At 39.9% G+C, this 125,000-nt stretch overlaps 5 protein-coding genes across 6 annotated transcripts in view; 4 read left to right on the top strand and 1 right to left on the bottom strand.

Annotated features, from left to right (window-relative positions):
* urm1 (ubiquitin related modifier 1) overlaps window positions 1–712 on the top strand; it is a 12,838-nt gene extending 12,126 nt beyond the window's left edge. The window contains exon 5 of the mRNA XM_083929252.1: window positions 1–712. This exon is cut by the window's left edge and continues 95 nt beyond it. The gene's annotated coding sequence lies outside the window, so the exon portion shown is untranslated.
* A 17,824-nt stretch (window positions 713–18,536) lies between these two features.
* cercam (cerebral endothelial cell adhesion molecule) lies at window positions 18,537–30,904 on the top strand. Its single transcript, XM_083929251.1, has 12 exons — window positions 18,537–18,805; window positions 20,004–20,114; window positions 21,703–21,820; window positions 21,998–22,132; window positions 22,359–22,563; window positions 22,737–22,856; window positions 23,013–23,089; window positions 23,527–23,633; window positions 24,836–24,968; window positions 25,497–25,624; window positions 26,205–26,408; window positions 28,727–30,904. The coding sequence occupies exons 1-12, from the start codon at window positions 18,603–18,605 to the stop codon at window positions 28,959–28,961; spliced, it is 1,776 nt and encodes a 591-aa protein (XP_083785377.1). The 5' UTR covers window positions 18,537–18,602; the 3' UTR covers window positions 28,962–30,904.
* Window positions 30,905–32,918: 2,014 nt separating this feature from the next.
* Window positions 32,919–77,480, top strand: sardh (sarcosine dehydrogenase). Of its 2 annotated transcripts, none has more exons than XM_083929302.1 (22): window positions 32,919–33,103; window positions 34,855–35,044; window positions 35,815–35,951; window positions 36,154–36,332; window positions 39,470–39,649; window positions 40,927–41,050; window positions 41,296–41,396; window positions 44,482–44,586; window positions 47,090–47,219; window positions 49,934–50,020; window positions 55,581–55,671; window positions 55,931–56,072; window positions 60,388–60,471; window positions 60,738–60,851; window positions 61,333–61,471; window positions 63,259–63,372; window positions 63,896–64,043; window positions 67,248–67,341; window positions 70,142–70,304; window positions 70,424–70,592; window positions 71,267–71,402; window positions 73,847–77,480. In XM_083929302.1, the coding sequence occupies exons 2-22, from the start codon at window positions 34,860–34,862 to the stop codon at window positions 73,973–73,975; spliced, it is 2,751 nt and encodes a 916-aa protein (XP_083785428.1). In that variant the 5' UTR covers window positions 32,919–33,103; window positions 34,855–34,859; the 3' UTR covers window positions 73,976–77,480. The 2 variants fall into 2 exon arrangements, with proteins under 2 accessions (XP_083785428.1, XP_083785427.1); XM_083929301.1 differs by lacking the exon at window positions 32,919–33,103 and adding an exon at window positions 33,309–33,426.
* A 479-nt stretch (window positions 77,481–77,959) lies between these two features.
* On the bottom strand, window positions 77,960–92,257 carry dbh (dopamine beta-hydroxylase (dopamine beta-monooxygenase); the record flags this gene model as incomplete). The annotated part of the gene is made up of 12 exons (XM_083930475.1): window positions 77,960–78,073; window positions 79,320–79,479; window positions 79,851–79,978; window positions 80,222–80,281; window positions 81,347–81,385; window positions 83,259–83,402; window positions 83,543–83,709; window positions 84,463–84,565; window positions 86,825–87,001; window positions 87,379–87,636; window positions 89,655–89,801; window positions 91,889–92,257. The coding sequence occupies 12 exons, from the start codon at window positions 92,255–92,257 to the stop codon at window positions 77,960–77,962; spliced, it is 1,866 nt and encodes a 621-aa protein (XP_083786601.1).
* A 25,549-nt stretch (window positions 92,258–117,806) lies between these two features.
* On the top strand, window positions 117,807–121,484 carry LOC310958917 (protein FAM163B-like; the record flags this gene model as incomplete). The annotated part of the gene is made up of 2 exons (XM_083930081.1): window positions 117,807–117,899; window positions 121,044–121,484. 2 exons carry the CDS (start codon window positions 117,807–117,809, stop codon window positions 121,482–121,484), a joined length of 534 nt encoding a protein of 177 aa, XP_083786207.1.
* Window positions 121,485–125,000: the final 3,516 nt, after the last annotated feature.

Here is a 125,000-nt window from a genome sequence, read left to right as displayed (position 1 = left end):
CCTCTGTAACAGAGTTTTCTCCACGTCCTCTGCACTCTTCACCCCTACACTCACACACATCTCAACAACACACCACCCCATTGGACGCTGTGGATGTGTCAGCCTGCACCATGAGGTCTGACTGTGATTGATGTTGGTCCACAGGAATGAGTGGATTTTCAAGGGATGGTTTGCAAGAAAAATGTGGAAACTGCAAGACAGGAATTCTGTGGACGTTTGCGCAACATTTTTTCAAATCAAACTGGACAGGTGTGAAGGGCAGTCATATAAAACTCTGGTGTACTGGCCAACTCTGAGGTACTGAGGTGCCAGTGTAAATACCTACAGTTGGTGTGTGAACCTTCATCTCCCAGCATCCTCTCTTCCAGCATGACCATGAAAGACAAAATGACCTTATTTTAGGACTACAATGACCTTGAGTCCACAAGAATAAGAAAATAAAAGGGAACACTTTGCTTTGACCCCACCCCCATTAACATTTCTAAGCAATAAACATATAACAATGTATTAATGTATTTTTCAATAATTAACTTCTCCTATAAAGACATATTTTATCTTGTTTTACTATACTGTCATTCATTATCAGTTCATACACCATCAACCAGTTTCTTGACAATGAATAAACAAAAATGTCCTTACATCCGCTTACCTAACATCATAATGCTTTTAAAAAATATATTAAATGTTTATATATGGCTTAGAAATGCTAATTATGGGGGTTAAAATAAAGTATTACCAAAGTTTTCTTTTTTTGTTAATTTTTGTTTGGTCCAACGTCATTGATGGAATTTTCTTTAAATATGTTTTATTCTAATTGCTTCTTGTATTTTTTCCCCCACAAAATTAAAAGAAATAAAAGCTTTTTTAAAAAAAATAATAAATGTATCCCGTAATTTCTTTAATAAATCACCAATTATATTTCTATTTTCAGAATACCTTAAGAATAATCTTCAGTTCACCTGAAAGGAGCGAATATTTCCAGTTACAAACACACACCGTTGAAAGATGTAAACATTAGGTAAATGTCATTCTTATAGAGCCTTCTTTTCTCTTGAATTAATTGTGGCCTATTGCAATTTCACCTACAATAAATTATATTTTTGCAGCGATATTCTGTTCTGATGACTCCCAAAATCACACTGTGTCTTTCTGCACTTTACAAAGTGCCACATCTCACTCCACTAGCCTATATATCATAAAAAAGTGCAATTTTGGCTGCAATGATCCAAAGTATATTGCCAAACTAAATTAAGATTTTACACTTCGCTTGGAAAATTCCTGGTGATGTTGATATCGGATCGATTTAAGCCCAGCTCTGTGATCACACTGCAGTTGTTGGCTGATTAGAGGAGACTTGAGGCAGATTGTACCGTCCTATAAGCCCCTCTCAGCTGCTATATGTATGCAGAAGAGGGGGGAAGTGTGGTGGTGGCGGTGGTGGTGGGGTGTGAACTACAGGACCACTGCGGGAGGTCGAGGTCTAGCCTCCGGGCTGCCCTCCCCTGAACGCCCGAGGCGACCTAAAGCCTTTTCTCGGTTGTGGAGTCCGATTTGCAACGGAAAACCGGCCGATAATGGCCGGTAGAAAAGAAATGCTAATGAGGCTGCGAGGGGGTTATAGAGAGGAGAAAGTGAAGCACTGTGTCAACTAGTGCAGGCCGAGGACCCTGAGTCAGGGAGACGTCTACACAGTGAGGAGGAGGAGAGGATCCAAAACAGGTTTCTGCACGAGCCCTCATCCTTATTATAGGCCTCCATTTTACATTTGACTACAAAGGATACAAAGTGTAGGCGCTTCTATCTATTATTATACCCTATATGATCTATTTTAAATGTTCTAATCTTTAAACGTGTATGCTATTTATGTATTTATCTATTATAGCCTACATATGTTAGGCCACAAGAGACACTTGTTTTACATAATTCGCATTTGAATCAGTTTCCATCGTTTCGCACCCAGTGATAATTATGCAGGGTTTGACTATTACCTGCACACTTTATACAGTTAAGTCCACATCCTGCACACTGACTGGCTGGCTGCTCAACAGGAGAGATGGTGACGATGGTGAGAGTCACCATCACATCACACACACATGTAGCAGAACAACTCTTGAGCAGCCCAGGTTACAACAAAAAAGCGCCCGTGATCTCCAGTCTGGAAGAAACAGTCTTATAGAAAACAGGGTCAATAAAAAAAACTACTAGATAATGTTTTTACATAATGGCATTGAAATGTCTGTAACGAAAAAGATGGAAACTCACTAACATCCCTGCATTAAAGAAAATACACATTTACCCCTAATATTTCCGTTATGTTGACAAAAGCAGGTGTTGCTATATTTCCTGTTCTCATTGCATTCCTAGTTTTCCTGCAGTGAATCTGGTGCTAAAGCTTAAAACATGTCAGTTGCATGTGAACAAAAAACATGTAGTTAGAAGCTTCCGGCCTGCATGGACAAATAACTCTCAATTAGAAGTATTTTTTAGCCTTGATAAAAATGTTGCAAAACTCAGCTCTAATCCAACACTAAACCTTTACATTATTATCTAAAATGGGCTTTTCATTTGTGAGAAACACTGCTGTTTTGCAGTTGGGTTTTTAACACGCAGAAAAGCACGTGCACAAATCGTGCATTGTGATTCAAATAGTACACATATTTAATATACTGTTGTAATTTACAGGCTACTGATATTCTGTAAAATAAATAAAGAGAAACGGTAGTTAAGTCAATTTCACAGAGACATTTCTGCAAGAGCAAACATGCACTGATCCCCTGGAATTAAGAAAGGTTAAACAACAACACACGTTGGCTGTGTGTACGTGATGTTATTTTCAATGAAATGCTGAGCCTACAAAATAAAAACAGTTTTAAAAAATGATATTTGAAATAAGAACATATCCTTTAGGGGTAATATAGCACATTGGCTATATATGTTTACATTAAAAGCCTCAATCTTTTTAACTATCTAGAATAATATGGTAAAAAATAAATATAAAAATGTTCAATCATTTTGTCTTTTAAAACATAATAATAACTACAACTATTTTTAAGGAGTAAAAATCATTAAATAAAGGAAAAGAATGAAAAAGGTGAAAAGATAAAAACACCTAATTGGCCAAACATTTCCCACGTGATTTATCAGTGACGCTGTTTGAGTCCAGAGATTTGGCAGCATCCGTCACCAGGCCTCTTGTGTTCTGTGTGTTTTCTCTTTTTACAGCACTGTAACACCTTCATTTGCCTTTCATTATTCTTTAGAAGCACTAAATGTTGTGTGTGTTTCAAGTAATAAAGCCTATCTGTGGTTAAGTGCCTTCCAGCATGCACTTTGGTTCTTAATAGGATCTAAACATGCTCTTTATATATTAATACATTATATGGGATTATCCAAGAAGCTATTTTTCCAGCCAAATGCAGCTTTTAACGAATTTGTCTATTTAATCTGCGTCTGCTCATTTGTTCTCCTCGTGACTTCATGGATGGTGATGGTCTAGTTGTCCAGCTTTTCCTCATCATCTCACGTGCATCTTATGTGCTGCATGCAGGGCAGGCCTCACTCTGCGAGCACTCAACTCACTGCTTTCTACTATTTGCCAAACACAGTCGATACATCAATGCTTCCGGTCGATATTTGCCATTTAAAACAAACAGTCTTGATTAGATCTTCGACAAAGTGTAAATACCAATCGGGCCAACCACAACGCGCACCTCGGAAAACACATTACACGAGGCAGAATAAGGTTTCCTCCACTTTATTGGCCCCGCGTCTTTTCCCCTTCCATAACATGCTAAATTCGGTTTGTATCTTACCTGAAACGAGACAGTTACAAAACCAAACAAGACTAAAAAAAAAAAAAAAGAAAAGAATGAAAAGGCCTTTCTGTGGGCTGCTTTGTGGTTTGGAGGCCTACATGCTTGGTGTGGCGTTTAGCCAAAGACAGCAGTGATGAATGTGAGTTTGCAGCAACAGATGTCCATACACAATTCTTGGGGTTGAATTTGAGTTTACTCAAGAATTGCGTTTGGACAATCAGTCGCTAAAGACTCTGTATATCCTCTGCCAAGGTTTTTTTTTTAAAAGAGAGAGAGAAATTAATTATTTGATTATTTAAATCACAAGTGTGCACGAGCAGTTCTTGTATAGGCCCCTGGCTGCACCTGCTACAGCTGTCTAAATGCCCTTTGACAGTATTTGCTACGTCTGACACTGAAAACTGTTTTCTTTTCCTTCCCCCCCCTACAAGATAGGAGTTGCAGTACTGTGCATTATTTTTGACATCCTCGCTGCTCAGCATTGCCTCGGATTCGGCTTCTCTTTTGACAGAAATCTCACTGTGCATTTCCAACACTGAGCTGATGTAGAAAACTAAACCTCAAGATATCTTTTTTTTATGTGGAAAAATATTAGAAAATACAGCCTGTAGTGCAACTTCAGCTACTTCCCTTATAAAGAAGCTGACCCCCCCCCCTCTCCACATTAGAAGAAAGTCCATCATTTAAAAAAAAAAAAAGCTATAAGAGGCATTGTTGCACTCATTATCACTTTGAAACAGTTTGAAAGCACCCTATTTCACACTTTCTCCTATAGCTGCCGTCATCTCTTTGTAGCTTTAAACTGGTTGCTAGTTGTAAAGTTAACCCTAAGTCTGTCCAGAGATGGACCCTTAAGATGTCTGAATGGTCATTGCATCTTCAAGTAAAATACCATCTCCAATTTTTAAAGTGTCTATTTAAAAAAGGATGAAAAGACAGAAATCAAACAGCTCAAGTGGACTTCATTTCATTTGGAAGTCCTTGGTGCCAGGAAAACGCCATTTCTGCACCTGTGTACTGTCATCGATTCAAAAGACTGTTCGGTTCTGGTGCCTCAATATGCACAATGGCTTCAAAAACAAATCTCCTCTTATTTGAAGCGTTTTTGTTCTTTTCCTCTGGTGTTTTATAGCTGCTGAAACCGAAAGGTGAAAAAGATGAAAAAAAGGAAACCCCTTATAGTTCCCGTTGGTGCGTCCTTGGTTCAGATCCCACGACGTGCGTTCTTCTCGGATCTCTCTGCTCAGTCCAAATTCCCCCCCGAGCGAGCAGCGTTGGATGCTGACAAAAAAAAGGGAAAACAGGAGGCTGAGGAGAAGGAGAGCAGCGGGGCTTCGTACACTCCCGGACAGACGCTCCTGCCTTCCTCCCCATCCTTCCTCTACGGGTCTCTCGGGCTGACTGACTGGATGGATGCTTCTCTCTGCCCCTCTCTCTGGCTTTTTCTTTGCGCTGCTCCAACAATAAAACGCTGCGGCCGCGACGCAAGGCGGAGAGGGGAGTGGAGAAGGTCCTCGCTTGGTACTGAATTTGAATAACACCACGGGGTGATAAATGTCCATTGTACTGCTTAAGTAATGAATCTCCGCTGTCCTCTATGTCACACACACACACACACACACACACGCACACACGCAGCAGCTGCGATGAGGGACCAGCAGCCCCTCTTAAAGACACAACAGCCCTATTTTCTACCCAAAAAGAGATTACAATCCCGACACTGTTTACTCTCTGACCGCACTGCATGACGTTTAGTGTTTGTCTTGTGCCCCCCTCTCTTGTGTGAGCAAACTAGTGCAACGCTGTAACCAGCACTTGGACATAAAGCGGTGCCTTCAGCGCCATGTGCAGCCATTCTGCTGCAGAAAAGGGAAGACTAATGTAGGGCCTGTGTGGCAAGTGTTGTCCGGAGTGGCTGAAAACGCGTGGATTATGTGATGCTCGTGTGACAGGCTATTGAAGGGGACGACAGAGGCCGTCTTATATTCTATACAATTATGGCAAATCTTTATATGCATCCTATATAGCACAGCTCATACAAAAAAGATGCCCACCCGCAATGGTCATTTTGTATGGTTGCATTGCATTGCACATGTCCTGTTACACCATGAACTCTCATTATGTTGCACTTATATGGAGCTGTCCTTTTATGCGTTTTAAAACGCCAATGCTAGATTCTCCGAGCCCTCAGGCGCACCTTGGTTACATCATGGACACTCCCACTAATGAGATCAGTTTATTTTTTACAAGCATTTAAACAAAAAGCTTCCCTGAGTTGTTTCTGTTTTTTCATATAACACACTGAGAAATTAAATCAAGAGAGTTGGCACGCTTTTGTGTTCATGCGATAAACGGTTTTGAAAGGTATAAATGTTAAGCTTGTGTTTCTCTCGATGGAAACTGAATCAAGCCCATCCGCATGCCGTGCATATCAGCAGTTTTGAATGCTGCGTTTGCCCTGCAGCTTTTTGATGCTTGCAAACGTCTCTCTCTCTCTCTCTCTCTCTCTCTCTCTCTCTCTCTCTCTTTCTCTAATAAATCATCCTGTCTGATCCCGCCCTGGGCGCAGGGGATCCTCCTCTTTAAAGCTCAATCCGTTTTTTCCCCCTTTTCATCCTTCTGAAGAAGCCGAGTTAACCTCTGCTGATCCACAGGGCCGGAGCCCCTCTCAGGCCCAGCCCGCCTCTCATTCATTCAACCAGTCACTCATTCATTGCTCTTTTTTTTAGTGGTGAGAAGCAAACCCCTCAATCCCCTTTCTCCCCTCTCTCCCTCTTTCCCTCTCTCCCTCTCTGCCTTTTCATTCCCTGGCTCTTCCAGAGGCGGGAAACCCAGTAAGAAGTCAAGAGGCTCCACTTTCACTCTCACCTTGACATCCTTCACTTCTGGTACTCATCTATGGATCTTTTGAAAGTCCATGCTGTGCATCACTACCATAGTGCCATGGTTCCCTTTTTTATACCACACTGAACATAAACTGTTAAGATCACAATGAAAAAAAGAGAGCTCAACAAGTGATACAAGTTATATGGGATCAGTTACAGTGCTTCACTTTTTTATTGTAGATAAGAAACATCTTTAATATTATTCAGTACTAACACAAATTCGTTTTGAGACAGCAAACACTTCCTGATCAAGCAGTGAAAGGTCATCCCTTCACAATGATCTTCCATTTGTTCCTCTAAAGTTTTGTGCATTTGAATTTAGTTAGTGAGAAAACATAATTCTGAATGTGAAAAAAAAAATCGAATCAAAATAATTCACATCAACAAAACAAACAAACATTCGAAATGCTATCAACGGTCTTCAGTTGTGAAATTAAGGCCTTTTAGCTCAGTAGCTTTCATGTTGGCTGTTAGTTTTGGTGGTGTATAGTAGGGATGTGTGTGTGTACACACAGAAACAGTAGGGGACCACTGAACTCCACGCAGGAGCCACTGTGCTTCCCTCCATTCACAAATCAATGTTTAACCCGCTGGCTAAAAGGCCTGGCAGGGGAGAGGGAGGCCCAGTCAGCAGGGTGGGCTATGAAACCGTCCTGTTAAGAGATAGAGAGGGAGAGAGAGAGAGAGAGAGAGAAAGAGAGAGAGAGAGAGAGAGAGAGAGAGAGAGAGAGAGAGAGAGAGAGAGAGAGAGAGAGAGAGAGAGAGAGAGAGAGAGGGGAACAGGGGAATCCTTAAACTAAACCTCCTCTGGCGAAGGCATCTCCTCCCTGCTGCTATAGGGCATGGCAATAGAGCATGGAGAGCAGAGTAGAGAGGTTAGAGAGAGAGGGAAAGCTGTAGCAGGGAATGTCATTTAAATTTATAGAGGGGAAGCATGTTGGGGCAAGGCAGGACACAGAGTCAAATGGACAAAGTGGTAAATTTGGAGAGAGCTTCTGAACAGGCTCAGTGGACAAACACAAGTCCATCTATATATATAAACCTACCTGCTGGAGCACTTCTGTATCCTCTAAAAAGATCATAATGGGAGCCATGATAAAAGCAGGACTTCATCTGTACTGACAGCGTGCAATAGTTAGTGGAGAAAAGAGATAGGAAATATGATGCACAACTGGGGGCATCAAAGGAGACATACAGCAAATGCAGGACGCCAATTATAGAGAGGCAGACAAGTCTTAAGGCCATGACACACAAGAGAGACTGTTTTAGCTTTCATTATACTGTGTCCTACAGTCTCACAAGAACATGCACTTTTGCACGTTTTTACTACTTTTCAAGCTGTAACGTTGAATTATTATATGAATTTGACAGAGGAAGCCAAATCTTTTACTAAATCTATTTTACTATCCATTGTAACTGACAGGAAAGTGATTTGCTGTGTCGTTTCGGGGTCAAGAATTACCTTGTGACCAGGCTAAACCGATACAGCAAACACTTAAAAAACACACATTTGAGTTGTCAAGGTTGTCTTAGTGTGAGAAAAGTTGACTCATCAGATATTAAGAGTTGTGTTCCTAGTGACAGGCTGGATTGTAAAATAGATCTTGATGAATCACAAAGAAGCGTAATAGCTGAGATTAAAAGATTAAAAGGAAAGTCTCATATAAATGATAAACTGAATGTGTCCGTTTCTCTGCTCACACCAGTACACACTCCTTCCTACCTCTCCTCTGCCACTGCTACCGCCACACACACATACACACACATACACACACACACACACTCCTTCCCCCCAAGCATGCCGCTGCCTAAACATCCCCCAGAATTCTTTGACAGTGGCTGCGCTGTTGCTTGGCAACGAGGCGACGGACAGCGTCATCCAGGGAGTAACAGAGAAGATGAGAAGCAGAGAAGTCTACACTAATCTCACCATTACTTTGTAGAGATCACAGGGCTCGAGGGTGTTCGCAAATATCCTGTAATTTGTTGTTGTATGCCAGGGTTAAAAGATACAAAAGTAAACCTACCTTTGAGTGAATGTGTTAGATTTAAGATGGCACACAGGAGAGGTTAGCCTAAATAGATTTCTGCCAGAAAGGGCTTATTTTAACCCAAACCACTATATTTTCCCAAACTTAATCGAGTCGTTATGTTGCCTAAAGAAGATTTCTTGAAGAAAATACTTTCCGACAGAAAGCCCTGAAGGCAAACGTCTCTCCTGTGCAGATTGCAGTGAGTTTTTAAATGTGAAAAAAGCTCAAATTCCTAAATCATGCCTCGGCAACCAACTTCACAGTGACTCAAAAATGAAGCAGGGTAAAGGTAGAAGATGGGCTAAAGAAAACGTCCCAACATCTCATTATCCAGAGATAGGGTTAGGTGCTCAAAACCTTGATTTCACTTTAGACTGTAACAGTGCTGCAGCTGCAGGGAGGATGTATTTTTTTTCCTCGAAAGTTAGCACCACTCTGCTCCCCTCGACATGAGGCCAACGGGATTTTTCCATTGGCTTTTGGATTTAACAAAGGTTTACGATTTTTACACATTTTGTTCAGCAAGACATTCTTCACTAGTGAAAACCAGTGTTGGGATTTTAGAACGTTCGCAATCACCAGAAGTAAAAAGCTAACGTTAGGCTTTAAATGAAGTACAGCACGATTGCTTGACTTCAACGTCACTACCACTAGCTTCCAACTTCTCATGTTCAACGATATGACCTTTGGCAACCTTTGACAACCTCTGTAGTCTCATTTAGCCACTTATTAGCAACTGCTTTTCACAAGACACATACAAGCTTCAAAATTCAAGAGTGGGTATTTATTGACATGTAATAGAACAAAACGGGAAAATCTCTAAAGCAACACTAGACTTTATTTAAGACATCTAACCAAAAAGCCATTGGAAAGATTTTGAGATGAGGTTGGTAAAAATGCTAACTCCTGGTTTTAGGACTCTGCCGCACTCATCGTCATCATTATCTAAAATCAATTCACTGGCAGGTATTTTATTTGACAACATCAAAATTTAATACATTTTCAAAAAAAAATCAAATAAAAAAATTATAAATATTTTGTTGATAATCTGTTTCATATTCATGAGAGCACATAATGAAATCATACCTGTATCATCCAGCTCATAATCTCATTATTTCAGGCATGGCCACAGCATTCAGTCTGAGCATCCGTTTCTTTGTGCTGACTAAGTGAGGGTGTGTAAAGACTGGACTACTTGACGTGCACAGGTCATTTCTTTTCAACTGAAGCAATTCTGTTTAAGTGCTTGAGTCAAACAGCAGTATTGGCCACCTGGGTTAAAGCCCACTGGCCTGGCAGTCAATAATGCTGCCTCATCCGTTGTGACCAGAAACATCTGTAAGGTTGACTTTTTGTGATTTAAACACACACACAAACACACTGACTTGTCGCTTACTTAAACATGCAAAAAGAGAAACTGTTTTTTAGAAGCAGCTCTTGTTGGATTATGTAGAGTTTGTTCTGATATGCTTTCTTAACAGTTGAATGTCCTCGTTATAAGATGAACGAGGACTTTCATCTCATCTCATCTCCATCCGCTTATCCGGGGACGGGTCGCAGGGACATTCATGCAAAAAAAAAAAAAAAAGTATAAAAAAAAAAAAAACTTGCATCAATGTAACCATATGGCAACAAAATGTGCACCACAGCGAAAAAAAATAAATTCAGATTTGATTTTCTTCAAACTAGCATGAAGTTTTCAAACCAACGGATTAAAAGGCCTATGTAATCATTCAGTTTACAATGTAATAACCACAACTGGAGTTTAGTGCTGAAAATATTAACCAAACAACAACAACAACAATGCTGATAATCGACTGATCAGTTAATTCATTCCTTGGTTTGAGCTTCTTGAAAGTGAAGATCTGCTGCCCTACTCTGTTTTATAATCGGCGACACCACTGGCCTTTGGATATATAGATTATTCAAAAAACAGTAGTCATCATTAGCTGCATTCCTATTGGAGTCACTGCAGATTTTCACACTCACTGATACAGTGGCTCAAATGGACACTAGTTCATAATAAAACACACAACTCCTTAAATTGTGAAAACATCACACTCCTGAGATTCATAAGATGACATGAGAGGAGGAGAGCAGACAGAGTGAGGCTGCTGTAGCTGCTGAGTAAGAGGGTATGTGCTCGGGCTCAGACCCTGAGTGACAGGTATTGACCCGCCCAGCCAAAAGACGTCTCTGTGGGAACGCTATTGATTATTGCCACAGCAATAAAGGTCCGGGGAGCTTGTGAGAATGTCACGACTCTGCTGCCTTTAACAGCCGCCGGTCCCAACGCACAAACACAAAGACAGAAACACTTTCACTCTGAGACCTCTCCACCTACAGCAACTAATTCTCACACGCAAAGTTGAGCGACCTGTCTGCTGAAAGAGAGGTCGCACACTGACTGATGTACATTTGTGTGAGCAGGAGTTTGTGCCCACATGAACCAGTACTTGCAAAATACACATTTGCCCACTTATGTTCAGTGGCATCATGCAGATAGATTTGATTTATCTTGAGACATTTGTCATTTAGACTTCTGCTTCCTCTCCAGTACAATGGAAGTGAATGGATGTGCTCTCAGCAATGGAACCTGTCTGTCCAGAATCAACGTCCCCGCTACTCACAATCATCTCCAGAACATGTTGTTTTTTTTAAGTTTACCTTTTACTATTTTGGAAATGTCAGGGTTTGATATTTCAAAACCTGCACACAAAAATATACTGTGGGATTTTTTTGTAATTTGGGTGATTCAACCATTTAAGACAAGCACACAAGCCTCAATAACTGCAGTTTATCCACGTCTCTTTCATGCAATCTGGTAAAAACTACAATGAAGATTTTCCCTTTGTCTCACTTTCCTTATCCCTCTGTCTTTAATTCACTCAGCCCCCCATTCACAAACGGCATCTCCACCCTTGACCTCGCAGTGAAAAGTTAGTGCACCCAAGGTTGAACTCTCCCAGATCTGCCTCTGCCGCAAACGCTGGGAAAGTGCCCCTGACATACGAATATGTGTGCGTATGTTTGCGTGTGAGTGTGGCAACACTTGGGGTGTCATGAATAGGAGAGTTTGACCTTTAGCCCCTCTGACCTGTCCACACAAACGACCCCTTTAACCCAGCTCCACTATTGTCAGCCATGACTGCCTCCGTTTATTCAGAGAGCCCGCCAAAGGAGTCAAAATTCATTATATACCACTTTGCTTATTATTTCCATCCACATTTATGTCTTTATGCCTCTCCTCATCGCTTCACCCTTGTTTCCAACTTCCTCATTGTCTTTCCCCTGCTCCCATCACTCCTCCTTTTGCTTTTTTTTCACAGCCTCTTTCCTGTCAACCTCAACTTCAGATCTTGCATTTTTACTTGACACCACATGTTTTGGAAGAATTATCAATTTTTAGAATTTGTCACATGAAATTCGTATTTGTATTTTACCTTGCTCAAATTGGTATTTTTCATTCATAGAAAAGTTTTCTACTTCTGACATACTGTAAGTACGATTTCTTATGCATGTGCATACACATGTAGCATATGAGTGCTGACCTCTGAACATGATATATTTGACATTATAAGGGTTTGTTTAGTGAAAATGTATGTTATCTATCTTATTTATATTATTGGTTCAGGTTCTGTTAGAGGGGAAATACTTTATTTGGAGGTTCATATTTTCGGAACTTTGGTTGCGACTAGACTTGTTTATCTGTTTTAATGTTCCAAAAACATGTCATTTTCATCATTTTGTCTGTCTGGGTGTACATGTATTCACCCTCTGTCTGAAATGCTACATTTAAGTGCCTGTCTCTTCAAGCCCACCTTCTGAAAATGCATAATCTGCTCTGATTGGTCAGCTTTTCTGTGTCTTCCGCATCAGCGCTCTCAGCGTCTCTGCAGCACCGTTGCAGTTGCGAATGACTGTACAATAGTGGCACTTTCTACCTATATATAGTATAGTTGTGAGATCACAACTGTACAAAAGTCCTGACGGTTCGTTTAAAGGCACAGTTTCTGAACACGGGCTGTGTGCATTTCTCTGTGGATTGAGTTTTGATCCTTTCACAGTATTTATATAGAGTCTCATCCTGCTTGATCATAAAAAATTACATGGAAATCTCACTTTTAGCAATATGGGACATTTAACCCACGCATGTAATTTATACACCGGAATGCTGCATGTAAAAAAAACACATTTGACAATGTTCTCTACAAACTAAGAAGATTATTCAAGTCTCCTGGATTTAACCTGTGATAGACTGGCTTCATGTATTTCTTTATTTCTTTTGAAAACAGTCCGAAAAACAGCTGTCAAAAGAGTTTCTCAAAATGGGTCCCTGAGACCTCATAGGGTCATTGCGGAGCTTCAAGGTGGTCTACTGCAGTTACACTGGACTGAACAATTGTGTGACATACCACCACCATCAGGAAGAGACTATCAAATAAGAGAATTTATTGACCCTTGAACTGACAAGTACCACTAACTATTTATGTTATTGAATAATGGAATTCAACACAGTACCTTTCCCATTCATTTCTGGTTTGCTTTGCTTCGTAAATGTTGGCTTTGTTCCATCAGTAGGTGACCCAACACACATGAACACAATACTAGTGTTTGAACCCTCTGGTGTCACATGTTTACACCTTTTGAAACTGACATCTGACATATCAAAAAGTTCCAATATTGTTGTTAGCTGCCATGACTCTGATTCCAGCTCTGTCTGGAGTCCTCTTATTTACATATAAAGAATTCCAATGAATATAACAGGTTGAACATCAGTTCTTTTAATCATTACACATTTTTAGTTTCACTGATCAAGCCTTCAGTGGAGTCTACACTGTAACGAATTGCTGTAAGAAAACAGCCAAATTACGACAGTAACATACTGTTTCCCATTAAAAAGGTATTATACTGTAGAAAACAATGCATTCTGGGCAATATTGGTAGGTAGCTTGCCGTTTCCCATAAAATACTGTAATAAACTGTAAATAGCATTGCATTCTGGGAGTGATGTTAGAATCAACAGCAGAGAGGCCGCGCAAATACGGAACACTACTGTATTTCTAGAGGAGACATGCTACAACACGTGGGAACAGCTGGAGTCATCAAGCCAACTCTGGTCTTTCCTTTCTTGGAACATCTACTTTATTCCTGCATTTCATAAGCAAATCACAGGGTAAGTTAAACTATATTTTATTTGTTTGATGATGTTTGCTTGCTATCATACTATGATTTTATTTTAGTTAAACTGTGATTAATCAGTATATGGTCATCTTAACTTGTCATGCGGTAACTGGACAGCTACAGCAGGAACATTTAGCATGCTATTTTATAGTTCTTTTTGTCAGGCAGGCATATATCTACATTAGTCATTTTGGTTCTTATTTGTTCAGTGAGACCAATGAGAAGCTGTATACAACCTGTTTGATTTCATGTGCTGATGTTAGCCTACAGAGGGAGTTAGCCAACCTTAACGACATAGTGAGGCTGCTTGAACTACTTAGCTCTTTCTTTTAATGTTCGCAGTGCATATTGCATTTCCAAGAATCACACTTAAACATGATCTTAACCTTTTTTTGGTGTGTGTGTATTGGCATTTTTTTCTTATCACTGTTGAATTTACTGTCAAAATGTTCCCATACCAGAGATGCGCTCATCCTTCTTGCAGACATAAGTGTCTCTTCTTTCTTAATTTTTATTGATTTATTGAATACGAATAAATAATAATATAAATAAAGCTAGTAATACAAATTAATTCAATTTAAAAGTATCCTTTCTCAGACTCATGGACACTGTACATATAAAAAAGTTAAATTACAAAGATAAAAAGGTCAGTAAAAATAAGACCAGAAGTTGAAAAAAGAGTGAAAAAACTCCATTACAGTAGTTCTTACGAAACTGTTCTCACTACGAATAAATTGTCTGTGCCCTACAGTTGTCTGCCACAGTTGATGACGTCGAGAAGACCCTCACCTTACCGGCAACTCCTCGTCTAATCCTCCTCTGTATGTATTCAGTAAATGGACATACTGTCTATTTCATATCAGATGAGCTTTACGTTGATCAGTGAGTTCTCTGTATCGCAACAAAGCATGAATGTTCTTCCAAGTAGAGATATTTATCCAGGATTTTCAATCAATTCTGATATTACTCTTATTTCACGTTTCAGGTGGAAAAGAGCGTGTGAATATTGGACATTGGATGAACAGCCTTTAAGGTCATGCCCTGTGTGAGGGCATCCAGCCCACCTTTGTGACAGGTCTTGCTGCTCTGATTTCCCTGTACTATATCTTCAACCTGCAGTACCAAGAGGAGTCTTGAGTACATTCAAAGGCAAGGCTTGTGTTACCTAACAGTCCTTTTTCAAAGCAGTCATTCTGACATGAAATTGTGAGTGAGCACTCTTTTCGGGTTGTCTTTGGTCAAAGGTATTTTGATTTGATTTTGTCCATATCACCCAGTCCTCTTTATATAGTAGCAGACATTATTGCTATCCCTCTAATCTCAGACTGCTGTGTTTTCAGGCGCTTCATCGAGATCAACCCAGAGAAAGAGTCCAAGTCCAGCTGGGGAAAGATTATCTCCAAGAAAAAAGGAAAAGTTGTCCAGAAGAAGTCGGTCACAGTCAAACCCCATGTGTCCACACTTCTGAAGAATCTGATGGACTTCCAGTGGAATTTTGTATAGGTTGGTGAGTGAGTCATCGTCGCAGTCACTGTTTTTACCCATTTTTTGTTTACAGTTATGTTTGTGTTCTCGTTCCACTGACTAAATATGTTATATTGCACTTAAAAAACGTAGATATTTATATCGTTGAACGCTGCAGAAAAACGTGTGTGTAGCTACAGTTAACAAGCAGGGATTATTATTATTGTTATTTATTATTTATTATTTATTTTTATTCTATATTTTATTATTATGTTAGTTTTAGCACAACTCAGAGTTTCAATGCAAGCACTTTAAATAACTTCACTGAAAATCAGTGTTCCATTGCAGATAATTTTGTATCTATTCAGGGCCTTAAGCACCACAAGCTGGTTAAGCTCCATTGTACCGTATACAGTTGAATTTGTTTTATTCAATTGTTAACCTGTTAGGTATTGCAGTTGGTGATCATTTTTAAATAAAGGTTATATAATTGATATTTTCTAAGTCTCTTCTTTTACACAATTTAAATGGCTGTATTATAATTAACTAAATCATTCAGTATACGGTATATTAAAATTGCTAAACGAGGTTACAGTGAGTACAGCGCTTAATTCATAGGAATATATAATGTATATGGGATTATGGTTAAATGCAATTAATGAAAAACAACAATATTGCAACTACCTTGCACTAGTACTGTATACTGTGAATTCATTCAGCACTATACTGTTTTAGTCTACTGTAATTCAGTATGTAGTTTTATCACAGTGACATACTGTGAAGTACATAACAGTAAGGGAACTGTAAAATAAACAGTAGAATGCTGGCAACCCTGCTGCCAGTATTTTACTGTCAAATCAAGGAGATACAGGATTGTACTGTAATTCAGTATGTGGTTTTTATCACAGTAACATACTGTAAAGTAGATAACAGTAGGTGAACTGTAAAATTAACAGTAGAATGCTGGCAACCCTGCTGCCAGTATTTTACTGTTAATTTACACGACAATTGTTTACAGTGTATTTCAGCCATGCAGCTCCCCTGCCCCTGTGGCATGCATCCCACCATACTCTGTGCTACAAACATTCAACCACCCAACCCCACCTAAACAAATAGCAACACCACATTGTTAAAATACTAACAGAACTACCATTAGGAAAATTAACTTAAAGCATTAAATGTCATCATTATGCAGAGTGACTCCTTTCAGTCTGTTATATTATTACAATGTTGTAACTAATTTGAACAGCTTTATACTGATGTACTTTTGTATACTTTAATCTGCAACAATGCATCATATTTTGGAAAGTGAATGTATGTTTTGTCAAGATACTTGTATTTTTTGTTGCCAAATAAATATAAACGTAGTATGAAAATACTTATGCAAAGTAAGAGCAACCGTACAAAACAGAAATATACTTGTGTGCAGTACTTAAGAAAATGCAATTAGTTACATTCCACCATTAACCAAAGAAAACCATAAAACAAGACCTCAGACAAACACTCAGCCTCAATAATGGACCTTCTCTTGGATCAAATCCTCCCTCTGCTGGTGAATCTCTGAAACTGCAACCAGAATAAACACACCAAAACCATTTACTGATGTGCATATCTACTACCTCTCTTACAAATAATGTAACATACCGAATGTGTATATAAAAAACATACTCTGTAGTCTAAACATGTACTATTTATCTGCTAATTTACAGATTATGCAAAAATATGTACACACAACATGGAGAAAAGAGCTGCAATGCAAAGTAATAAGGTATCATCTCTTGAAGTTTTTTTTACTATAAATGCATTCCTTGATATTTCACACAGTTACAGTGATTTAGCCTGCAATAGCTAAAAGGATTCATTAGTTGTTGCAGGCTAAATCCAATGTCTATATGCATGAACGTTATGGGATTTGTCATGACACCTATTGAGATTATCTACATTCGAGCAAATATCTTTCATGCTAGTTGTTGTTAGTGCTAATGTTTTAGCTGTTAGGCCAGGTAAGCTAGTTCACGGCTAGAAAAGTCTGGGATAGTTGTAACAACAAAATGTTGCAACATACCCCAAGCAAAACTGAATTTGTTTTTATATGTTTTCTACAAATTTCCGTATGTCTAGGTTTTGGAAAATAAAGAGTGACAGATGGATGCCTATCAACATTTTGAATAGAGCTTTAAATTTTGGAAAAGAACAGGGGAAGACAAAGTCACCAAAACACACCAATTAGTGAAGTTCAAATGCTGAATTAAACGATTTTAAGGTATTGTCTTAATTTGTATTTCATAATGTGGATTGTAACATTTCACTCCTTGTGTTTGAGGCAGGCAATTGCTTTGGGCCCCAGGTCAATAGGGGGCCCCCCGAGGGCTGACAAACTTTAAACTACGGCAATGACAAAGTTTGCAATTACAGTAGGACCCTTGACCTCCCTAAGGGGCCCCACCTGACTCCGACCAAGTATTTATTGTTCTGGCTTTATTGTTCTGTTTTTTATTTTTCTTCATATTAATATGAAGAAAAATAAAAAACAGATGAGATGAGATGAGATGAGATGAGATTAATATGTTTGAATTATTTTTTTTAAAGTATTTTGAAATGTATTCAGAACTTGAAAAAATAACTGAAATGTGCACTTTTGATATATATATATATATATATATATCACATTTTTTGTTGTCAGTATTAGATGATGTATAACATAATAGCAAACAACACGGCTTAAGGGGCCCCCTGTGAAATTTTGCCCAGGGCCTAACAGATTCTAGAATCACCCCTGCGGACACATGTAACTTAGTTAGTTTGTATCACATTTTGAACAAACTGGCTTTAAAGAGCACCGGTCTCTTTAAACCATAGCGTTAACGGTTTGTCTGACTGGATAACTGCTCAACATCAAATATGTCGCCACTGTCTACAGGGACTTACGAAGAACTTTTAAAAAAAGGATTTACTTAGAACAACAAACTGGCCAAATCACGCCTTCTTCATGCCAGACTCCTCTTGTTCCACAGGCCTAAAGCGGAAGTCGTAATGTAACCCTCTCTCGCTGACTCCGTTAGGATTTGCTCTTGAAAAAAGTGAGCCAGTTTGCGGCCTACCATAAGCAGCAGAGGGGGGTTAGAAATTTGGGAAAACCCTTTTTTTTTTTTCTTGGACTGCTGACGCGTCCACCGGCTGAAGCTAGGTGCTGGTGCTGGAGCACCGTGGCAGCTTCCACCATGTTACTTCACTTTCTAGTTTTCGGGGCCTTGGTTTCCCAGGCCGAATGTTACTTTTCGGAGGAAATGTATCCGGAGGAGTCGAAGATGCAGCCTCCCACGGTGGTCATCGCTATCCTGGCCAGGAACACCGCTCACTCCCTGCCGTACTACCTCGGAGCTCTGGAGAGACTCAACTACCCCAAAGATCGCATCTCTGTTTGGTGGGTTTTTTTCCTGCATGCGCTGCCAGGCTGTTTGTAGAGGGGCTTCTCTCTGTCTTTATCCGACTATTGCGGCCGTTCAAAAGGTCAATGGCATTTAAATGAGTTTGTGGAAGCAGCAGCAGCAGCAGCAGCGTCCTACCCCTCCCCGCTCCCTCTGTGCCTTTCAGTCCAGGCTGCCCCTCTCTCCGCCACATTCATCTCCTACTGTGGTTTGCATAATTTATTTTTCTGTAGAATTTGTTCCGACTGATATGCTTTTTTAACAGTTAAAACAAATATCCAACCTATTAAAACCCATAAACTGGATAGTCCTCTGTAGGGTACCTTCGTTTATGCATCATAAAATGACTCTGATCTCATGTAAAATCCATTCTGCTTCATTTAAAGTGTGATTTGATCAACTTGGACCTAAGAAGAAAGATTTGTTGCTAGGTTGTCTGTACACAATAGAGCCGTGGCAATCTAATATGTGATATGACACGATCTATGGCAAAAAATAAATAAATAAATGATGTAGTGACATTGAACATGTGATATTTAGGCTTATTTTCTGTAGCCTAGTGGTATTGTAGGTGGTGTGTTCAAAGCAGTGTGTGTGTGTGTGTGTGCAGGATGTTGAAGTACACTTTCCTCGTGGAAAAACAAATCCTCTGTCACAGCATATGACATTTTTACATCACAATATCATGATAAAGTACATTTTCAAAAAAAAAAGAAATAAGTTGAGTAGTTGTTAATGATACATTTAGAGTGTCTGTTTTCAGCTAATCCAGCAAATTACATACCTGACCAATTTAAAGTACTCATTAAAACACAAATCATATACAAATTCAGTATTGCAATAGCTAACTGATTTAAATTTAGGCCCCAAATGACCCTCTTTAGGCTACCTAGATATGTTGTGGTGGACGTATTCTCTTTTAAAGAAAGCTTTCTATCAGAGGGAACAGAGGTCCAAAGCACATTACATAGGAATACCATATGCAGCAACTGCAGGCTGTGCCACTGAATCAAGAATGTTCTTAGATATGTACAAGATAAGAAAAATAGTTACGCAATCACATAGATGGGACTACTAATTAGTTGTTTGTCTTAAAGATTTGTTTGGAATTCATTTTCCCTCCATTAAACCAGCATTTGCAGCATCAGTTCCTCAGTCAGCGATCTTAAAACCTGCTGTCTCTGTGCTCCTCAGGGCGGCCACGGATCACAATGCAGATAACACCACAGCCATACTCAAAGAGTGGCTTACTGTCATGCAGCAGTTGTACCATTACGTTGAGTGGAGACCAATGGATCAGCCCATGTAAGTCCAAATAAATGAATGCAAGCAATCCTCCTGTCCTGATTCTATAAGTCATCGATAGGTTCTTCTTGTTTCTCTATTTTGTGCCTCCCTGTCCCCCTCTCTCCCCCATCCTCCTACCTGTAACGTGGAAATGGATCCCACCGTGCCTTTTTAAAGAATGTATCAGTTCCTCAAATGAAGCTTGAGCAGAGAGGAGGCTTGTTGGAAGAGTTATCCTTTGCGTAAGTCTTTTCAGAACCTGCGTGTGACGTATAAAAGAGGCGCAGCGCACAGATTGAATATACAAACCGCGGCTAATTGACGTTGCCTTAAAATGACGGCTCCAAAGCACCGGTTTCCTCGACTCCTCGATTCCTCGAATCCGTGTGTCTCGTCCTCACCTCCTCTGCACGCATCTCAGGTGACACAGAGAGGACCCGAGGAATCAAGGATGTACAAAGTGAGAAATGACAAAAGGGAAGTTTGTATTTCTAAGCAAATCTTACGAGACACCACACTCTGTCTTTTTGTCCAATGCACCCTGAGAGTTTGTTAACTCACCTTTTTATAGACTCCAAGTCGGTAGTGCACCTATTAGTCAAAATGGATTCACTGTGTGCCCAAAGGTAATACTCATTTTCACTTTGCATAATGAGGAATGATGCAGCAGGCCTCTGCGTGTCCATAGTTCTTAAAGTGAAAATCCGACATAAAATCATCCCAGGGTGGTTTTCGGCAAATACACTCCATGTAATGGAGCCATCGAGACAATTTTTTTCGTGTAACAACTATTTCCGGAGATATCCTGGGGAGTTGCTAACAGTCGCTAACAGACAAATGCGGCTAACACTGATTAGCATGGGGCTGCATTGGGGAATGCATTAAGATGTTAACCACAAATACTGCTCATGATAACACCAAACCTCTGCAGTAGCATGATAAGAATCCTTACACATTAACCGAAGCACCAACAACGTAGTTAGTAAACCCGGAGTTTATTTAAGAGTATTTTGAAAGACTTACCAACTGGCCTCTTCTCTCATAGTAAAGTCCATTCAAGTCGATCACCAAATGCAATCCAAAAGAAAGGAGTCCATTGATGCTTCGGTGTGTAAGGACTCTTATCGTGCTACTGCAGAGGTTTGGTGTTATCTTGAGCAGTAATAGTGGTTAAAAAAGCCGCTTTAATGCGTTCACCGTGCTGCCCCAAGCTAATTAGTGTTAACCGTATTCGGCTGTTAACGACTCTCCGGAATTTCTCCGTCAATAGTTGTCACACAAAAAAAATTGTCACCATGGCTTATTTGATGAGTGTATTTGCGGAAAAAGACACTGGAATGTTTTTACAGCGAAATTACACTTTAACTGTGAGGACATCTGTCTTAGTTGAAGAGGCCATGATTGGAAAATATTCATGTGAAAGCAAATCCACTGACAGTCACTGAACTCTACAAACTGTCAGTCTAGCTGCATTTTAAGCTGTGCATAGACATATATACAGGGTTAACCATAAATACAACTAGAAACCATAGGTGTAAATGATGGGATCAGAGGAAATCAGTACAACAAGATACTTTAATGTCCCTATTATTTCTCTCGCTCTTAGGTCCTATGCAGGAGAGTTGGGTCCTAAGCATTGGCCCAACAGCAGATATGAGTATGTGATGAAGCTGAAGCAGGCAGCGCTCAACTTCGCCAGAAAACGCTGGGCCGATTACATCCTGGTACATAATACGTTCATTTTTTTCTTGACAGCAGACAGCATTTCATATCAGCTGCTTCACTTGATTTATCTGATGAGATTTAGTCCCTCTTTGCTATTTCATCCAAGAAAAAGTTTTGGCAAGATTTTTTTCACTCGCCTATTTTTCTCTCTTTCCTTTGTCTCCTTTGTGTCTCAGTACATCGACACAGATAATATCCTCACCAACCCAGAAACTCTCAACCTGATGATAGCAGAGAACAAGTCAATCATTGCTCCCATGCTAGACTCTCAGGGAGCGTACTCCAACTACTGGTGCGGTATCACTCCACAGGTGAGTGTGAACTTGATAGTGATCAATCACTGGAAGGGAACACATGGGGAAAAAAATATGTGAGGGAAAAGTCAGTTTAAAGAGACAGGTGCTAAGACGTAGTGTTTCAGACAGACGGTTTGAGAAATATAAAGTGTTATTTTTTTACATTTAAAAATGTTCTAGTTGAAAAGTAGGAACCTGAAAATGAGCATAATATGGGACCTTTAATCCGTCTCTTTCTCAGGGATATTATCGGCGAACAGCAGAGTATTTCCCCACCCGTCACCGTCACAGGCTTGGCTGTTTCCCTGTGCCCATGGTCCACTCCACCCTACTGCTGGATTTAAGGAAAGAAGGCATGAAGAAACTGGCCTTCTTTCCTCCTCATAAGGACTACTCGTGGCCCTACGACGACATTATCGTGTTCGCCTTCTCCTGCCGGGCTGCAGGTTGGTTAGCATATTTTGTGGTTTTGTTAAATAGAAAACAAAAATAAGGTTTATTTAAGTAAAATAACTGTACTTTACTATAGATTAGAATGAGAGGGGAAAACATTGGATGTTATACAGTTAATATCTCATTCATTCATTTATTGATCGATTCATCTTTGGTTGCTACTCAGAGGTCCAGATGTACCTGTGTAACAAGGAGCGCTACGGCTACCTGAACGTCCCAGCCAAACCTCAGCACACTTTGGAAGATGATCGCCTCAATTTTGTCCATGTCCAACTTGAGTCTCTGAGTAAGAACAGAGTCTATTCACTATTAATATTAATAAAGACAATTACTGATAGATTTACTATTCTTTGTGTGTCCACCAAGTTCATCATGTTGTGTTGGTTCAGTTTTGTTCAAGTTATGTACTTCTCTTCTAACTTGTGTTCCCTCTTTGTCACAGTTGATGGTCCTCCAATGAAGCCCTCAAAATATGTCCACATGTTCCCCAAACAGAGAGACCTCATGGGCTTTGATGAGGTAAGAGACACCCCACTGTTTTAGGAACACAGTCATTTCTGATATATTAATATACTATTTGCATTGTGCATATACATTTTTTTTCAACCAACATGGAGTTCTCAGAAAAAAACATTGCTAAAATTAGAACAAGACAAATTATTTGGGTAAATTATACCTATTTACTCAGATTTTGAATGGTGTTAATCTAAATCCTGTTCTTCTGTCTGTTTATGCCTTGACTATCTTGATATCAGCTATTAATTGTATTTTTAAATTCACTCTCAGTGGGCTATGAAATACCTAGAGCGTAAAGGAATATTTTCTCAGCATGAAAAGAAATCTGAAGAAATTGAATTTAAGAAAGTACAGACTTGTGTACAGAAGTCAAAGATGGGAGTTAATGATAAGATTTGTAGTTCACGGAGTTAAATAACCGCTTGTCCCCGTCTCCTCAGATATATCTGATTAATCTTCGACGGCGTCCTGATCGTAGAGACCGGATGTTGTTCTCTCTGAATGAGCTGGAGATTGACGTCAAGGTGGTGGATGCTGTGGATGGAAAGTGAGTACACTCTCAGGGAAAGACTGAATAAACGGTATCAAAATCCCTAAACTGGCTCAGATAGAAGGTGTGTTTTTAGTGCATCTATGAGAAACAGAGAAAAATCAATACTGAAACGGAAGATACTGACGGAAAATGTAAAATGTCTGCTTCTGTTTACTTTTGTTGGCCTTCTCAAGAGATGGAACCATTTGTTTGTTCAGGTCATAGTTAATTTCTTAACTTTTGTGAAAAATTTAAATGAAATACATTTATGACTGAAAAAAATATGTTTTTAGTATACTGTAGTGTTTATTGTTACTGTAAATATGCACAACATTTCAAAGGTAGTCCTAAGTCCAAGGTCCTTTATAATGCTGATTTTAAGATTCATACTTGTATTTTGGATTTCTACTAGAACATGTTTGCTTTTATGTTTAAAAAGACCTTTTTTCCCTCATACTGGCTGTCTGAATAAGCCTATATACAGTACAGACCAAAAGTTTGGACACACCTTTCTCATTCAATGACTTTCCTTTCTTAACATGACTATTGACATTGTAGATTCACACTGAAGGCATCAAAACTATGAATTAACACATGTGGAAATATAAACTTAACAAAAAAGTGTAAAAAAATCTCTGATTACTGCTTTGCACACACTCTGCAATTCTCTTGATGAGCTTCAAGTGGTTGTCACCTGAAATGGTTTTCACTTCACAGGTGTGCCCTGTCAGGTTCAATAAGTGGGATTTCTTGCCTTTATAAATGGGGTCGGGACCATCAGTTGTGTTGTGCAGAAGACAGGTGGATACACAGCTGATAGTCCCACTGAATAGACTGTTAGAATTTGTATTATGGCAAGAAAAAAACAGCTAAGTAAAGAAAAATGAGTGGCCGTCATTACTTTAAGAAATGAAGGTCAGTCAATCTGAAAAATTGGGAAAACTCTGAAAGTGCATCTACAATTTTCGTAGTCATGAAAATGAAGGAAACTCTTTTGAAGGTGTGTCCAAAATTTGGTCTGTACTGTGTGTATGTGTGTATCTATATATATATATGGTATTAACAGTATTTATATAGCACCCCGACTTGCCCTATAATAAAAAAAGACATGGCAATCTCACTTTATACTATATGGGACGTTTAAAAAAATGTGCATTAAAGTCATCTGTGAAAAATCTGGGAATATAATAACGTAACACCTTTGTGTGCGTGTGCAGTGCTCTGAACAGCAGTGACATTAAGATTCTGGGTGTCGACCTGCTGCCAGGCTACTATGACCCGTTCTCTGGACGCACCCTAACCAAAGGAGAGGTGGGCTGCTTCCTCAGCCACTTCTTCATCTGGAAAGAGGTGAGAGGACACACGCCTTTTGCATAAAGTCTTTATTGGTATGACTGACTGAGAACAGAGAACTATGCAGAGATCCATTCAGGTCATATGATCAAGAGGACTAATGGTGGTTGGTCTGTTTTTTTTTTTTATTGTATCAAATCTGTACAATACAGAACCTTCCAAATATTTTGCAAATGATAACATTTTAAGTATAGATAAAACATAACTAGATAAAAAATTGAAGACTGAAATTTAAATTACTAAGCTCCAATTTTGCAATATAGATAACAGAATTGTGATTCAGCTATATAACTACCTGCATATTTTGCAATCTCTTTCTTTGCCATTTAAAAAAGTATCTATTTTATTTTATTTGTGCATACACAGAAGACTGCATACAATCTAGATAATGGAAAAACAAAATTGAAGAAAAAAACAAATGATAACAAAAAAGGAAAGAAAATATGAAAAAAATAAAACTATGACTCAGAACTCTGTTTTCCTTAACCATCATTGCACCACATGTTTTTTCCATCTTGTCCTCAGATGGTGGACTTACAGATGGACAAGGCTCTGGTGCTTGAAGACGACGTTCGTTTCCAAGCCAACTTCAAACGCAGAGTCCTCAGGCTGATGGAAGAGGTGGAGCAGGTGGAGCTGGACTGGGACATCATGTAAGAAAGATATTTTTTCATTGTTGCAGTTCTCTAAGGTGTGTGTGTGTGTGTGTGTGTGTGTGTGTGTGTGTGTGTGTGTGTGTGTGTGTGTGTGTGTGTGTGTGTGTGTGTGTGTGTGTGTGTGTGTGTGTGTGTGTGTGTGTGTGTGTGTGTGTGTGTGTGTGTGTGTGTGTGTGTGTGTGTGTGTGTGTGTGTGTGTGTGTGTGTGTGTGTGTGTGTGTGTGTGTGTGTGTGTGTGTGTGTGTGTGTGTGTGTGTGTGTGTGTGTGTGTGTGTGTGTGTGTCTTAGATTATTGAAACACATGTTTTTAATTGAAATCATACAGAAATGATTAAACAAATCTTCAGACACACAATGAAAGCACTTTGAAAGTATCCATTAGCAGGAAGACGGGAAATGTACCAGCATCTTTTTGAATTGGGCTGGCCTTGACTTTCTGACAATGGTTACACATATGTTGAACAAATGCTGCAAAAATTATATCCAACAACAGATTTCAGGACTCAGATGTTTTGGACATTGCGTAATTTCTTCTTCTTTGTGTTCTTCTTCTCATTGTGGCTTGACGTTGCTGCAGATACTTGGGCAGGAAGCAGGTGAATCCCGGAAAGGAGGAGGCGGTGGAGAATGTTCATAACTTGGTAATGGCCGACTACTCGTACTGGACTCTGTCCTACGCCATCTCCCTGCAGGGAGCCCAAAAACTGCTTAATGCTGAGCCACTGTCCAAGATGCTTCCTGTCGATGAATTCCTCCCCATCATGTATGACAAACATCCCAAGTATGTATGACGACAGCACTAGATTCACCAGCAAAGATGTAATAAGGGCTACTTATTTATGCAAGCCTAATACTTTGCTTGTTTTAATCTTTGATCTTGATGAATTTTGTTGAAGTTATATAGCTTTTGTATCAATTTCGTCACTCTTCAGCCTCCCTCTGCTGCCAGACCTATACATATAAAACTGAACTGCTAAAAAAAACAACCCATAAAAACAGTCGCCTTAACTTGTTTATATATAATATATTTAGCCTGCTTTTTTGTTGGAGTTGGTAGACCGAAGAACTAAACGGAAGTCTGCTGTTTGCTTCTCTGAAGGAGAGTAGAAGAAAGTCGATTTTGGCCATTATCTCTATTTTTGTCAATTTAATATGTAGTGCTTGTCGTAATGAATTAGAACACCACGTTTCAAAGTAGTTCTTAAATCTTTCTGAACATTTTTCTCTTTATGATGTGCAGGTTTCATGGCAACTCTCTCTGGGAATGATTGTCTGGATTTCTTTAGGCAGAGTGTGGTTGCCAGATAGACTGGAACAGCCAGAGGAGATTCAGATGTGTTTTTGGCAGACTTGTGCTTTTGTAAAATTAACGTTTTTATCGCGTTTTTGTGGTCCAGACTGAAATATCCCTGCAACTATTGAATGGGATGCAATGCGATTTTGTTGTGCCCCAAGAATGATACCCAATTACTTCGTTGACCCCGCTTTTTCATGAATTTTTGTACCTGCCATAGACTGCTATATACAGATTTACAACACATCTTCACTTCCTCCCACTGTAAAGTGCAGCCTGCAGACACTGCCGTCTTGTAATTTTGCAGCAAGAGTCAGCGCAGTAGTGATCACAGCTGATCAGCCCCATTTTTATAGCATTAAATAATCACCTAAAACCAAACGTTTGAGAAATGAATCGGTGTGATAAGAACCATCTAGAATGATAGTTTGGGTAGCATGAATTTATTTTAAATTTAGGGAGGAGGTGGTGTTTATGACCTTTACTGCTGGCAGTCACCAGGGGGCGATGTAGATGTTTTGGCTTCACTTTTGGGGAACTGCCAAGCCGTCCTACTTTTATATAAAGTCAATATACAACATACATGTGCCCCTAAGGGTGAATTTTAATAACTTTGGGGGCCCCTTAACTTTTTTTTTGTTTCATCATCACATGTTTGTCCAATCTGTAAAACTAATGACATTCCCAGTAGACACTTCTGTATTTCTTGTTTAGTGCTAATTAGCAAATGTGTTAGCATGCTTAGACGCTAAACTAAGATGGTGAGCATAGTAAACCTTATACCTGCCAAACTTTAGCATGTTAGCATTGTCATTGTAACATGTTAGCATTCCAACAGCATTGCGTTTTTCTCAAAGCAGCTGCTAGTATCGCTGTAGACTCTAGTTTACTTACTACTTATTACTACTTAGTTTAATTAAACAACATTTACGTCCTCCCACCAGTCCAAAGATCGGTCCACTGCTCTTCTTTGTGTTCTGACAATAACTCCTCCTCTATCCCACAAACCCATTATTAACTCACGTTAGATGGCTGTTGATGTAATTTGTGCTTGTGGTTTCTTATAAAACATTGTGACATCCATTTTGGCTGCATTTATATGCAACGCTGAGCCTTGTCTTCCAGACATTAGCCCTAACCTAGTTTCCTCCACCCAATACTATTATGATTGTTTTAGAAATACATAGCCGGACCATACTCCAGCGCTGACACAGTGCTGTGGAGATAGGGCGGGCTATGCAAGACTAGCCCTAACCAACTGAATTTTCCCATCATACCACAGTTATGATCTAATAGAGTAACTGAGACACATATTGGGCGCTGACTGTGAGACATGAAATGCATCTCGGCCTGAAGGGTCTATAAACCAGGAGGCTTGGCGGTGTCCGTGTGCTCCATCATGTGTGAAAACTGGCTTATAGCCAACCCACTTTCTCTATACTCTCTCTCACCTCTGTGATTCTAATTCGATATGCTTCACTAATCTTCTAAGAATGCACAATGACTGCACACAACACATCGGTCCTGCTGTCGCCCTTCATGCTAAGAGTAACTGAACAGTGTTTGAAAATCAGCCTCCCTCTCCATCTCTTATTTAATTAGTGTATTCCAAATAAATCACAGCATATCACAATGAGTTGTAGTGGTGAAAAAAAACAAGTCTTTGATGCTGTTTTCTTTATTATTATTATTATTATTATTATTATTATTATTATTATTATTATTATTATTATTATTATAATTGTATGTGTTAAAGTCTCAAATAAATAATCTCAATAATCTCCATCACTGTTCTCTCTCTGCAGTGAGGACTACATGTCCCATTTCCCCAACAGAAACTTACAAGCCTTTAGTACACGCCCCCTTCTGGTCCAGCCGTGTCACTACGCAGGTGATCCAGAGTGGGTGAGCGACACGGAGACGTCGACTCTGTGGGACGACGACGATGTACGCACGGATTGGAGGGGTTCCCAAAAGACCCTGAAAGGGGCTGCGCAGGCACCCGGCATGCTCTCAGCTGCCTACAAGGATGAACTTTAGGGCTGAGGAGCAGTCGTCTATGTGGACAACCTGCAGGTCAAGAGGCCACAAGGTCAGAGAGACAGATGCTGAGGAGAGAACGTGTTCCCAGACTTTATTTCAGTCCACTGTGTCACGCCACTGATACGCTCAGTGTCATTTAAACTGGACTCTTCAACGCATGTCAGCAAGTGTATGGCACAAGAGGATTTTTTGAGAGGGAAACATTATAAGGGATTGTTTCAATTGAAGATGTTTGTAAAAACATTTTTAAAAAACTTTATTCAGTCATTTTTAATATGATGAGAGTTTACACAGATTGTATGGCTGATTGCAACAGCATTTTTGTTTGAATGTATGCTTGTGATGGTTTGCGTGCTTATGATGATTGCATGTTTATAATGCTAACTACATAACTTTAAAAAGGACCCCGAAGAAGCGGCTTTAAAAGAACTTTTATCTGTTAATCTGTTGAGCGCTGAGTGAGGCTCCAGTAGGTGCACTGTTTATAACTCCTGGCAAGTCTGGACAAAAGTCTTGTTATTGCTATAATTTCTTTTTTTTGTTGTTGTTAGTACAGTATATCTGTCCATTTCTCCATTTCTGCACGTATTTCACCGGGACATTTGTACGCTTCTTACATTTGTATTTAACACTGACCGTAATCATTAATTTCATTGCTTCACTAACAGTTTCAATGCCGATGGACCTCAAGTATTTTGTTAGTGTAACTTACATATTGAATGTTTGCATTTCAACAATTTAAGCATCTTTTAATTTGTTTAAATGTATATATTAAGTCAGTAATGAAATGGCATAGACTCATTAGACTACCTTCTCCTTTATGGCCGGATTTGAATATGTTTTACATTTCACATTAAGCCACAAAAATTGGATTTGAAGTTCAGAGTTTGTAGAATATGTATTCCCAGTTCTACCACCACACATTTTAATAGTTTTTGGAGGTTTTAAACTGTATTTCTATAGACATACTAATTATATAATATATTATTTTTGAAATGCCAAAATATGTTTACTACAAACAAGTAGAATCTTATTCCAAAGTATATTAAATAGTAGTTAACATGATCAAAACCTTAAAAATGTTTCATATCATTTCAATTAATTCAACAAAATCAGAAACAAGTGCCTATATGTGGTTTCAGGCTATTTGAATTGACAGTATATATTCCTGAGCACTATAATACTGCATAATTAGACAAGACATGGGAAAAGTTTGTTTATTCATGTAAGGCGACTAGTTTATATAATATCGTTTGACAGTCAATTTTGTCTGCATAAAATCAATGCAGCGTGTTGATATGAGAACTTCATTTGTTGGCAGTTTAACTTTGGTACACTTGGTGTTCAGCATTCCCTGCAGGTTCTGCCCCTTTTTGGAGAAGAACCCAGCTATTTTTGTGTGCTACATCTTGTGTTAAAGGTGTACACGTGTAGCACAAGTCTGTGAAAGCCACATTAAAACACAGTCTTTAATAACCTTTCTGTAGCATCACTGCGATCCTTAAATCTAGGAACGCTTTGACACTTTGTCTGAACAGTTTTGCAATGCAAGTAACTGATGTTGTACTTCTGACGACCATGTGGATTTAAATTACGATAATCAAGTTACACTACACTTAGATAACATTTACATTACATTTATCTTCATAAGCATTTATGATGGTCTGATTTCACGGGTTCATTTTCTATCTGATATTATGAGTGTTGCTTTTTCTTCATGTGTCTTAATTTATTTGTTGAGTCTTCCTTAATGTGGTCGATGGATGAGTCTCATGACATGATGTAAAGCAAACAAAGTGCAATCTCTCTCTCTCTGTCTTTGAGTAGTATATTTATATTTAGTTGTTATAATACAGGATGTTAAATCAAATGTGTTTTTACATGTTTTTTCATTGTCTGATTGTGGTTATGCATTTTTTTAATTGGTTAATAAACTGTCAGTCAACAGATGAGTATTTAAGTATATGGTTATTTGAAAAGAGTATGACCAGATGTTGCACTGACAAAAATACACCACAAGAGGGTATTGTTTTTTAGTTTTTACCATGCATGGTACTTCCTTACTCTTTGGAAATACAGGTGCAGATTTCCATATTTGTGAATGGAATTTATGCTCTAAATGTCATTGCTGCAGTAAATGTATACTGTAACTTTAACTCAAAATAGCAGGTTTGCCTGTCAAGGTGTAACATGAGCATAGCACACATACTTGCCCGTTTGTGTGTGTGTGTGCTAATGCTGTGCTGCGCATTATTACTAGTTATTCAACCAGATGAATCACTTTCAGACGTCCAGCAGAACACAGATAAAACGGAGGCATAGGCTGCAGTTCCTAGATTAAGCTGTCTCCTGCTCAAGGCTGTATAAACTGGAAAGAACCTCCTCTCACAGGAGGTTTCCTAAACTCAGCGCTTTATTGGCTGCTGACTTGGAGGTGGGGATTCATGAGGTCATCTTGGCAGGCACAGCAACTGCATATGGTTCACGGCTCCAGAGCATAAGGTTTCATAACTAAGTCAGGGCTGTTGCTGGTTTTAAAACCTCTTCTCACTTTTATTCCCCCTCTGCGTGATTACCAAAAATAGCATGTGTCCCAATGCTTCACATACACACAGTTTTTATAAGTTACATCTGATGCAGATCTGAGGTTCTACTTCTGTTTATCTGGACCCTCTCTTTTGCATTTCTCCTTTGACAGTGTTTTTGAGCAGAACCTTCTCATGAAGGATTTACATCATGCCATGTGAATAGTGACCTGGATTTAACTCCAGATCTATGAGTAACCTTCTAGAAAGCCTTAGCTATTTGGTTTACCCCACTGAGGCTCAACCTCGGTCCCCTGAGGCAGATCAGATGGTAGCATGCATGCACGCATGCCCTATAAAATGGCAAAGCAACCGTCTGTTCCCATCTGACCTTAGCAACTGACGATAGGCTTTGTTTTTGGCAAATACTAGGAGAAGTTAGGCAAAGACTTTTATGGATGTGATATGCTCCCAGCTTCGAGTCCCAAAGCCTAACCAAACAACTCCAAACTTGAAGCTCAACGTAACTTGAATGTTCGAAGCCAAACGGGATAGTTCCCCTACAGATGTCACACCAAGAATGTGTGAGACATACAACCAGACATCATATTCCTGAGATACGACAACACTAAGACCCATAAAAACAATTGGCAATAGTTGCCGGGGCCTACAAAGGATAACAGAAGGTAAATGTCAATATAAAGAAAGACAGAAGAAAAACAAACCATATTTTATTTATATAACTATACTGCTGCAAGTTGTAGCTCCATATGTCACACATATTTTATCTTTTTGCTGACTACCTCTACATAAATGCCACGGTTTATGACATTTAAAAGTATTTTGCACCTTAATTTCTCACTGTCTGCAATTGATTTGCAGTGTCATTTAACTCGGCAAAAATTGGTCGGTTCTGCATTGACGTGAATATACATTTTTTTCACATGATGTTTCAGCCATATCACACAAATACACAATTACACAAGGACAGGACGGGACAAAATTATATAAATAGGGGTACCATAACAAAACAATAAAGACATTAAAGAAAAACATTGAAGGCTTTACAAACTGCAATTGTTTTCAGTTCTTGTAATGTTTGAATATAAAGTCCAATTTCAATTTTAAATATCTATATGTGTGGATTATTTTTTTTTAGTCCATTTGCATTTGTAAAGGAATCATTTCCCATATAAAACAAATAGGTTCAGAAAAAAACAGTGTTTGTGTTTTTTTACAATCAAAGTCATTCTTGTCATAAAAAATACAACACCTTTTTATAATTGAATCGAAATATTTGAATACAAAGACAATAAATATGCATATCTGAGTGTACAGCATGCTTGAGTAACTGCCAACAGCAAGGGAGGGGTCAGGACAGACGGGAACTACAACTGTGCTGCTGCTGCTCACATATATGTGACAGCTCCTGGACTGCTGCTGCTGCCCTGCCGCACTTTAAAACGCCGTCTGTCTCTGGAACACACAAGTATTCGGCCATTTTTCGCGACACCAATCCTGTCTTCCTGCAAACTGTTTGTTTTTCCACCTATTTTAAAAGCTCACATCGAGGGTGAATTTTCCCTGGAAGGTCTGTGACAGGCGGAACCGAGTGTAAGTGTACATGTGGGGAAGCCGAACTTCTCTTGTGCAACACAGTTATGATTCAGAGTACGGTTGAACTTGGAGGTTTCTGTTAACGTTTGCATTTAACGCTTGTGATCACGTGCAGCGTTTATGCCACGTTGCCGCTGGCAGCTGCACAGGCTGTTGTTGTTATTTTGGGACGCGGTGTTTACATGTAGTGCATGCAGCCCAGTCAATGTGCAGGTCCTGTTCTGCGCGTTTATTTGTTAGTGTTTTAACTTCGAGTCGCCGACACAGTTGTGAGCATGCAATCAAAACGTTGCAGTGCACAAGAGGCGCAGGACCAAGCGGTGTGTGCTGTTTATGCTGAGCTTACTACTTACTACAGGCTCATAGGTTCCACTTTATGTCCAGTGTATGCTCTAAACTATTTCAAATGTGCAAATCACCAGTAAATGCCACACTGAAATAGTGTGTGAAAGTTGAATAACCCGATCTGTAATAAACTATCTGGTTCAGTGCCTATTTAAATTAAGCTTGCATGCAGAGCAGGAGCAGGGTTGGCTTCTAAGATGACTGAGCTCAATTATGTCTCAAAAGTTTTTGCAGCATTTTTTTTCAATTGATGATTTGAGTGTTAAGTTAACCATTTTTGACCACTTGATAAAAAACTAAAATACCATATTATGACAACAAGGTCTTTAGGAACACCTTAGACAATAAATTATGTGAGTTGGAGTCTCAGCTGTTCCTCAGATCCAATTTATGCAGTCTTAAGACTGTTTAGTGACCCCCAGTATGCAGCAATATTCAAATACACCATAGTAGAATAGGTGGAAATAACACATTTGTACTCAGTGTGAAAAAACGTAATGGGATTAGCATAATAAAGGGGGCATATATGTAAAGGAGAGATGTGTGTACCCATAGCACCCATTTTCAGTCAGTTATTTTGAGGTCAGAGATAAAGTGACCCGTTTGAAAAGGCCTTGCCAGTATTTCCCTTTCCAAAATTTAGCCTAACTTTAGAGCGTTATTTATCTCCTTTCCCATTTCAAACAATACCAACATCCTAACTCTAGCTCTAAAACAGAGTTACAGCCTTTTTAAAGATGTAATGTATGCCTAGATCTAAAATATTTACCATGGTCAGGGCGGCTAGAGGGTCCAGACTTAATATTACGCGGGCACTGACCCCCCTTGTTCAACAGTATTGGAGGTTGCACAACTTTGAAGTACAGCAAGGCCCATGGATAAATGAGCCCTTGCGTGGAGACGGTTAAAGTCCACAGTTATCATTCAGTAACAGGTTTAAACCCACTTTTTTATTGAGAAAGATTATTATCAGATATTGTACTTGACTTTTTGTTACGGTGCGGTTCACATAAATAATTCTCAATATAATGTTCCTATTGAAACTGAGGCACCTTATTACCTTATTACCTTTTGTATAGATAAGTTTCCATTGTGAACCTTTATCTTCATAGACGAATTCCGTTAACAGTTCTGTAGCAATGATTGCAATCAGCTGCAGATTTTTAACCTTGGTTATAGAAATCTAGGACACTAAAAGACATGATCAAACAGGATCTCAACCCTGTTTTACCCAACTTCATGGCATCTGTCATAACGCCATGAAGTTTCAAAAAGTGTTTTTGTAGATAACTTCGATAACCATGACTTTACTCTAACCTTGATTATTCTGCACAGCAGGCCTATTGTCAACATATGTTTCTGCAGCATCACTCTGTCTCTCTGTGTTCTCTGACCGACAACAGGGGCCATGGCCTTCCTTGGGTGTGCAGTTCGGCGAGTGGTGTCGGCAGTGCGGCCTCCTCTCTCTCCCTTGTGCCGGACAACTGCCCGGTCCTATAGCTCGGAGCCCACCAAGGAAAAAAGCGTTCCCTATGAGAAGACACTGAAACAAGAGGGTGGAACATCCTCTGGACCCACTAAACCTTTACCCAGGTTAGCTTTGTGGATGGATTATATGCTGTTTAAGTGGCTGTTGACTTCCAGTATTTTTCACAATTGAAGACCAGCTTTTGCTTAAATTCTTACGTCATGAAAAGATGATTTAGCAAAAAGAATACAACATAGGTGGTTAAGTTAATAGAACTCCAGCCTGAGCAGATTGTATAGATTGTAGGTGCTGTATTGGTCACTTTTGATTGTGAGTTTTTAAAACTATGTAAAACAATCTTCTTAATAATAGGAATAGCAATAGGTTGATCTTTTTAAATATACAACTTGACACCACGCTCATATCTTTCCATTAAATTTGAAGCTACAGCCATTACCTAGTTAGCTTAGCTTAGTATAGAGACTGGAAGAGGAGGGAAATAGCTAGCCTGTCGTAATCTCCCAGAAGAAAAAACTTTTTATATTTTTTTATTTATTGTCCGTCAACTTTGTTACCTCCAGTCAGAGTGAGGCTAGCTTTTTGCCTATGCTAAGCTAAGCCAAGCTAATCGGCTGCAGGCTTTATCTCCATTTTAAGGGGACATACATGAGTGTGGTATCAATCTTCTCGTCTAACTCTCGACAATAAAGCAAATATTTATGTTACCCAAAATGTCAAACAGTTCCTTCAAGTAACGGAAAGTAGTTTTCATTTTCGACTTGTTTTGATTCAGTGAATGGTGTCATTGGTTTGAGTTTCAAGTGGTGTCGTCCTTATTCCACTTTCAAAGTCATGTTTTCAGTTCACATGTTCAGTCATCTGCCATCTGCCTTAGGTCAGCGGATGTGGTGGTGATCGGAGGAGGCAGTCTGGGCTGTCAGACCATCTACCACCTGGCTAAAATGGGGATGAACAATGTAGTTCTGCTGGAGAGAGACAGACTCACTGCTGGCACAACCTGGCACACTGCAGGTAACAAACCCTGTAGATTATGGACAGATGACAGGAGGACTTATTAAGTGCACTGTTGCTGATTCTGTTTAAACCCTCCATCCTCACTCTTAACTTACCTGCCCACAGTATTTTCTTTCTCCTATATGTCAAGTCTTGATAAAGTCCACCGACTCATTTTATAATCGCTTTGTAACCCTCTAAATGTGCCTTTTTTTCCAAGGCCTTTTGTGGCAACTTCGTCCCAGTGATGTTGAGGTAGAGCTCTTGGCTCACACCAGGAATGTGATCAGTAAAGACCTGGAGGAGGAGACGGGTCTCCACACGGGCTGGATCCAAAATGGAGGACTCTTCATTGCCTCCAACAAGCAGAGGCTGGACGAGTACAAGCGCCTCATGTCGGTAAGAATCGAGATGGCTTAGTTATTGGCCACTGTGAGGAAAACATTGTTGCATTGATATGTAAAATAATTCTGGGTTACAACATTTGTGTAGTGGATATGGGAGCATTTATTAATACCAAAATATTTAACGATAATTACCCCAAATTATGAATCACACACGCACTGGTATTAAAAGTGAAGGAGAGTGATGGTACTTCGGTTTATCAGAAATGATGAGTTTCATATTAAATACCATAAATCATATGTTATTTAAACATAATGATATAATCATTCCTGACCTCAAAGTCCCACCCATTTGGGTATAAATATGAAACATGATAGGCATAATTATAATCTATTTACATAATTTGAAGGTTGCTAACATAATATTTCCTATACACACAACTCACATGATCCAGTTCTTTATAAATTAAAGGTTTATTGAACTAATAACTACAGCACTTAACTAAATAAATGAAAAATAAAGGATGAATATATGAGTACAGGGATTAATGACTGAATGAGTACAATGAACACAATGATGAACCATTTATTTGATTTGATGTATTCAATTGTATCACACATGTCTTACACACAGGAACAGTAATCAAATCTAATGGAGGATAAAAACACAATAAAGTCCAGCACTTATTTCCATTGTGGTCCTCAACACAAAGCATCAGGACCAGACAAACAGACAAGACAAGATGAGACACTCCTAAATAAAAGCAGACCATGTGTATACCAGTAAAATCAGTGACTGATATCTTTGATGTTTTGGCAACCAGCCTATGGGGTAGGGAGAGTTTATTAAGTACCAGTGTGAAGGAATTCAATAATACTTTCGTTTACCCTATTTTTCGGATTAAAAGTCGCTCCGGAGTATAAGTCTCACCAGCCGAAAATGCATAGTAAAGAAGGAAAAAAACATATATAAGTCGCACTAGAGTATAAGTCGCATTTTTTGGGGAAATTTATTTGATAAAATCCAACACCAAGAATAGACATTTCATCTTGAAAGACAATTTAAAATAAAAATAGAATAGAGAACAACAGGCTGAATAAGTGTACGTTATATGACGCATAAACAACGAACTGAGAACGTGCCTGGTATGTTAAGGTAACATATTACGGTAAGAGTCATTCAAATAACTATAACATATATCTTCTTCCTCTGTGTCACTTCTGAACAACTCCAACGGTAGACAATGCGCCGCTTAGCTCAAGCATTAGCAGGTAGCATCTTTTTTTTCAAAATGCACTTCTGCCATGATCCGCCTCACCGAATTTTGATTGGTTGACGTGTGTGTGTGACGATATATGCTGATATACGCCTAGTCTCTTACGTGACTGAGATAAATAATAGCCCGGGCTATTATTTAATATTTTACGGTATTGTGTTAATAATTTCACACATAAGTCGCTCCAGAGTATAAGTCGCACCCCTGGCCAAACTATGAAAAAAAACTGCGACTTATAATCTGAAAAATACGGTAAATCTAATGCTTAATTCTAGCTATAGCATCATCAGCTCATGATGGAGCACAGGGAGAATACTTCACCTTATTTCACCTGAAACTTCTGATGGACAGATAAGAAGTTGCTCTGCAGGGCTTGGCATTTGCAGTTCCCATGCAATTACGACACGATCTCATATCATGATTACACTTGAATCAAGTTTCTCCACATATCTGCCTCTCCGCAAAATCCTCCCGCTCAGATGCTTCGCTCACATGCTCTGGATGAGAGTCCAATTCCAGGCGTTCAGTAGTGTTGGCTAGCACCACATTGCTTGCATTCTCAGAATTTGTAAAAATCGTGTATGTTTGTGCGGTGTGTGTGGTATTGTATGTGTGTGCAGTCTTTCAAGAATGGTCAAATAGTTCCCGGTGAATATCACATGTACATAAATGCCATAACAGCTACTCTCGCATCAAGCATTTGTGCTATGAGGAAAAAGTGTCTATGTAGGAATTGTTTTATATTGTACTGCGATCCTTCCAACATGTTTCTAAAAGAAATACTGATTGTTAATTAGTTAGGGGGGCTGTAATAGTAAAGTAATAGCTCATAAATAGTTGTATAATTGAGGTAATGACCCTTGTTGTCACAATGACCAAAGAATAATACCTGATGGACACGTAATGTGCGCGTACACCACAGGCTCTCTCTAAATTAGCAGCTTTCTTGGAATTGCATATTAATGGAGTGAAATGGACTTTTAAGGCTCCGGGGCTTTAAAATGCAGAGTGAATGTTGTGAGGCATCAGGATCAGAAATGTTTTTTTTTGCCAAGTATGTTGCGCATTCAAGGAATTTGATGCAAAAAAAAATACCCAGTGAAAACGTATAGACATAATTTAAGACATACTGTAATAAGACATAATATAAAATAAAAACAAGAAAAGAAAAGAAAAAATACGAGTTATATGTTATAACAGTGTTAATGTGTACCGTTATGCAGAATGGAAAGCTCACAGTGAGTACAAAAAAATGTGCAAGAGGGAACACACATGACCAGGGGAAATGCTCAGTTTACCTTGATTGTGTGCTCAAGGTTCAAAGTTCACAAGTTCACTTCATCTAACACAGGAGTTCCTAAACCTTTTGTGCACAGCCTCCCTTTTTGGAGATAACAATGTTTTCAAGCACCCCCTCCTCATTACTCACACTTGTACTGGTGAAACCAAGGGTGAGATACGCCTTATTTTCTTGTTATTGTTTCGGTGGTTGTGACGTTTGGGGAAGATTCATGGTCTGCCTTACGTGTACCTAGAAGTCCTTTCACAAACTTGCCAATGCTTTGCTAGCAGTTCAGAACCATGCATCATTTATATTTAGCCTCGAGCCCCGCCTCCCTGCTTTTATAACTCCAGGACCCCCCCTAGGGGTCGCGCCCCCCAAGTTTTGGAACCTGACCTAACCAGTGCATGTGGTGAAACTGTGTCCAGCCATGAAAATGCAATAAAATTGTTCATCAGATCAACGATCCTCAGTTAAAAACGTTATTAATGATATTTTACTAGTAAGTCACGTCCACTTGCACATGCTTCAGGAATAAATTGTTCTCATTTGGACTACATCATCTTTGAATGAAAAAATACCTGTCAGACGAGACCATGACCAGTAAAACATGTTATCTCCCCTCGTTTCTAGCTGGGTAAAGTTTATGGTATCGAATCCCATGTCCTGTCCCCTGCTGAGACCAAAGACCTGTATCCTCTGATGAACGTCGATGATCTGTATGGAACCCTGTATGTACCAAAAGATGGCACCATGGACCCAGCAGGCACCTGTACCACCTTGACCAGAGCTGCCACCGCCAGGGGAGCCACGGTAATGTGCGCTGCTCTGGCTGACTGGTGCTTTTCTTGTCTGTCCAGCAGTACACACAGTGTTTCGTTCTACTCATGGATATACATCATATCTTGCAGTGGATGTACATATTTGTGAGTGCAGTCTCATCAAACAAATAAAAATCAAGTTATTCTTTGTAGCTAGCTTAGATTTTTAGAAGTGGGGTTGTATGAGGTACTTAGCCATAATTCATTTATTACGGACAGTAGATGACAGTCCACATGCCCTCACTTTGGAGAAGCAGGCAGGAGGACAAGCACGGCAGCTACATAGTGTGCTGTTCTGGATGGGGGCAGCAGCAAAACATATTTCAGCCACCTAAAAAAATCTTGTGTACGCTATATTTACAATATTTTTACTGCTACCTTGTCGTTAGACAGACCTTTCCAACGGGGAATAGTAAATCCTTCAACACTGCAAATCACTTCAAAAGAAAATAGAAAAATAATAAGTAAATACTTGAATGAACGTTTCTGTTTTTTGGTAGTTCAGAATATCTCAATATACCTTTTGCATGTATGTTTTAAAATATTCTACTTAGCAAAACATTCTGCTTTTCTGCCTGCCACCTCAACTACTTTTTGTGTGATGAAACGCAGTAAATACGGTGTAAAAATAGCACCTTTATCTGGACAAGAGAATCCAGGGTAGATAGCCATGTCCCAACCTTGTGGACAGCTAAACATTAATTTCTGTTTGAGCAAAGCAGGCTAAGCTCAGGTAGATCCAAAAATACTGTCCTAAGAATAAGTGCAAATGTACAGATCCTTTGTCATCACTTTATTTTTCTAAAACAATGATATAACAATCCCTAGATTACCGATTATTATTTAGTCTTACAATGCCAAAGCAACTTGTTTGTTTTGCTTTGATTGCTGTTACATGTAGAGAACCTAAGCAAACGTGCAATCTAGTGTGTTATTTGCTCTCAGATAACTATTTGGTGTTTATAGCATTTTCCATAAATGTTCTATCTAGTAATGTATGAGGAATTATGAATAGGATTATGAAGTACAGCAAAATTGTGTCAACAGAGAGTGGTTGATGAAGTAGATTGAACCCCTACAGCTGTCACAGCAGTGTTGGAGAACGTTAGGTCACACAGATATTGAAAAGGTCTCTTTATAATAATAGTACAATTTACTGTACAACTGCTCTGTTCATTACAAATAGGGACTCTGGCCTGGGTGGAGCAGGGCATATACATTATCTCCATGTTGCATATGAATGACTCCACACTGTCCTCTTTAAATCAGGTGGTCGAGAACTGCCCTGTGACAGGTATCCAAGTACGGGAAGATGACTTTGGTGTGAAGAGGGTCAAGGCAGTGGAGACCCCTCATGGGACCATTGAGACGCCTTGTGTTGTAAACTGTGCAGGTGAGATTGAGACCGGATCAGCTAACTCATCATCCCAAAGACATCAAACTCACATAAATATCTTTTCGGTTTGAGATTGAATCCAAGCATCTCCCTGCTGCTGCAAATATATCACGTAAAAGTGATTTGATGAATGATGCAAAATAAGCAGTTTGGTGATTTTTTACAGGTGTTTTTGCCCAAATTGCATTAATCTATATAGAGAGGTGGTATTTTATGATTTTGTCTCTGTGTGTTACATGCAGGTGTGTGGGCCACCAAGCTTGGGGAAATGGCTGGAGTCAGGGTGCCTCTTGTCGCGATGCATCATGCCTATGTGGTGACAGAGAGAATTGAAGGCATACAGGTAGGACCTCCTCTTGGCCATATCAGAACACCTTGGCTGTGACATGATATATCGAAAAAAATAAAATTAACCATTGGCCTACTGTGCTGTAAGCCCTGATAGCATGTCGTAATGATTGGCATCATGTCCTGTGAGAAGAAGCTGACCTGTGCAGCAAAGGTGTGTCTGAAAATGATCGTATTGTTATCAATACAAGGCACTAAGGAAAGCTCCTGATGATAATAGTGCTAGTTTATATCCTCTATAATACAGACCTGTGTCCAAGGGGATTTCTTTTAAATCATCAGTGCTACTTGTGTTTGTGTTTCAGTATGGGGTTATTGTATTTTGTAGTATCTGTAGAGTGTGTTTCATTAATTCAGAGGGTTACAATGGGATTATAAAATGAGTATCAATGTTTTAAATTCTATACATGATTTATTTTCTCTCAATATGTGACTTCTAGATACTCACACCATATTCGTGACAATCCTTAAAATAAACAGATTCATTGATTTCCATATATTTTATTAATACAATAGTAGTAACAAATGGAAGAGATGAGTTAACTGGACAGTTACATTTGACAACATATTTCCCAGAATTGAAAAGAACCAACACAAAAAGAAACAAAAGTTGGCCACAGACATGTTTACGTCCATTACATTTCCCCATCCCATACGTTCAGCTATGTCACAGCCCAGTCTCACTAAGTTGTTGCAGGCCATGCTAATGTGAAGAATTAAAGTTTTAAATTTCAGATTATTGATTTTTCTGCATCCATTTTTTTGCGATGCACCAAGAATAGATTTTGTTCCCCCGCCCACAGCACACTGTGTCTTTGTAGTCTGTGTAGATTTAGCTTTAATTTCCTGTTTTCCGTCTTGGTGAAACACACAGCCTTTCTGTAACATAACATGTTTTATAATATCTGCATAGCTTCCTTTTTCAAAATAAGGGGAGTTAATTGTTAAATGAACTAGTGCTAGTGGCAGAGGGATCATAAGTAACTATGATACCTGATTGTAAATGTAATGGTACAATGCCTTTATTTCCATGTGACAATTATAGTAAAATGAAGAAGTCATACGTTACAGTGTACAACATGATTTATAATGTGCTACTGAGGCATCCTCATAGGAAGGACCACTGTAACCTGATATGCCTGACTGGATACAGACAGATGAAGGACTTTGTGTCTCCATGGAGAATTAAACAGTCTCTTTGACCAACAGGGGGCACTGTGGCATTGGAGATATCCACCTGTAAAGGCCCAGGCTGCTGTTATTGAGTGTTGGAATGAGATGTGTGAGCTTGTTTGTAGAAGAGAGAGGGGGAGATTGTTTTAGTTGTATAATTTCACCCTCTGCTGCACACATTATGGTTATTCATCAGAAAATATTTCATCCTATTTTTGGAAGGATTGAGGCGCTCTGATAATGTATCAATCATCTAAATTCTTGCTCCACCCCTCCAAGGGTAGTTAAACACCAAGAAAAATCCTCTTTTCAGTTTTAAAGCATTTATTTAGGGAAACGCATCAGATATTAATTTGTTTTTGTATATCTATTTTTTTCAGAACATTTGTATTGTGTAGCCAGGAAGCTGAAATTATGGCATGTTCTCCATCGTGGTAATTAAAGGAACATCTTCATCTTCAGATGACACATTAGCTCCGTCAAAAAGAAAACATTTTAGTATCAAAATGTACAAAATATTATCATTTGTAGAGTTGCCCCTTTATTATTTTGTCTTACTCCTTACTTCCACTCTACACTCAAATGGCTTGCGTACACGATCCCCTGAAGCTCTGTGACTGGATCTCGAGTGTGTTAGTTTTAGTTTGTGTACACATGCATAAATGTGCTCGTCCTCCAGAGGCTGGTGGTTTTAGGGGGGGGGGCTGTCAGAGCTTCTGTGTGCTATGTAGTTTAAGAGCAGCTTAACCAGCATTTCTGCTACATCATGTACACACACACACACACACACACACACACACGCACACGCACACGCACACGCACACACACACACACACTCTACTGGATCAGGAAATCTTTGTCAGTTCAAACGTATCATGTTGACCACGTCTGTGTGTATGGATGTGCTCTTATCTTCACAGGCTGTCATGGGTTTTCATTCAAAAAGCTTGCTGATTGTAACTGGTTTATGTTTTTATCTGTTTCTACATGAAGGAAAGAGTTATGGTCACATGGAGTAAGCTGCCTGAATGTGCTCAAAACAGGAGAGAGAGAGGAAAGGAGCATTTTTGCTGTTCTTATATGAAGTGCACTGTTTGCAAATGTCAGCTTGTTCACTGGTATTTTGTTTTTGTACCCAGAGTCAATTGACTTTGAAATGAAAAGCACTCACAGCAGGATGAATACAAATGACATACTGAAAGTCGAACTATTCATTAGACCCTTCTACGTATAAGAACGTTTACTTAGACCCAAGGGGATCAATGCTTCTTGCTGCTGTGTTTTTGGTAGAACATTTCATGGTGTGTCTGTAGCCGCCTTACCATACTTTAAAAAAACTCTATGGTTTGTTAAGAAATGTCATGGTATATGTCACTGCTGCTGTAAAGATTTTCCTGGTTGTTTTGTCCCGTATTTTCTACTCTTTTCTGTTTCTATGCCTATGTAACATACCAAAAAGCATAAAATACTATATCAGAATCTGGGTGGAGTAAAGGGAAAATTTAAGCTTATTATACAGTATATGAGGTAAACAGCATGGTAATCTTGTTAACCTTCATTTCTTCCATTTTACATCATTGTTCTGGTTTCCTCGCAAAAAGTAGAGTTCTGTCAAAATAAGTAGTCTATTCATTTCTTGATTGACATGAAATGTTTCAGTTTTATTATAATATTAGTCCATTATCTGGTAAAAAAAAACCCACCAAGCATTCATTTGCTGGTAGAATCTCACATAATTGACTTACAGTCTTGATCGACCTACAGTCTTAGCTGCCAATCAAAAAAAAGTAATTATTTTATTAGGCTCTTAGGAATATGAATCTGGCCATCATTTTGTAACTGAAACACAATGTTTTTGGACTAATTCATGTTTTGAATGTTTCCACTTTGATCTTCGCTCTTTGCAGAACATGCCAAATGTCAGGGACCATGATGCATCAGTGTACCTGCGCCTTCAAGGGGATGCTCTGTCTGTGGGTGGTTATGAACAGAACCCCATCTTCTGGGATGAGGTAAGCTTGAATATTACTAGAATGATTATCTGTCTCATTTTCTGCCGATAGCTTTGAGGCTCTCAAAATAAAGTTTGTCAAAATAAAGAATAACTCTATTATACTGTTTACAAGGACTATACTAATTACAAGTAATGCATTGTTAACGTTGCTCACACATCTGTAGCCTGTAGGCAGATAGCCTAGCTTAGAATAAAGACTGGAAGTAGGGGGAATTAGCTACCACATAGGGTAAGGATTACTTACTTACACAATGTGTGTTGTTTGTTTCACTTGTACAGGGACTTAGTATCACTCCTCTCACCCAACTTGCGAAGAAAGAGAATATGCGTATTTCATAGGCAGATTGATTAGCAAAACACACGCTCCAAAGATTTACCTATTGATTTTAATGACCCTATAGCTGTTCTTTAAGCACCATCCACACACCTTGTATTCTTAACTCTACTCCTGGTGAAATAGCTTTTTATTGGAATATAAAAACCAAAGCATTTCTGTAAAAGACTGAAATGACCAAAGACTGTGAAGATGAGGGGAGATTATTCAACCAACTCTTTGGCAACTATTAAAGGTAATGGTACAGGCAGTCCTTTCATGCACAGAGTGATTTTTTAAAGGGGTGGTTGACTTTTGAGATCTTTATAAAGGCCCTTATATCGACAGCAGTTTGTCAGCTAGGCTGGTAGGTTTGGAGGCAGGCATCGGCATGCTTTTTTTTCCCCCCTGTGCTGGTGTTCCTCAAGTTTTCACTGCTCATGCATTTCTGTTTAATTATTCATTTTAAATCTGTTAATGCAATGTAATCCTTGACCCATACCAATAATAAGTAATTATTAAGTAGCATTTTTAAGAATGAACCATGTGGTAAAACTTGTCGAGCCAAAAAAATAACTTTTGTATCATTTTTTTTTATAAAAGGCAACAGATTAAGTTTTTGCAGGACACTAATAATACTGACTTCATGACTTTCTTTCTCTCCGCCTGGCTGCCTGCCTGTCTACAGACTCCTCAGTGGCTTTTACATTTTAGAGAATTTCTTTGTGCAGAAGCAGCTTCTTTTGTTCTCGTTCTGCAGCTGAGCATCGCTTTGATGTCTTGAGGCGAATTGAGGAAGAAAGAGGAGATACAGAAAGGAGAATTAGCAGGGAGACGGAGAGAATAGAGGATGCCTACTGAGTGAAGATGAGCAGGATCGATGGCTTGGGAGGGATTGAGAGAAGTGTGGTGTCTAGAACAAAGAACACTGCTCCTCAGATACTTTGGTTGAGTGTCAGTGCTCGGTAATAATGCATACAGTCAGCTCGCACATCCCTGTGACATTTAAGTCTTATTCAAAAGTAAAAGTGTCACCACTGATGGACACTAATCAGCCCTTTTGTAAAGCCAAAGGAACTCTTTTCTTTCTCAACACTTCTGTCCAACTGCAAAAATTCTAACTTAAAGAATCACTTCTATTGAACAAATGTAATGTTTAGGCTGCACATTGATGCTGTTATCTAGTGTGATATGTCTGCAGTGAATCAGAAATGCAGTTAACCTCTGATGGTAAGAGAATGACTAACTGCTTTATTGCGTTCCCCCTGAGAAATGCAGGACTGATAAAATCTCTGCACAGGGCTCCAGCTGGTATGCTGGACGTTTCAAATTGAGAATCCTGAGTCAGTCAGATTAGTGTAGGAGGGGAGAATTTTAAGGCAAGGCGGTCAGCACTGAACAGCGTGAATTGTCGGAGCTAAAGACTCCATTTTGGCTCTGCCGACAAAGAGGGAGTTGCAGAGGTCCAGATGGGAGCAAATTAAAGCTTGGACAGGGAACTGAGAGGGATTTGACAGATGTTGATTCCCTGGTGAGAAGGAGACACTTCTACATATGCTACAGGATTTTGATTTTGCTGGAGTGTGTGACTCACAGTAGGTCGTCTACAGACTGAAGTAACAGTGGGCCTCATGCAAGAACATTTTCGTATTCTTGACTTTCTCTTCATTTTTTTGTACGGTGGGTTTGTAAGTGTGCCATGTCAGATTCAGCAAACGCTTCTAACTTCAGATAATTGTGTAAATGACCCACGCAAACATAATAAATGCCACCTGTGCATAAATGAGCTTGTTCATGAGAATTGTAAATTAGCATAAGTAACGCCCCGCCAATTCGAAAAAAGGCTCTGTTCCCTATGTTGAAGCCCTGCTTTCAGAGAACTATGAAGGAAAGTTGATAACTTTAACAGCATCTGCAGCAGAGCTAAGGGACCTGATGAAAATAACAAATGCTGTTTATGCCGTGTCACTTGAGGGTCATACTGTCACTGAAATAAAGAAGAGGGGGTTTGATATGAAGAGCCTATAAGATAAGATAAGACATACTTTGATGTCCCAATTGGAAATTTGCCTAGGACATAATGAAAGATGTCAAGATGTTTTGTCTTGTAAGAGCAACTGTTTACGAAGATCAGTGCGTCCTTGCAGCAGAATATTTAATTTACTTTGAATATAAATGTGTTTCCCAGGTGTCCGATAAGTTTGCCTTCAGCCTGTTTGACCTGGACTGGGACGTATTCATGCAACACATTGAGGGTGCAATCAACAGAGTTCCAGCGCTGGAGCAGACTGGCATCAAGTCAACTGTCTGTGGACCAGGTACTCACACACACACACACACACACACACACACACAGTTTTTTATGAAAATCCTTTGTGCACATTTCTTATAACATTATGCATTACAGCAGGGAACACACAACTTTCATGACACTAAAATTGGATGCGTTCTTATTTAAAATTGAAATGTATCCGTCTGTGAAATATCTTATGCACTGCTCAAACACTGCATTTGCTCATGAATTTTTAAACTAGCATGTGTCATGTTTGTTGAGGAGATAGTTAGATGAGCTCACGCCTGACTTCCCATCAGGGCAGTATCATGTGGCCGAAGTGGTTGAGTGAGTCGGTGTGTAGCCGTGCAGCCTTAAGAGTTACAGTATGGAATTGGATTTTTCATCATCGTTCGTTGTGCGATGCAGCTGTTTGAAGAGAGAGAAGTGAAAGAAATGACAGCTGAAACATACACATGTAGGGATGATGACCCGATGAAGACGGAAAACCGAGAAATTGAGAAGGAAATCTGAGAAAAATATAAATAAACAGAATAGCATGAAAAGAGAAGATATAAAGAGAGGAAGAAATAAGTGAAGATGTAAAGATGGGGTGATGAAATGTAGAGAATGGCAGAGACAAACCAAATGTAAGAAATGGAGACATGGGAAGAAAAATGAATGATGGTCAGGAGTCAAGAAATACAGCTCAGAGGGAGTGAATCTCAGATATAAATTGAGGATTTCATCAGAGTTGTTGCTTTGCCTCTCCTCAGGTGTGACTCTCGCTGGCTTTTGTTTCGTTTAAAGTGTTATGTTAAGCTGCGCTTAAGTGTTGAATTTCTATAGTCCATTTACTGAGTCCTCGACCATTTCCTTGGGAGGAGAGCACAAAGACTAGAGCAGAAATCTCAACCATAATTCAAGTGTTATGAGTTCCTTGAGTATCTATGTCCTCATACCACGTACAATAGAAAGGCAATAGAAAGGTAATTAAATGTGCCTGACGATTTTCATGTGTATCATAATACACTTGCGTGTATGTACTGTAATAATAATTGTCAGTTCAGTTCTATTGAATAACTATAATACTTATATATTTGTGCTTTCTCTCTCCCTCTGTCATGTTGTCCAGGTTTCAACCATTGGTAAATTGAAGTTAGTTTAAAGCAATTCTTACCTTTCTGGCATTTTTACACTTTTCTTTTGTAATCTTAAAATGCTACTTATAAGCGTATGGCACACTAAAATGTAAAAGAAATCCACCAGGTGTTAAAACTCAAAAATATTAAATTCTCATATATTTCTGATAAAAGTCGGACCAATCATTTTATTCGGTCTTAATTAAATTATTTGCTGAGCTTCCTGCCTGTCATCCGTCGCTCCGTTTCACTTGCGCTGTTCATGCTGTGTTTAAGTGCCATGAGAAGTCCAAAGTTTCAGACCTTTTCGGGTTAGGTTGATCTCCCTTGAATTTGCAGGTAGGAGGTTCCACTTTGACAGGCTTTCCAGTGCACTTTGCGTAGTTGGTCTGAAACTTCGGACTTCCCATGGCAGCATTTCTCTCTCAACGGCCGTGTCAGGGGAGGAGTGTAAGAGGTCAGGCAGGGGGAAGAGGGTGGGACTTTGAAGAGAAGGGCTGAGTGATTTAACTGAGACATGCAAGAAAGGTAAGAAATACTTTAAAGGTGCTTTACTCGAAATACTGAATACTGGGATGGTCCTTGGCATCTAATACCAATACACAAGGCGCTCACATGCACTAATTAACATGCATGCTTAGCTGGACCGGCTAGTGTGTTCCCTCTTTATATAGGAGAGTAAGTTATTGTTATTCTAGTAACATCTGTATTTTACATATGCAGGTAAGGTAGGTAAGGGCCAGCTTCACAGTTCAAATTGCAAAATAATGAAGAGATTTGTTTGTGTCAAATGCAGTTTGAATTTTAGAAATATATTCAGCCAATGTGTAGATATTAATGTCCAAAGACAAAATAAAAACATCTTGTTTGAGGACATAGGATTGAAGGAGTAGCTATCAGTAGGCTATAGGCTGCAAGTAATTTCAACATATTAACCCAGGGAAACGGTATACATTGAACATTTGGCAGAGGGAAAAACATTACTGAGAATACAAAACCCTTTGAAAGATCTCCTTAACGAGTCATATTAAGAGAAAATTGAGACGGGGAACATATGACCCTGGGATTCATAGATAAGATCCCCAAGCAGCAAGCCTAACGTTACGCTTCAGAAAAACCATTAACAGATGGCTCAGTAACTCATTATTCCTGAATGTTGACTGACCATTGACTAACAACAGCTAACCAGCTGAGAACACACAGTACTGTATTTAAGTAACAAACAACTTTAGAGTTACAGAGAGCTGCATTTCATTTTTCTTTTGCTAGCTGCTAACCAAACATGCAGCTAAATGCTCAAACACTAAAATGCTAAACTACCATTAAACCCCCAGTTTAAAACAATAATACTTTTTTTTTTTTAGTTATTATTATAATAATTTATTATTATCTAGTTTTTTAACCAGGAAAGTTAGCCAAAAGGGCTGCATGAAGTAACGGTCAACAAATCAACAACCACTTAAAGCACAGTAAGGACTTGAGAGACCTGGACAAAACTTTATTACTGTCACTTATCTTTACACAAAGTAAAAGTTTTATTGGGGACAACATGACACCTCTGGAGTCTATCTTACATTTGTTACCACTTTAATCTACAGTTTTTCTTGTCTGTTTTCAGAATCCTTCACAGCTGACCACAAGCCGCTGATGGGAGAAGCACCAGAGGTCAGAGGTTTCTTCCTGGGCTGCGGCTTCAACAGTGCTGGTAAGTGCTGCAGGGAGGGAAACATCGAAGAGGAAGACTTTTAAAGAATGGAAAGAAAAGGGAAGGAGATAAAAAAGGAGTGCACAAGGATGACAGAGTGTAGAGGCATCTCTTGCTGTAAACAAACGATACATATCACTCACAGTTGTATGCTTTCAAATACTTCTTGGTGTAGAGTTTTCCCTCGAGGGAACTGTGAAATGATAGAGCTAGAAAGGTCAAAGCAATCCTCAGTACATAGCAATATAAGCAGGCAGAAAACAAGCGAGGAGAAATGGCCGAAGAGTGTTTTTTTACCCACTTTGACCTAGACTTCGCCAGTCTCTGTGGACACTCTCAGGGCACAAATGAAAAATGGAGAGCTTTTCAATTATCAACGAGTCCATGGAGGACAAACACGCACACACAAACACACATACACAACAACAACCCAAGTCACTCCATTACTTCACTCATAGATGGGCTTACCTTTGACATTAGACCGGGAGGAATGAGAGTATCTCGGCAAACTGAAAGACAGAGAGAGGGGGCGTAAAGGGTAAAGTAATCGGCATCAGCGTTAACAGACGTTAAGAGAAAGCTTTTTTTCTGCATTAGAGCAAAAGGTCGAGCTCTAAAAGTTGTTATGACAAGAAGTCAGGAGGTGCGGAGAGGTGGAGCTCTAATGAGTGAGCATACAGTTTCAACTGTTTTTTTTTCTTAAAAAGTGTATTTTTTTGTGTGTTGGAATGCAAACGGCTGATTGCTGTTCTTGAGCAACATGCTTCCTTACTCTCTTATTCCCCAATCAGGTATCCACGAGACACTCATTCTGTGTGTCCTGATTGTAGGTCAAATAGTATCTAGTTATCCATTGTCAGGTTAACTAGCGCTCTGCTGTCCCTGAGCTGTTTATTCATTTACATCACATCATATCTCCTTATATCCTCTCCATATATCATGTTATTTATTAGACCCGTATTGCTTATGGTTTTACTTTTCTGCTTAAATTATTAGGTTATTAAGCAATTAGTTTATTTAATAGAAAATGAATGCCACAATTTTGATAATTCATTTGTCACTCAAGTTAATTTTTTAAAAGCAAAAAAATCCAAATATATGCTGGTTCCCATGTCTCAACTGTGAAGGTTTGTCTCTGTTTTTTAATCATGGTAAATCGACTTATACTTTCTAGTCTTCTGACTACTCAATGCACTTTCACACTACTTGTCACGTTCACCCATTCACACAGATGGCAGTGGACATCTACATACCATCTAATCTAATCATCCATTCACACCACATTCACACACCCATGCGCAACTTGGGGTTCAGTGTCTCCAGCCTGACACTTCGACATGCGGACCGGAGGAGCTGGGGATTGAACCGCTGATCTCTTGAATGGAGGACAACCGCTCTTCTCTTCATCTTAAGTTGAATGTATTTCATTTTGTAGAGAGAGACTATTGTTAAGATGAAACAAGTTTTAATCAGTTATAGACTAATTGATTAATCCGAAAAAATATAATGGATATATAGATAATATTAATGCTTTAGCCATTTTCCAACCCATATTGTAAATGATCTTTTTCTTCTACTTTATGCAAATAATAATGTAACATTCCTATCTGAATAGAGGTGGATAAGATATTGTGGTTCCCTCATCCTCTAGTTTTGATGCGTCATGCTGGAACCTAGCTCATTGAAATGGGCCCAGCATCACTGATCACTCCTCAGGTTACATCGACTTGATAATCAAGGCTTTTCCACCGGCCGTACTCAGCAAGGATATAAAAAATGCCTTTCACTTGCCTGATACATACACATTTGCACACGCAGTCACAGATAAACAAAACATCCTAACAAAGCAGGAGCTCTCTAAAGTCCACTTCTCCTCCTGCTGTCCTCTTTGCCCTTCTCTCGACTCTGTTGCTCTTTCTTTCCACTGCCTCCTGGAGCATTGAATAGTTCTGTCCATCTCACTCCATCACACAAAAACACATGCACACACATGAACTCACACAGCTAATATGGCTCAAGGCAGGACAAGACAAGTGCAGCAATTCATAAACCACAAGGTCAAGTCGACAGATTCACATTTAAAAAATCCATCACTGAGTTCTCGGTTACTTTTTAAGCCTCCAGTTGTTTCATTTTACTCGCTGGGGTTCATTTGGGTTTCCAAGCAATCAGTAACTCTGCTGAGCCTATTTGTACAATTGATCAGAGAAGAGAAGTGAGAAGGTGTGCTTGTTGCCTAGCAACCTTAAGTTACTTATTCTTGGTGTCAAAACTATTATGCTGAACTCTGAGTGCATTTATTTATTCTGATAATGGTTCTTTAATTGATTTTAACTGCTGCACATCTTCACTGTATCACCATGTTCCTCATAATTACAATACCGAGCACCTTCATCGTTCATTGTCTTCATGTTATTATGGCTAGCAGGGTTTGTGTCCCATTATTAAGCACAGAAAATTGCCTTTATTTTAGAAATTACATAATGAAGAGTGAGAACCATCAGCTTCAATGTCTCCCGGAGTGATTCTCACAGTTGGGCTTAAAAGGAGGATAGAGATGCTGATGAAGTAAAAGGAAAAAGTGCAGTGTAAAAGGCTCAAATTAAAATCACCTCTTACTTAATGCAGTTCTGAGCCATGGCTCGAGTTTTTTGTTGTTTTTACATTTCTGTTAATTTGCTGGTTTAATAAATGAGATACATTGTGTAAATAACTCAGCTTTACAGATGCTGGGCTGCTAAATATTTGAACTTTGCACAAGACCAGACTAGTCACCAATTGTAATGCTAACAAATCCTCACTCCAGCACAAGATGGAGATTAAATTGTTTAGCACATTGTACAAAAATGCATATTGCACTTTCATCCTGCACTTATATGTAGTACTCTTGAAGTCATTTTTGTGTCAGCTAGATGAAATGTAATTTAATGTGTCAGTTGCATCTGCTGAGGAGAGTATTACCCATAGAGTTCATTAGAGGGTTCTGTCTGTGCTAATAGAACTAGGGTTACAATATTGTAACTTTTGTAAGGTCTTAGCTGTTCTAAAATCACTGTAAATCACGGCCTCAAGTGGCTTATTGCTTTTATAAGCCTGGCAATGTTTCATTAAATAAATCACATCAACAAAATATGCAATTATTTATTAATAACATAATCAATCTTCTGCCAAACAATATAGCTCTTCAGCCACATTTCCCTGGCTGCTCAAACATAACATCTCTCTTTCGCCGATATCATTGTAGGTTTTTTTTGTGCATTCATTGAATGACAGCGTTAAATACTTCTAACCATTCTCGTACTGGCCGGCTGATTTGACGCAGTAATACCGAAATTGTTATGCTGTGTGTTTATAGAGTATTTTACAATGGCTTGGAAAGCAGCTGATCTGTTTTCACCTGCAAATCAGAATGCTCATTAGCCTACTATAGTAGATGAGGATAAATACAATTATGTTTGTTTCCTCCCTCTTTAAAATAATTTTTTTTCAAACCCCCAGCAGCATGTAAATGTCAAAAAAGGGAGCAACTTTTTAAACAAATATGAGAGCAATAAAGAAGAGAGGGAGTGATAGATAATCACATAGAAAGTATGAAAGGTTTGCACAGCATAAACAAACTATAATAGAGCAAGATGCTGTCCTGATAGTTGGGAAGGAGAGGGAAAGTACAAAGGCAGGGAGGAGGATTGATAAAATGAGTGGAAGCAGGAGCATAAGTGTTCACATGCAAATACACGTCCGTGTAGTTATCTTAGGTGACATTTATCAGTGCCATCTCAGCGTGTTGGTTGTCTCCATGTTGTCTTGGAAGAACTCCATCCCATACCCCCCCCCCCCCACCCCCACTACCACCATCCTCCCTCTATCTCTCTCTACCCCCTGGTTCCATCCATCCCACCATCCTGCCATTCAAACATCCACCCAGGCTTGGCCCGGAGTCAGAGTGTCCGCAGATGAGTGAAGTGATGAGAGATAAAGGGAGAGGGCATGCTGTGAGAGATGGAGATGGAGGGATGAAGGAGGGATGTAAGGACACCCTGATCGTGCTGCTGCATATTGATGTTGTGCTCACAACACATGCAAGACTGTGCATATGAGCACACAACACACAGCACACAGACACACACAGTGTATTCAAATTACCAGCAACACAACACGAGAAGGGGGTTGCTGAAAGGGAGCAGCTCATTAACCCGACAGTTTTGGGACCGGATGGATGAAATATTAAATGGCCAGTGTTTGTTTGTTGGTCAGGGCAGAAAAAAAAACAGAATGCTGCAGAATGGTGCAGCTGATGAGGTCAGATTGCTCAGGGGCAGCTGTGAGCGAGGGTCAAATGATGGAACAAAGGTCACAACAATCCTCTGTAGGTTATATGACATATAAAGGCTATTGAAAAGGACAGAAAACTCTCTCTTCTTCAAATTAATGAGAATTAGTCAACAGTCTTCCAGACAGCCTGTCAGTGAGAGAGAGAAGAGAGAGGGAGAGAGGTTCTGCTTTTTGTTAATATTTTCCACCCCCCTTTCCCAGCTAGTAGCTGTGCAATGGACCCGGTAATCTGCGACGGACACAAACTGTTTGTTTGTTCTGCTACTATCAATAATTTTCATTAGTGAATAATTTATCAGTTATCTTCTTTTGAATCATCACTGAATGGTTTCACTTTTAAAATGTCAAAAGTCCAGGGTGGCATCTTTGTCTTGTGTGATCATCAGTCAAAACAGTGCCGTCACTTTGTGCTCTGGTAATTTGCAACAGGCATTTTTTTTCGTTTGACATTTATCAACTAAATGATTAATCAAGTACAGGCTTATCAATAATGAAATAAAGTATAATTCATTGCAGCCCTGAAACGACAACTTAAAGATATTCACTTTTGAATAATATGTAAATGAGAAGCAAATTCTCACATTCAGGAACAAAAGGATAGAAAATTGAATTAAAGATCCCATATTGTACAAAGTGAGCAGTCTTTCTTTATTATACAGCAGGTTGAGGCTATATAAATACTATGAAGGTATAAAAACGCTCAATCCACAGAGAAATGCACACAGCCTGTATTCAGAAACTATGCCTTTTAAAGGAGCTGTCAGGACTTCTGTACGGTTGTGATGTCACAACTATACCATAAATAATTTAGGTAGAAAGTGCAAATACTGTGTCCCTACAGTCATTCTCTGGCTACAATCATGGTGCAGAGAGCACAGATGTGGAAGACCAAGAAACACAGGCCAATCAGAACAGACTGGGCTTTTTCAGGAGAGGGCTTAAAGAGACAGGCGCTAAAACAGAGGGTGAATACAGGTATATTCAGACAGACAGTATGAGAAATATCTAAAATAAAATTTGTTTGTTTTTTTGAACATTAAAACGTGTTCTAGTAGAAACCTAAAATACAAATATGAACCAGAAGATAAGCATTTGTCCCCTTTTAAGTGGTTCATGATTATTAAACTTGATTAATTTACTGATTGTTTCAGTAGTCCTGTAGATAGAACTTAATGTGATTATGAGATTCTGTTCATAACCATTTCTGTTATCCTCCTGTTTTTGTCAGGCATGATGCTGGGAGGTGGTTGCGGAAAAGAGCTGGCTCACTGGATCATACATGGCCGCCCTGAAAAGGATATGTATGGTTATGACATCAGGTACATCTCATCAATATAATATAGTATATTAGTATCATTATTATAACAACATACGGAGGTGAAACACAAAAAGAATTTGGGAGGTGACAGTGATCACAGAAAGATTCCTGGGTATAGCGCCACTCTACAAACATGGTTTAGATTTTTCCGTTTTGCCCTTTATCGAAGGGCAGCAGGAACCAGTACAATGAAGTTTTAATGTAGTCTGTTGATTGTTAATGACTGTGAATCTTTTGAATTACTCTCCCTCCTGTCTCAGGCGTTTCCATAACTCGCTGACAGAAAACGTGAGCTGGATCAGAGAGAGGAGCCACGAGTCGTACGCTAAAAACTACTCTGTGGTGTTCCCCTTTGATGAGCCGCTGGCCAGCCGAAACATGAGGAAGGATCCTTTCCATCAGGTAGATGAGCGGGTTCAACAGTGTGTTTTCTTGAAGTGTTCAAGGCAACAACCTCTTTCCCCTGAGAGTTAGTTACACTCCTTTTAGCTGGGGTTTGATGAGTCATTTCAGATGATGCACCACAGGTTTTACTTTTTTTCTTCTCCTCTTTACTGTACATTTAACAACTATTCCTTTATACATTTCAATAACAGGAATGAAAAGAACTATTAACTATTAGATAGTTTATACTAAAAGACAATTTTACTGTTTACTTGTTATTTTGCCCATTACTGTACAATGTTAAATTACAATTGTTCCTGTATTTTTATTACCATCCTGGATAAACACATTAAACAGTGTTTGTCTTTATTGAACGAGTAAAGTATGATTAGTCCAATAAAAGCAAAGAAAAGTTCCCCTATCCTTGCGCCTCTCCCTAAGATGTTACGAAACCATATTCATACGTATTTTTATCTTGATCTGATAAAAGTAAAGCTTAACCTTCAATTCTATTCAGCCACTTTTGTTAAGGTTAGTTGGGCTTTCACACTGTGTGAAAAAAATGTATCTCCCAGAACACCTTTAGGCTTGAGCATAACTGAGGGGGAAACTTTCAGGACCCATATCGATGAGGTTTTCTAACATAGATGAAACCAGTTCACCTCTGAAAGCCACTGGAGCATCTCTGCTGCCATACAACCTGACAAGTCATCTTTGATCACTTCCTATATTTTTAGAGGTTGTATGACTCACTTCTTGTCTCACCATTCATTCCACTCTTTTTTTTTTCATGCATCTACCCACAGCCTTCACTCATGTCTCTCATCTGGCATTCTGTCTCTTTGACATCCTTCCCAGCACATTATCCTCTTCTGTTCATCCTACTATTCAAACTTAATATCTGTTTCTCCCTCTCTCACTTCCTGTGGTTGCCACTGTCTTTGTTCTTGTTCCAAATCTGTATTTCTTGTGAAAGAAAAAGAGGTGCTGCTGTGTCTTTCCCTCTACTGTCGTCTGTAATTGCATAATTTGATTGGATAATAAAGACAGTAAGAAACGACAGTAATGTGGCGAAATCAACGTATTAACAAAGCCGCTGAAACCTCAGGTTATGAAGGCTACAACGTCGGTGTGTGCATGAATGTGCAGAGCTGACAGAGCATTGAGTTTAATTGAGTTGCTAATGCTAAAAGAAATCAAAGAAATGAAGAACAAACTGTGTGTGTTTTTGGATCTGTCATTGAATATTTTGGTACGCTAGTCTTGAAGTACTGGTGATACAAGTATATGCAAAGATGTCATCTGTCAAACTCTGACCACATCTCTCTCAGTATGTTCATCTCTCTGTCTCTCCATCTCTCTCCTCATGTCTTCTCTGCTCAAATCTGGAGGCAAATTGCTGATTCAGACTGCAGGCAGCAGTGTAATGTTTACCCAGCAGCTACATTTCTTTATGCAATCCTTGCCGACATGACTATAAATGATACACGTACTGTAGCTTTGTTAGCCTGGTCCCGGATGTCGATCAGCTTCTTTGCTCTCCTTAGCCCGACACAGACTCTTAATGGGCCTCACCACCATATTTTATGCATTAATGACCCACTTAGCCTCGCTTCTTCCTTTCCAGACTTCATTTACCTTTTAACTGTTGCAATTTCTACCCCCGCTCACGCATGCAGGCATTCTTTCAGAACAGATTAGTGTCACACAGATTGCATTAGCAATGTTGTCAATGTATTTTGTTGATCATGCCTACTGCTTTCTTACCGCTTGTTTTCTTTTGGCTTCTCTGGCATCTTTCATGTATAATAAACCAGCTTTCCCTAAGGGCTTTGTTTTAAGATGTTGCAAAGACATGAATGGATGGTAACTTTTTAAATCTTTTCTTTCAGTAGCTTGTGTCATCATAGTTAATATTCAAATTAAGGAAAAACGTACATATACCAACATGCTCAATTGGCAGCTCATGTAAAATGAGTGCTAAGATCAGTTTAAACTGAGCTGCTCTGCACTTTTCTTAATGAAAATCAGTTTCAAAAGCAAACAAACAATGACACTTCGTGAAAGCATAAGGGAAATAATGCTATCAAGCTCAATGTATTACTCATCGGTTTATAAGAGAGCTTCCCCCGGCTTAGGGGCAACACACCAGTTATGTATGATACGCGTCCAAACACCCATGCAATTTTATTTCTGAGGACCACACACTGACGCCACACCATATACGCCACAATCTTTCCAGAAAAGCAGTTTTATCACATTCAACCTTCCTGATCACCACATCCTGGTGCTGTTTGATGAGGCATGACGCGACACTTCAAAGGCTCAGTGGATTGTGGCAGCATGCAGTGTTATTTTCAGGCAGCTGCGACGGATCTAGTATCCTGTTGTACAACACTGTACCATTAAGACTTAATTACTTATTATTACCGCTCTCTCCAGCCAGCACAAAAGACTTTAATTTGCATAACAAGTGCAAGATCAGGTATTATCATGTTATCTTCAGTGTAATTATGGAACCAGATTTTATGCTAGCGACCTACACTATAGAGCACAGAAAAGACACAAATAACCACTCCCAGGTAGACCAAAGCTCAAAGGAGAGCACAGTCCCTGTGAGACGGGGTTGGCCCAACCCTCGGCTGCGGGCCTATTAGAACCCTGCTAATCACTCGTGGAGGGCCATCACCTAGCAACTAGCTCTCCTACTGTCGGAGAGCCTCAGATAAATATAGGGCTGCCAGAGTGATGAAGGAAAAAACACAGAAAAAGTCTAATTATTATTTTTTTTAATGAGCTTTTGTTCACAATACTTGCTCTTGCTCTTAATCATGCACCAGGTATTATGGCTAAGAGGCACTTAAAGAGTTTGATCCGCCGAGAAGCTGTCCCTGTACAGATAATGAGTCTTTTAGGAGGCAATACAGGATTATCTCAGAGCACAAACAGGCCATCTCTGACACTGCTTCTCACACGTTTTCTCCACCTCGGTAGCAGGGATGGTAAATATAGCTCAGTGTGGGAAGTTTGGCAAGAGACGGCTAGTTGCCTGCTACGAGGAGAGCATAGCAGAACATACCTACTAACTGTGGGCGACCATCAATTATAACAAGGACTAAGGTGGGATATGAAATATCTTATTTCAACACTGATCAGGGCAATCAAGAATTACCAGTGTACTATATTTGCAACAGTTTGTGCTAAAACAGTGTTTGACAATCACTTAAAAATAAATTCCTCCCATGTTAGATTGACGTGTAGGTCAGTTAATTTGTCGTCCGTCATGTTGTACTGGGTTTAAAACCGCAATTCCTCATCAACTTTAACATCATTGTTTTTCATATTAACAATGTATCCAATATCAAGTGAACATAGTGAAGAATTTAGCCACTAAACAGCAAGAACATTTTCTCGGGAGATGGCGGGGACCAAAGCAGAGCTAAAAGGAGAGTGACTTTTAAGCGACCATTCCAAGTGACTCGAATCACAACTCCAAATAAAAACCATGCTCAATGTGAAAATACACAACTGTTTAAGTTCCCCATAACAACTTTACAAGGTAAATCGGTTCAAAAGCCAATGATTTTTCCATTGGATTTTGGATTGTTGCAGAAAAAGCTCTGTGATAAAAATGATTTTATTATATTTTCTTAGTTTTTTGGATGAACCCCATTTTTATAATTTTTAGAGTGTAAAAGTGACCGCCAGATGTAAAATGCTATCGTTAGGCTATAAATAAAAGTCACCACCACTGGCTTCTAACTGATTTTGCGTGTGAGGCGTGATGACGTTTGACAACCCCTGTTGTTTGTAAGCAGGTGCCTTTTTAAGACACCTACAAGCTTAAAAAATTCACAAGTGGAATATTAGCTGATGTATTTTATGTTGTAGAATAAAACGTGAAAATCCCTTAAGCTTGTGTTAACCTTATCTCAGGCTTATAACCAAAGAAAAACATTGACTCTGAGACGAGACAACTGGCAGCTCAAAAATGCTAACTCATTTCTAAGTCCTAGGATTCATTACTGCAGCAATCTCTTTGTTGGAGCGGGCTTGTTGTGCTGCCCCCAAGTGGCCACAAAAATCGATTGGTGCTGCTCTAAAACAGCAGTCAAGATGCCCCTTCAGCAAGACGCGGAAGCTGTGGTTGCTTTGGCAATGTGTGTGTTCAATTCTGATATGAAGGTCCTAAAAAACAATATTACATATTTCTTGACTTTGGCATACTGTACGTGCCCTGATTCCAAAGTAAACTCAGTTTGCTGAAACCCAATTTTCTAGCTGCGTGTACTGATTTTACCTCTTTGTTTGTGTGTGCTGTTGTTTGTTGTAGGTGCTGACGGAGCAGGGCTGTGTGTTCCAGGAGAGACATGGCTGGGAAAGACCTGGCTGGTTCAACAAAGACGGACCGGCTCCTGTGAGAAGCGCACACTCCCCTACACACACATACTAAACACAAGCAAGTGCACGCTGATGATTTATTTGCATCTGAATATTGACAAAAGGCACTTGGAAAGACATAAACAATTAAGATGCAAATTTCCCCACAAGGCTTGCTGGATAAGGACTGTTGGAACAGATTGGCTGCCAATAATGGATGACACTGACACAGTATCTTTGTCTTTCTCTGCAGTCGTAATGATTAATTAGCCTCTAACTATTTGTTTGTCTATTATCATAAAGGTTAAAGACTATGATTACTATGGGGCTTATGACACTAAGAAGAATGTGAACTACAAATACAACGAATTGCTGGGCAAGGAGTACACCTTTGACTTTCCACCACATCATGAAGTGGTAAGATACCAAGTGTGAGAGTGTGTATGTGTGTCTAATAAATTAGATCAATTCTATTAAATTACAAGCAACTTCCTGTTTTGTTAAACAACTGTTGACCAAAAAAACCTCAGGGTCACCAGATCAGTGTGAATGCCCTCTGATGGCTCCTACGAGGAAAGGGAACATGTGTCCTCATGGGAAATAACAATCGTGGACAAATGACAGTGATGAGAGGACATGCAGCGAGGTTTATGATGCATAAAGTGCATACCAAACTAACACAGCATCTTAGAGGACACACCTCAAAGGGGGAATTATTGCCAACCTTGACGTTGGAACTTCTCAATAAGTTTATCTTCACAGTTCTGATGGATGTTTCCTTCAAGAATGTGGCTATATCCAGTCCTCTTAGAAATGTCATGTTTGGCAAAGAGAGGAAGATGTTTTTATTTAATGTCTGTGTTAATTGCATGTGTTGTTTTTGTTGTTTTTAATGCAGATTAAGAGTGAGTGCCTGTCATGTAGAAACGGAGTGGCAGTGTTTGACATGTCCTACTTTGGAAAGTTCTATCTCACCGGACCAGATGCCAAGAAGGCGGCCGATTGGCTGTTCACTGCTGATGTCAACAAGAAGCCAGGTCAGTCCGCTGCAGCAAGAACACGCATAAACACATGCACACACAGACACAAATTCACAGACAGATGGAGAAAAGATTGACAGAATGAAGAGGGCAGATACATGGATAGGAGGACTAAACAAGATGCCAACATATGAGCAAAATAGTCTACTCTTCCACAAAATGTCAAATACCACTAATATTAAATGGCAGTATATGCTGTAGTCTCTCTCAGGATTTTTTTGTAACTTTTTTCTGGGCTCGACAGGATTTGTTTTTAACCCGAAGTGTAAGAAGCAGTGAGCCTCGTCCTCATTGAAATCAATTGTATTAGAAGCAAATTTGTTTGGTTGCTGTAATAAAACATTCATTATTTCTATGTCACATTTAACTAAACTGACATATAAGATAAGATAGTCCCTTTTTATTAGTAAGTATAACAGTATATAAAGAGATATTTCAATAAAAAGGTGTCTGTAAGAAAATGCAAAATGTTATAATGAATACGTAAACATTAAATTAGCCTGCAAGTAATATAAAAATTAGCACAGTTAACATTGATATTGCACATGAGTGAGTTGTTAGTTTTGGTATGGACAGTCTACTTGGAGCATTGTTGTTTATAAAGCATGACTCAGACAGCAGAAAGGAAGGACCTACGGTATCTCTCCTTCACGCACAGCAGATGAAGCCGCCTGTCACTGAAGGAGCTACCCAGTGCTTTCAGAGTGTCCTTTGTGGGGTGGGACATGTTCTCCATCAGGGATAATAGCTTAGCCATTATTCTCCTTTCTCCCACTGCCTTCACTGTGTTGAAAGGGCATCCAAGGCCAGAGCTGGCCTTCTTAACAATGTCTGTTAATTGCCTAGTATCTTAATTACTAATACGTTGACTACAAATGCTGAGCTGTGGAGCCTTGCTTTCAAAATCAGCAAACTTACAGCCCGCTTTCTACAATGACATTTGACTGATGTCTTGTGCCAACATCTCCTTCCACTCACCCTCTACTCATTATGACAACTAGATCGCACCCCACCTACAAAGGTAGTTTCTCAAAAGCTTTTTCAACATATTTCGATGACACGTGACCTTGCTCTCCCACTCTTTTTGTCTGTCATGCTCTCTTTCTTGCTCTCAGTTCTCACTTACTGCAAATAAAGTGGTCACACTCGCTCCATGAATATTTAATGTCTTGGCTAACACATTTAGACAGCCTTTTCTTTAATACCAGTAACAGGGGGAAACTGTAACATCAATCACCCATTCAAATGAGAGACTACGGCCGTTATAAGCATGTCACTGCAGCCATCAGCTCCTTTGACCAACGGATGAAGGATATGTTATTATTTTGTCCCTCCTAATTGGATACAGACTAAACTCATTAGGAAATTATTTTAATGATGTTCTCATTAAGAATATGTTGAAGTGATGTTCTCAGCTTTGGTTTGGTTTTAATTTCAGTTGTTTCCTTGGTAGCTATTGTAAAAGAAAAGGAAGATGTTCACATATATCAGAGGCAGATATTATAATAATTGCTCCTTAAAAGCAAGTTATGAAAGTACACTTGAATATCTAATAAATCTATTCATATTCACACACACGGGGCCAGGAAAGCACACAGACACACAGGCTTACAGAACTGGATTACTCACAAAGAATCGGTTACAAACAGAAGACTGACCTCAAATTCTGGTTCATTTTTTATCCTTCCATTTCTGTCGGCATGGTTCCAAGAGACTGCACACTTTAAATTGGCTTACAAAATCTGCCACGGGAATTAATTGTATTATTTGTGTGTTTGTTTCAGGCTCCACTGTGTATACCTGCATGCTGAATAAGAGAGGAGGGGCGGAGGCTGACCTGACGGTGAGCAGACTGGAGCCTGGAGCTGCTAACCTGCCCCTGGCACCACAATCCAATGGTGAGTGAGTGAGTGATTGCAGGGGTTGGCGGTTCGATCCTGATTTCTCCCGTCCACATGTCAAAGCGTCCTTGTGCAAGACACCACACGCATACTTGCATGGTAGCTTGCTGCCATCATTGTGTAAATAGGTGGATGCTAAATTGTTACGCACTTTGTATAAAAGCGCTATATAAATACAGTCCATTTACTATATTTCTACTGTATTGCTATCTCTCTTTTTTATCACTCCATCACAGTGGTATTGTGTTATTTTAACTGTTGCTGGATTTAACACTCACTGTGTTGTATCTTATTTTGGCCTTTTAATGTATTTATTGTTCTGCCTCCCAGTAGCTGTCAATACTGTATGTTTATTGTATTAATCATTATATTCTTCTGCCTATGATGTTATCTTTTGTCGTCTTTATTTATGTTTATATTTGTTGTTCTAGTTTTCTGTCATTTGTTGTCTGGTTCCATCTATCTCGTCATGCTCACCTTAATCACTGTGAATTTATTTCCTTTCCCGCCTTTGCTGCAGGTGACGCATACTACCTGGCCATCGGAGGCGGTGTAGCAGAACACAACTGGAACCACATTAGGACAGTTCTTCAGGACCAAGGCTTCAACTGCCAGCTCATAGACCACTCTGAGGACATGGGGATGATCAGCATCCAGGGACCAAAGAGGTGAGGGAAGAAGAAGGAAGGGGAGGGACAGAGGCAAGATCATCAAAAGGACAAAGGGAATGGGTTAGGGTAAAGCACATTGAAGGAGAAAGGGTAGCCATCTAATGACGGGTTATGATTCACATCCTGGACGCAAGAGGTGGGGAAACTGAAAAGACGAGCTGTTCGATCGATAAGAGGAGAGCAGGTTAAGTACCTTTTCTCAAGACTTGGCCATGGGCATAAGAGGTGAGAGGGTGCACGGACGGGAGGGTTGATTGAAAACAGGAGGCAGATGCAGGGAGGTTAGAGGCTAATTCTGCGGGTCAAAGTAGAAATTGGCTGTTTCATGATGTTGTGAACCCTGCAAAGTAAATTAAAATCAATTTCTCATCTGACTGAGAGATAATGATAAATATTACTCAGAGCAGTTGCACTCTCTGAGTTTACACCTCGGGTAAGAGGTCTATGGCCATGACCCTTCACTGTCTGAGTTATAGGAGGGCCTGTTCAAACATATGAGGCCCCAAGGAGCCAAAAGCAACTGGATTCAAGCTTGTGTGGACCTGACTGTGGCATGATTCCAAATGAATGATGATTCCTATGGTTTGTGTGAATTTTAGCAATGCTAGCAGGGTGGCTAGCATGGATATCTAACGCCTCATAGTAGAGACTGGGGATAATATTCAATACCAAATTCAGTGTAATTAGTCCATAAGTCTATTAGTAGTTAAAGATAATCCTATAGAATTGCATATCATCACCTGCGCCGTCTGCAATGATGTAAACACTGCAACGATGGCCTTCAAGGACTAAATGCCAAAACTCTATTTAGCAGATATACTTATTTTGTGACTGCTGTAACTGGAGGGCTCTGATGTACAGTGAGGTGACAGACTGGCAGGTCAGCAGGCGTTAATTATAAAGCAAAATAATCAAAACAAGGTTGCGGTACATCAGCATGTGTGTCAGTTGTGTCCCTGGACCCAGCGTCACTGTGTTAATCTGCAATAACATGTGCTTGAATACCAATCAGGTCAGATACTCATAGGTGCGTCAACCTTCCTGTGAGGCACCGCACCCTCTCACCACAGCTGATGCCAAACCATCTACCATCTGTCGTATGGTCTCATGAAATTTTACAGCTTGCAGGTTTTAGATCCCTGAAGGAGGACAGCCAGGGAGGTAGTTGGGGCAGCTTTTCTCTCTTTAACTCTGGTTTTGTCCAGTCGAGATTTTTCAGAAAATTACTTGAACTGAAATTTGAACTGAGCATGTCCAAGTATTCCCTTTTTGATCCTCATCCATCAGAACCATCATCTATTGGTTTCTTCATCTTAGGATGAAAAAGTTAGTACTGCACAGGTGAAAATGGTACTACTGCACATTTGGACATAGGATGTAGTCCAAGCTTGTCACTTTCTTCTTGCTTCCAACAGTTTCCCTTTTGTTCTTTCCTCAAAGCTGGGCCACCTTTTACCTTTCCCCAATCTCATTCTTTGAACTCCTTATCTATCTTTTCTTCCCCTCTCCACCTCCTCTCCTCCCCAGCTCATCGCCCTGCTCCTTTGTTCTTCCCTCCTTCCAGCAGCAGGGTTAGGCCACTCTGCTCTCTGTGCGGGCTGTTGATTTCTTCTCCTTTAGGCTTTTTCTCATCTTTTATTCTTCTGAATTTCTTTTCTCTCAGTCTTTATGTCTCTGTGGATCTTATCCAGCTCCTTTTACAATCTGTCCTTGCTCAGTTGTCCATTCTGGCCCAGCGTCCTCTTCCCCTTTTTCACATTGTTCTATCCCTCTTGCTGTTATTGCTTACGTCAAACCAGAAAGCAGTGCGCCACTAGCAGCAGTTGCCATAAATATATATCCAGGTAGATTCTGTATGTATGTGTGTATGTATATATACTGTATATGGATGTGTGTATGTGTTTTCATTATAGATGCACACATTGCTCATTGAGTTTTCTTGAGCATCCAAAGCATACTCAGCTCTTGAGTGTTTCTGTTTGCATCCGTTTCCTTGTGTGCGTGTCAATAATATAAAGTGCCTCTCTCTCTGCACAATACCGTATTGAATCTCAGCTTCTCCGTATTGTTTCTGCCACATAAGAGGGAGCGCAGAAAACTGACTCTCCTATGTTAGGATGGTTTTCTTACGTAGCAAAATGATCTCTTTAGAGAGCTGCCTCATTCTCTCGACTTACAGCTTTCCTCTCACACAGCTTGATAGCACGCTCCAAAGGGAGAATCTACTGCTTGATTGTTCGCTTTGCAATAATGAACCTTATTTTTAATATATGAAAAGCTGTGTGTGTGTGTGTGTGTGTGTGTGTGTGTGTGTGTGTGTGTGTGTGTGTGTGTGTGTGTGTGTGTGTGTGTGTGTGTGTGTGTGTGTGTGTGTGTGTGTGTGTGTGTGTGTGTGTGTGTGTGTGTGTGTGTGTGTGTGTGTGTGTGTGTGTGTGTGTGTGTGTGTGTGTGTGTGTGTGTGTGTGTGTGTGTGTGTGTGTGTGTGTGTGTGTGTGTCCCCCTCCACAGCTGAGAGCCACAATTAAGTGGCAAGACAGAGAAACAAATTGGTGGTTGCAAGACTGCCTCAACACACACACACACACAAATACACAAACAGAGCCATTCACTGATTATATTTAGCTAATTGGCCTTGCTCTTGGACTTGGTTGTTCATGGAAGAAAGCTGTGCTCAAGCAAGGACAGAAATTGGAGGACAGCCTGACGAAAATAATATCTTGTGCATCATACAGCACATTCATGCATAAATGCAAAGGATGTTTTATTTACATTTGAACATACCCGCATGCACTCATTTCTGCATCCAAGTATGACCACATCAGTTGCATCACCCACACATATGCACAAATGTAACCTGAGCCCTTTCCCCAAATATCTTCAACCTTGGCTTCCTGCCACACTGTTGCAAAAATATCTCCCAGAAAAGGCCTCTACCTGCCCACTCACAAACACACACGTAGCAAAGTAAGTTAAACTTAGTCCTTTTTTTCCCTTGTTGACTCATCTTTATGTAATATTGATTTTAAGATTGTGTGTGTGTTGTGGGAGTTGTTAGCTTCTACAGCATTAGGACAAGTACTAATCTGATAATTTGAGTATTACACAAATACAAAACAAATACATTAACCACCAGTTGGGCAGGTTCAAAACGAAAAATGTGTTGAACAACTGACACTGTTTTTGCATTCTCCTTAAATGCAGTCGGGAGGTGCTTCAGGAGGTGTTGGAAACAGACCTGAGCAACAAAGCTTTCCCCTTCTCTACCCACAAAGTTGTCAACGCAGCAGGGCATCAGGTGAGAAGACACACACTTACTACCTCAACTTATGCCTACAGTAATTGGATGTGGCACATTTGTCAGCTTCAAAACAACCCTGTCAGTGCTAGTTAAATAAATACATAGATACTGCTTCTATGCTTTCCTATACTGTTGAGTGGAACTGGTTCATTATTTCAAAGGTTCAGTCAACAGAGATTGTAGACTTTGAGTGTGGGTGGGTGAGTGGGTGGGGTGGGGGTCATGTGGCATGTCTCAAGGCATCCTTGTGTCTTAGATATTAAGTCTGCCAACGCCTTTTTTGTTATGCTCTACATCTTCCAATATTCTCTCTATTTATACTTTTTCCCCCTGAAGTCTAAGAACTCAAAGCTCAATGTGGTGTTATTTACCAGCAGTGGGGAAATCATACATTTATACTAAATAGGGCTGGGCCATTAATCCAACTTTACTTACAATTATGATTTTTCTGTCCAATAACTATGAAAATACAATAATTAAGATAAAACAATTTTGTAACAATGCTCTAGTTTTGTCTTGTGTTGTAAATCCAGCAGTGCACTTTTGCTTTTTTTGCTGAGTTAGTGACTTTATTATGTTGAATATAGTTACCAAAATGTTGAATATACAGTATGTTCAGGAGGGTTTTTTTTTTTGTTTGTTTTGTTTTTTTTTTACATTATTTCTATAGATAGATAGATAGATAGATGGATAGATAGTATTATACATTACTATTTTTTATTTTTTTATTTGTTTTTCAGTTGAATTATATTTAAAATTCAAGACCACTGTTAAAAAGTTAAGGACATGCATGATGTTTCCGAAGTCAGTGAGTACTCAAGTTAAATCATCTTTTTTTTCAATAATGGAGCAGTCCTAATACTTGATACTAATACTTAAGCTGTATTTTCCAAACAATACTGCATTAAGGCTCTCAGTCTGACCTCCACACTGTTCCTGGCCTCAGATCAGAAGAGCATGTTGTACCGGCCCATGCAGCGACACATATGTCCACACTCGCTCGCTCTGTCTTAGTTGCTCTTGCATGAAATATGTAGCGCTCCAGTGATTGCAGTCAGCGTCTTGTCACAGCTCTGTAGAAGTGTGTGTGGTGTGTGGTATGTGTGTGTGTGTGTCTGTGTCTGTGTCTGTGTCTTGTGCTGCGTTCCAGCTGGTTGCTGGCGTCGTCCGGGTGACATTTTAATGGCTGGACTGCTGCGAGAACAGAGCTCTCTCTGCCCTCTGCTCCCTTCATAGCTCATTAGATTCTCTCTCTCTCTCTTTCTTCCTGTGCTGGCATGTCTGTTAGCTCATGAATTTATGTTTATATGCATGTTTGTACTTGTGTCTGTGCTTGATGTCTGCCTGCTAAATGTTTGAGTGACAGTGTGCATAAGGCATGCATGTGTTTCTGTGTGTTTAAGTTTGTCGCCTGTGTATCTGGTGGAGTGTGTGTGTTTGGATTAAGCGTGGGCCTACGTGTACCTTCCTCCCCAGAGTTCCACTGCGTACATATGGGGCCCAGGGTGATTCCTGGCTGGGCAGATGGCCTGGCTGTCACAGCACCCACTGGGGGAACTGTTGGAAAGAATTTTCTCCCCTCATTTTCCACTCCTTTCCACATTTTCTCACTTGCTTCCTTTCCTGTCTTCTTTAGCTTTCTCTCTTCTTTCACATATATAATTTATCATCCTAACGATTCTGGTATTTGTCAACCTGGGTGTTTTCCTCATAAGGTTTGTATTGTGTCTATAATAGCCTGACAGATACAGGAAAGTTAAATAGAATTCGTCAAACCCTTGTTTGTTTAGTTTGATTAAATAAAAATGTAAGTAGTCCCATGGAAATCCTTGTGACTGTTGTTGCAAACTGCAAAGTATGACAGACCCACTTCTTGTCACCCTGCTGGCGGACTTGTCTGCTTTATTAATGTGCACACACCGTTTCCTTCACATTAAAGTGAGGTTGTAGCTTTCCTTTGATCCCGGTGATGTAGGAGAAAGCACAGGGAGGTAGTTTATCTTTTCAGAAGTTTCAGAATTATAAAAAAAACTAAATGTCAAGATACTCACTGTGCAGTTTTCATCATTTTCCACTACACCAGACAGATTCTACTTGTGGGTAATTGTTCCACAGCTACTGAGCAGTTCAGTACAGCAGCTACAGAGATTCCCACACATTCTGTGTTTACTTGCAGTTTGAAAGGCCCCTTTTTGACATGATATTTATTAAATTGAAATTTTTTTTAAAGCTGTGTCCCATTCAACACTGCTCTTATTGCATTTTCAAAAATCTGTACAATGGAAGTGGTGAGTAAAATGTTTTCATAATGGGTAAAAGCATTGGAATAACTACCTGGTTGATCAATACTTTATTTTTGATTCAAAGTGTCTCCTTTCCTACCTTCAGTTTGCCACAATTTTCCTGTTCATCATCTTGTACATTTCACCTGTTTCTGCCTCTCAGGCCCTGTCTCTATCCACTTCCCTTCACTGTTTCTCTCACTCCCTCTTTACTCTCCTCCTTTCCACCTGTGAAGCCCCATCAGTCTCTTTCAAAACTCAAAGCAATTTGGACACTCATTTCTAAAGGCAGATTACAGTTTCCCTGTTTCCCTCTTTATGCTCCTTATCTTGCCTTTTAGCTTTCCCTTCTTTAGCAACAGCAGTGCTGTTAGTAAATGCATGAAAGGTAGATCCGGTACTTTAAAGGTAAAGTGTTTGTTTTTGCGTGTGAGATTGAGCACAAGCAGAGGCATGGCAGCTTGGTCCTCGACATGCCTCTCTCCATCTCTCTAAGCCTCCCCTCTGTCGACCAGGTGCGAGCTATGCGTCTGTCATTTGTCGGAGAGCTCGGCTGGGAGCTGCACATTCCCAAAGATGCTTGCCTTCCAGTCTACCATGCTGTTATGGCTGCTGGTGCAAAGCACAGCATCATCAACTCAGGCTACAGGGCCATCGACTCACTCAGCATAGAGAAAGGTAATTTTTTTTAAATAAGAGGTCATAAATAACTAACCTTAAAAAAACTGTTCTGGTAGAGTTTTTTTGGCGCGTCTCATAGCAAATGTCTTTGCTCTTTCTCTTCCCCTGTTTAACAGGGTACAGACATTGGCACGCTGACCTTCGCCCAGATGACACACCCTTGGAGTCAGGGCTCGGCTTCACCTGCAAACTGAAGAGCTCGATCCCGTTCCAGGGTCGCGATAGGCTGGAGAAACAGAAGGAGGAGGGGCTGAGGAGGCGCATTGTCTGCTTCACCATCGATGAGTCAGTAGACCTGAGATTATATTGGTAGTCAGGTAGAAGTAAATGAAATTGGAGGACATAAAAAACATTGTTCTCTAAAATTGGTCTTCCTGTAGTGAAGACACTTAGACTTCTTCCACAGATAAATGTCAAACCATAACCTAAAAGAATCTAGAAAACCAACTGAAACTCTGAAAACATTTTTGTCTTTCTATTAGGTTTTTGCCCAAAAACATTAAAAAGAAATTCAAAATATTCCACTCAGTTTAGATTTAAAGATGTAATCACACCAACTTGTGGTTTGGTGATTATTAATGTTTAATCTTCAGAAGAAGAACAACATCCTTGAATGAGGATGTTGTTCTCCAAACTCGATATATCAAATCAGACTGATTAGATCAGACGCACAATGTTCAAAAGATAAAGAAAATCATTTCTGTGATCTGGAGGACTGTGTGCAGGAGGTAGTGAGTCTGCTGTGTAATGAGTAATTGCCAACAGACTTCTGTTCATGTTACTGTGCACACAGACAGATTTGATTAAATGCTCTGGATTTAAAAGTCCAACTTGAATTAACATAGTTGAGTAAAGTAGTGTTTTAAAGGAACATGGCATTTGTGGTGTTTGTTTGAATGTAGTTAAACTCTCTCTTTCTCTCTATCATCTATCTCTCTTTCTATTTCGCTCTCTCTCAGGAAAGTGCCGATGTTCGGTCTGGAGGCCATTTTCCGTAACGGTACTCCTGTTGGTCACCTACGGCGTTCTGACTATGGCTTCTTTATAGACAAAACTATTGGATATGGATATATCCGCAACCCTGATGGAGGAGTGGTAATGGCCCTAAAAACACAACACTCACATACCTACACACTGTATCCCTATTGTTTACACTCTTTTATTGCTCTGTGCTTAATATGTCTAGCTTTGTATTCTAATTCAAATTTTGTCATTTTATGTCTATTCTGCCCATTTTTTCTTAAATTAAGAAAATGTTTTGCCAGAATAGTGAGAAAAATTTTCCAGGTTCTGAGTAGAAATGTGTGACCAGCATTAAGAAACCATCTTCAAATATCTTCTTTTTATTGATTTGAGGACTCAATAACTGATATTTTATTGCTTAGAATGAATACGTACACCTAACCAGAAAAACAAAGGACTGTATTTGTGTGGTCATGTTTTTGCATACAACAATGTGAGGTGTAGGTGCATCAGTCCATTATCAATCATAGCCTCGGGCTGTTGGTCAGTTTCTACCACACACACACTTCACACTGAATAACATTTCTTTTTGGCCAGCATAGGGGTTTTTGTGTGCATTTGTTTCTCGATAATATTACAGACACACACAGAATAACAGTTGTAATTACATCAAGGAGAGGGATAGAAGCAGCGAGAGAGACAGAAAGTTACTGGTTCAAGTGGTGTGCTCAAAGAAAATTCTGAAAAATAGAGCAATCCTTCTGTGATTTGAGTTTGAGTATTGAGATCTGTATCTGCAAGTGTGCTCACAGTAGACACACGCACACACACACACACACTTGACACTGTTGAAGCCAGTGATGTTATTGTAGATGAGCTCTATAATACTGAGTGACAGAAGACTAGATTCCTAAGGCGTGTGCGTGTGCGTGTGTGTGCGTGTGCGTGCGTGTGTGTGTGTGTGTGTGTCAATTCAAGTGTCTGCACTTCCTTCCTTCCTTCCTTCCTCATGTTTCCTTCTTGAGTTTACCATTTCACTGCTCTGTGGTGTAGTGGTAACTAAGGAACACCTTTCAAATGCATTCCCCAATTTCAGTGGCTGTCAGACCGAGTACTGTACACGCATCAGTGGTTTGACAAGTGAACATACTCACTGAAAAATAAGTGGTTATACTGTTAAGCCTGCGTGTACTACACCATCAAATAATGTCGAGAAATGAATTCATTCAACAGTTAAAGCATCTTTAACTTGTGTAATGTGGCAGGGTAGGGATTTGAATCAGGTTACTCATGTGATTTGATCACTCAAAAGTGGTTTGTCTTTGGCCTCCACCTTGGATCAGGAGGAAGTGAACTGAATAAATTAGACTTCAAACCCCTTCTTTGAAAACGCAAACCCTTTTTGCCAACGGAAATTCAAACACGCAACTCCTCTGGTAATATTGCACAGCTAGCAGACAAGCTAATGATCCAATGCAATTTTAGATGATGAAGTTTGAGGCGACTCATCAAAATGACTGCAATAAAAGGAAATGAAAGCATCTTAATACGAAGAAATATTTTACATAATAAAATCATTTGTCACTGTGTCTATAAGCTTTGATTGCAGGACTGCTAAATGTGTGGTCTTCTGTGAATTGAGCCCCAGGTAACGAAATGAAATAAACAATTTACTTTGTTTTAATATGCTTTAAGAAAGGTGTTGAAGATGCAAGTGCAAAGTGTAAACTACATTATCCGTAACGAGTTGCAGGCATATTTGACACAAATGTCTGTTAATGAAATGAAACCAACACACTGGTCTCTTGAAATGTAAATATACTGTGGAAACACTCTGGAAACCTAGAGTCTTATTGTATCTTAGTACAGTGATAGTGGCAGCATGCTGCAGAGTTGCTTTTACAATCAGGGACTGAGAGGATTTTCAGGGAAGACTTGAGTACATTCAAATTCAGGTAAATTATGGATCATTTTATTGGTTGTTGATGTTGTCACTGGCCAGTGTGTGTAATACTAATGTAAGGTTGATGTCCCTGTTGCTGTAAAGTCATACATCTGTTGATGTTTTAAGCCAGAGTAAAGGTGGCTTTGTCTTTGAATAAGGTTGTTAGTTGGATAGAACCTTTGATCGATGCTGTTCCTTCTGCTTCCTTCAACAAGGCAGTAGTAAAAACTAAGTGGTGATGAGAGAGAGCTCTGTGCATGTGTGTGAATGTAAGAGGGGAACGAGTGACAGATCAGTGGAAGAGCTGCAGGGAGGGAAAAGGGAGTCAGTCAGGGAAAATTGTCTCTCTGGGTTACGAGGGAGCTGACATTGACTCATGAGTGACTGGATTGCTTTCAGCATTTTATAACTCGTGCGCCGTCCTCTTCTGCCGGATACGAACACTGTGAAATCGTCCACCTCGGATTGTTCTGCCGGCTAGGAACACTATTTTCACAAAGAGTGCAGATTAATTGGTCATCTCATTTCCGCTCTCTGTTTTAATCTGCGTCGTCACCTCATCTCCCAAAAATGTAAATTCCTCCCTCTCCTTTTTTTCGTGTTCTGATCTCTCTCTTCCTTTCTTCATCAGGTGAGTGCCGATTTCATAAGGAGCGGCGAGTTTACCCTGGAGAGGATGGGAGTGACGTACAAGGCCAAGGCCCACCTCAAATCTCCATTTGACCCTGAGAATAAACGCGTCAAGGGCATCTATGCTTGAGAAGGACCACATGAAAACTGAAGAAACAACGATCTGATCGGAGAATGAGGCCGACAGAGGCGCAACTAGGGTTGCAAATATCTGCGAACATTGAAGGTGAAAACCTTCCATGTGAATTAACAGGAATAAAATACAGGGGTTATTTGCTCAGGCTGTTTTTTATCATGTCATATACAGATAGAAACATATTTTACCATATCATATACAGGCTTAATCCATTGATTTACCAAATACATACAATGTAAAATGTGCCATGTGGTGAGTTAGATAGCTCGCACGTTAACTAATGGGGAGAAGTAGCCTACTTTGGAAAAATGGAGGCTGTGTGCAAACTTTGGGTTTAAAGTGACCAACTAATTTATAAGATAAATGTTACGTTAAAGAATGAATGGAAATTGATTAATTAAAACTCCTCAATTAGCTCAACTAAGCTACATACAACATGGAAACAGCTAGCTAGCAAAAATTAGATAAAAAAATCAGAAGGGTTTAAAGTTTTGCTTTAGGCAGCTTTCTGCTGGTAACTAAAATATCATAAAAATGTAGAATACTTTTACTCCAGTTATGTAACCAAAACTTACATGAAAGCATGTAGTCCGCAATGCAAGTTACAGTTCAATTAAATTGGCATGTTGTGGTTTTTGTATTGAAATTGGGCAATATTCCAAAGCTTGACTTCCTCTTGGAAATTTTCCAGAATTTCCAGACGCTTTTCCAACCTAGGTGCAACTCAGATTTGTTTTGCATACAGGTGTAGCTGTTTTTCTCTAAACCACTCCGTCAAATACTATATGCATCTTAAATGTGATCATTTTATAAAGATTATATCTGTGATTTGATGGAACTGGAGCGGAAGAGATGGAGCTCTTTATAGATGGTTTGAAATCTGAATCAAGATGTAAAAGAGGTGCTGATTTGGAACTGGTGTGAATGTTTTGTTGTCAAACGCCACATTTTTATACCCGCTGGCTGAAGAATAACGCTGTTCTCTCGTGAATGCTTTCTTGTGAATGCTTTCTTGTGAGAAGTATTACTATAAAGACATATTCAAGAGGCAAACTATCTTATCTCCAGTAATCGCAGAAGTTTTACCAGTACACCCAGGTACATTTGTGATCCAGCCAACTTTGATCAATCCTGCATCTTTCCTGGAATGCTTAAATAAACAGCACGCGATCAGTCTTTAGTTTTAGGAATAGGCACTAAACGGAAAAAAACTTTACTCTTAACAATCAACAGTCAAATCAAGCTAATTCAGAATATCTGAGCCATAGCACAAGATTACTCAGGAAGCCTAATAGTGAACTTGCGGATGATATTTATTACCATTATTATAAGTATGATGGTAATATTTTATATGAAGCAGAGAGAGCTGCTGCGTTTGTAATCAACAGTTACAGATACATGTATGTGTAAAGTAAATGCCTTAAATTCTCAATTAGTGGATTTCTCAAACTATACTCGCCCTTCGGGCAGTTTGAGTCAGCTCTTACAGTGACTGATGTTTCTGCTGATAATAATGACTAAAAACAGAGTTCCACTTGCTTGTATAATATCTAAATCTTAGGCAGAGTGTTTATCAGAGACGGAGGGAAAGGGAGGGGGCAAAAAAAACACCCTGAGGCACAGCATACCAGCTGGGAACAAAACACTGCTGGAAAAAAAATGACAGAATAAGAAAAGTTATCAGAAAGCAGCTGTTGCAGATAGAACCCCCTTGTTTTCTGATCCGTCCCCCCTGTTGCTGTGCTCTGCGGCATTAAACTGCAGTTGCTGTTTTGTACAAACTCAGTTCTCTTAGTTTTGTTTTTTAACAGACTTATTTACCATCTCGGGCATTCCCAAGAGCTCTCATTTTGTCTTGTTTTGCTGTTAAATCAAACTCAGACAATTTGTGCATCTGTTTCTTGCTGAAGTCCCCCCAGCAGGGGGCATAATGAAGTGCTTTTGCTGTGAAGCGTCTGGAGGAGGCACTGAGCAGCAGCAAATTGAACCGCGCCTCGGCCTCTAAATGCCTTCCTTTCAAAATATAAACTTAGTACGGTGAAGCAAGTATGACTACGTATTCTATCGTTTGTATTATTAGAATATAAATGATGCTCAATTAACTAGTCCTGTCTTTGGGACAGGTCTTGATTCGACAATATCCTGAAGCTTCACCATAGACTTCCTCCCACTGTGCAGGGGCCATGTTGTAATTTTGCAACCAGAGTCTGCGCAGTAGGGATCGGGCGGTAAAGTCACGTCATTGAAACCATGTCCACACATCCGCCCGAACAGTCGCTAGTAGATCACTCATGATGTTTTTCGCCCCGTCTTTATAGCATTAAACAATTAATTAAAACCACACGTACAAAGAAAATGAACACTTAAACAAACATCAGCGTGATAACAACTTCATACATCAACAGAAATCATCTTTGGGAAAAATGTATTTGAGGTGTACTTTGAGTTTTTAGTTCGGTGGGAGCAGGACTTATGACCTATACTGCTGCAGCCAGCCACCAGGGGGCGATCCAGATGTTTTGGCTTCACTATTAGGGAGCTTTCAAGCCCTCAATCTTTATATACAGTCTATAGGCTACACATTGAGAATTTATGGTGCTATTACATGTATATACTGTGTGTTTGTGTGTATAAAAAAGGCTAAGCTCCTCGCCTCCTGGTGTTCCCCACCTAACTTTATTTCAGGAAAAATATAGTAGTAGGTAGTGACTGGTGAGAGACAAAATTTCCACCAGAAGGGGAGGGACTTTTTTGGGACCTTTGGGTGACTTTTAGGACCTTTTGGTATACATACAGATTTTCTTTGTCGACGACATATGGTCATTGAAATGAAAATGAAATAATCTGTTTAGTCCTTTGATTACGGCTTCATGTCTTGAGTTCAGGTATGTGCATTAATTAATGATTTGTGTTAAAATTGGTGTCTACAGGCCACCTGAATACTACAAAATGTAATTTTTGTTGTTCTATTTTCTATCATGTTTACATCCACTTACACCCACACAGGTTAAGGCCATACAAAACAACAAAGTTCATCACACACACTATGTGATCAGCAAAAAAGTGTGTCTGAATAGAAGAAGGCATTTGTATGTATGGCTCTCCTCTCAGATGTGTGTTGCTGCATGTTCGGCACAAAATGTTTACTAATGTGGAATGATTCATTGATTCAGCCCAGAAGGCCATTAATCATTGAAAGGGTTGTTCCTTGTAGTGGCTTAGGTTAATAACAAGATTTATATGGGAAATGTGAAACAGGATGTTAAGACACTGTCACTACTGGTCCTCTATGACAACGTGTCCTTCTGCTTTTTCTATTTCAGTTTATAGTTTTGATGATAGAAAGTAGGTGAAGTTGATTCTTAAATGCAAAATGTCTTAAGAGAATTGTTTGACCAGTTCAAATAACAAAAAATGACCAGAAAAATTGTAAAGTTAATGTTGTTAAACCAGACCCATTTATTGTGTCCGATACATTTTGTGTCTTAATAAATTACGTTTTAACTGTCAACATTCTGTGATATTTATTATTTAACACATAAATAATGCAAAGAAACCCGCAGCAAACACAAGACACACATCATAGGGATGTAGCAAAAGAGAGTGAAAATTACAGTGACTAATGAAAGTCAAAGTCATTTTATTTTAAGTCAAGGAGTAGTAAAATCATATTATTAGGTGATTTTTTTTTGATTACTCAATCTGATGACCTTTGTTATGGATGCAGTTCTGCTCATAGTCTCTTAGACCATTTTGAAATCAGTAGAATCATTTATAAATCAACATTTTGCGTCATTCATTTGTGTGTATTATTTATAACACAAAAATAGATATAAGCATATAGTTACAGCAGATGTCACTCAGAAGCTTTCATCTATCCCCAAACACAGAGATACAACAAGGATAAATTTTGCAAAGTCACAGAAGCTTCTTTAACTTTCCTAGGTTAAGTATCATCTGGTTGAGCTGCCCACTCGTTCACACTGTGGGTGTAAGGGGTCGGCTGGTGGGAGGTGCTCCTCCCTCGCAAGGGTAGCGAGGCTTTTCAAGGGTGGAGGTAACCACTGGTACAGCCTGTCTGTCCCACTCTCCCTGGAGAAACAGATTTGTGTTGTTGGTGACATTCAATGGGTTGTTTGGCAAAGAAACTGTCATTATCCTTGATATTAGACAGCAGGTTTTATTAGGTAACTGCACAGTTGTTACTGTAGATTATATTGAACCTGTCATCAGGCACTCATGGCCATTTCTTGAGTGCAATTATTATGGCAGCTTCAAAAGGCTTCTCCCCACTCTTTTTACAAGGTCCAGTTCCCCAACATATGCAGTGTTTGTGTATGAAATTTTTATCTGGCCGCCGGAATTGGCGGTGTTGTAAGTAGGGAAGGGGCCAATCTCTAGTTGATTTAACTTTAAGTTGTCTTTGTTGTTGAAGTTAAAAGCTTTTTTTTTGCGAGAGCTTCTGCCTACAGTTGGTGTACCCCCCTAACCCCCACCCCCTTTAAGTTTCTGGCCCGAAATGGTGTCGCAGCTAATATGATCCCCGAGATGGTCTTTAGTTTGGAGATCAAAACTACAACGACTAACACTGCGAGAGCCTGACTACAAGCATGACTGCTGAATTACTTTGAGATTATTTCACGCATGATGGCTCCACCGCAAGCAGTTGTAGTCAAAGTCTTTCAACTGCCACCAGTGGTGGCACCATTACTGAAACACATGGCAGTTTTGTAGTCAAGTAAATTAAAATCAATCCTCTTGACAACATCTGTGTACATGTATGAAGGGATCAAGCACTCTGCTTCCTTTCATGAGCCTCATCCTAATGTTTTTAATTACATGCTGGTTTCCAAACCTAGATCATCTTATTTCATGTATGCTTCTCTAAGTTGTGCTGTCGACGTTTTCAACCAGCCGCTGAAACCTGTTTCTCTCTGTGTCTGTCCTGGTTTGCACTTGCTCAACTGATGTTACACATCAACGAGGAAGCTTTTTTTAACTGACAAAAAAAACCCCGGATCAAGGCCTCAGCACATTTTTGAACTGTAATTCATTTACACACTCTCATCAAAACATTGTGTGCGAGTGCGAGTGCGAGTGCGAGTGCGAGTGCGAGTGCGAGTGCGAGTGCGCGTGCGTGCGTGTGCGTGCGTGTGTAGCTGATCTGACTATTCTGTCCAACTGATGTCAGCCTTTGAACTGGTTTAATTGGTGGCTTGGCAGTGGATTGTAGTGTGTGTGTCTCTTGCTCTTTCTGTGTGTGTGTGTGTGTGTGTGTGTGTGCGTGCATGCATGTGTGTGTGTGTGTGTGTCTGTGTGTTTCTTATTGGAGACTTACAGGAAATAGGCGTGCAGTCGACTGGTTGCAGTGCATAGAGATGGGAGCTGTATTATAAAGGGAGTCCAGCACTTCTCCAGTGAATGCGTCCCATGGTAGTTTAGAATACTGCTCCGTCACACCAACCTCACTGCACACACACTGGTCATTTCCGTGAAATCTGAAAGGAGGGCAGGATGGAGGCAGGAGAGAGAAAGAGAGAGAGGATGAAGGAAAGTCGATAAAAGAGGGAGGCAGATTGAGATCGAGAAAGGAGGAAGAGATTGAAAAAAAAAAGCAGTTAGAATTGACATTAGGAGAGAACACAGTTTCACTTTAAAGGACAAAGCATCTGGTTTTCGAGATTAAAAGAAGTAATCACAGCTCTGGTTCCCGGGAGTGAAGGACAGATGGGGTAGATGCTGAAACCAAAAATTGCTTAGTCACACTGGAGATGGGGAGGAAGATGCAAAAAGAAAGAATGAAGGACAAGGGAGGAGAGAGAGAGAGAGAGAGAGATAGAGAGAGAGAGATGGGTTGCGTGTGTGCTACCTGTTGATGAAGTTAAAGTATTTCTGCAGGTATCCCGGGTCAACGTGGCTCTTGCAGAGCTCCAGCTTAGTTCGAGGGTAGTAGTGAATGTAGTTAACACACATTTCGTCCATGATGCTAAAGCCTCCCTGAGGACACAAAGAGATTTGGATGGAGATGGAGGAAGGTGTAGATATATTACAAAGAGCAGATGTAGGTATGGGGGGGGGGGGGGGGGGGGGGGGTGTTAAGGATTAAGAGTATGAAGGAAATGTAAAGGAGAAAGATGGAGGGAGGAGAGGGATTAGAGAAGGCAATATTCAAGATTATTCTGTCGCTGTTAACAGTGCTCACGGTGAACTTTAGCAATATAAAAATAGTGCGCTGCTTACCACTGTAGGCTTGCTCCTGTCTTCTGTGTTATAAGTACACTTTGTTATGAGGACGTCACCCTGCAGGATCAGGTACAAACACACCAGCAGTTCGCTATAGTTCATGTTTAACAAAGAGAACTGAAGATGAGGTTACTGACAGAAAATGTGCTATTGAAAGGTCCTGTATTATTTTTAGCTTCATACGTGTACTTTGGGTTTCTTCTAGAACAAGTTTACATAATAATACACGGCTTTGTTATCATGTGTGTCTATGGATTTTTATGCACGTGTTATGAATAGTGTCAATAATTGTATTAGATAATGTGATGAACAGTGCACCCCCACCCCCCACCCCCATAATTTCCAATTATGTTGTGGTCATCAACATCTGAGATCTTGAGACAAGATGACATCACAAGAAACACTTCACAATTAGGCCAAGAAAAGTGAGCAGTCAGAACATCAACAAACCCCTGTTTATTTCAGTTATTTAAAGGTCCCATATCATGCTGATTTTCAGGTTCATATTTGTAATTTGGGTTTCTATTAGAACATGTTTACATGCTTTGATGTTTAAAAAACACATTATTTTTCTCATACTGTCTGTCTGAATATACCTGTATTCACTCACTGGCGGAACGCTCCGTTTTGATTTTGCGTTTTGATACTTTCACAGTATTCATGTAGCACCTCCACCTTTTTTAAATTATGAACTGATTGACTCTTTTTTATTATCGTTTTATTTGCATTATTATAAGCAGAACAAATAAAAATCAAATATGCATGAAATTAAATAATACCAAAAGGCTTAGAAATCTCACTTTTACAATATGGGACTTTTAAGAGTGCAGATTTTTGTTTTGTCGAGCTCAGCTGCTGCGATTTTGTCTTGTCTGTCTCCCGAGGACTTCCTATCACAGCCCCGATTTTTTCCACTCCATTTAAGCAGCGCGTTATACAGCAGCGAGGTATTCTAATTCAATACTTTCAATGCAGTGGGAGAAAGAATACAGCTGGGGCACTACCATTCAGAAGCAGTTGGCTGAGCTTGAAGAAAAGTAAAAAATCCTTGTCTGAATGTTAAATCTGCACCGTGGAAAATGAAAACATATAAAACGCAGGAATATTCAACTTGATACTCACTGGTAAAACATTTGACATTTTCCTCAGAACTCGGATAGTCTATATGAGAGACAAACACATTAAATTAAGTGGTAAAACATTTCATTACATTACATTACAGGGAAAATGTGCATTGGTTTTTGGGATTCCTCTTTTCTGCTATACGTATATGAGGAAATGAAAACAATACACAGAAATCAAGCTGTAATCTGTGAAGTGATTAGAAGGATGTATTCATTGATAATGACAATGATAGTGGATTAGTGGAAGGATCAGTGCTTCATTTAAGTTCTTCAAAAGTCATAATACAATTCCTTGTTACTGACAGACATATTTTAACAATGCATTTCCCTCTCTAGCATCTTAACTTTGGGCATAATTGGACACTTGATTTATTTCAAACACAGTGAGATAAAACACTGTTGATGATTTACTTGGAGGCAGCTTTCATAGTTATTAGCAGTGTTGTGTGAAAAGGTCTATTAGTTTTTCTGGGAATGTTTGATAAAGTCTTAGGCCCATAATGAGGCTGGAGGGTTTGAAGCAACACCACCACACAGGTACACTCAGATTAATCTGACATCAACAGCAGCTGGAGATTTTATCAGGCAGTCTAGCAGATGTCCTTCTCTGCCCTGTGTGTGTGTGTGTGTGTGTGTGTGTGTGTGTGTGTGTGTGTGTGTGTGTGTGTGTGTGTGTGTGTGTGTGTGTGTGTGTGTGTGTGTGTGTGTGTGTGTGTGTGTGTGTGTGTGTGTGTGTGTGTGTGTGTGTGTGTACCTGCCCTAGGATATTGTGCAAAACAATACAGATGTCGTCTGTTGTTAATGTTTTCTGTTTTGATGTTGAGTTGAAGGTCAGGAAGTTCTTTTATTATTATTATAAGTATTACTGATCTATTTGTGAATGAATATCATTGAAGGATTCTAATTTTCGGTTGAATACCGACAGGTCAGAAAAATGCACTGGTGCAAGAGCTCAGATTAAAGCTCAGGTAATCAGTGATGTGCTTTGTATCTTTATTATCAGCACCTGTAAAAATGTCAAATGCAAGTTTTTTTTTCCTCCATTAAATGTAGTGATATTGATCTCACATTGTCTACCTACATAGAAGCTGGATGCTTAGTTGATGCATTAAGGGGCAAGTAGCAGAAGGTTCATTCGATCTTGTTCAGTGAGTATAGCTGCCATACTGTCTTGACTTGAGTCATCTATTGCCGTTCTCATTCGAGATAATGATTCCCGATCACTCTTTGGTTGTTCCGCTTTTTGAGCTACTGCACCACCATAACGGCCATCTTGAGCAGTATCCTCACAACAGGGGCGTGGGCAGAATGAGGAGGAAAAGTTGAGGATTGATGAGCCCCTGGTATGTTTGACAGGCTGACCCTGTGCGTACCGGACGCTAAAAAGAGCTGTTTGTTTTTCCAACCTGGCCCGCAGTGTCACACTTTGAGAACCCCTGCAGTAGAGCACCTGTGTGTATTCATCCACTGCTGAAAATAGTCCCAAACAAATGCACTCTGCTCCTGTTTGATTAAACACAGAGTCCTGCTCTTTTAGAGATTAATTTAGCCTTTTTTGTTTAAGAATAAAACATTTGTGGACTGTTTTTAAAAAGTTCATGTCCTCTGGATGTGTTGACAAGAGAAATATAGAGTAACTCTTTATTATTTAGTTTTTTGTGACTTGTGTAACACCAATTGTTTGGTCTATGACTAATAATGTGTGTGCAAAGTCAATTTTAAGTAATGGCCCAAACTATACAATGCACAATTAAATACAATTAAAAACTCAACTCACAACAACGGACTGGCAAATAATTTGCTTGTGTGAGGTGAAGTAAAACTCTCTTTTATCCAGTCTAACACAGTTTAAGATGCAAAACACAAAGGGGATCTCTGCATTGGGTAAACGGAGCCCTGCTGTTGCTCACCTGGTAGTGTGTACTGAAGTGCTCGTCCTCCTGTACCACCTCAAGCTCTTTGCCTCCCCTCACCAAAACAGTCCTCACCCCACGCCCCGCCAGGTGGGTGTGCAGCTGGGACGCAAATATATAGATTCCTCCTGGAGGCAAAGCCTAGATAGACAAACCGGGAGACAGAGAACATTTCTAACATCGAGCTCTGACCAAGATTCTTGTGCTTTAGGTATCAAACCTTGAAGTAATGTAGGGCAGCATTCTTTATTGATTCATCCACTGTTTTCCTGTATACATACCGTCTGGGTACACTTGGAGGTGCAATATCCATTGAGGTAGAAAGTGTGTAGTTTGGGTGGGATAGCCATGATAGGAGTATAAACGAGGCCCAGCTCCATGATACCTGCATCGTACCGCCTCAGACTCGGGGTGTAATGCAACCGTATCCCTGATGAGTCACGGCGGCCTGTGTGAGGAATATCATGGAATATTATTAAGTATGTAACATGCAATCAGTTACTAGTAGATCATACTAAAATACCAACAAGAATTATTTTTGCACTGCCAACCCTCACATAAAGGCATAAATTGGTTAAAACGTGCAAATAATTCAAATCAAGATCATGCCAGTGTTTCTATTCTTCTGCCTTGATTATTAGTGTCAGGTTGATGTAAAGCCTTTTAAACTGCAGGAAAAGTTTGAACGAAGAGAAAAGATGATGCACACAATCATAACAGAAAACAACTTAATAGGGAGACAGATGTGTAGAGAATTCTAAGACAGTTATGTAGAATCTATGCTCGTATTGTAAGGTCACATCAGGATAAGCAAGGCAAACTCTGTGGCGACTCATAAAGGCAAGATCAAAAGGTATGTGTGGAAAATTTTAAGTGAATTGCTCTGTTGAAGATAAGGCCTCTGCAGCACTCATCGTGGGAGACCCCTGCTGTGTGTGTGTGTGTGTGTGTGCGTGTGTGTGTGTGTATGTGTGTGTGACTGTGTGTGTGTGTGTGTGTGTGTGTGTGTGTGTGTGTGTGTGTGTGTGTGTGTGTGTGTGTGTGTGTGTGTGTCTGTGTCTGTGTCTGTGTCTGTGTCTGTGTCTGTGTGTGTCTGTGTCTGTGTCTGTGTGTGTGTGTAAAAGAGAAAGCAGTGCATGTGTTACAGAATGTGCTCAGGTTCAAGTGTGTGTGTGTGTGTTGACATGTGTACTGTATGTACCAGATATAAGGAGAGGGTTGTGGTAATGGACCTCAAGACGAAGGAAACTCGAGGAACCTGGTCCTCCCATAGGCAGCCCTGCATCAGGAGGATAGTAAAAAGCCTGCAACACACACACACACACGCACTCACAATTCGTTATTCCTCTCACTTATGCACAGTTGCTTTTCGTCTAGTGTGCTTTTTCTACAACGTTTGATGATGGCCTCTAAAAATAAAGACATGCCTATACTCACAAACACCGAATTGTAACAGCAACAGATAGAAAAAGAGATTTTCGGTCTTTCGGGGATCTGTGACCTGGATTTATTGATTCCCTCTCCACAGAGAAAGGTTATATTATCATATGGATGCTGGTTGAATGTATATGTTCTTTTTTTTCCTCCTTTGCTTCTTGGATACTTAACTGTTCTGCTTCACAGTTTTATCAAGGGAACTTGATTTAATCGTGATTCATCATATGTCTTCACCTATTTCAGACCACCTCAAGCCACTTCTGCTTATACACACAGTTTGTAATGAAAGAGAGAATTGTTTTATGTAATCTTGTTTAATGTCGTAACTGTAAAATCCGCAGAGACTTGCTTTCTCCACTACACGGATCTTTTTGTCTGATGCTGTCTTCTGTCTACGCATTCTGACAATGTCATGCTTTATTGTTTCTCTCCTCTTTCAAACTTCCCCCACTCTATATTCCCTCTTTCTCTGTTGTTTTTGTTTTTTTTGGTGCGATGCCACGTTTCCCTTCTGATGCGGTGCCGGGAAGAATGAAATAACACTATTAAGAGGTGATGAAAGAGGCCTGAATATTTCCCACCTAATCTTGTCTTCCCAGCTCACAGCTCGCAGAAGGCATCCTGCTTGTTTTTGTTTGGCTGGCAGATAATCCAATCAGAGAGGGGCCAGACTGGCTGTGATACAGTGGGGAGCGGAGAAGAGAAATATGGTGACAGGCTCACCGCTCCCTGTCCTCTTTGGTTTATGTGACCAGCAGGCTGCTTGCTTGGTCAGCCAGCTGGTTGGTAGCCGTGGTATGTAAGTGGGCTGATTTAATGCCTGATGATGTTGACGGACTGACCTGCTGGCTGAGGGAAAAGGTGTGTTTCTCTTGAACTGACTATTTCAGTTTGGAGCTCTGCCTCGTTTCCCCAAAACAAATTTAGTTTCCATTATTTTAAAATACAATTTAAAAATGGATCAATAGGGCTGGGTATCTGTACTCAATACCTGTAGGCAGTGATGGATTAAGGTGGTCATGGGCCCCTAGGCTACTGTTTGTTTGGGCCCCCAACATAATTAATTATGCTTTATGAGAATAAAACCCGCTAGAACAGAAGAAGAGTCTACAACTTTGAAAAATCCCATCAATTTAGGAATTTTCACATTGTGCTTCTCTTTTTGTGCTCTGCTATCACATTTCCTTTTTGACATTTCTTAATGTCTAGTAACAGTAAGTAAGGTATCATTTGACAACAAAACTGACCTTATGAACCCGGCCACATGATGGGTAAATGTGTCCCATGTCTATCCAAATCAGTGACTTCATTTTTAAAAATGTTTCTAATGGCCCTAATAGGAGGCCTTTTTTTCCCCAGTGTAGTAAATAAAAAAAAAAATAGTCTGGCCAATCCAGGGCCCCTGCACACCTGGGGCCCCTAGGCCGCAGCCTAGGCCAGCCTGTGCATTAATCCACCTCTGCCTGTAGGTATTGCCAATATAACCCAGTAACTCATGGGTATTCTCATGCGTTCTGGCACGATGATTAACCCGTTTCACATTATGGTTATTAGTCGATTGAATGACAATATCAACCAAATATTAATCAAGAGTGTACATAAATACGTGCTTTTCAATCGTGTTCGTTGAGTGTCCATGTAAAGGAGTTTGTGAATATTTGCGTGTGAGCGTGCTTCCCCCATGCAGACTGTCTCCGAGCTCTTAATAGACTGGTGCTGCGTGTGGGTTTATCTTAACAAGACTCAGATATAACTCGTGAGTTGTGTAGGAGTTTTTATTTATCTCTCATAAAAGGCACAAGGACAGGACCAAAGTCGGACTTGATTCCAAATCTTTTTTTCAATTTGACACCTATTATTTGTACTAAAAACTTGTAGGTGTATATATGTTTATTCTGCAATGTGGCTTGATTTTTCCATCTTCAATGGACAGTTTTTGGGTTTAGGATTCAGTTTATTTCCATCGTAAAGTTATATTTAGGTAAGTGTTGAGGATATGTCTATAGCACTGTTTTCTTTCATTTTGGTTATCGGAAACAAAACAGGGGGGGGGGATGTTGTCAGTGGAAGGTGCCCACGAGGACAGAGGTAAGAGGATGTGTGCGGATGTCCGTTTACCATCATACCTCAGCGCCCATAGCCCATGCAGCGAGGACGTGGCGGCAGAAGTTGAGCTTGCCCGGCTTCATCTTGTCATCACAGGAGCCGCTGTACTCTGGAACGTCGTGCACATCCGGAGAACATTCAAACACTTCCATGTGATGCACGATGGCCTCGTTACCTGGAGTTACTACTGACTCATACTGACAGGAACAGAGAGAGCGATGGAAAAAAAGAAACAAGTGGAAGAAAGTGAGAATCATGTTGTTTTATATGTTGTTACTGCTAAAAGCTTTGCCAATACTGCTCCTCCGACAGCTACGTCAATAAAAAACATATCATATAATACTCTATGTTTTTACACTGCATCTGTTTATACTTGTCAGTGAAAATATTAAGGATGTGAGGTGATGTGTGTGTTGTGTTAATACATTTCTTCTTTCTTTGCCTCTCTCTGTTTTGTTAGGCCCAACTGCTAAACAAGGGAGCAATAATAATAGCTGCCTGTGCATCTAAAACACCCACTCTACTGTGTGTAAAACTCTATCTTAAGTGTGTCCATTTTTAGAAGCAATTGTACCATAACAATGTGGTTCTTGGGCATGTTTTCAGGAAGCTTCTGTATGAAGCACCAGTAGGTGGTCTCTTGATTTGGGATGGCAACATTTGGCGCTACAACATCCAGCGTCAGCACATCTGGAGGCAGGGTGGGTGACGGTGTGTCGGGACGCAGCATCAGCACTCTCTGTACTCCCGTGCGAATCCGGGACAGATTCAACTGCTCCAACGAGGCAAGTGGTTCATCCAAAAGTCCATAGATGATGTGTACAGTTCCCTCCTGACCAATCACAAAAGAAATCAGAAAATACAGCATGCAGCAGTGTGGTTTGATTTGATAGCTACGAATGAATACTCTTTCCCTTAAATTCCCTGCTGTGGCAGAGAGAACATTTCATATGTTGTCATGGTGATGACCATTGGTTTTGTGTCTTGACCTTCGATGCCTCATGCCGCACCATGGAAACCATAATCTTTATGAAAAATGTTCCCGTGGAAATTGTTCTGATCAATCTAACTATCTGAGGATTCTATCTATGCACTCCTGAAACCATGAGCTCTCCGTGATAATCACTCTCATTGCTTTTTATATGCATTGAAGAAGAAATGTCACAAAAATGCAGACACACTCCCTCCCACACACACGTACATATTCGTTAACTAACACGTACGGTGCAAACACACTGCGTTGTTAGATTACACACGTGTGCACTCAAATGCTATCACCCGTCTTCCTAACATGTTATCTTCGCCACCTGTTAACTGTCAAGTTCAGTCAGTTCAGGATTGGCAGACATTATTTTGGCTTGAGGCCATTTGAGACACATAAAGCAACAGGTGTCCTCGCCCTTTCCAGTTAATGCAGTCAGGTAGAATGGAAGGGTGAAATTCAATTCAATTCAATTCAATTCAATTCAATTTTATTTACAGTGCCAAATCATAACAAAAGTTAGCTCAGGACACTTTACAGAGTAGGTAAAGGCCTCTATGACTAATTTATGATTTAAATAGACCCAACAATCCCCCCTTGAGTACACAGTGGCAACAAAAACCTAAGATACGACAGAGCCTGACCAATAAGAGCTTTGTAGGTAAGGAGAAGGATTTTAAATTCTATTCTAGATTTGAAGTTTAGCTAACTGATCGGTTTCTTCTAGTTTGATCAATAAATATAATTGGGTATCATCAGCATAACAATGAAAATGTATAATATGTCATACAAGGTGAATAGAATCGACCCAAGGACAGAACCCCGTGGAACTCCGAGACTAACTTTAGTGTGCATGGATGATTTCTCATTAACATGTACAAACTTAGATCTATCTGATAAATAAGATTTAAACCAGCTTAATGCAGTTCCTTTAATGCCAATTAGATGCTCCAGTCTCTGTAGCAGGATGTGATGGTCAATAGTGCAATAGGCAGCATTAAGATCTAGTAAAACAAATACAGAGACAAGTCCTTTGTCTGAAGCTATTAGAAGGTCCCTAGTATTTTTACCAGTGCTCTCTCAGTGCTATGATTCGCTCTAAATCCTGACTGGAAGTCCTCAAATAACTCATTATTATGTAAAAAGTCACACAGCTGATTGGCGACTAATTTCTCGAGGATCTTAGAGAGAAAAGGAAGGTTAGATATAGGTATATATATGGGCTAGTACCTCAGGATCAAGACTGGGCTTTTTAAGAAGAGGTTTAATTACAGCTACTTTAAAAGACTGTGGTACATAACCTGCTGATAAAGACATGTTAATCATATCTAATACAGGAGTGCTAACTAAAGGTAACACTTCTTTAAGTAACCTAGTTGGAATAGAGTCTAGGAGACAAGTAGAAGATGCCAAAATAGTAGAGGTTAATTTGTTAAGTTCAACTGTAAAAAAGCAGTCAAAAAATATAATTCTTTATGACACAGCCAGGATTCAGTCAGACAGAATAAATCAATTTACGTAAGCAATTGCTATCTATGAGTAAGTTAGCCAGCCTACTTCCGTGTAGCGTGTACTCCATGCCATTTAGCGATGGGGCGATAGGCCCCTCAAAACTGAAAACAAACAGAGAGGTTTCAGACTAATACACATTTGTGCATTAGTTGACTATAGAGTTATTCAACAAAACAGATCAATTATGGATTGCTCACACAAAGATAATGCATGATGATGACTCGCCCTGAATCAAATAATGACTTGTTATATCCACATTTTTCCTCCCTGGTGTGTACACACACACACACACACACACACACACACACACACACACACACACACAAACACACTCTGGAAAGAAAGGCATTTCACACCTCAATGAGGTAATCTCTGGGATCACAGGTACTGAACGGTCTCTTGAAGACCAGATAGAATCCATCAGGATTGTGTTTGGCTTCGAGCAGCTCGTAGTCTTGTTGATCATCCAATGAAACGTGACCCTCGCTGTCGCTCCACGCATCCTGAATGAGAAGACACACATCGTAACTTTGACAAATCAAACCTGCAAATACAATAAATACAAATGAAACACAACAAAATATTGTGTGCATTGTTATGTGCATTGTTATGAGCAAATCACACAAAGTCTAGGTATAGTCAATTTCAATTGGATGAATAACCTTTTCTTAACTGTTTTAATCATTTTAGAGGAAGAATGGAGGGTGTGGCAGAGCTGGTTTCGCCTTGAGGAACTCATTATTCACCCATTATCAAAAACATTTCAGGGGAGCTGTGTTTCCATGCAAACCAGCGGGGAAAGTATACAGTACACACAAAAAAAGAATTATACTGCAAAACGTAACCGGTGGTTTTATACACAGTATATACTGTAAAGCTGAAAAATGTTTGAAGGGGAAAGTAAATTGAGACACAAAAGAAAGCTTTGTGCTGAGATCTCACTTGTCAAAAAAATCAAGCAGAGGGAAAATAATAATTAATTAAGATTAACACAATCCTACACATTTCTTTTTACAAAGAAATCAGTGAAAATGCGTTGGGTGAAATCTTCCAAACCTGGTGTACAAAACTCCACTTCTCTGCCAGGAGGCTTTGCAACAGCTCAATCTATCTGCGTCTGTTATGTTTCTCACATTCATATCTGTTCAGAACAGCACCTGAGATCTTTGTATTTCCGTCTCCCTCTCTGTCCCTCTTACATAACTGTTCTACACAAACTGCAAACGATTTATTTTAAAATAAATGTAGTATATATATATGAATGTGGGAAATATACAGCATGTGTTATGCGTGTTACATGTCTGTGTAAAGAATCCACCTGCAGATATCCGAGAGACATTTTAGCAGTAGGCATTAAAATAAATATTTGTACTGCTCCTTGATCCATTCCGAGATGACAGACTGGTGAAAAGCAAATATAACAAAAAAGAACAGCAAATATTAATCCTGATTTTGGATGTCATGGTTGAACATTTAAAAAATGGTAAATCATTGGGACTTGCTGTCATCTCTCTATAACTTTTTTTAAAAACTTTTTTTTAATGTTTATTTCACATCTCATATATTGCATATCATATTGCAGAAAATATAGTCTGTGCATATTTATCGTACAAGTGCACAGTGATTGTTCTGCATGGCGGAGTGATATGTCTTAAGAAAAAAAGAGAGTGACAAGTAAGTGTATTTATTTAGTCATCATCAGCAAGAACAAGTTGGACTTAAGAAGCTGTTCCCTCAACTTCACTTATGACCTGGAATGAAGCCTGCATTTTGATAGGCACGGCATTGTGAGTAAGATCTCGCACCCACAAATCAAATACAGTACTTGTTTGCTGCTGGATTTAGCCATGTTTAAATTATAACCAGGAACTGTTCTATACGTACATCCTTCACTCAACATCCAATCAGATGATGGTGCTGTAGTCTGAGTTCTTATGTTAATAATGTGACAAATAAAGTGGGAAAGGTTTTTCCAAAGAAACAAGAATCAGAACTAATACTGGATCAGTTTTAGCCGCAATTAATATTCACCCTGTTCAATGGGCAAATTAAAAATTAAAATTAAGGCAAATGGGATATTTTTTTAAGCAATATAAATAGTTTTTCACATAATTAATATCAGGAAATTTCAGGTAAAGAAATCTTTGCTTGTGTGCCGTAACATAAAAATGAGGCATTTTACACATCTTAATTATCTTGGGATTCAATTCCAATGTGCTAATATCTGCTCATGATTCCCCCAGTGAACTTCAGCTATTAGTGCAGTTTGAGTGATTTCTAATTAGCAGGGGCCGATAACATCCTTTGTGACTATGTGATCATGCAAGCTGCCTGCAGGCTCCTCAAGCAAAAAAACACCAATCCCACGCCCCGGGGACCCCAGACAGATGAGAGAAATCTCCATTCCATAAGGACTCTCGTGTAATCCCATAGCATTTATGAGACTGACAAGTGAACATAGACAGACAAATCTGAAGAGACAGTAAGAAAGACAGTTAAATTACTTACTACTAGATTTTATTCCCCTATATCATTCTAAATTCAATAATTCAGAAGACAGATTGTACAGATAACAAACATTCCTGCTTACCCCAAAGTAGCTGTGAGCTCCAGTGTCCCACAGTACCACCAGGTCAGCGTTGGTCAGCTCCCCGCGGTCAGACATACCCAGGATCACGCCGTGTTTGAGGTCTGCGACCTTCAGCTCCATGTAAACCTCCTGGTCGGCGTAGCTGATGTTCCAGGCAAGCTGAAGATCCCCATGTGGGTCAAGGGGCACACGGAAGGGCATAGGGAGAGGTGGGAGAGGCCCGGAGGGGCTTAGTTTATGGCTGGACACATCGACAGCATTGGGGGGCGCCTGATACGAAGCCACCAAGATGACCATTAGAGCAGCCACGGCAGTGAAGTACATGATGGTGACGTCCTGAAGGCGAAGGTTTTTGTTGCAAATCCTCATAGCCAAAATGATGGGTCTCAGCGTTGTGGCAAATTTTCTCAGGACTGTTTTTTTTTCACACCACTGCTTTTTTCTTTCTCAGTGTCTTCAGCCAGTGTTGATATGAAGTTCAATCCAGAAAGTTTTCCTCCAGCGCTGTATCAGTGCTGTAGTTCTGTAAGACCTCTAACACAAACACTAACTGGTTTTGTTTGTCTTGTCAGCCCTGCTCTCCTCACAGTAGACTCCCTCGCAGTGGTCAGGTGAGGTTGTTTATTCTTTTCTTTCAATGTTTTCTATCCTCTCAGGCCATCATTTCCTGAAAAGTTTGACTTTCACTAACTTTCCAGTCGTCAAGTCTCTCTGATTCCGAGCTCTTGTGGATATTGTCTCTTTCCTCTGAGCAGCTGCTTTGTCTCTCTTTGTCTCTCCCTGGTTTTTAAAAGACTCCTCCCTTGTGAGTTGTCTGTTTTTATCCACCCTAATGGTATTACATTTGTTGGGGAAAATTGGATTGTATCCTTTAAGCCCTGGGGTCAACCATGATTCTGCACATCTGCCAGCCCCTAATTGATCCGAATTCAACCATGGACATTATCAACGACAATCGGCTTAGACTAACTAAAGTTTATTGCCTGCTCCATCTCTATCTATTTTTTATTGTTGTTTTGTCTTTGGTGAAAATATATCATATACAGCTCTCACCTTGCTTGTTGAGTATTCGAGTCAAAGCAGAGGGAAGGAGCAGCAAACACTTTTGGAGGCGTAAACAAGGCATTAAGCCCTTTTCTTAAACCGCCACCTAAGGCTGTAGAAGACCTAATCAAACTGTCAATTATGGGCTTTCACATGCAAGATGGACACATCCAGGTTGGTTTTAAAGGTTAGTAAAGCCCATGTAGAAAAGTACACACACAAAGTGCATGTTGAAACAAACGAGTTATAGTGCACATCTTAGAATCAGTACAGCAATAAAAAAGACAACACACAAAATCAGGAATATATCAAGCAAAACACACAGCCAAGGGAAAAAATGTAGAAAATCTAAACTAAATTAAGAAAATACAATTGTGTTAATGTACACTATTTATAATATAATACAAAGTCATAAGAACATATAGAAATGTTGGTTATAAATGGCAATTATCAAAGGTTATTATTGGGTTCATTGATCGAGTTATCCATATACAGTGTCCCTCATACTAATGTCCCAGTAGGAAAAGCACAGGTGAATTGGATTTAGATTATTCATTTTCAGGAAACAGAATAGGTGCAGTTTGAATAATGTGGTTGAAATCCATACACTTTTTTGGAGCTCTTCAAGATCCGATCATTAATAGGCCTATGTAAACATTAATAATGCATGTGACTGCGCTCCCTCATGGCTTACTGGGACACTTGAATCACACAGAGCAGTTGTTAAGGTTATTAGTAACACCTGTGTTTTTCCTGCTATGACAAGTCAAAATGTCTGCAGCGGGGAAACCTGTTCCAACTGACGTTGCTGATATGTCCTTCCCCTCTCCTTGAAGGAGTGCTATCAGCCAAGACATCCAGCATAAAGAAATATCAATCAATACAAATTAGTTTTAAGACCAAATTCAAAGGAAGATAGTGATTTGAGTCATGGAAAAAAAAGACCAATAGATTCCTGTCTGGGGTTGGTAAAGGATAGCGTTATGTTTAAAGGTCCCATATGCTGCTTTTCAGGTTCTTACCTGTATTTTGGGATTCTACTTCTATGTTTTAATGTTCGAAAACCATTTCATTTTTCTCAAAGTACCTGATTATAAAGTGTCCGTCTGAATATATCTGTACGCTTCGTTTTAAAGCCTGTCTCTTCACGACCCCTCCCGAATATACCCAGTCTGCTCTGATTGGCTTATGAGAAAAATATGGTGATGAGTTGTCTTATTTCACAGTCTGTGGGTTGGTACGCACTCCAGAAACACATATGTATCTGCACAAGTACTGAAAAAGTTTTGTAATATGTTCCCTTTTAATGTTTAATTGCATTTTAAAGAGCAACTTCTTCTGGAAATATTGTTTCTTGTGAAACAGCATTTCAGCCTGGTGTTTTCACTCTTTAAAGTAATATGGACAGGGATGTGTAAGGGATGGATGGATGGATGGATGAATGGACAGTTTATGGAGATTCAACCTCACTTATGTATTGAATTGATTGAGTTTGTCGCACCTCTTTTCCATGCCATGTGCTGCAGGGATGATTCAATACATCCTAAGTTTCTCTGAATTCCAGGGGAAAGCTTGTCATCAAGTGCGCTGTAGGGTGAATGTGTCTTGGATTTAATTTTATACATGACGTCAAACCATTGAATCTATTTTCCGGAAAGGCAAATGTTTGGATCTGAGCAGAAAATGGAGAGAGCAGAACAGAAAGGCACAGATTGGTATTATGTGGTTAATGTAATAAAGACCATTAGTCCCTGAGGCAAAAACAGAGCTGTGTGTGTTTCTGGCCTTCACGTGAAGCTCAATAATCTTCTCTTTCTCAATGTGTCTTTGCTTATTTTCATCCCTTTCAGTTTTACCTCTTTAGCAGTCCGTCTCGCCTATGTCACACTGCTCCGTATAACTCTCTCTCTCTCTCTCTCTCATCCTGCCTTTTCATTTCTCTAACATGCACATTTATCTTTCTGCCGCCGCTACTGATGTGTCAGCAAACATAAACGCCGTAAAGTCGGCTATGATCCGGAGGGAATGAGGAAGAAGGCGATGGAATGAGGGGGGATGGGGGGGGGGGACAGATTTAGGGAAGGAATGATGGTCCCTTTGTGTGTGTGTGTGTGTGTGTGTGTGTGTGTGTGTGTGTGTGTGTGTATGTCTACGTGTGTATGTTTATGCAACAAGCCTGGGGGTCTATCTGACATTATCCTGCCTACAACAATCCAGATATTGCCCCCCAAACTTTCCCATCATGCTTTGCTTTCAGTTTGGGAGAAGCTTGTGCTGGGACACACACAAACAGATACCAAATAATTATGATGTGGCCAATTTAGAGTCTGATTGCACATTATTATATGTATGATATAAAGAAATACTTATAGCTGTGCAACATGTTCATCTTTTAAAGTAACTGCATCAATTTTGCTCAATGGTAATTAAGGAGACCAGGCTTATTTTGTATTAACTTTAGGATTGTATTTATTATCAGGTTTGCTAAATACTGTTCATGGTCCCTTTTGACAGTAACATCATCCAATATAATGCAACATCACAACAAAAACAGGTACTACGAAAAGCATGGCTGGATTAGCCAGTGAGAGCCAGAGATGCAGGACACCTGACCCCAGTTATAGTTTGCCGCAATCTGGGAACCCATCCTTTATCTGTCTGATGACAATTTTCCTAGGGGAGCAATGGTTAATATTTCTGGTTTCCGGTGCAGCCAGCGGATAGCCGGGGCCAGACCTCTTCTTCCATGCATCAGTTATATTTCTGATCCAATTCCGTGATTGCAAGATGGCCGATGCATTCCATTTCTTTTGTTCTCTACACGGACCGTTTACCTGCATGCAACTAAAGCATGCTCGACATTTCTGTGCAAAATCTGCTTGTAGAGTTTAGGAGAGAGTTGACTTGACTTTCTGATAAAATCTCAATCAAAAAACAAAACAACAAAAAAAACATGGCTGGGTTCTCCTGTGAGGCAAAGAGATGCAGAGAACAACTGCACCTGATCCCCGTTATAGTTAGAACCTGTGCTTATTGTACTGTTTTGTTACTTATGAATTCAACTTTTTGATTACATAATAAATAAATAAGAAATTAAATTTGCCTAATATCACTTTAGGTGGTGCAAATTCCTTACCACCAAATACTTTCAGCTGACCTTGGTGCAGTGAACCTGGGAATTTCACAGTCCCTATAGGGCTCTGGCCCCCGAGTCAGTTCGTCTGTTTAGTAAACCAACTTGTTATTGTGTATACTGATGTTCATTGTGCTCATTGATAACACAACAAAAACTTAATTTGAATTCTGCCATTGATCTTCTCAATCTTATGATGTGAGCTACCTTTTAGCCCCTCTGACCCACCACTCTCTCTCTCTCTCTCTCTCTCTGTCTTTCTCTCTCTCTCTCTCTCTCTCTCTCTCTCTCTCACACACACACACACACTCACTTACACATGCACATGCACATGCACACACACAGAAAGAGAGAGGGGAATGGATAAAAGCAAAATATCCCTCAACATGACGAATGCAACCCTCTCATTCTCTGCTAATATAAATATTTCAACACTGCACACTCTCAAAGTGCACTAATCTCCACTTCTATGAGTTTAAATAATGAATGCAATAAAAACTCACACTGCTACTCTTAACGTTGCCTCAAACTGCCCCTCGTCTGATCTGAATGGGAGAGGCGAGAGGTTGTAGCGGTGGATTGGGTAATTAGAGGTAACGATGAGTGAAGAGTCAAAGAGGAGAAAAAGAGAGAGCGCTGACAAGGTTCATGTTCAGAGGCCGACAAGAGGGGAACACTGGGGCCCAAAGAGAGTGAGTAGGTAACACTTTCCCATGATATGTCCTGAAACGTACACAGAATGAAGGAACAAGATACAGAAAGAGAGAAAAATGATCCTGCAGGGACAGTTGTGTCTATTGTCCTAATTGCATTTAATGAACATTTTGTTCCAGACGAAGGGACGGTTTGTTTTTCCACCTTGGCTGAACCTTGGGCAGAGGACAGGTGTATATTTTAATTATCTTTATAGAGTTGGCTGTCACATATAGCTTGGGTGATTAACTGCTGCAACTGTAAGTGGGAAGCTTAATGAATGTGCTCTAAATGCTACACCAGCTTCTGGTCTCCAGCGTAATTAGAGGACATTGTGATCTCTCAGATTTTTAGACTACAGTGTGATTGTCGCTAGTGCATTTGCAAAGTTTGTCTGAGGACACACATTTCCTCTTGCCTCTTCATCCCTCTGGCACCTTTTTTATGGTATTTCTAAAGATTTGTGATGTTGACTTTTTGACATATAGGTTATTTTTTTTATTCAATGTACAGTAGATGTGTGTCTGTAAGACTGTAGATGGCCTAGAGCAGTGGTGCTATGTACAGTAACTAAGTTATTTTACTCAAGTACTGTACAATTCTGAGGTAATCTTACTTGGGTATTTCCATTTCACGCTTCTTTATACTCCATTACATTTTGGACGTAAATAGTGTACTTTTACTCTACTTACTACATTTATTTGTCAGTTTTAGTTACTTGTTACTTTGAAGATGATGTGATGTATTACTATAGATTAAGCTACCCAGATGTTTATAATAGTTGACATGAACTCCACCTTTACCACCTGCAACACTAGAGTAGTAAAACATTAATGCATCACTAATTGTAATCCCTCAATATAGTTTTTAAAAATTACCATTTTGCATATTAAGTACCCCCCTTTTCGATTACTTTCTCTCTCTCCTGTCTCTTCCCTCCACAGCACCCACCACCAGCCAATCTGAGCCTGTGACTAAAGCGCCATCTCTCAGGCTGCACACTCCGGGCTGCACATTCACTCACTGGCTCTGCAGGCACTATAGAGCCAGCTCTAAAATTTCAAACGCGCATTTTGGCTCGTCTGAGCTGGAGCGCCGGACGTCGCTCTACAGGAAACAGAAAATACAGGAGACATCCAGCAAAAGCGTGCGTCTCGTATACAGTAGCCTTTATTCTCAGCGAGCTGCCAGCTGCAAACACTTTGTAACCCTATGCGAGCAGCCACCTTGCTTTTTCGCCAAACATGGGGCGCAAAGAGAGAAACACACAGAGGGAGGGAGGAGATAGATAAATAGATTGGGAGAGAGAGCGAGAGAGAGAGAGAGCGAGAGCGAGAACAGGAAAAAAACACGCGTCGGTAGGTCGCGGAACCAGGAGCAGCACTGCAACAATATCTGACCTCGACCTCCTCGGACGGTGGGAAACTGGTTGTTGAAATGGAGATGTCGAGATTTTCTGTCAAGCCGTCTCCTCCTCCGACACACACGCTGCTGAGGCTGATGATGATATTTGCGTAGGAGTGTTTTATTTTGCGGGCAGGGTTGGCAAACCAGTCTCTACTGTTCAAACAACTCCAGACAAGCGGTGGATGGAACTGTGTGTGCGTGTGTGTGTGCGGCTCACACTGATCTTTTTCGTTTTTTTTGTTTTTTCGTCTTTGGAGTGTTTTCCAGGTGTCTTTTCTGTGAGTCTAGAATTTAAAAGAAACTGTTCTTCATGCTAAAGACAAGAATGCGTCTGGAAAAGTAATCTGGCAGCAAAGAATAAGAACATTTGCAAAGAACCCATCTATTTTGTCTTCTTTTTTTTTTAAACTAAAGAGGATCAGGCCCAGCGGGGTTTATTTGGACTCAAGTTGAGCTGCATCTCTACTTCCATAGCTGGCACTTCAGTGTGTTGCTGATTACTTTTCCGACATTGGGCTTTTTTTTTCGCAATTGGTCTTATTATTGAGTCACTGAGGTCGACACAAACTACAACCAGCAGAGCCTGAGCTCCAAGGAGCCCCCACTACCCTAGATGTGACCCGGTGAATTCCTCTTATCTCTGAAGGTAAGACTCTTCCTCTTTAAGAAAGGTTTTGTCTGCTGCTCCATCCTTATGTTGGATTTTTACATTGGTTTTAAAGGTTCATCTGCTTGTTAAGTCATGCATGCAACTGAGAGTTGACTGTTTTGCATAGATGGATAGATGGATGGATGGATGGATGGATGGATGGATGGATGGATGGATGGATGGATGGATGGATGGATAGATAGATAGATAGATAGATAGATAGATAGATAGATAGATAGATAGATAGATAGATAGATAGATAGATAGATAGATAGATAGATAGTTGGGCTGAGAAGCAAAGTGCTCCATGAGTTTCTCATTTCAGCACCATGGACAGAACCACACTTGTCTTACAGCAGGGTGATAGCTTTTGTTGTTTTTTTCACCCAGAACAATTATAATCCAGTATAGTCCATATACTCAACATTAAGAGGTGGACATATAATGGATATTTTTAAACAAACAAGCCGAGAGAAAGGCGAGGGAGAGGTTCATTGCTCTGTATGGCAGACTTGCTGGGCTGGCCCCGGCTTGCCACATGCTGACAAATCAGCATGGCTCATGAGCCACAGCTACTGTCACCAACTGTTAGCCATGGTCACATCCAAACTGTTCGCTCCGGATATTTTTAGACAGGGTGGAAATGCATCCAAAGCAGCATTAACGCCGTGCAACACAAAAACATTCCACCGAATGTGGTTAAAATGACAAGGCAAACAAACACACAGGATGCAGCCGATCATCTCTTGGCTGTTTTGGAAACACCGTGGCTAAAATGTGAACCCACAAGTGTAGCTGCGGTGGAACACAGGGGAGTAGAAAATTGGGGCTGAAAAACTATTTGCACAACCCACATGGTGATAGTTCATGCATCTTAAGAGGCATTTAATAGTTAAAACATCCTTCTCTGTTTATATATTTTCGTGTTATGTTGGTGCTGTGATGACATCTTTGAAAATGTCATCACAGTGCAATACAGCATCCCCACCTGTTCGATCAAAACTCTATTGTGCTGTTTCAGTCCAAAGTTCACCCTCAGTTCACGCTCTACTGTGCGCTCAAACTACAAGGAGAAATAACATTTCCTATTCTCTACTGTGCTGGTGTATCATCAGACGCAATTTGGAGTTAATGATTCTCACATGTCGTTTCTTGTGTCTGTTTACTTAAACTATTCCCTAAATGCCTCAACTCTTCATTATTCATTGAAACGTTTGATTAACAGAGCCCCAAAACCTTGTGATTTGCATACAGACGTGTGACAAAATCAAGAAAAACACAGAATAAATGAGTGGAGAAAAACAATGCAGATGCTTCCCGAAGGGTCACTGAACTTACAATCTAACCATAACCATATTAAATGGCCTTCTAAGTCACCAGATCTTAATGCCCCACCATCATCAAAACACCAAATAGGGGGAGCTCATCCCTCCAGTACAGTTACAGGAAGGCTCTGGAGGCTCGTGGTGCTCCAACACCTTTCTAGGATGCTTAATGTAGGTCTTTCCTTTAATTTCCCGGGGGCAAAGAGGGCTGAAGGTTGCACACTTACTCAGATTGATACCTGAGAGTCCTCTACTGTGTTGCTGTTCGCTGAGCTACAGTGAATTATGTTATTTTCATGTCATGCCTATGCTGCCTTTGTTTTAGAATCACAGTGACTGGTTTTAAAGGTCCCATTTCATGCTCATTTTCAGGTTATTTTGGGTTTCTAGAACATGTTTACATGCTTTAATGTTTAAAAAATAGATTTTTTTTTCATAATGTGTCTGAATATACCTGTATTCAGCTTCTGTCTGAAACGCTCCATTTTAGCACCTGTCTATATATAGTATCCTTGTAGCATCACAACTGTACAGAAGTCCTGATGGCTCGTTTAAGGGCACCATTTCGGAATCCAGACAGTGTGCATTTGTCTGTAGATTGAGCATTGTGATACTTTCACACTATTTATATAGCACACTGACCTGCTTTTATAATACAAACTTACATGTGACCTTTAAACACTCCATATCAAATCATATAGTTTAACACAGGGTGCCTTAAAGCAAGTACAGGGAATGGGAACTGGGACTAAATCCATGTTGTGGACTGCAAAAAAAAGAAGGAAATTCACACACAAACAACATACGGTGCTTTTAGAGGGCCTAGAACAATGAAAGACAAGGCAGGGCTCTGTTCCCATGGAGACTTCCTCAGTGACCCTCAGAACAACCATGGCCCCCTGGGAGATCAGTCATACTTCTGCACACACAAACACGCACACACACACCCTCGGAGCGTGACTATGAGTGACTGTGTGTTTCTTGTCTGCTTGCTTGCTTGCTGCTGCTGCTGCTGCTGCTGCTGCTGCTGCGCCTCTACCAGCCTCTCACTCATTACAGCAGGAGGAGGGAGAGGGAGTTGAAGGACACGCAGATGAGTAGGATGGAGGAAAGCAAATTTCAAAGACAGATGGGTTATGAAAAAAAGGTGTAGATAGAACATGTAAAATATGGAGAGAGAGACGGAAAAGAAGAGGAGGAGCGAAGGTTGAAGCACTGGCAGAAGAGTGAATGCAATGACAGAGGCAGCATTACTGGACATTTAAAGTGTACTCACATATCAGCTTAATTACCTTTTAAAATGCACAATTGGGAGGGGGAGTCATGATAGATCCACTGTGGTCGAGATAAAAAGGAGTGGATGGATTGAGAATGGGGGAAGGGAATATGGCCGCTCAATGATCATGTTAAACAGTCACCACCCGTTCCTCCCTTCCTCCACCCATCTCTCCTCCTCCCCTCCCCCTCGGCACCACGCTCGGCTCTCACCCCTTCATAGCTCTACCCTGACATGTCCCACACATCACGCTCATGCACAGACGGGTTCGCACGCAGACACCAACATCACCAGCACACGTATTTCCAGGCGCGAACACACACATGGACAAGCCGTCGGTCGGCTGCCCTCATCCCAGTGAGTGATTGTAAAAAACCTGAAGCTCATTGAAAAGAGCAGTAGGGAGGTGAGGGAGGCAGGGGAAGAAGAACAGGAACAGGGTGAGGAGAAGCAGCAGCAGAAGGAAAGCTGTGTGTCCTTCGTTCCATTATCGTGTGTGGATTTTAAATGCACATATGTAACGAATAATGTCAATAATTGTATTAGATATGATAAACAGTGTGTGTGTGTGTGGGGGGGGGGGTCGGGGGAGCTGGGAGATGGACCTCATTTCCATAGTTGTGGCCATAAACATCTTACTCAACAGCTTAATTGCTGCCAAGATGACATCACAAGACACACTTCATAAAAAGGCCAAGTAAAGTGTGCGGTCAGAATATCAGGTTGCAAACCAACCCAGTTTATTTCAGTTATTTAAAGCTCCCATATCATGTTCATTTTCAGATTCATATTTCTATGATTGATTCTATGATTGTAGTTTCTACCAGCAATTTACATGCTTTAATGTTGCAAAAAAATAATTCCTTATACTTTCTGTCTGACTATATCTGTATCCACCCTCTGTCTGAAATCTCTTTTTGCGCCTGTCTCTTTATGACCCCCCTTTCGAAAATGCCCAGTCTGCTCAGATTGGTCACATTTTTCAGGTCTTCTGTGTCTGCGTTCTTGGCATCTCTGCACCATCATTGCAGCCGGGGAGTAAGTCATGGCGACGGCACTTTCTCCCCATGTATAATATATTTGTGACATCACAACTGTGAGGAAGTCCTGACGGCTCGTTTAAAGACACTGAATACGGGCTTTGTGTATTTTCACTGTGTGTTTTGATACTTTCACATTATTTACGTAGCACCTTGACCTGCTTTATAATTTAAAAAAAAGACAAGACATAAAACTGTTTTACAATATGGGACCTTAAAAATGAATTAATTTGAAGGGAAAGTGGTGAACTCAACTGAAATATCCATGACATTTCAATAGGTGTTTACAACGCAATAATACCGTGATTTACCTCTGTTTTGACTTGTAAATGTGCAAGACAATGTGGTGAAATTGGGGATTTCCTTATCAAGCTTGCACAACTGGACTGTCTGTCTTTATGGCTTGCAACATGCTGCATACCTTTTCACACTAAATATAAAAAAGCAGACGGCACACTGCTCAGACTAAGTTTACAATTTTCATTAACTGACAATATGCAGTACATTTCAAAGAAGCCTAGGGGCCTTCTTGTTACGAACGTTATGGTCCAAAGCCTACACACTCATTATGGGAACAGCCAAGTTTAGCTGCATAATGCTAAATCTGAGACTAAAAAGCTGCAGACGTCGACACGGTCCTTTTAGAAAGTGATGAAGTGAAAATAATTTAAGAACAAGCAAGCTCAGCAAGGTCGTGACTCACTCTGCCATAAGAGTTGCTCACAACAGAAATGAACATGAGGGGAGAGATTCTCATTCATAAATTCCTCTCTTTCCGATGTTGTATCTTATTTTGCATCTCTGCAATTCTGCCTGACTGCACTGTGCTTCATGCTTATCAGCTTAGAGATTAGCACATAGTGAGTGAGCGGGGAAAAGTTGGTTCAAGTGCAACACAGCTAGAACTTTTAAGCGTAAACCACCCACTCAATAAACAGAAAAGGCGATGATAAAATGTCAGTCTGTAATAGTCCTGTCGCCATAGTAACCGAAGATCCGTACTTTTACACACACTGCGTCTTGAGCCGTGACCATTAACATCCAATCAATCATCAGCTTTGAGCACTGATTTCCTTTGACCGTCTTTACATTTCATCAAGGATGCTCTCATGCCTTTTCTTCTTCATTTGTTCTTCACTATATTCTCCTTTCTTTCTTCTTTTGTCCTCTTCCTTTTTCCTGTTTACTCCTACTGATCACCCCCCTCACTTTCACCACGGCCTTCTCTACATTACCATCTTCCTTTCCTCCTTCATCTTTATATCTTTGTCCATTGTTGCTCCTGCATCAACCTTTTAGACCTTTAAAGGCACACACAAATGCAGTAGACACGTGGTATCTATCTGTCTATCAAGCACAATACTGGAAATATGATGCATCTGCTGTTTGAGTGTCTCTTTCTCTCTCTGACTTTCTCTTTATGTCACTGACATTCATACACACAAACACACCTATCCATATATCACATGTGTTTCATGTAAGGTCATGGTCAAAATAAACATTCACTAATGGTGGGAAACGGTGATCTCCTGTGTCAAACAGCATCACACAGCAGTAAGTCCTGCAACTCATACAACCGCATTGTTTGGTCCTACACTCTAATACGCCCCACAGTAGCGTTTACTAAATTAGTGCCCCCTACTGGTGGCAGCATGTCAACACGTCATCATACCTAAAATGTAACGGTTGCTGTTTTAAACACCTGGTTATAAGTGTGAAACAGTCCCAGTTTGGTAGGCAACAAAAATACTTGGTTAGGTTCAGGAAAGGGTTGTTGTTTGGGTTAGAAAAAGTACAATTGTTACCTAACTTAATTTTTGTTAACATAGTGAAATGTAGTTACGTACATTACTTAACTTAACAGGGGTCTCCTGGGTGAAAGTCCTGCGTTTCTTTGACACAACCATCGACCCCGAACTCCTCCCGTCATGGACCTTATCGTTTTTTTTGACGTCACCTAACTTCCTCCTTTGCTCCTGTCATATTTACTAAGCTGCTTGAACAAACGACCTGTTGAGTCCTTTTTGTTCCTAAAAGACAAGTGTTGTTATTTGCACAACCATAAGAAGCCTCTGTTAGGTAAAAGCAAACATTTGCTGCCCTGTTATTTTTCCGAGGACAGTCTTTTTGAGTCACACTAATTAAATTCTCTGCGTTTGCACGTTTCCCTGTGTATCTGTGGGAATAATTTCCCACAGTGTATATGCTACAGCAGTGTGATGATTTCATCAGTGCCTCAGATATGTAGTAATGTCTGACTCTTCTGAGAGTCTTGTGACTTCTTGTAAATACCGTGTTTGCTTGACAAGCCGCTTTGAATATGCAAAGTAACGCACAGCAGGACCTATCAATCTACAGTATGAGTCGGAGGTGCTGCCTTGGCTTTTGAGTGGTGCTGCCGTTCAAAGTGATGTTGAAAACAGAAGCCGGCATGTGTTCCCTAAGGCAGCGTACATCAGCTGGACAGACAGGGAGTAAGAGAGGTGGAGAACAAAGAGGAAAGAGACAAAGTGGATGCAAGCAGTGAAAAGCAAAAGCTTGAGAAGGATGATTGAAAGGGTGCCCACATTTTTTTTCTCTGTTGACTGGCTCCAAACCCCGGAGTACGACTGGATGCACTGTATAAATGTAATCAATGTAGATAAAACACACGTCCGGTGCTCTTGGAAAATGGGGGATTAAACAGGATAAACAGGCACTCCAAAATGACAACGAGGAAGGAAATATTTAAAAAATCAGAAATTAAAGCAGTTTAATTATTAACTTTAAAAAAGCCAACATGTTTTGACAGCTAGGTCTTCATCTGGACTTATAACAAACATTGTCCCAAGTCAACCCACTCTAACTAAAGCCTTATTTGGACGGGATTAGTTTAATGTGGGGACATGGGGTATGGGTATTATAACAGAGGTTTTAGTCCTGTTCAAATGCGCCTTGTCAATAATTATTCAGGAGAATGTCAGAAAAATGACGCAGATTTTCACCTTCTGTAAAACAGTCCGGATACGACCCTCTGGAAAACGTTTGTAGATATTCCGTCATATTCCGTCAATACGTAGATTCCACATATTTTGGAGCATGGGAACACATTTTTTCACACAAATCGATTCTGTCGTTTAGTTTCTTGATATCAGAAAGCTACAGTATGTAGCACGCATGTAGAGACAGGGAGGTGACGTAGTGCATAAATCATAGTAGCATAGTAACCCCTCCCACTCCTGGTAGTATACAGGTATTTCTTAATCCTGTGTGAATTGGCCATTTATATTACTGACATCCTGAGGTAAGACTGTTTTACCCATGGTTTTACCCCACATCCCCACATTAAACTAATCCCGTCCGAATAGGGTTTTTAAGCTAATTAGTCCCTATCCCAGGTATAAAAAAATATGTATACTGTTGCTTGGCGAGAGAAAGTAAAGTGAGGGAAAAAATGTCTTATCTAATTCAGGAAGAGAAAAAGGAATTATTATGTATTTGTATTATCCTGAGCAGTCCATGTTGCCAGAGGGAAGGCTTGTGTGTGTGTGGCCCTACATACGGTTACACTTTTGTCTGTTTTGCAATATGTATTACCCTGCCACAGTGGCAGACTCAACTCAGTATTATCTGAGTGGTGTTTCCACTGCTAATGTTTTTCACGACAGGAGGTGCCGGACAGAGCTCTGAGTGTCACAACAGACTGTCCCCTCTGTCGCTGCAATTTTTCCAGGAGCAGACTTGACTGACACTGAAATCATAAACCTGGAGTGAAACAGCGAGAGGCAGCAGCTACTGTTATGATCCTGTTTGGAGAATAGAATAGACGCACCTGTGTGCACACTACACGCAGAGAGATTGCCAAGGGTGAGCGAAACATGCTGTGATTTGATTTTCATTATTATTGTAATTATTCAATATGAGAGGACAAACAATGTAGAGAGTTGGCATAAATATCTCTCGACAGACTAATATTCTGCCATAAACAGCAGTTTATTTCTGTGTTGGCCTGAGACTAGAGATGCTGTCGGGTTGTAGCACTGCTCTTGTCTGTTATATTAATGCAGCGCTAAGCAGAAACAGTAACTACTATTCAAGCTATTAGAGTAAAGTTGCTCAGAGTGTGTGTGTGTGTGTGGCATCAATATTGCCTTCTCTGCTGACCTATAAATCACAATAATGTACTCACACACAGACACATTCAAACAAATATGTGCACTGTGACCTAGCATATATATTAAACAGAGGTCTGCACACGTTCTCTCTATATTCTCAAGTGAGCCTGTTTTTACTTAATGTGTTGCTTGTAATTCTTGCTTGATTACCATGTGTATCTAATGGCCTTGATGCACCCAGCTGACATTCATCCCTCCAGTGGCGCTGGGCCATGATTGAGCCTCTGTAGACCACTGGCTGTAGTTTTTGAAGTGTGTCCAGCACTGCTGGCACTAGTCATCAGTTGCTGATTGAGCGTGTTGAATCGGCAGCAAAGGCAGTCTGTATACATTAGCCCTAAATGTGGAAAAAATACCTCTGATTCCAACACCTGTTACAGCCTTTATTGAGGGTTACTTCTTCTCTTCATTAGTGGGTTAGAGTTAATGCACAGTATCCAGACTTATTTGGCTCCTTTAAGTACCTAGAACCAATCTGTGTGCTCCGTAATGTAGGATAACTGTTTGAAGTGTGGTCCCATATTGTAAAAAGAGATTTCTATGTTTTTTATTTATTATAAAGCAGGTCAAGTTAGGGTAGAGTGTAATACAAATACACAGGCAAATGCCACTTGTTTTTGTTGTCATGTGTCACAAAAAACATCAGAACAAGAATCACAGGACAAATCCTCCTTTAAACGAGCTGTCAGGACTTCTGTACGATTGTGATGCAAAACTGTACTATATATAGGTAGAACGTGCAGACTGGGCTTTTTCAGAGACAGGAGCTAAAACTGTATTTGTAGTAGAAATACAAGCATGAAACTGAAAATGAGCATAGTCTTTATAGTTACTGTCACAGTTAAAAACCCTGAACTTGCCCCTTAAGTCCACCTTTTTCATAACAAGAGCTGAAGTCCGCCGAGGACACCTTTTTTTCCACTTGCATGACTCAGTTTCAAGGCTTTTCAATCCATCAACTGTAAAGTTCAAAGAACTGTAATATCTCTGAGCCAACTTCAGCTCCTGCTGGTGCAAAGATTATAGCCTGTCACACAGAGACTAGTGGTATTATTTGCACAGCAGAGGGTAGAGCATGGCATGGCAGAGGGGAGGAGCAGGAAGTGCGGTGGCACACTAACAAAATGTGATTATATGCAATTATTTTTAGATAATAAGAAAGTGAAAGCTAATTTTCTTTAAACTTTCAGGATAAAAGACAATTTCCAGAGAAAAATAAAACTCACAGACTGACAGATAGATAGAAGACATCCTTTGAAAATACTTTGTTACATTTTTATCTACAGTTCAAAGAGAGAAAGAGGCATTGTTTACACTGTACACTACAAGGACACCCTTATTAAAAGTGCACTGAAATGAGAAGTCTGTTGCTATGTTGCAGAGACACACATACACACACAAACACACACACACACACACACACACACACACACACACACACACACACACACACACACACACACACACACACACACACACACACTACACCTAGGGCGTACGTTTGAACATATAATCACAGGATATCTTGTATCTCAGTGGGACCTTTCTGGCTAAATAAAGGATGAATAACGTTGCTTCTTTTACACTGACATGATGAGAGCTTTTATCTCAGCACTGATGTGACTCAAGGAAGTATTCTCGAAATGTGATTTTCTCCAGGAGCCATTACAGCACTACTGGGTAACAATCTATGTAAGTTCTGTGCAAAATATAAGAGCTGACCACATCCACCACTGACAGTAATAGTAGATCCGATATAGATATTGCACCCTAAAGTACATTAGCCAAAAGAGATGTCACTCAATAACTAAGAAGGAGAAGAGAGCAAATTAAACCAGACTGTGGTTTTGTGAGTTTTTCCTCACCATTCATTTTGCCTGCATGATTATTTTTTGTTTCCTCTTATGGTCTAATCCGAAAACCGAGACAAAACCAAAGTGGCATTTTTGAGAAACATTACAGATGATGCTTTTCTTTTGAAAAGGTTTAATTTTCTACAATTTGACATCACAGTACCACAAAATTCTCAAATATTCCTGAAAAATGAATTCTGACTTCAGAAGAAAACCTAAAAAAAAAACCAGATTTTAAAGATACAATATGTCGTGGACGAGGAAGGGCATACTCCGTCGCTTCAGTGCATGCAGAATGCGTTTAAAGTTACAGTACATCAGCATGCAATTTGAACTGGAAGAGCAACCGAGCAAGGTCGTTCAGATGGATGAGAGACTTTTAGCGAGCTGTGTAATTAAATGAAGAGACCCCCAGGTCACCATTAAGTTTTTGTCCTCGTGGTGCTATATTCATACTTGCCGAGAGCCATTTTTATGATATATCATCCACACAGGGCCACTAATTACAAATGGGCCTGGCAATACTAGGACACATGAGAAGGATAAAAACTGTTCCTGGCTTCAAAACATCACTACCTTAGAAAACATGTAACTCTATTTTCTTCATGCACAACCCCAAACTCCCTCTATCTCCAACAGGATTTCCCAGGTACCTGTTTCAAGGTCAGAGTTTGGGGTGAGCTCGTCAGTGCCTAAAGATGAGGTAGGAGTCGAGTGCAGGGACACAAAGAAGCGATGGCAAAATAATTTTTTGTACGCTTGGTGAAATTTTATGCTGGAACGGGGTGAGCAGGAGCCTGAGAGGGGGAATCAAGTGATGCTGCTGTCAGGGTCAGTTCAGCCAGACAGGATAATATTATGACAAGGCTTAAGGAGGAATTTGTAAGCTTTTTTTAGGTCTATATTACTGCTTGCATTGAGGCTTAACAGAGATAAAAATAAAAATAAAACGTTTTTTAAAACATCCAGTCAAACCAATGTTGCACCAGTGCATCACAGCTAAAGCTCATTTTCATTAATTTAACTTCTTCATCATGTTAATGTCTAGTGAGCTCATCATCATTCGTGTGGGGAACATTTTGCACATGCAAATCAGATCTACAGTAGGATCGCCCCCTCAAATCCAGCTCAGCCCTAGATGAGCCTGCATGGTTTCAGTCCAAGTCCAACCCAAGGCCAACCCACGGCAGCCGTTTTGGGCCTAAAAACCCAAATTTCCACTGTTAGGCCCAATTGGGTTTAGAAAGAGAATCAAAGCTCTGATGTATATAGGCTTTGGTGTCATTTGTATTCTTAATTGTATTGACACATTGAGATGTCATGCATCTTCCAGGTTATATTTTTAGCAGATTAATAAAATTACAACCCTAACATCAATTGCAGTTTCCTATGTTTAGGATTTACTATTACGAAGCTTTGGCAATGAACACCCTCTGCTCATCTGCACTATGTAGGAATCTTGAGCGCTTATCCAATCAAACAGAAAAGGGACTCATTGGTTTGACATTTTGAGAAATATACTTATTCATTCTCTTTCGGAGAGTTCGATAAGAAGATTGGTATCACTCTCATGTCTGTGTGGCAAGTGCAGAGCTCTGTTTGGGAGGCTATTTGTTTAGCTTAGCATAACGACTGGTGCTAGTAAGCTTATTTGTGAACTTTAGTGAGAGAGCTTTCCCCCTGCTTCCAGTCTTTATGCTAGACTAAGCAAACTTCCCCCTTTAGTTCTATACACTTAACTCACAAACACTAGAGTGGTATCCAAAACTAACTCAAAGCAAGACTGTGAATAAGCCCAACATGTTGAACTATTCCATTAAAACCATACAGCTGTATCACCATCATATCACAGCAGGACAGGTTGTGCTCCAAAGGAACAGTAATGAAGTGTACAAAGTGGATCACAGTGGCGCTTCATTATCTTCATGATGGTGCATCACACAGAAATATGTAAGTGATAGATGTGGGGAATGTTGCATAATGGAAATTTGAATTCATTTTAATTTCCTCTGATAAGATGTTACACACTGTAGGTGGCAGTTATGTAAGGTGTTCATTATTTTTGCAAATACTGCATGAATACTAAGTGATTGCAAAGTTTATTAAAGGGTAGACAAAGACTAATCGAGGACAAAGAGCTGTAATCAAACCAATTTAGTCGTGACGAAGGGTTCATTGTTTCTTTCTTTATATTATCAGATTGGCGCTCTGTTATCAAAGAAGAAGTTTTTGAGCTTGAACAACACCTGGCATAGAAACTTGAGCACTCTAAAGAAAGTCATTCACTAAACTTTTAAAGGTCCTGTCATGTTCTTCTCAAGGAAAGGCAGAGTACTCAAAGTTTAAAAAGTTAATTATAAAAACAACAGCCTGGAAGAATTTTCAGCCTGGCCAAGGGCCTCTCTGGGGTCAGAAGTTGCAGACATCCGTGCTTTCCACCAAGTTGTCGCTGCTACCACGGAGGAAGAAAGAGCACCGAGCCTCTCCTTCACAAAGAATTTATAGTGCAATAAAGTCATTGAGTTGTTGTGATTGGTTAAGAATTTTGCTGAAGCAGTTCCTGGTTCCTGGTTCCATCACTCCCAGACTGGCTATTTAACTTATATGCAAACACAGTGAGTAATAACAAAACTTAAATTATATTGTGACAAAAATCAACACTTTATGTTTAAAAATCCCCACAGTCCCATAGTGTAAAAAACAACTCCCTTAAACGAGTTGTCAGGACTTCTGTACAGTTACTATATAAAGGCAGAAAGTTCTGCTACAGTGCAAGCAGAAAGCACAAATACAGAAGAACTGGAAACTCTGACCAATTAGAGCAGACTGGGCTTTTTGGGGAGGGGGCTTAAAGAGACAGATGCTAAAAAAGAGTTTAAACGGAGGGAGAATACAGGTATATTCAGAACCAGATAATGATTTCCACTAGAACATTAAAGCATGTTCTAGTGGAAACCTAAAAATACATGTATGAACCTGAAAATGAGCACAATGTAGGACCTTCAGAAATTAGTACATTTTTTATGACTTGTGTCATTCCATAGGGAACCATGCATGTGTGTATGTGCTGTGTCTTTGGATATGGCTCCTCTGTGTGAAATCACTCTTTGACAGCTACAGCTGTAAAAGGGCTCATCCCATTGTTCTCGAGGTATGTTACTGTCTCTTGTGTATGACTCGAATCCACCACCTACTGTGTACTTCATCCCCATTTAACTGAAAGCCTGTCAACAGCCATTATTCCTAGCAAGACCTCTGCCGTGATCCCTGCCATGTTTCATCAAAGCGTGGCAATTTATTTTCAAAGCCCACTGTCTGAGCATGTTAGCTAGTACTAAAATTATTACATGTGAGTGTTTGTGTGTGTGTGTGTGTGTGTGTGTGTGTGTGTGTGTGTGTGTGTGTGTGTGTGTGTGTGTGTGTGTGTGTGTGTGTGTGTGTGTGTGTGTGTGTGTGTGTGTGTGTGTGTGTGTGTGTGTGTGTGTGTGTGTGTGTGTGTGTGTGTGTGTGTGTGTGTGTGTGTGTGTGTGTGGCCACTGCTATTCTTCCTCGCTCTGCTTACCTCTTGTCATTTCTGCGGACGAATATCAGCAAAAGGAGCTGAGCAGACAAATTTTCCTTTCACCAGTACTATTTCACAATGAAGTCTGAGTTGCGTGTTTGTGTGTGTGTGGTTAAATAATTAACATTGTTTGCTGCACGCCCGCCCTTTTGCTGCAACACATTCCTCACATACAATTCTGATTAAGAGAGCCCCAGGAGATACACACTGCCTGCCTTCCCTGTACAATAACTAATGCTGCATGTACGTACGTGTGTGTGTGTGTGTGTGTGTGTGTGTGTGTGTGTGTGTGTGTGTATACTGGAGGATGTTAAAGACACTATGTTAGTGTGTACCCATGAATAATGACTTTTCCGGACATTGGTTGTGTGCATTAGTGTTAAGATAGTATTTATTGAGTTTTTTGCAATAATAATAATAATACATAGACATCCTATCCTAATATTATTCAGCCCTGTGACTGCTTGGGTGTTGTATACCTGCATAATGTGTGTGTGTGTATATACTGGAGGATGTTAAAGACACTCTGTTAGTGTGTACCCATGAGTAATGACTTTTCCGGACATTGGTTGTGTGCATTAGTGTTAAGATATTATTTATTTAGTTTTTTGCAATAATAATAATAATACATAGACATCCTATCCTAATATTATTCAGCCCTGTGACTGCTTGGGTGTTGTATACCTGCATAATGTGTGTGCGTGTGTGTATGCGTGTGTGTGTGTGTGTGTGTGTGTGTGTGTGTGTGTGTGTGTGTGTGTGTGTGTGTGTGTGTGTGTGTGTGTGTGTGTGTGTGTGTGTGTGTGTGTGTGTGTGTGTGTGTGTGTGTGTGTGTGTGTGTGTGTGTGTGTGTGTGGTCTGTGTGTGAGTCTGTGTGTCTGTGTGTTTTGTGCACTTACTGTGTGCACTTACTTACTTTTGTAGAGAAACAGTTCAATTTGCACCGCAGGAAATACTGCTCAAAACATGGACAGGTTTATAGGTTCATATAGAATATGCCAGTCAAATATATAATCTGTAGACTATATATTTTACTGGTATAACATATTTTGTCTTACTAAAGTAAAACAGAAATTCTGTTGGTATCACCAATACATAATACTACATCCCAGAGTTGTATGTTTAACTTTAAACCAATACTCGGATTGTATGTGTGAAAAAACAGTTGATCTCATATCATCCAGCGGGCACAGAGCAACAGCCATTTGGAATTTTGTTTTTGGCCAAGTCCACTCTCTCCTTAGCTCTTGTTTTGCTCTCCACTAACTCCAGAGGAAAAAGTCTCTTTAGCTGCTAAATGTTCCACTTTATTCATCAGCTTGTTGCTAATTTTGTCAGACTGCTGTTTGGTGCTGAGCAGGTAGCAGACAGGACTTTAGAAAACAGCTGTCTGTGGTACTCAGAAACAACTCTTGTGGAAGCAGTTAGAGTGAACCAACACAGTGAAGTCGCAGGCCGTAAAAAACAAAAAACTAAACATTGAGCTGAAAGACTGCAGAGTCGGGTGATAATTCTCTAAAGGTTTTTGATCAATTTAATTGAAAAAAATATATATTAAAATATAGATTTGTGCTGCTTTAAGCCCATCGTTATGAGTAGTCGGGTTATTGATATTTAACAAAGCTCTAACTCAAGCAATAAGTAAAGACTTGATTAGATGCCTGCAGTACATTTCATCAATAACACAGACAGTCATTCAAACTCTACTCCTCCATTCAGAGTTACCTTTTCCTGACACAAAATAATTCACACATATCCCCACATTTCCCTCTTCAATTGAACTCAAAGCCTATAACACTCTGTTCTTGTTGTTCCTTCATATTGATTTGGTTGGTGGACTGTGTGGCCTGCAGATTGGATTAGAGTTCAGCTGTATCCCAGCCTGAGGGGAGAGTAGCCGTGTTGTGTTTGTAGACAGGGCAGATAGCTACTGCAGAGACAGTCTGATCCATTCTAATGTTATAGAACGTCTCTGGGAAGACATATTACAATGAAAGCTAATATGGTTTAGACAGGTTACCCACAGATGAATTCAACATGGTTTAGAGGTGTTTCAGGGTGAGAAGGTCAGAGCTGTCAGTCTGTAAATTGGGTACTCTAGGAAATAGTATGACTGTTTACATTTACCTCGGAATACATGGCGTTGACAGTCCTGCTTATTTTTTCACCTTGCTATTTTAGGGTGTGTCCATGTCACAGTTGAGCTACATCTTGACAACACCAGCCTATGCTGCTGTGTGCTTGCTGCTGATAATGGCTTGTACCATTGAGTCATAGCTTAGCAACAAGCCTGCTGTCCTATTTTTGGTTTCAGGCAATTATCCACAATGCAGAGTGATGGTGTGGTCCTATAACACTTCCAGATTGTGGATGTAATGACGGGAAAAAAAGGTCTGTACCCCGATCTGCCAAGTGTCTGCAGGGTTTTCTCCAGATATACGTATGAGTTTAAGTATAAGAATGTTACTTAACCTGGGGAACTGAGTGACAACTTATAAACATATAGTGGCAAATATTTATTCACTGGTGTATATGTACATTGTTGCAATATGCAGACACAGTATACTTGCAAGACAAGACAAAAAAATTACAAGACATAGAATGAAGTCATAGGAAATAAGGACAACAACCTATTTTATTAAAGGTCCTAGCTGTAACTTGCTATACTGTATGGATCTGGTGGTGCTTGCTTTGTATTGTTAGCAGATAAGGTAATTTGCAAGAGGCAAGCCAGTTGAACTGAGTTGCTAATGTTATCCACTCAAGGCAGTATATTTGCTACCTCAGCTAGCTAGCAATTGGGCTGCATTAGTAAGCAAGCTGACATTAGCAGCCAGCTAATAGCACAATATGTCACATGTTGGTGTTTTCTCTAGGATTTTTATCAGGACTGAGGGAAAATGGAGTCCACACATGCTGTGCCTCCGCTAAGCTACACACATTCTGTACCCGACAAGCCGCAGACCTTCGGCCAGCCTAACACCCCACAACCAGGGGTCTGATCAGACAACCCCCAAGTCTGACTCCCCGCTGGAGCATCAAAGTACTTGCTGACGTAACAAGACAGCTGCCGACCTAAGGTCCATCTACGGGCCGGTGCTGCAGAATGTATAACGAAAGAACAGCATGTGTGGACTTGGGAGCCCACAAAATGTCACATCCTTTGGAGTTTCCTGGAAAATCCGTCCCCAATCCTTTATATAGAAGTCAGTTCACAGGCCGTTATAGACATATGAGAAAGGCAGTGAATGTCTCATAACAAGTTGTCACCCTTTGGCCATAAAACATATTATTACATGTAAAACGTTAAACAAAGGGGTTTCAAGTTATTTTTTTAGTTAATTGTTGACTTAATTCCTGCCTGATTTAAACAAACAATATGATATACAGATCCATCTCAACTCTTATCCTCAAACAGTGTCCTTCATACGGGGTTCAGGGTGGAGTTCCTCTTTAACGGCTGTCGTTATGTAACAGATTATAGTATGAGTGAGCAGGTAAGAGCTCAGTGTATCATTGATGGACACACACTGACTGCTGTAGGGATCAAACTCAAACAGCTATGTGACAGCCTCAAGTGCTTTACAGTGAAGGGAAGGCACAAAAGAGAGAGGCTTTTGACAATTTGAATGATATTGCAATGTTTGTGATTAATGCACGTTACTTTCAAAAGTAAAATGAATATTTAATGCCTCTGGGCTCAACGCTTCTGTCCTGTTATCCATCTGCTGTAGAGACTGAAAAAGGGGTAATTAAAGGGAAGCATTGATCTAATAAGCTGAGAATGAGGTCAGTTCAGTCTCAAGTCAATCATAGTGCTGAAAAGGTCCCAATGATGTTCTGTAGCATTCACCCCCCAGTCATTTCTATCTGCGTGTTCCAACCTATACGTCGACAAAGCAACCAAATAAGAAAATAGATTACATGGAGATCATGGATGGGTTTGTTTTTAATCATGCAATGTAGTCCTATAAAAACAAGATACATAACAGTAAGTAATCAGGCCATAAGAGTGTTGAACTCCTTAGCTACTTAGCTCACCACTATGCCACTTTCTAACAGCCATCATCTGTTTAAAAATATCTATTTGATACATGTTTATGCTGCATCTATGTATACATAATCACTCAACTGTTTTACGTCTGTACATATTATGCAAAATATTCTATATTTTTTTGCATTTTTATATTCTATGTACAGTATTCTATTTCATTTACAGTTATTACTATATTATGATTTTATTCTAATTATTTCACGTACAATATTCTATTTTATCTACAGCTATTTTGATTGTTATATTGTATTTTATATTAATTATATCATGCCCAGTATTCGATTAAGTTTACATTTTATTTATTCTACATCTTACTTTACATTCTTGTCATACCTTTCTCTTCACTTAAATTTGAACCTGCACTATGTCTTTGCACTACTTTTGGGTTTATTTACGTCTCAGCTGTCTTTACTTGTGTTTCTTTTATACTTTTTCTTTTTGTATTGCATTGTGGAAGGAGCCTTAGACTCAAGAATGTCATTGCCAACGACTGCTGCTGTAATTGTTGTGCATATGACAAATAAACCATCTTGAATTTTGAATCTAAATGTAGATCTGCACTGTGATTCTGCAGCGCTTGGTGAACATGAGCTCAACGTCCCCTTTTGTCTTTGTTGTGACCTCTTATTTAAGGTCAGAGTTCACGGGTCAAACACAGCGGTCCAGTTCAATGTTTCCTGCTGATTGATGCAGTAAAGGCCACGATCATTCGCTGTCACCATTGTGCATTACCTTCCATTATTCTGTTTCTGTTCTGGTGTCTTTTTTATCTGCTCATTGATGAATCAGAGCAGAACAAAAAGCATCCATATCTAAGATTGTTCTGATATTCCCTCTAGTCTAGACTTTTAAATGATCCCAGTTTGATCAAGAGCTGCATCTGATTAAGGAAGCAATGTTCTCAAAATGCTGTTTCATTGTTTGACCCTCTCAGGTGTGCAAATGCATGCAAGTTATGTCTCGCCCAAGGTTGGTGGCATATAGTAGGCTACTTGCACTCAGCAAAGATCCCTGCTCTTTTCTGCTTGTTCTCTCTCACCTATCCTATCTTTTAAGTCATCCAATAACCCTGTATTCCTTTGTCATCACCCCTTTATCTCCTATTCCTCCCATCCACTCCTCTTAATTTCCATCTGCCCTCTGTATTATGTTTCCCCTCTCACCGCCTTCTTCATCCACTCCATCATTTCGTCTCTCCATTTCACATCCATTCATAAGAAGCATTTCTATCCCTACTGCTCTGCTCGTCTTGACCCCTTTCTCCCTTTTGCTCCACGTCAATTCTTCGTTCGCCCTGTACTTGTTTTTGGTCACTCGCTCGGTTACTCCAGCTGTGCTCACTCCCGCCATCCATTAATCTCTTTGCTCCCCTGCCATTCCTGTGACTCATTTTTATTGCTGCTCTGTTGTTGAATGCTGATTTCCTCTCACGTTTCTTTTTTTTTTCTGTGAGTTCCAGCCTGAGATCCTGTCTATATTATGAGCAGCATTTGTAGGATGATTCCATTACATGTCTTCTAACTGCTGGATAATTCAATAAGCACCACTGAGATGACACACAGTTATAATCTACTTAATGAAGCCACTGTACTGATGAATCGTGTTCTTTCTTCTCCGTCATTTCTTCTTGCACGCCCCCCATCCCCCCACCCCCCACCCTCTCTGTTCCTCTCCTCCCATCCTTCCTTCCTCTCATTCTCTGCAGGGTGTTGATGGAGAGCCATTCGAATGACAGCCGGGACAGTGGTCATCACTGGTGGAATTCTAGCTACAGTTATATTACTCCTTATCATTGCAGTACTGTGCTACTGTAGGCTGCAGGTGAGGCCACAGCTACTTTCAGACACTGTTGCATTAATGATATTATTCCCCTGACCATCTGCAGTGCTGCAAGTAAGGGATGTCCTTGAGTGTAGCACTTTGTTGATAATCATAAGCATAGCTACTTTAATCTGGGTGATTGTGTTTGTGACCTTCAATTACCAGGGATAATAGGATCTTTCTTTCAACCAAAATGTTTAATTTATGATTGTAGCTGCATTCTTTGTTTGTGTCCGGCTGCACTTCCTTTGTGTTATCTCAATGGAAAAATGTCTCTGCAGCTGTATTCAGAATTGCACCAAACACAGCCACTGATTAATCACGCTCATTGGAAAATGGTGGCCATGATTTTTTGAGGACTCGTAAAGCCTAGCTTAGAATATTGGCAGCTTATTACCCAGACTTTGTCTTGTAATTAAAAAAAAAGAATTCTGTTAATTTACAGTTTAGGCCCTTCCTGCAGTAAAAAGAAAAGAAAAGAAAAAGACAACGTCAATATTATACCTACAGCAATAAAAACAACAAAAGTCGCCATCTTTCTATGGGGTTGTGCTCTGAGATCACTGCTCTGTACCAAGTGCTTTGTACTTGAGAGGGCAGTCGCCCCATGTAAAGAGGCTGAAAGCCTCATCTCACCCTATTTCCTCTCTGTCCTATATAATAAAAGGCTTGAAAAACTGGCAAAAAATAATCTTTAGAAAAATAAAATGAAAATGGAATTAGGTGAAAAGAACTGCTTTGCGTTTTCATGCTTGACAAACCCCAGTTAGGTTAAAACATCACACTAATAACACCACCGGGAAGCATTACTGCGATTAGTGGATTGCTGTTAAAGCATGTGGGTTTGTTTTGGTTTGACATTATGCTGTATACTTTCTGTTACACTGAAATAATCCCCTGAGCAATTCACTGCTCTGACTTTCAGTGGAGCATTAAAAATCTGTTTGGCAAACAGAATATGCAACCAATTCAGTTACTACTTACTACCTATATTCTATACCTTTGAGTCCATTTCTTAAAGGAATAGTTCAACAATTATGTACAATCTGTTCATTAAATATAAGGCTGCAGACAGCTGCCAGTTAACTTAGCTTAGCAAACAGAGTGGAGACAGAGGGCCTAGAGCAAATGGTGAGAAAATCCTCCTTCCAGCACATGTAAAGCTCATTAATTAACACATTATAACTCACTTCTTTAATCAGTACAATAATTGATGCGTAAAGACGTCAATTTGCCATCCTCCCCAGTTTTAGTATGGATTAAACAAACAAGGTATAATTAATTAGAGGGGGCAGACCTTATTACCATTTTATGCTAAACTAAAATAAGCTTAGCAGCAGTTGGTTTGGGGCTTATATTTACCTTACAAACATGAGAGGGGTATCAATCTTGTCATATAACTCAAACAAACTTCTGCCTTAGCTGATCAACTTTATCAACAACCCCAAATGTGTTTCCTGTCATGCAGCTGAACAAGCTGGGAATTAGAAAATACGGTCATTTCGTTTGCTTTAATATACACAAGATGTGTACAAATAGTGTAAAAATAATTTAATTGCAATGAATTACACATTTTAAAAGCTTTATAAGCTTCACTCTGAATATTTATTTACCACAACTTACATTAAGTGACGTGAGATGATGCTGTTATTGTCCTAATTTCTCAAAAGGAATTGTGAAGACAATTATCTTTTGTCATTAAATGCTGGTGATGCTTCTGCACTTCATTCTTGGGAATTCAGTAGTCAATCAAACAGGTTAAAAATCAAAACAATGGGCTGACAGTGGCTGAATGCTGCAGAATGGAGTGAGCAGTACTACAAATCTTTTCACATTGCATAGAGTCTGGAATACAAGTTAATGGAGTTCAAAAGTTTGGTCTATGTAAATCATAAATAAGTCATAGAGTGTGGTCTATACCTAGTCTGTAAACTGACCTGAGATAACTTTTGTTATGATTTGGCACTGTAATTAAAATTGAATTGAATTGAATTGAATTGAATCGAATTGAATTGAATTGAATTGAATTGAAAGGAACAGGATAAATGCAAAAGGATGTTGTGACAGTAAAGACATAAATCTGGCTATGTCCAAACATCTGTCCAACAAATAGGATTCAAAAGCTCTGAACACTGGCCAGAGACATTTACCATTCTAAAATTTAGATGTAAAACCATGTGTAAAACTCACTCTCAAGTCCCTGTGAATCAATAGGTAGAGCATTAATCATCAGGGGTGGTGGATCATATCTGGCTCCTCCCAGCCATGTGTCGAAGTGTCCTTGAGCAAGAACTCCAAATTGCTTCTAATGGTTAGGCTGGGCCTCGTATGGTAACTTGCTGCCATCCATATGTGTTTGTGTAAATGAGAGGCAAATTACAAAGCACCTTGGTTAAAAGCAGTATACAAACACAGACAATTTACCAAAATCAACTGAACACTGAAGATAACATTGCTAGAGTGGAAATTAGGTTATTCTTTCCGCTTAGAGCTGATTCTCAGAGCAGTTCCTGTGATTTGTATATTTCAGAGCAAAAATCTGAGTGATCCACATATTTTGGCTTCGTATTAGTCGGTGGGATGCCAGGAATTAATTTGGGGAAATGAGCTCAAGTGGGGTTAGATTATAGGAGACGTCATCTGTTGAGTGAATGCATGCTTTCTTTCCATAGAGTGCAAACCACAGACAGTTATGGTAGTCTTTGTTGTTGATAAATGTGTGTAGATACATTCATTTGGAATGTTATTTGCCATTTGCCATCTTCTACTCAATATACGCAAAACCTTCAGCTTTCTGGTTGCAAGCATTGGAGAATACTACATTACCATGGTTATTATAATATAGAGGCTGACCTAGACTTTATTGGCTGAATAGTGCATGAACTAATTTGCCAAAACATTTATTTTGCTGTTGTTATTGCTAACACCATGCCCATGCAGACATTTCAATATAATAAATGTCCCTACCTCTCTCTTTATTTCTCATTGACTTTCTGCCTCTTTTTAACTCCCCTCATCTCTCTTACGATTTACTTAATTCGCCCTAATATTCACCGTGTCTCTCCCTCCCTTCTTCTTCTTCTTTCATCTCTGCTCTCCATCATCTTTCTGCATATCCCCTCCTCCTTCTTCTCCCATCACAAGTATTATTGCTGTAAGAAGGAAGAGTCCGAGTCGGAGGAGGAGGAGCCAGACTTTGCCGTTACGTCCCGCCTTCCACCGGTCCACTCCAATCACAACATTGTGGCGGCGACAGCCGCCGCCTCCTCCATCCCCAATGGCCCCGCCCTTTTCTCCACCCCTCCGCTGGCCAGGAAACTAACGCGTTCACAGACCTTTTGTCCATCCTGTACACACTATGAGCTGCCTTTCTACCTCCAGCCCCCCCCTCAGCCACAGATCCACCATCAACCAGATGGGTTGAGGAACGGAGGTGACCGGATCAGCTACCGCAGCGTCCAACAGCAGGATCTGGACCTGCCAGTGCCTGTGAACATTTCAAACTACCGTAAACCAAACCTCGCCCGGTCGGTCACCATGAGGGACATGTTCACACGCAGCTGTAGCATCAGCACGGATGTTTAGCTGGGCGAGGTTTGATCTTCCTGTATGTTTATGAACTGCAATGGCCTAGGCCTCACTGGGCTTGAGTCAGACTTTATTTTTGTAAGCTTGACCAGTTTTTTCCAGTCTGGTATGGTCTGATCCAGTCTGGTCTTGTTGTACCGGTCACCTCTGGCAGAATGGAGGACTCAGGTGGCTCTCAGGACAGGATTTTTCAAAGGTACTATGCTCAGGTCCGGGACCTTACACTTGGGCCACTGTAGAGTTTAAAGTATTTAAAAAATGTTAAATTATGTATAACATGAAGTTATTTTTCCTTTTGTCTTGAAAAGCTCTTTTTTAACAATAACAATGGAATTTGTTTTACGATTTGATAACGTTTGTGTAGCCCTTCTGTCTCTGGACTCTTCTACCCATGGCCTGAAAGATACACAGATTCCCGCCATGTCAAAATGACATAATCGGCAGGGATTTTCTCTCTGCCATAGCTGCTACTGTACAAACAAAATATGATTAGGAGAAGTCCAGTGTTTCCCTCTCCTATGACAGGATGATCTGTCTGTTCCTCCATCCACAGATTATAGAGATTATCAAATATCACTCACCACCAGTGGAGGACGGGGGGGTGTCATCTTTTCGCTGCCACCCACTGACATGTTCAGATAGACTTAACTTAGGCCATAATATTTTAAGACATAAAGGGCTCAGAAGATGGAAATCCCTGCTTGTTTTCCACATCCCTTCATAGAGGTCTCCAGATTGACGAGAGGCAGGTTTCTCTGAGCGTCTGCTGACAACGCAAAGTATGTTCTTCACTTCAGCAGAGACAGAACTCTGTGCTCTTGCAGGCAGGGAGGACTAGTTGCCAAAGGGGCATGGGTTATTGCATTGGTCTACATTTGTGTGACTGTGCTTGCATGCATGTGTGTGTGTGTGTGTGTGTGTGTGTGTGTGTGTGTGTGTGTGTGTGTGTGTGTGTGTGTGTGTGTGTGTGTGTGTGTGTGTGTGTGTGTGTGTGTGTGTGTGTGTGTGTGTGTGTGTGTGTGTGTGTGCGCGCGTGTGCGTGTGCGTGTGTGTGTGTGTGAGAGTGTATGTGTGTGAGAGAGACTGTGTGTGTGTGCATAACTCAGTTGTAATACCAGGATTCTTATTTCATACAGTTTAACAGAGTTTGTCACCCCCCTTATGTATACCGAACTCAGTGGTGGGTTGCAATAACATTTTAAACATTTATTGTAAAGGGTGAAGAGATTGTATGAGTTTGCCACTTTACCTTTAAATTCAAACGAGATGATGTGACAAACTCTATTTTATAAATGCTTATTTTACTGATGGATGCTACTGTATAACACAAGTTGTAGGTGGCAGACAGAGGAAGGAAAACGTTTTTTTTACACTTTACAGTATGATATTTTTTTTTAGTTCTGCACTGAAGTTTCATTTGGTGGACTCTTCACTGCATTCCTTGTGTCTCTGATTTGTTGATAAATGGATTCATGGGCTAAAGATTAATTCACCTTTAAAGGCAGATATATAAATATTTAACAGGCCATAGCATACACTCCGGTCTCTCTCTTCTGTCTACTCGTTGGACTGAGGAATATTTGCTCTTCCTCTGATGTACTCAGAGCGAGTTCCTTCTTAGGATTGTTTTTTATGTTCTGCGCCTGGCTGACCGGCCTGGCTGGAGGGCTGTTTTTCTGACTTGAGGAGCAGCGGCGGAGTGTTATGGACACAGGACGTATGTCTAATAAATTAAATTATTTATTGCTTGATTTCAAGAGGAAATGCTTGTTATCATGTGAGGGACTTTGTCCCTCTTGGATAGACCCCCCTAAATGGATGGCAAATGCCATTGTACCCCTCCCCACCCCCATTTTTAAAAAAAGTTTTTCCTCTTGTGACGTGCTATCCTGCAAATACACCAAGACACACACACACACACACACACACACACACACACACACACACACACACAGTTCTCAGTGCTATGCTTTCCTTACTTTTTAAACAGATGTGACAGTTGCACAGGAAATATTGTGCCATAAAGAGTTATGAGAGAAATGTATTATCATTATTATTATTATCATTATTATTATGATTGTTATTGTTATTATTATTATTATTACAAGTGTGTATTCAAATGCAGTGTTGCTTTTTCCCTACAGTATTTGAATAACTTGCTTTATTTTATGATCCAGCTGGTTTTTCAGACTCAGTACAGTACAGCAGAAATGTTTCTGTCCTTGTTTTCGAATATATATAACTAACAGACACATTGTTGCTAATAAAATGGTGTGAAAATTCTTCTGACCTGATTTGTTGTTGTTGCTGTTAGCCCATCCACCATCCCAAAGTGCCTCCTTAAGCGGAGATTTGCTGTCTTATACTACGTCTACTGCTTTCAATACGTAGAATGCACACAAAATAAATATGTGTGATACACATGAATTACAGTGCATTGCTTTCTTCAGTTACAATTACTGCATTACTTTTCGTTGTTTGTGTACAAAATGCATGAGAACAACTTTTTGTTTAAGTTTAGGAACAAAACTACATGGTAAGCGTTAAGAAAAGAGCATGGATTGGCTTAAAATGAGTCACAGATGTAACTACGTCACAGACTCATGTTAACTTACAAAAAAAAGTCAATAATGAATTGGTTTTACATGGTGCACAAACACCAGTCTCCTGGGTAAATGTTCTGTGTTTGTCCCATCCACTCCCAAACCTTTCTCCCTTATGCCGACTTTGGCGTCCTTATACTATGTGCCCTTTTTTCCTTGTTTGCTCCTGCAATAACGCCATTAGATGTCGCCGCCTTTGTTTTTTTTGTTTTTTATGTTTATTTAACAAAGGTTGAATTAATAAACCACACCAAACATAACATATGGATCATAATAAGCTGCTTGTACAGTCAACCTACAGTATATGGACATTTTTTTAGGTGTTGCAGGAAGGAAAGAGGGATTTAGACCATGAGGTTTAATGAAAACAGCTTTGTTTGGCTATCTCTTTGAAGAATAATCAAATCCTAGATTGAAAACAGCAATCTGATTTTGTTTTTGCTTTGAATGTTGTTAATGAATGTTTTCATTATCTTAAAAACTACTTTCATTGCCCTGCAGCAGTGGCCAAAAAGTTGTATTCTCTGAAAGCTCACAGGTGTCTAAGAGGGAAATCAGTGAACCTACTAATATGTTTCAAACATATTGTAACACATAAAAACAGTGCAGCCTGCCAAACCTCTAACCACAGCAACAGCGATAAAGTGCACACAGATCCGGTTGGCCCTGAGGCGACAAGGTGACAGCAAATATGTTTGAACGGGGAGGCTCAGACACAAGATTTGGAACGCTTAAGTGCGATGATAAACCAAACTGGCTGTCAGAGGGGGGGAGATGATAGCTGCAATGAAAAGTCATTCATACAGCAAGGCTAAAAGACAAAAATGGGAAGCTTAACTCTGAGGCAGATAGGCAAGTAGACTAATCATACAATAAAACAACTCTAAACTATTTCAGAGAGGAAATAGAG

Source organism: Echiichthys vipera (assembly GCF_963691815.1).
Source record: "Echiichthys vipera genome assembly, chromosome: 16".
In the NCBI taxonomy this organism is placed as follows: Eukaryota; Metazoa; Chordata; class Actinopteri; order Perciformes; family Trachinidae; genus Echiichthys; species Echiichthys vipera.
The sequence above is the reverse complement of the archived record's forward strand: the minus strand, read 5'-3'. Positions and strand labels throughout refer to the sequence as shown.

What these genes read in the sequence shown, in the direction of transcription:
- cercam (XM_083929251.1), top strand. Translation starts at nt 18,603, where the DNA reads ATGTTACTTCACTTTCTAGTTTTCGGGGCCTTGGTTTCCCAGGCCGAA. An exon ending in GTGGATGCTGTGGATGGAAA is followed by an intron (nt 23,634 to 24,835) that starts GTGAGTACACTC and finishes GTGCGTGTGCAG; the next exon opens with TGCTCTGAACAGCAGTGACA. An exon ending in ACTTCTTCATCTGGAAAGAG is followed by an intron (nt 24,969 to 25,496) that starts GTGAGAGGACAC and finishes TCTTGTCCTCAG; the next exon opens with ATGGTGGACTTACAGATGGA.
- sardh (XM_083929301.1), top strand. Translation starts at nt 33,312, where the DNA reads ATGTGCAGGTCCTGTTCTGCGCGTTTATTTGTTAGTGTTTTAACTTCG. An exon ending in ACAAAGACGGACCGGCTCCT is followed by an intron (nt 60,472 to 60,737) that starts GTGAGAAGCGCA and finishes ATTATCATAAAG; the next exon opens with GTTAAAGACTATGATTACTA. An exon ending in CCTGGCACCACAATCCAATG is followed by an intron (nt 63,373 to 63,895) that starts GTGAGTGAGTGA and finishes CCTTTGCTGCAG; the next exon opens with GTGACGCATACTACCTGGCC.